At 39.5% G+C, this 144179-nt stretch overlaps 5 protein-coding genes across 7 annotated transcripts; 2 read left to right on the top strand and 3 right to left on the bottom strand.

The window, feature by feature from the left end:
- Positions 1–26590: 26590 nt before the first annotated feature.
- TIMM8A (translocase of inner mitochondrial membrane 8A) lies at positions 26591–29502 on the bottom strand. Its single transcript, XM_045817711.1, has 2 exons — positions 29151–29502; positions 26591–27610 (listed from the first exon to the last, which is right to left on the bottom strand). Exons 1-2 carry the CDS (start codon positions 29280–29282, stop codon positions 27449–27451), a joined length of 294 nt encoding a protein of 97 aa, XP_045673667.1. The 5' UTR covers positions 29283–29502; the 3' UTR covers positions 26591–27448.
- A 654-nt stretch (positions 29503–30156) lies between these two features.
- On the bottom strand, positions 30157–60943 carry BTK (Bruton tyrosine kinase). Of its 2 annotated transcripts, XM_045817712.1 has the most exons (20): positions 60806–60938; positions 53957–54041; positions 51931–52101; positions 51301–51399; positions 49217–49285; positions 47583–47664; positions 41133–41261; positions 40789–40856; positions 39409–39596; positions 38933–38995; positions 38041–38095; positions 37674–37753; positions 37366–37493; positions 36426–36500; positions 35766–35937; positions 35046–35262; positions 33970–34034; positions 33253–33371; positions 32563–32720; positions 30157–30657 (listed from the first exon to the last, which is right to left on the bottom strand). In XM_045817712.1, exons 2-20 carry the CDS (start codon positions 54008–54010, stop codon positions 30586–30588), a joined length of 2064 nt encoding a protein of 687 aa, XP_045673668.1. In that variant the 5' UTR covers positions 54011–54041; positions 60806–60938; the 3' UTR covers positions 30157–30585. The 2 variants fall into 2 exon arrangements, with proteins under 2 accessions (XP_045673668.1, XP_045673669.1); XM_045817713.1 differs by lacking the exon at positions 53957–54041 and having other exon boundaries at positions 60806–60943.
- Positions 60944–68483: 7540 nt separating this feature from the next.
- RPL36A (ribosomal protein L36a) lies at positions 68484–71884 on the top strand. The gene is made up of 5 exons (XM_045817576.1): positions 68484–68550; positions 68956–69061; positions 69291–69358; positions 71384–71506; positions 71811–71884. Exons 1-5 carry the CDS (start codon positions 68548–68550, stop codon positions 71829–71831), a joined length of 321 nt encoding a protein of 106 aa, XP_045673532.1. The 5' UTR covers positions 68484–68547; the 3' UTR covers positions 71832–71884.
- Positions 71885–72959: 1075 nt separating this feature from the next.
- GLA (galactosidase alpha) lies at positions 72960–82852 on the bottom strand. Of its 2 annotated transcripts, XM_045817573.1 has the most exons (7): positions 82553–82852; positions 78335–78509; positions 77131–77308; positions 76291–76382; positions 74169–74330; positions 73812–74009; positions 72960–73446 (listed from the first exon to the last, which is right to left on the bottom strand). In XM_045817573.1, the coding sequence occupies exons 1-7, from the start codon at positions 82759–82761 to the stop codon at positions 73174–73176; spliced, it is 1287 nt and encodes a 428-aa protein (XP_045673529.1). In that variant the 5' UTR covers positions 82762–82852; the 3' UTR covers positions 72960–73173. The 2 variants fall into 2 exon arrangements, with proteins under 2 accessions (XP_045673529.1, XP_045673530.1); XM_045817574.1 differs by lacking the exon at positions 74169–74330.
- Positions 82853–83029: 177 nt separating this feature from the next.
- Positions 83030–89185, top strand: HNRNPH2 (heterogeneous nuclear ribonucleoprotein H2). The gene is made up of 2 exons (XM_045817699.1): positions 83030–83136; positions 86978–89185. Exon 2 carries the CDS (start codon positions 87030–87032, stop codon positions 88377–88379), a length of 1350 nt encoding a protein of 449 aa, XP_045673655.1. The 5' UTR covers positions 83030–83136; positions 86978–87029; the 3' UTR covers positions 88380–89185.
- The last annotated feature ends 54994 nt before the right edge of the window (positions 89186–144179 follow it).

Raw genomic sequence — 144179 nt, 5'->3', positions numbered from 1 at the left:
CCTGGTGGTGATCTCCAGAGTGGGTGGGTTTGTGGATGTTCAAAGTCCAAGTGGGTCTTTCAAACAGACTCTTGAGAAACTGGCAGGTTCTTCTACTGTGCCAACCTCTGCTGGTTTTTACTGCCATAACTTGTGAGGCTTTATCTTCCTGGCACTGGAACCCTGGATCATGTGGTCTGGCCTGGGGCTGGGATAGCTCACTCCAAAAGTATCCCTCTCAGTTTTTATCTACCACATGTGAATGTGGGACCACCAGTTATGCTGCCACCACTGCCACCACCACAGCTGCCACTCCATGTCACACCGAGTCCTCTCTGCCCCTACTCCCCATCTCTGTCCCTCCTTCCCATCTGGATGAATTTGGCTTCTTTAAATCCTTAGTTGTCATACTTCCATACAGTTTGATTTTCTAGCAGTTCTGGGTGCTTTTTTGTTTTGAGGTTAGTTGTGATTCTTCTTGTGGTTGCACAAGGAGGCTAAGCATGTCTACCTATGCCTCCATTTTGACCAGAAGTCACATCATCATAATTTTTATCTCTACCTTTCCCATTCTTCTTTTTAATTGTTATGCCCACAAACAAGTTCAGATAGTATTTACTTCTGCTGAGAATGGTCTTTTATTTCCTTATCTGTTTCTTTATTGAGAAGAAAATTTAATTTTATAGTGTTTAAAAATACTATGTATTTCAATGAATATTTGCCCATGTACAATAAAAAACCCACCAATTATAACATTGCTTAAATGTTTACTTCTGCAATAATTTTTCTTTAGTTTAGTTTGTCTGACTTATATGAGATTTTATGCTTCTTGCTTTTTTCCTGGGAGCTTTCCAGTGAATTAAAATAAGAACCATTTTTTATTCCTATTGAAACACTAGAAAATAATCTATGTGGGAAAGGAAGCTGTAATGAACTTGGTCACTTTTATCATTTTTCCATGAATTATCTAGCTTAATTCTTGAGAAAGAATTTTAGGTTTGTTTACCTTTGATCTGTTTTCCCATACTTCAATTTTATCTTCTTACTATTTGAATGGATAATCCAATGTGCATGGGAATGTGGGCTTCATGTTAAGTATTCAGGGCTCTGTAGTAATGGTGATCTGTGGCCAACAGAAGAAGCAGACTTCTACCTTGTCACAGATGGCAGAAACAGAAAGATTCAGGTAGTGATGAAGAAACAAGAACATAATTTTTAGTTAAAATCACTTTTTGATCTTATTTTAAGAAAATCACTTAATAACAAGTTAAACTATAACAAAATATAGTTTATTCCAGGGATTAGGGTGATTAGATATAAGAAAATCTATCATCATAATCCATTATTCTCCAAATTAAAGAAGAAAGCCTTATGATCTCATAGATAGTGAAAAGGAATTTGAAAAAATTCAGCAGAAATTTCTAATAAAAACTCTAAGTAAAATAGGAATAGAAAAAAATACTTAAATATAATAAATTATTTACAAAAAGCCAAAAGAAAAGAGTATCATAAATAGCATTCTGCTAAAAACATTTTGATTGAAAGCAAGGACTATATAGACATGCCTACTATTGTTGTTATTAACATTATTTTCAGTAATCTAGATGAGTGATGTTCAATATTATAGATACTAGTTACATGTGGCTATCTGCATTTAAAATAATTAAAATTAAATAAAATTTAAAAAGAAGTTCCTCAGTCTCTCCAGGCACATATGCTCTATAGCTACATATGTCTAGTGGCTACCATATTAGACAGCACAGCTATCAAATACTTCCATAACCACAGGAAATTCTACTGGACAATGCTGTTCTACAGAATGAAGTAAGATAAAAAAAATCTGTATATATAGTGTGAAAAATGAGATTAAATGATCTATCTCTTTTTTTTGCTAATTTATGCTTATATAGATAGAAAAACCAAGAGACTTTAATAAAAAAAATAATGTATAACTAATAGGAGAGTTTGAATTTAAGATAAATATACAACATTAAATAATTGTCCATATTATAGCAATACTCATTTAAAATGGAAATGAAAAAAATATTAGACTTACAAAAGCAGTAAAAAGAACTCATAAGCCAGACCAGAAAATACAAATACTGCATTACTTCATTTATATGTTGAATCAAAAAAGGTGGAACTCATAAAAGCAGAGAATACAATGATGGTTCCCAGTGGCTATGGGGTAGAGGAAATGTGGAGATGTTGGTCAAAGTGAAGAAAAGGTTCATATATGTAGGATGACTACAATGTGAAAATCTAATGTACCTCATGTTAAGTATAGTTAGGAATACTGTATTGTATACTTGAAATTTTCTGAAAAAGTGAATTTGAAGTGTTCTCACCACAAAAAATCATAACTTTGTTAGGTGATAGATATGTCAGTCAGATTGTGGTTATAGTTTCACAACACATACATTTTCAAAATATTACATTGTATATTGATTTGGTATCCTGCAACTTTACTGTATTCGTTTATTGTTTCTAAAAATCCTCTGCATTCCTATACACTAACAATGAAATTTCAGAAAAAGAAATGAAAAAAAAATATTTTGCAGCTGCAACAAAGAATATCAAGTACCTAGTAATAAACTCAACAAAGGATGTGAAGAACCTGTATACTGAAAACTACAAAGCATTATTAAAAGAGATAAAAAATGACACAATGAGTTGGGAGGGTGGGCGGGATTGGGAGTAAAAGGGAGAAAACTGTACTTGAACAATGATTAAAATAAAATTTAAAAAATGACACAATGAAATGGAAAACAATTTTATGTTGATGAATTGGAAAAATTAACATAGTTTAAATTACTATATTACCCAAAGCAATATACAGATTTAATACAACCCCCATCAAAATCCCAATGATATTTTAAAAGAAATAGGACAAAAAATCATCAGACTTGTATGGAACCACAAAAACTTCAAATATCCAAAGCAATCCTGAGAAAAAGGAACAAAGCTAGAGTCATTTCACTTCTTGACTTTGAATTATACTACAAGGTGACAGTCATCAAAACAGCATGGTACTGGCAGAACAGACACATACAACAACAGAGCAGAACTGAGAGCCCAGAAATAAACCCACATGTATATGGGCAAATAAGTTTAAATAAAGGAGGAAAAAAAAAACAATGGGGAAAAAAGCCCCTTCAATAAGTTGTGCTGGGAAAATTGGGAAGCCATCTGTAAAAGAATGAAAGTAGACTACTGTCTTTCCCCATATACAAAAATTAACTCAAAATAAATAAAAGACTGAAACAACAAATTACACAGAAGAAAACATAGGTACTAAATTTATGGACCTTGGTTCTTAGACAAGATTTTAATAAATTTGACCTCAAAGCAAAAGAAAACAAAAATAAATAAATGGGACTATACCAAACTAAAAAGCTTATGCACAGCAAAAGAAACTGCCAACAAAATGAAAGTAACTAACCAAATGAGAGGGGATCTTTGCAAACAAAAGCTCCAACAAGGGGTCAATATCCAAAATATATAAAGAACTCATAGAACTCAACACCAAACAAACCAATAAAAAATGGACAGAGTACCTGAATAGACACATAGACACTTCTCTCAAGAAGACTCACAGATTGCATACACACACATACACAAAGATGCTCAACTACACTAGCTATTAAAGAAATGCAAATCAAAACTACAATGAGATACCACATCACACCTGTTAGAATTGTCATCATCAACAAGACAAGTAATAAGTGTTGAAGAGGTTGTGGAGAAAAAAAGGAACCTGCATTCACTGCTGGTGGGAATGTAAACTGATATCGACACTGTGGGAAACAGTATGGAAACTTGACAAAAAATTAAGAATAAAGTTACCATATGACCCAGCAACTCCTCTTCTGGGTATCCACCCCAAAATTTCAAAACATTTATTTGCAAAGATATATGTACCTGCATGTTCATTGCAGTATTATTCAAGGTGGCCAAGACATGGGAAATAACTAAAGTGTCCTTTGCTAGATGATTGGGTAAAGAAAATGTAGCACATATATACAATGGAATACTACTCATCCACAAGAAAGGATGAAATATTGCCATTTAAGATAACATGGATGGGTCTTGATAATATCATGCCAAGCAAAATAAGTCAGACAGGAAAAGTTAAGAACCATATGATGCCACTCATATGTGGGCTATAAAACTAAAAGCAACAACAAAAAAAACAAAAACAAAAACTCATAGACAGAGACAACAGTATGGTGGTTACCATAGGGAAGATGAGTGGGGAATAGTCTAAGGGTAAAAGTGGTCAAATATATGGTGATGGAAGAAGACTTGACTTTGGATGAAGGGCACACAATGCAATATGCAGTTGATGTATTATAGAATTATACACTTGAGCTCTGGCTGGTATGGCTCAGTGGACTGAGCACTAGCCTGTGAATGGAAAGGTTGCAGGTTCAATTCCCAGTAGGGCACATGCCTGGGTTGTGGGCCAGGTACCTAGTCAGGGGTGTGTGTGAGAGGCAACCACATATCTCTCACACATTGATGGTTCACCCCTCTCTGTTTCCCTTCCTACCCTTCTCTCTCAAAAAGTAAATAAACAAATAAAATCTTTTTAAAAATTGCACAATTGATAGCTATATAATCTTATTAATGATTGTCACCCCCAATAAAATTAATGAAAAGGAAATCTTGCCCTTTGTGACAGCATGGATGGACCTGGAGAACATTATGCTAAGTCAAATAATTCAGTCAGAGAAAGACAAATATCATATGATTTCACTCATATATGGAATCTAATGAACAAAATGAACAAGAAAAATAGAGACAGACTCACAGGTAGAGAGCAGGCTGACTGCTGTCTGAGGCAGATTTTGGAGGCTGGTTGGGGGTTATGGAGCAAAAAGTAAAAAAAGAAAAAACTCATCTACACAGATAACAGTATTGTGATTGCTAAGGGAAGTGGAGTGAAGGGATGTATGGAGTGAAAGAGGGTGTATGGGGGATAAATAGTGATGGAAGAAGATTTGATTTGGGGTGGCAAACACATAATATAGTATACAGACGATGTGTTGAGGAGTGTGCACCTGGAACTTGTGTAATTTTGTTTACCAGTCTCACCCCAATAAATCCAATAGAAAAGGAAAAAACAACCAAAATCTCACATGGTACAGCTTAAGTATATACAATTTGTATTTGTCAAGTATACCTACATAAAGCTGGAGAAAAAGATTTTAAAGAACTTATAAATACTATGGAATAAATTGAACCAGAAAGATGCAGAACTTCTATAAAGAAAAATACAAGATCTCATTATAGATGTTGTATAAACATTAAACAATCTCATGAACTCATAAAAAAGCACGCGCAGTGCTAATGAATGAGGAAACTTAATATCATAAAAATGTCAATTATCCCAAAATTAGTATGTAAGTGTAACACAATTCTAATTAGAATCCTATTGAGATATTTTTTGGGGGGGTTGGGTAAAATGGGTAGCCAAAAAAGTCCGAAAAATGAGAACATTGAAGGAGGATTTAACTTGCTAGGTATTAAGAAATGCTAGCGTACCAGCTGGAGGAGAAAAACCACCAACAAAGGAATCACCAAAAGGTAAAAAACCGAATACAATAAAAGAGCCCACACAAACAGAAGAAAGAGCAAACCTAGGGGATCCAGACAAGGAAATCAAAGAGACTACACCACTGAACCTCACAGAATTCCTACCATAGACGTTCGCCCTACAAAGACAGCAGGCAAAGAGAAACATTAGGAAGTGCAGAAAACAAACAAAAAGAGTTACCTAAAATGGGGAGACAAAAAAAGAACAAGCAATCAAAAGGAATGTAAGACTCCCTACTAAAAGAGCTAAACGAAACAGAGGTAACCAAATTATCAGATATAGAATTCGAAATAATGGTTATAAAGATGCTGAAGGAACTCACAGACAACTCCAAGGAATTGAGTGAGAACTACATCAGCATAAAAAAAGAAATAGAAACTATAAACAAAAACCAGGAAGAAATGAACAATAAAATCTCAGAAATAAAAACCACACTAAAAGGAATTACAAGCAACCTGCATGAAGCAGAGGATCAAATCAGCGAGCTGGAGGACAAGATAGAAAAAAACCACCCAGATGGAGCAAGAAAAGGAAAACGGACTCAGAAAGAAAGAACAGGTGGTAAGGGTGCTGCAAGACAACATGAAATGTAATAATATCCATATAATAAGGATACAAGAAGGAGAAGAAAAGCAAAGGATAGAAAACCTGTTTGAAAAAGTAATGATGGAAAACTTCCCTAATTTGATGAGAGAAAAAGTCACACAAATCCAGGAAACACAGAGAGTCCCAATCAAGAGGAACCTAAAGAGGCCCACCTCAAGACACATCATAATTAAAATGGCAAAATTCCAAGACAAAGAGAGAATCTTAAAAGCAGCAGGGGAGAACAGTAAGTAACATACAAGGGAGCCCAGATAAGGCTAGCAGCTGACTTCTCATGGAAATGCTCCAAGCCAGAACAGTATGGCAAGAAATAATCCAAGTAATGAAAACCAGAGGCCTGTAACCAAGACTACTTTATTCAGCAAAGCTCTCAATTAAAATGAAAGGCCAGATAAGGAGCTTCCCAGACAAAAGAAGTGTAAAAGAATACTCCTCTACCAAACCAGCTCTGCAAGAGATGCTAAAAGGTCTGCTTTAAGAAAAGGAAGGAAAGGAGTGAGAGAGGAACAGACGTACGAAAAAATAGCAATGAATAAGTACTTATTAATAATAACCTTAAACATAAATGGATTATGTGTTCCAATCAAAGACATAGGATAGTTGAATGCATAAGAAAGCATGACCCACATATATGCTGCCTACAAGAGACATACCTTAGGACAAAAGATCTACACAGAGTGAAAGTGAAGGACTGGAAACAAATATTCCAAGCAAATAGACAGGAAAAACAAAAGCAAAGGTAGCAATACTAATATCAGACAGAATAGACTTCAAAAAAAGAACCATAAAAAGAGACCCAGAAGGTCACTTCATAATACTCAAGGGAAAAATTAATCAAGAAGACATAAACATTGTAAATATAAATGCACCCAACATAGGAGCACCAAAATACATAAGGAAAACCTTGGAGGACCTCAAGAAAGATATTGACAGCAACACAATTATAGTAGGGGATTTCAACACCCCATTGTCAAAAATGGATAGATCTTCCAAACACAATATCAACAAAGATAGTGTGGCATTGAACAATGTCCTAGATCAAATGAACTTAAATAACATATATAGAGAGCCTTTGATTCCAAAGAAGCAAAATACACAGTCTTTTCAAATGCACATGAAATACATTCAAAGATAGATCACATGATAGGACACACAAAAAGCCCCAACAAATTCAAGAAAATTGAAATCATATCAAGCATTTTCCCTGACCACAAGGGACTGAAGCTAGAAGTCAGCCTCAAGAAAAAACTCAAAAACACTCAAATTCAAGGAGATTGAGTAGCATGCTATTAAACAATGAATGGGTCAAGAACTAGATTAAGGAGGAAATAAAAAATTTTCTGGAAAAAAATGAAAATAAACTCACAGAAACCCAAAACTTATAGGACACAATGAAGGCAATTCTGAGAGGGAAGTTGGTAGTGATACAGGCCTATATAAAAAAAAAAAAAAAGAAAAAAAAAGAAAGAAATGTTTCAAATAAACAACCTAATCCTATACCTACAAGAAGTCAAAGAACAACAACAAAGACAGCCCAGAGTAAGTAGAAGGAAATAACCAAGATCAGAGCAGAATTAAACAACATAGAGACAAAAGGCACAGTTCTAAGGATCAATAAATCCAGGAGCTGATTCTTTGAAAAGATTAACAAAATCGACAAGCCTTTAGGCAGACTCATCGAGAAAAAAAAGAGAGGACCCAAATAAACAAAATCAGAAATGAAAGAAGGGAGATTACAACCAATACCACAGAAATACAAAGGATTGTAAGAAATTACTACAAAGAAGAATATTCCAAGAAATTTGAAAACCTAGGTGAAATGGACAAATTTCTAGAAAAAATATTATGGTCCAAAACTCAATGAAGAAGAAGCAAAAAGCCTCAACAGACCAATAAGAGCAGATAAAATTGAAGGAGTAATAAAAAAAACTGGAACACAAAAGGCCTGAAGTGGAAGTTTTCATAGAATTCTGCAAACCCTTTAAGGAAGAGCTAACCCCTATCCTTCACAGACTATTCCAAAAAATCCAAGAAGATGGAAAACTCCCAAAATCTTTTTATGAAGCCAGCATCATCTTAAACCAAAAACCAAATAAAGACACAACAAAGAAAGAAAACTTCAGGCCAATATCCCTGATGAATATAGACACTAAAATTCTCAACAAAATATTGGCAAACCACATCCAGCAACACATTAAAAAGATCTTACACCATGACCAAGTGGGATTCATCCCAGTGATACAAGGGTGGTACAATATTCACAAATCAATAAATGTAATATATCACATAAACAAAAGCAAAGACAAAAATCACATGATCATATCAATAGATGTGGGAAAAGCATTTGATAAGGTTTAGCACCCATTTATGATAAAAACACTCAGCAAAGTGGGAATAGAGGGAGCATTCCTCAACATAATAAAGGCCATATAAGAGAGACCTACAGTCAACATCATACTCAGTGGGCAAAAACTAAAATTTTTCCCACTAAGATCAGGAACAAGACAGGGTTGTCCACTTTCACCACTTCTATTCAACATAGTACTGAAAGTCCTAGCCACAGCAATCAGAAAAATAAGGAAATAAAAGGCATCCAAATTGGAAAGGAGGAAACAAAATTGTCATTGTTTTCAGATGACATGGTAGTGTACATAGAAAATCCTATAGACTCCACCAAAAAGCTGCTTGACCAAATAAATGAATTTGGAAAAACAGCAGGATACAAAGCCAATATTCAGAAAACAAAGGCGTTTTTGTATACCAACAATGAAACATCAGAAACAGAAATCAGGGGGAAAAATCCCATTTGATACAGCAACAAGAAAAATGAAATACCTAGGAATAAACCTAATCAAGGAGGTAAAAGACCTATACTCAGAAAACTACAAAACATTGAAGAAAGAAATTAAGGAAGGCACAAACAAATGGAAACGTGTACCATGTTCATGGATAGAAAGAATTAACATTATCAAAATGTCCATACTACCCAAAACAATTTATAGATTCAATGCAATACCCATTAAAATACCAATGACATATCTCACAGATATAGAACAAACACTTCAAAAATTTATATGGAACCATGAATGACATGAATAGCTGCAGCAATTTTGAGAAAAAGAGCAAAGTGGGAAGGATCACAACATCTGATATAAAACTGCATTACAAGGCCACTGTAATCAAAACACTGCCTGGTACTGGCATAAGAATAGACACACGGAACAATGCAACAGAATAGAGAGTCCAGAAATAAACCCAAGTCTCTATGGTCAATAAATATTCAACAAAGGGGGCAGCAGTATAAAATAGAACAAACATAGCCTCTTTAACAAATGGTGTTGGGAGAGCTGGACAGCTGAATGTAAAAAAATGAAACTCAATCACCAGCTTATACTATACACAAGCATAAATTCAAGGTGGATAAAAGATTTAAATATAAGTTGTGACACCATTAAAGTCCTAGAGGAGAACATAGGCAGGAAAATCTCAGATATTCCACACAGCAATATTTTCACTGATATGTCCCCTAGAGCAAGGGACATGAAGGAAAGAATAAACAAATGGGATCTCATCAAAATAAAAAGCTTCTGCACAGCTAAAGAAAACAGCATTAAAATTAAGAGAGAACCAACTGTATGGGAAAACATATTTGCCAATGATACATTAGACAAGGGTTTGATCTCCAAAATACATAAAGAACTCACACAACTCCACTTTAAGAAGTGAAGCAACCTAGTTAAAAAATGGACAAAGAACTCGAATAGGCACTTCTCCAAGGAGGACATATAGAGGGTCCAAAGACATATGAAAAGATGCTCAGTATTGCTAGCCATCAGAGAGATGCAAATTAAAACCACAATGAGATACCTCCTCACACCATTGAGAATGACTATCATAAACAAAGCAACAAACAAGTGTTGGAGAGGGTGTGGAGAAAAGGGAACCCTTGTGCAGTGTTGGTGGGATTGCAGACTTGTGCAACCACTGTGGAAAACAGTATGGAATTTCCTCAGAAAACTAAAAATGGAAATGCCTTTTGACCTGGCAATGTCACTGCTAGGATTATATCCTAAGAACCGTGAAACACCAATCCAAAAGTACCTATGCACCCCAATGTTTGTAGCAGCACAATTTACAGTAGCCAAGTGCTCAAAGCAACACAAGTGCCCATCATTAAATGAGTGGATCAAAAAACAGTGGTGCATCTATACAATGGAATTCTATGCAGCAGAAAGGAGCTCCTACCATTTGAGACAGCATGAATGGAACTGGAGAGCATTATGCTAAGTGAAATAAGCCAGGCGGTGAGGGACAAATACCATATGACCTCACTTTTAACAGGAACCTAATGAATAAAACGAACAAGGAACCAAATTTTAACCAAAAATATTGAAATTGAGAACAGGTTCAGTGACCAGTGGGGAGAAGGGAGGGGATAATGGGGGAAAAGGGTGAAGGGTTTACAGGAACAATTGTGAAGGACACATGGACAATAACAAGGAGGGGTGGAAATGGGGGAAGGATGTGGGGAGGGCTTGGTTGATAGGAAGGCATGGGGGAAAGGGCTGAAAACTGTACTTGAACAAACATTTAAAAATGTTAATTAAAAATAAATAAAATCTAGCCCTCACTGGCGTAGCTCAGTGGATTGAGCGCGGGCTGCGAACCAAAGCGTCGCAGGTTCGATTCCCAGTCAGGGTACATGCCTGGGTTGCAGGCCATGGCCCCCAGCAACCTCACATTGATGTTTCTCTCTCTCTTTCTATCTCCCTCCCTTCCCTCTCTAAAAATAAATAAATAAAATCTTTAAAAATAAATAAATAAATAAATAAATAAATAAAACCTTCAAAAAAAGAAATGCTATTAAGCCTGTGTGATCAAATCAACATAATAATAATATAAGTTTAGACAACACATCAGTGTAGAGGGTAGCAAATCCAGAGTGAGATACCAGGATATGTAAAAAGTTAGTGTATAACCAAGGAAATAGTTCAGTTCAGTAGGAAAATGATAGATTATTTAATAATTAATACTGGCAAAATGGCTATCCATTTCAGAAAAATAAAAGTGGATTCCTATATTAAAAACTGTAGAAAAAATTACAGGTGGATTAATATTTAATGCAAAATAAAATGGTAAATATGGGAAGTCTGATACACTGCAGGTGCACTGTAGGAACAGAAGAAATCTTTCTAATAAAGACTGTATATCCAGAACCTATGTAAAAGAAAAGATAGACCAATTCAACTATAAAAACATTAAAAGTACATTTTTAGATTGTTAGAGGGGAGCATGGAGGGGACAGTGGGGAGTAGAGTTTTCTGGAACTACTATAAAGGACACATAGACAAAACCAATGCAGACCGTGGAAGCAAGGGAGGGAGGTGGGTTTGGATGGGGTGAGGGGGAAGTGGTGGAAAGTAAATGCAGACAACTGTAATTCAACAACAGTAAAGTAATAAAAAAATAAAAGTACATTTTAAAGAAAAAACTAAATTAGTTTTGACTGATATTTCAGTTGAAAATGAAGGTTATAAAATTTGTACTTAACTTCAATTTTATATATTTGTATCATTTTTTATGCTGGAATCTTGGTTTCTCATGACATTGGCATGATTATTTCTTTAGTTTATCCTACTATATATCTTAAAGTTTTAAAATATCAATTACAGTGTTATTAATAACAAATATGATTGTTGAATGAAACATGATTTCTCTGGGATTCTTTTTGTCTTTGAGGTATATCCCCCAAGTATAGTCAAATTACTGTGCTTTAAAGAAACCTGGAATAATTCTTCTCTGTGTAGTTCTGCCAACTGTCATATATCCAGAGTCATTTGTTGTATTTATTTTGTTTTCAACATTTAGGGATTTGGTGGTTTAATTTTTTATGTAATTATGAAAAAACTGCATGATTCCAAAGCCAAAACTGTAAGATATTCAGAGAAGTCTGGCCTTCATTCCTGATCCCCAACAACCAATTCCTTCTTCTTAGAGATAATCATATTATTCGCTCTTAGTTTTTACTTCTACTGTCTATTTTTGAAGACATAGACAGTTATATATATATATATATATATATTCTTATTTTCCTCTTTCTTTCATAAAAGGTAACATATTGTAATACTATTCTGTGCCTTGCTTTTTCACTTAATGGTATATCCTGGAGATCACTTCACAGTGTACAGAAATTTTCCTCATTTCTTTTTACAGCTGCAATGTTATTGCATTTTTTCAATGTACCATATTTTTATCCAGCAAACCTATGACAGACATTTGGATGGTTTAAGACTGTCAAAAATGTATTGCTGGTGGGTACATGAGAAAGTGATATTGTGAAATAATAGAAAATACAGAGGTGGGCAAAAGTAGGTTTACAGTTGTGAGTACATGAAACACAGAGTTTGTTCTTATATTATAATTTATTAATTATTATATTATTTCCCATATGAACCACTGTAAGCCTACTTTTGCCCATATATATATCTACTCCAAGTTTCTGGCACAGAGCTCCTATACCAGATTCCTGTGTCAATTCCCAAATGATAAGAGCACAAAGAGCACCTTTTGTTTTAATATTTGTTCTTTGACCCCAGTTCCTGACACCAGGCTCCTAAATTCCTTGGAATTTCCTGGGTGACAGATGTGTCCTTTTTTTTTTGAGATGGGTGCACCTTTAGTTTTTTATATTTTATTTATTTACACTACTACAGTTGCTGTCACTTTTTTCTCCTTGCCCCACCTCCACCCAGCCCTTGTTCCCCTGCCCCAATCAGACCATTACTACACTATTGTCTGTGCCCATGAGTCATGTATATATGGTCTTTGGCTAATCCCTTTACCTTTTTTCTTCTGGTTTCCCTTCTTCTGCTCCTTTTTAATAGCTTTCAGTCTGTTCCATGTATCTATGCCTCTGTTTCTATTTTGTTCATTAGATTCCAAATATAAGTGAAATCATATGGTATTTGTCTTTCACTGACTGGCGAATTATGACTTATCATAATACTCTCCAGGTCTATTCATGCTGTCACAAATGGTAAGGTTTCCTTCTTTTCTACTGCCATGTAGTATTCCATTGTGTTGTAATGAGGTGACTCTTAGTGGACTCCTGAACTTCCAACTCCAGGACGGGAGCTCATCACAGCCACTCACAGAAATACTAAACCATGATTAGAAACTTGGAACTTTTAGCCCCACACCCAATTCCCTGGGAGGAGGAGAGAGACTGGAAATGGAATTAATAATCTATTATGCTTACATGATGAAGCCTCCATAAAAATCCCAATATTACAGGGTTTGGAGAGCTTCTGGGTTGGTGAACACACTTACATGCTAGGAGAATGATGCATCCCAACTGTACAGGGACAGAAGTTCCTGAACTTGGGACCTTTGATATGTTTTATATACAGTAGTCCCCTCCTTATTCATGGTTTTGATTTCTGTGGTCTTGGTTACCCAGCCAACCAGGAACAAGAAATTTTAAAGGGTAACTTCCAGTCAAGATGGAGACATAAGTACACACAGCTTGTCTCTTTGCACAACCACATCAAAATTACAACTAAACTATAAAACAATCATCAGTCAGAAATTAAGCTGAATGGAAGTCCTACAACTACATACTTAAAGAAGAAACTACAATGGGACTGGTAGGAGGGGCAGACACACAGAACAGGCTGGTCCCACACCCACATGTGGCAGATAAAAATTGGAATATCTCAAGGGCAAGGGGTCCAACTTCACACCACGACCCCAGCCCAAGGTTCCAGTACCAAGAAGAGACATCCACATAACTCATGGCTGTAAAAACCAGTGGAGAATGAGGCTGTGGAAGACAGAAATTGCTGGAGTCTCAGGAAGTTCCTTTTAAAGTGTCCAAGCACAGACTTACTCAGACTCACTTACTCTGAGCTCCAGTGTGGGGGTAGCAGATTGAAAGGCATCAAAGACATACTGGTAGGAATTGGATTGTCCAACACCAGGGCAAGAGCTGGGGGACAGCTTTCTCCCAGACAGAAGTGCTGGCAGAAGCCATTGTTCCTTTTCTGAGCCCTCCTCCCACAGAGCTACAGAGCCAGCAGGTGGGCGCCATCCATAGCTGAGTCTTCATCAACCTGGCTCACACTATTTGCCCCATCCAGGTGATCCCTAAGGCTCTGCCCCTCCCACATTGGGGCCCACCCAAGCTGTTTTCAGTGGCTATTCCATATGAATAGCTTGTCTTGGCCCATGTTTCAGAGTTTCCTAAATTATCCCAAACAACCAGAATCCGGCATAGTGAGGCCCATACCTCTTGCCAAGTTGCCCCAAGCCTAGCACTAGCAGCAGCTGGCCTTGGTTCACAGCTTGGCTTCACCTAGGCACCTTCAAGCCCAGCCAAATAGTAGCCATCTTCAGATAGTTTTGCAACTTATGCTGTATTACCCTGGACAGAACACAGACCTTAGATGTGCCAATAGCAATCAATGCTCAACTATAACAGCAGTGTATACACAGCCTACACAATGGATGTACCCTAAATACCCAGCTTGGGTAATAGGGGAGGCTGTGCCATTGGATCCAAGCCTTGGAGACATAGCAGCTCTAGAAACAAACACACAGAGGCTGCCAAAATGAGGAGACAAAGAAACATGGCCCAAAATAAAAGAACAGACAAAACTCCAAAAAAGAACTAAACAAAATGGAGACAAGTAGGCTACAAGATGCAGAGTTTAAAACACTGGTTATAAGGATGCTCAGTGAACTTAGTGAGACCTTCAACAGCATAAAAGGGGGCATGTAATCCATTAAAAACAGTCAGAAATGAAAGAAACACTAATTAAAATGAAGAATAATTTACAGGGAATCAACAGTAGAGTGGATCAAACCAAGAACCAAATCAGTAATTTGGAATATAAGGAAGCAAAAAACAACCAATCATAACAGCAAGAATAAAAAAGAATCCAAAAAAATAAGATAGTGTAAGCAACCTCTAAGACAACTTCAAGCATACCAACATTTGCATTGTGGGGGTGTCAGAAGGAGAAGAGAGGGAGCAAGAAATTGAACATCCATTTAAAAAAATAATGACAGAAAACTTCCCTAACTTGGTGAAGGAAGTAAACATATATGCCCAGGAAGCACAGACAGTCCCAAACAAGATGAACCCAAAGAGGCCCACCCTAAGACACATCATAATTAAAATGCCAAAGGTTAAAGACAAAGAGAATCTTAAAAGCAGCAAGAGAAAATCATTATGCTAAGTGAAATAACCCAGGCAGTGAAAGACAAATACCATATGATCTCACCTTTAACAGGAACCTAAACAACAAAACAAAGAAACAAGAAAAATATAGTCAAAGACATTGAAATAGAGGACAGATTGACAGTGACCAGAGGGGAGAGGGGAAGGAATTTCAGGGGAGAATGGAAAGGGTTTACAGGAAAAAATATAAAGGACACATGAACAAAAACTGGGGGGCGGTGGAAATGGGACAGAGGTGGGGAAGGATGGGTGGGTGGGCTGGAATGGGAGTAAAGGACAGAAAAATGTACTTGAACAATGATTAAAATAAAATTAAAAAAAAGAAAAACAGTTAGTTACCTACAAGGGAGCCCTCATAAAATTCAGTCAGCTGATTTATCAAAAGAAACTTTGCAGGCTAGAAGGGAGTGGCAAGAAATACTCAAAGTGGTGAGAAGCAAGGACCTACCACCAAGGTTACTCGACCCAGCAAAGTTATCATTTAGCATTGAAGGACAGATAGTTTCCCAGATAAGAAAAAGCTAAAGGAGTACACCACCACCAAACTAGTATTATATGCAATGTTAAAAGGTCTTCTTTAAGAAGAATAAGATAAAAAATATGAACAGTAGCCCTGGCTGGTGTGGCTCAGTGAACTGAGTGCTGGCCTGTGAACAAAAGGGTTGCTAGTTTCATTCCTAGTCAGGGCGCATGCCTGGGTTGTGGGCCAGGTCCCCAGTAGGGGGCGTAGGAGAGGCAACCACACATTGATGTTTCTCTCCCTCTCTTTCTCCCTCTCCTTCCCTCTGTTAATAAATAAATAAATAAATAAATAAACAAACAAACAAACAAACAAACAAACAAACAAAATCTTTAAAAAATATGAACAGCAAAATGTCAACAAATACATATTTATCAACAATTGAATCTAAAAAAGAAAATAAACAAACAAGTGGAACAGAAACAATCAATGTTGATGGTTGCCCGATGGGAGGGGGGAGGGGTATGGGCAAAAGGTGAACCATTAAGAAATACAAATTAGTAGTTACAGAATATCCATGGGGATGTATAGTTCAGTATAGGAAATGGAGTAACCAAAGAATACATATGCATGACCCAGGGACATGGACAAAGGCAACAGTGTAGGGATTGCTTGAGGGATTGTGGGGCTGAATGGAGGGATGGAAAGGGGGAATAATTGGGGCAACTGTAATGCATAATCAATAAAGTATAATTACAAATAAGAATAAAAATCAATGTAAACTATAAAGGGAAAATTCTAGAAATAATTTATAAGTTTTATTCTGCATCATTCTGAGTAGCATGATGAAATCCTGAGCCATCATGCTCCATTCAGCCCAGGTACTGAATCATCCCTTGTCCAGCATTTGCACACTGTATATGCTCCCCATCTGTTAGACAGTTAGTAGCTGTTTTGGTTATGAGATAGACTGTGTTGGTATCACAGTACTTGTGTTCAAGTGACCTTTATTTTACTTAATAATGCAACATTCACATAACTCTTATTACAGTCCATTTTTACAATTGTTATATTTTATTATTAGTTATTGTTAATCTCACACTGTGTCTATAAATTAAACTTTATCATAGGTATTTATGTACAGTAAAGAGTATAGTATATGTAGAGTTCAGTACTATCAATTTTCAGACACCCACTGGGGATGGAACATACCCCCCCTTGGATAAAAGGGGAATACTATATAACATACATAGATATGTATACATATATAATATATATAATATATGAAATAATACAAAACTATGTAACATAAAAACATCAGAAAAATGAACATGTCTAAGGAAAAATGGGCAAACCACATAAGTAGGTGGTCAACATATAAAAAAATTCAAACTTACTCTCACACACTTCCAACAGGTATGTAAATGGTTTCACCCTTTCTGGAAAGCAGTTTGCCAACAAATATTAAGAGCCTTAAAATGCTCATACTTTTTGACTACATAAATCCACTTCAGAGTAGCTACTCTAAAGGGTCTCTCTGAAGTGCAGTATTTTATATGCAAAGAAAGTCTTCACTTGGTGATGTAAAACAGGAAAAATGTGCAAAAGATCTAAATGTGCAAATTTTGGGAGGTGTGGTTAGCTTTATGACTTGTACATACTATGAAGCCATTCAAATGATATCGAAGAAGAGTGAAGCATAACAATCAAGAGCATGGGTTTTTGAGACAGATCTGAACTCAAGTTGGAGCACCGTCATAGGCTATGTGATTCTGGGCAAATCACTTTACAGCAGGAGTGTCAAACTCATTTTCACCAGGGTCCACATCAGCCTCACGGTTGCCTTCAAAGGGCCAAAATAATTTTAAGAATGTATAAATGTAACTTCTTAACTGTTAAGGAGTTGAAATTTGATTTGGCCCTTTGAAGGCAACCATGAGGCTGATATGGCCCCTGGTGAAAATGAGTTTGACACCCCTGCTTTACAGGCTTTCTAAGCCCCACTTTTCACATCTGTAGAATAGGGGTAATAACCATTTTAAGCCATAGGTGTTGTGTGAGGATTAAATATGATTATTCATGTATTTAACAGAGTACCTGGCAGACAGCTTAGTAAATGGTAACTCAATAACTCCAGGATGTTTGGTTTATACAGATGAGAAAATGGGGTGAAAGACAGGGTGGGCCACTTACCTGAGGTCACACAGCTAGTAAGTGTTGAGCTGGGATTCAAATACAAAATTTGACCTTAAAATCTGTGTTCATAACCATAGAACTAAAATGTTAGCTGTTTATACTGTTGTTGCTGCTGCTTAATGACCTGGGAAAATGCTTATGAAAAAAATGTTGAATAAAAAAAGTAGGGTACAAAGTTATATGTGTAGTATTATTCTAATTTTCCTTTGAAATTATTGTACATACATAAACATGTATGGAAAAAAGACTAGAAGAAAATATGCCAATATTAAAATGATTATCTTTTGAGTAAAGTGTTTACAACAATCCTGGCACATAGAAAATATTAATATTATCATTCTGATCATGTTTTGATCTTCTGAAAAGTCTCCAAAACCATCTACAAGTGAAGTTAGTTGTATTTATTCTGCTTAGGACTCATACTTACTGTATCTGAGAACCTGCATCTTTAATTCATCAGTTCTGGAGTGCTCCCAGTCATTACTTCACTGAATATTACATTTTTTCTAGTTATCCTCTATGCTCTTTACTTATTTTTCATGTTTTTATTTCTTTATCTCTCTGAGCTGTATTCTGTATACCTATATTCCAGTTTACATTTTATCTGTGCTTAATCTGTGGTTTATTATGTCTATTGAGTTTTCAAACTACTTTCAAAAAGTTTTTAAAACTTTTTCATTTCTATATATTTTTTCAAAACTACTTGGTCTCTTTTTTAAAAAATGGTGCCTTGTTCTTTTGTCATATTTTCAGTTATGTCTTTAATCATATTTTATTATTTTATTTTAATTATTTTATTTTAATTTTTTTGTCCTCATTCAGACTTGCTTATTGATTTTAGAAAGGGGGGAGATACAATATTTAAATTTAATACTGTGCCTTGGCTGGTGTGGCTCAGTGGCTTGGGTACTGACCTGTGAGCTACAGGGTCCCCAGTTTGATTCCCAGTCAGGGCACATGCCTGGGTTGTGGACCAGGTCAGGTCTCCAGTGAGGGGCGCACGAGAGGCAACCACACATATGTGTTTCTCTCCCTTTCTACCTCCCTTCCCCTTGTCTAAAATAAATAAATAAAATATTAAAAAAAACAAATTTAATACTGTGAAGGTAACCTATCTTTGTCATTTTTTCAACATTTTTCAACCACTTTAATATTCTGTAAAAAATTAACCATTTAAAAGCATATAAAAACACACATATGAGACCCACATTTTTCCTTTTGCTTCAGGCACCAATATGGCTGGATGTGGTATCTAGTATTTTGATATTTTGTTCATCATGGATTTTTAAATTAATTTTGATTTTAAAATATTGCATTAATCCATTCATTTACCGATGGGCACTTGTATTGCTTCCAACACTTGGCTATTGTAAATTGTGCTGCTATGAACATTGGAGTGCATAGGTTCTTATGGATTGATGTTTCAGGGTTCTTAGGATATAATCCTAGCAGTGAATTGCCAGGTCAAAAGGCATTTCCATTTTTAGTTTTCTGAGGAAATTCCATACTGTTTTCCATAGTGGTTGCACAAGTCTGCAATCCCACCAACACTGCGCAAGGGTTCCCTTTTCTCCACACCCTCTCCAACACTTGTTGTTTGTTGTTTTGTTTATGATGGCCATTCTCCATGGTGTGAGGAGGTATCTCATTGTGGTTTTAATTTGCATCTCCCTAATGGCTAGCAATACTGAGCATCCTTTCATATGTCTCTGGACCCTACACAGCAGAAGGAAAGAAGGAGCTCCTACCATTTGTGACAGCATGGATGGAACTGGAGAACATTATGCTAAGTGAAATAAGCCAAGTGATAAAAGACACATACCATATGATCTCACCATTTACAGGAACCTAATCAACAAAATGAACAAGCAAGCGAAGTATAGCCAAAGACGTTGAAATTGAGAACAGGCTGATAGTGATCAGAAGGGAGAGGGAAGGGGATAAAGGGGGAAAAAGGTGAAGGGTTTACAAGAAAAATTATAAAGGACATATGGATAACAACAAGAGGGGGTGGAAATGGGAGAGGGGGGTGGGGAGGGCTGGTGTGGTGGGAGGAGTGGGGAGAAAAGGCAGAAAACTGTACTTGAAAAACAATTTAAAAATTGTATTAAATGTTATTTATCTAGATTATTGAATTTTTGGCATCCCTTTAAATTTTGCATACAGGCAAGTGCCTTATACACCCCACCCTTAACTCAGCCCTGCTTGAATTCCTCAGATATAAGTAATTTATTTGAGACTAGGGACATCTGTAAGTATTATAGTTAAAATATAGAACTTTTATTCCTGTAAGTGGTTTCCATCACACCTTTTCACTCTTTAGTAGAGTTCAGAGTTCTGAAGTGGGGAGAAATTTTTATTTTTTAAAAATAATGTTTATTTTTGAATAGATAATACAATCACACAATTCAAAATTCAAAGAGCATAGAGAAAAGATACGTAGTAAAAAATCTCCCTCCCTCCCTCCTCTACCCTTTGATCACCCAGTTCCTCTTTCCAGAGGCAACCAATGCTAACAAATCTTTCAAGAAATAATGTATGCTTATACAAACAAATGCACATGTATATTTTATTCCCCCATATATGTCTTGAATTTTGCTGTTTTTAATTTAATGTCATGTAGTAGAGTTCATTCCGTATCAGTAAATAAAGAAGTTTTGCTTTTTATAGCTGCATGGTATCTCATTGTAGGAACATTATCTAACCAATATCTGAGAGACACTTACGTTGTTTCCAGTCCCTTTCTACTACAAACAATGCTTCAGTGAATAGCCTTGTTTATATGTCATTTTGTACATGTTGAGTATATCTGTAGGATTGATGCAGACTCTGGCCAACAGTGTCCGAGGTGTTGTGGATGAAACGAAACAAATTCACACAGAGTACTGAAGTCCTGTGGAGAAAAAGGGATGGCATGGCCACTTTCTCAAGGTGAGGGTGCCTTGGCCACTCTCTTAAGGGGAGAGCACCTCAACCCTGGCCTTGACAAGCTTTTATTGGATTTCTAATAGCATACATCAAAGAAGGTTTTCATTCATTATGCTCAGGTTTGCTTTAGGTGATTACTTTTACAGATAACAAAGGAAAGGATGTTGCTGATTACTTCTTACAGATTAACAAGGAAAAACGTTGCAAATACAAGGGAATGATAGGAGTAATTGGTCTGGTTACACTTCAATCCTTGGGAGAATTTGCACAGACTTCAGGAAGTTACTTTAAAGGGATGCAGTAAGCATTTGCTGCTTCAACTCAGGGTGAGGGAGTTTTAGCAAAAGCAAGCCTCAAAGCAGCCTAGGTATAATGCAGTCCTGATTTCTCATGGGAAAGTCGATCCATGGGTTTGGCATCCTGTGTGCTGACATGCACCTATAGGCTTTCCAATAGGGCTGGGCTACATTTGCCATTCCATGTAGATAGATTCCCTATATAGGATGAATTCCCATAAGTCATATTTCTGGAATAGAAGCTTTGTACATCTATATTTTGGTAGGTATTGCTAAACTTCTGTCCGTGGAAGTGGTGCCAATTTACACTCCCATCAGTAATGTAAGAGTGCTTGTTTCCTTACACCCACAAACAACAGTTATCATATGTTTTGTTGTGCCAGTCCAATATATGAGAGATGACAGCTCAGTGTAGGATTTTTCATTTCTATGAAATAAAAAAAATCTTTTCACATGTTCAGGAGCCATTTTTATTTCCATTTCATTGAACTGTCATTCTATATACTTTGCGTATTTTTCTATTGAATGATTGTCCTTTTAAAATTTTTATTTATTTATTTTCAGATAGGTGAAGGGATGGAGAAAGAGACAAGATAAACATCTTGGCTTGTATAGAACATTGTATTTGTGAATAATCTTTTAAGTATTTATGACTTAAGGTTTTCTGCATATGTTCCTTAAATTAGGCTACAATAAACAATTGCAGTGGTTATCCAGACACTTGAAGCAATTGAACTGGGGAGAGCCATTTATATGATTTTCTTTCTGCAGCAAGTTCAGCATGATTGGTTCTGCTATCTTCCTCTCTTCTGGTCACTTTTCCTTCCCTAAACCCATGGTATCCTTTCAATGGCACATTTTTCTATACCCTACTTCCTTTTGTAGCATCTGTTTTACTCCCACTTTGCTCCAGATTTCTCTCACAGCTCACAGCTCCCCCAGGTTCTTATTGTCTCCTCCTGTACATCCCAACTTCCACTATCTGAACTGAATCCTCCACAGTCTCCTGTCTGAATTAGCAAAATATTTATTATAATTCCTTTGCCTTAATCCAGCCACCATATAGCTGCTAAAATGATCTTTCTAAATGTGTATGTGAAGGTAACAGGACTTTAATTTAGGCAGTTCTATGCTGTTGGAAAGTTTTAAAACATGCTTGTAGTACTTTTGTCATTAAAAAGGTGCAAATATCATTATATCACTCCACTGTTTAAAATCCTCCTATAGCTGCCATTGATTGCAAGGTAAAACTCAAAATTCTTAGTATTATATGCTCCATTAACTGTGCCACTTCATCAACTAATCAGCTTCATTAAGCGACTTCTTGCTTTCCTCTTGTTCTCCCAGTCTGTAAGGGTTATCAAAGATGTTCAGTTCTGAATAAATACACAATAGCATCAATTAAAGCATCTATAATCTGCCAAGCATTTTATGTGTGATCTCATTTTTCAACCCTGTAGGGCAGGCATTACAACTCAGTTTTATAGAGAAACTGAGGATCAAAGAGGTTAAGTGAATTCCCTAAGGCCACATAGATGTTGGCAGGGTCAGGATTTGAATCCTGTTCTATTTAGCTCTAAAACTTACACTCTTTCCACTATACCATCCTATCTCTGGAATGATGTTCTGGTCATTATAGCCCTGCCTTTTAGAGAAACATTACTTCCTATCTTTAAATATACATTAGGAGGCAATTTACTGTAATTCAGACCATGAGCTCTGAAGTCAAACTGCCTGGGTTCAAATTCTATCCCCACAACTTATTAGCTGTGTAACCATGAATAAGTTTATTACTCTGAGCCTCAGCTCCTCCATCTGTAAAATGGGCATGGTAATAATAGTTCCTCTCTCATAGAGTTGTAACTTTTAAAGAGATGACTTGTGTAAAATACTTAATTGGCAAATAGTATGCATGCCCTCAATAAAAGAAAGCTCCCATTATTATTATATTGCTGATACACATTAAAATTGTCATTTTGTTCATGTAGAGCTCCTGATCAGTACATCTGACTCCTGGTTTCCTATATCCTAATTGTCCCTTCTACACATTTCTGTGTAGCTTTGCTTTTTTGAGAGTGGTTTTTGCAGATACAGCTTTGCTAATACAAATTTTATTAGTTCATACATTAAATGGCTAATTACTGAAATATGCTGGCCACTTGCTAAGGTGTAAACTAATGTAATGATTTGTGAAATTGCTTTACCATTTCTTATGTAAGTACTAAAAATAGTAATTCATTATTTTCTTTTATCACAGGATTTGTCTTTTTTGCCCTATGTGTAATCATCAGTTCCACTTGCTTGTCTTCATAGTGGGACTTCACAATGGCCAGAGTAACCTCCTGGTGTATATTATCTGCTCTTCAGTTGACTCACTTTCTGTGTCAGGTATCAAGTTTGCACATTGCCTTGAAGCACCTGTTTTAGAGAAGCCAAACACAAAACCAGCCTTGGGTGGGATACTCTTGATTTGTTTCATGATTTGTGTTAAGCATTCAAATGAACTAACTGAACAAAGCCTTGGATATTTTCAGTATCTATACAGTCTTTTCCATGTAGTATTTACTTTTCCCTACTGTTGTCAACACCTGCTCTGTCATTCTCTTAGAATGCAGCATAGGCCCTCACCAACTTCAGTGGTACCACCTGTAGTTTCCTTGTCATAGTTCTTGATTTTTCTTCCTCCACACCTTTTGAGATGTCCCTTTTAGTCTGTACCTGTTGCGCTCTGACTGGAGATCAATAAATCTGAACAATAAATACCCTTACTCTTCTGTGGAATGAAAATGAAGGTTACCAGACCCTCGAGTCCAGACAATGCCAACAATAAGACTGAAAAAAATAGTATGAAGAGTCTTAAAAGAAGCACTATTGGGTGGTTATTGGAATAAAATCTCTCCCTAGACCAAGGTTTTTTAAAATTAAGGTATTGATAAAAGGAAAAAAATGGTTTTTGAAAAAGGACAATCAACTGTCTTCCAGGTAAAGTCTATTTTACAGTGGGGTTATTGATGTGCCATTGTGTAATTCCAGCTTCTTATGAAGATAGGTTTGTTACTGTAAATAAATATGAAGTTCTTGCTTAGTTTCCTTGTATCTGTCATTCCTAATATTCATTCAGGGATCATGGGCAGGAGTCTTAGGGATAGCATGGTTCCCATTTTCACAGCATGCTTGGTAAAACCCTACAGGTCCTAAACTAGTACCTTAGACACCATGGGGTGAGGGCAGGGGGTGAAGGCACTGGGTGAGGGCACAGGGTGGACAGGGAGAGGCCACGACAGTGGCCAGGCCTCCAGATACCCCTGCCACTAGAGCAGCTTTGCTTTTCTATTTTACATATTAATTAGGCTTCCAGACTCTTTTCAGGAAAAAGAGTTTGCTAGGCCAATCCTTTCGTTTTACAGTTGAGTCTTGAGTGTTCTACTCTGAATATTTGAAACAAGGACTTTGAATATCATTAGGGCTTATATTACATTTCTGTCAAGGTTCTGAAAATAAATTTTTGAGCTTGACAAAACAAACAAATGAAAGCTCAAATTGTTGCTCTGGCACTTAACCCCCTTCAGGTTGGATGCAAATGTTCTGACTTTTCTGTCTCATTATTTTGTGCCTAGTAGTGTCAAAACACATCCCTTGGTGCTCAAGCATACTGTATGAATCTGACAGGACCCTCTTCTCATTGTATTAGCTAAGCAAGGGATATTGTAAAACACAGACATTTAAGTTTGTGTGTAAAATGTAATGAGAATACTTTAATACTAGATAAAGAATAAGAAGGAATGATATAATTTTTTACTATAAAATAGATTATAGTAAAAAATAAGAATGTAGGATAAGAAGGAAAAGACCAAAGGACGTTTCCTTCATGACCTGAGGTTTTACACAAACACACTAAATTTTGTAGGGAAAAAATCAATTGGAGCATATTGATACAAGGTATATGCCAGTTACCTACCCTAGAAGCCTGATTTTTCCTGGACCTCAAAATGGCATTATTCTTACTACTGTGCTGCTGCTACTTCTTTTCCCCATGTACATGTATTCCACACAGCAGCCAGGACCTCCTAAAACTTAAGTTATATTAATCACTTGTCTGCTAAAAAATTCTCAAATGGCTTCCCATCTTGCTGGGTAAAATACAAGTCCTTGCAATAGCCTACAACCCCCTACATGATCACTGCACACCCTTGACACCCCCAGCCCAAATCCATCACTAGCCTATTTATCAGACTTTACCATTCTCCTTACTCAATTCACTTAAGCCATACTGACCCTTTGACTGTTTTATCTTAGATCACAGCATGCAGCTCCCACTCTGGGCTTTTGGATTTGTGTCATCTCTACCTGAAATGTTCTTCTCCCAGAAGCCAACAAGGCTTCATCACTTAATTCTTTCAGGTCCTTGCTGAAATGCCATTGTCCCAAAGAGGCCTTCTCTAACCATCTTATCTGAAATAACAATGCCCCACAAACATTCCCCAACACCTTTACTCTGGTTTTTCTCCGTAGCACTCATTATACTGAGATATTTATGGGTTTATTGCCTATCTCCCCTCACTAGAACATAAGCTCCACATGGGCAGGGACTTTGTGCACTGTTGAATCCTGAGCACAAAGTAAGCACTTAAAAGTTTGTTGAATTGTTTTCATCAGGATTTATTTTTTAGTTTTTAAAGATTTTATTTATTTATTTTTAGAGAGGGGAAGGCAGGAAGAGAGGGAGAGAAACATCAATGTGTGGTTGCCTCTTGTGCACCCCCTACTGGGGACCTGGCCCACAACCCAGGCATGTGTCCTGACTGGGAATCGAACCAGCAACCCTTTGATTCGCAAGCCGGTACTCAGCCACTGAGCCATTCCAGCCAGGGCTTCATCAGAATATTTTGAAAATTCCTTGTTGTGTCTATATACAGAAAAGCTAAAACAACTTGAAGCTTCTAGAAATATGTTATTTCCCAAACTTTCATGGATCTGTACTAGAGGCACCACTAGGTGTATACTCCAGTCTACCAGGACTTGAAGTAAGAGGAGGAGAATCTAATCAATATAACCTTTTCTACTACACTCAGGGAATTGACTGTCAGCAGTGAATTCTTTCCCTCCCCATCTCACCTCAAGGTTCTCTTTTATCATAAAAAGGTCAGGTATCTGAGGAATACTGCTATAACTTGCACAGAGCAGGTACCTAGACTGACTACATTTCAGCCTTGGAACCAGTCCACACTGAATTTCTCCAGGGTATAGGTGATAACCAGAATAGAAAGTCTTCTCAATCACAGAGATTAATCTTACAGAAGCTTTTATTTCAGTGATCAAAAGAATGCAGTAAATGGAATCTATATTGATTAACATTGGGCATGCAACTCTACCTCAAGCTGCTGTTAAATTTTGACAGGCCTACATCTTTACAACTTATTTAGGCACATCTTTGAAATTCTCAGACCCTGATATACAGGGCAAGTTAACTTCTTCCTTGTGGCACTTCAGTAATGAGAATTATGTTCGCTGGTTAGATTCCTTTATAACTAGAGGCCTCTAGATACTCAGCTGCCTGTACTGTCTTGAGACCATACTTTAATTAAATCAAAGTATAAGGGAGATAAATTAGAAAGCTGAACTGTATTATATGAACATTCCACATTTTTTTCCAGCACTGATGGTCAAAACACTAGTTAAGGAGGCCTACAGTTAAGTACCAAATTACTCTTCCCCCACTGCTGCCCTTCCTCAGAGACACCAAGATGTATGTCAATGTCCCTAGAAATCTGAAACGAGTCCACGCAAATGACAGATTTTACTCGTGTGGTCCCACTATGAAATTACAGGAAGCAGTTCCAGTATCCAAATTGTAGGAAGCAGTTAATGGGACTTTGAGAAAACACAGTCCCACAAACAGTAATACGCATCTAGGAAAGTTTTCCATTAATCTGTCCACTGTTTTCACAAGATTAATGTTAAAAAAAAAACCCACCAAATACACATATGACCGTTAAACCCAAAACACACAAAAAAATTGGTCTTTGTTCATTCTCTGATGACCAGATGCTCCAAGAGTGCCAAAAGTGGGAGCCAATGCCCCCATAGCCTTTTCTTCAACCATTCTTCAACTATCTTCCTTTTCCAAAAAGGTAAGGCTGAAATCAGTCAGAAAGGCTTTCTGAGAACACTGGCTTGGATTTCTGGGTCTGTTCCAGTCGATTCAAGATGAATTGGCTTGTATCAATGAAGCGCTCAACGCAGTTCACAAAACAGGCCTCAGCCCGACTGTCCAACTTTGGCCCAGGCTTGTCCATGCATTTCTCCTGGTCAGGACAAGATTAAGAATCACAAAAAGGAATTTTGCCAAAAAAAAAGGGGGGGAGAGTAACTTGCTGTTTAAAAGAAAAACTTCACCTAAAAACAGTATCTGATGTATTAATCATAGTTCACATTTGGCGGCAGCTTACTCTTTGGCAAGGAATGTTCCACAACTTTACATCAAATTCTCATAACCCTACAGAATAGGTAATGTTATTAATCTTAATTTTAGAAAGAGGGAAACTGTGACATAGAGATACTTTTCCTAATGTCATAGGGACCAGAAAGTTGTGGAGTTGACATATTACAAAACAAGGAAAATGACAAATTACAAGTGAATTAACCCTTTGCTGAATTTGGTTACAACTCCACAATGCCAACTGTATGAAATGTGTTTAAAGTTAACTGCAGAATCAAAAGGGTGAAAGGACAAAACATTGCAGCAAGACACCCGAAAATGTACCGAAGAAAAAAAAAATCTATGACCTGAGATTCTGTAACCTTGTCTATTTAAGCCAGAGGTTCTTGATTTCATCTTAAATAAGGTGAGTGGGAAATTGTATGAATGTTCCTAAAGCTTACCAATTCTTAGAGGAGTCCTTAACCACATCCAACACTGGGCCGAATGTAATGAATCACAGATATTCTTTTTTAAAGAATGAAAGCACTGTGGTCCAAGGCAAACGGGAGTTAAGTAAGCATTTGTTAAGGGTCACAGTCCAGCAATACCATAAATTTATGAAAAAAAAAAAAGGACTTCGGAAACTGATGACTGTATCTAGTTCAAGTTAAGCAGCTCAAATGAATTGTGGTCATTATTCTCTGCTGTGTACATAAGCGTCAGACCCTCCTGTTCCAATGAAAATTACTCTTGGCCTCTGAACTCTGTGGATTTTGTATGTCAGGGTAGGGCAGTTATGCTGTCATTGGCAGCCAGAGAACACTTTGATTCCAAAGTCCAAATGCCTTCCACCCTTTTGCCAAAGTCCCCTCATGGGGCATACTCAATTCCTTAACCTTCAGACCCAAGACAACTTGATATTACAAAACAATCCATTAAAAAGGCAAGAAAGCGTGTACGTTGGGACAGATTATACCACTTTTATAGTTAGTAGGCTAGAGGCACTCATTTGTCACAGGGGACGTTAGAGAAACTAGGTAGTCAAAGCAAACCCTGAAGAGTCCGGGAACAGGAGCTTTGCTGACTCCCTGGGGCTTGGAATTCCAAAAATTAGTTTCCAGTATTGGGACCCTTTCACCAGTCTTGCTGACCACCACTAGGCATTTTCAACCTCAGTCGCCTAAAGTGCTGGTTGGGACAGCAACATAAGTCTTCTATGATCCCCAGTCCTCTGTACCAACACAGTCTAGGTCTAGAGTAACAATTGTGAAAAGCAGAGTCACCTTTTCTCCCACCCAGTTCGGCCTGAGAAATCTAAGGAAACCAAGGGGTGCTGTCAGGTGCTCCCTCCTCCCCAAGTCCCTCGGGGAAAGGACAAGGGGAAAGTAGGTATGGTGGTCAGGTCTCGGCCACAGGCTTCTCACCCAACAAAGTTCGGTCATCTGGTGCACCAGCTGCTGGAAACGCTGCTTCTGAGTCTCCACCTCAATGAAATGCTGCAGTTGCGGGTCCACTGAGCCCAAACCCGCGGCAGAAGACGGCGAAGAGGAATCCATCCCAGCAGAGCCACCGGTGCTGAAATGAACTCCGTAGCAACTCACCGACCTTCACGTGTCTCCGTGACGGAACCGGAACCAGAACCCGGTGCCTTGAGGACCGCCCCCCCCACCCCCGTGAGCACATTGCGCCTGCGGGAGACCTCGCGTGGGCACCACTTGCTTCACAGCGCTTCTCCCAGCAGCCCTAGCGTTCCACTCTGGTCAGAGCCTCTTGGACCCACCTTCTGCCCCTAGCTGGCGCACTCCACTCAGGCCTGCTATGCCTGCTCCTGCCTGTGCTCCCAACCCCACTCTCCACCCTCCACGTCACTGGGCGTTCCTAACAGCTGTCTGCGCACCCGCTTTCTCCCTGCCGCTACCAAGAGCTGTTCTTGGCTACGCTTTCGCTCTTCTCCTACCCTCATCCCTATCCTGCCTGTGCACTGAGGTTGCAGGACTTGCATCCGGCACCTCATCGCTGTGCGGACCTTATTCAGAAAAGAATTTTTTTTTAAATGAAGTAAAAAAGGAAGTTACTGCAGACCACATGGGCAGTTCCTGGCCGGCCCAACAGTCCTACCCTTGTCCACTGCTGAATTGCCCCGCGCTTTGCTAGGTGCCTTGTTCCCAGCCCGACTGATTGGACTTTCTCTTAGCAGTTCCAGGTTTTCCCCTCCTGACTTCGGGAAAGAGGCTCCAGCAGAATTCTTCTGAGAGCAGAAGTTTCAGAGGCAGGATTTTCTCAGAGCTGGAGGGGATAAATGTCGAGAATCCTGTCGATTTCTCAAGACAGGAATATGCCAAACCAATGCCACAAAACAGTTCTCTAGAACACTGAGATGGGACATTTCAGGAAGGCTATGTAAATAATTGAGATGGCAAGAAACCTTCATGCTTTCCAGTAATTTTATTTTATCAAAACACCCTCCCCTCCCATTTCTGTGACACCATTTTATTTTTGCCAAATTCGACCTCCCTTCCCAGTAAGCTCTAATGCCTACCCAAAAGAGCCGTTGGACCCCTTGTGAGGCCATTTGCATCCCCCCACCCGCCAAACTGTTTGCACCCCAAATTTAGTCTCTTGATACTTGGGAAATTTATTCTCTGAGGCACATTACGAGGTACAACAATTCCATGGCCTTTGCTCACAAGGTACTATCCCAGGGAAGCAAAGAAGAGAGGCATCCCTAGACGTAGAGAGGGGTCTTTGTGTATTCAGTGAGAGTACAAAGGCTTCAGGGCCTGTAGACTGGGTTTGCCCGAAAGAAAGTGAAACTGAGGTTTATGGAGGAGAGTAGAACCAGAAAGCTTATTGGTGAACTCAGGATTCTTCATCCATGACATCTAGGATATTACTCAGAAGAACTCTGAAAGTGGGACGTTCATCTGCTTTCTAAAACCAAAGAAAAAGTACAGTGTTATAGTGGGTTAAAATCCAGAATTCAAGGGAAATGCAATGAGAGAGCAGCAAAAGTTTATTAAGTATATACTGTCTGCCCTGTAACATACCTTGTTGATTATCAAAAAAAAAAAAAGGAAAGAAATAGTAGTACTCTATAAAATACTCATGCACTTTTCATCTTTAGTAACTCAGATTATTAATGGGATGAGGACAATTTGCAAATTAAACTGACATTGATTAAAATAGGGTAAGTTCATTATGTAATTGTATACCAGTGCCTTCTTATTTTGTACCCTCAACTGAAAAATGGCTACCAAGCAAGAGGTTGACAGAACTCAAATCCTATAAGCTTTGATACTTTTTAGCTTGGTTTCAAACACTGTTTCTATCATCTCATCATCAAAATTAACAAAGGAAATAACATTTCAAGACCATGGGCTGCTTGCATCACTGAGCAGGGATCCTGAGCACCTGGAACCTATTGTCTGGCTGGCAGACTAAGGCCTTTTGTGGCAGCCATGGTCCATAAGCCTCTCAGGTATTTAGTGATTCAAGGCATAGTCATGCCAGAAAGATCTCAATTTATCAGAACCCAAAGGCCATCAATTTCTGTTTCTTTGAATCAGTGGCTCTCAAACCTAGATGAATATCTGAATTTCTGGGGCCTTGGCCAGGTAGCTCAGTTGGTAGGAGTGTTGTCCTGATAACACCAAGGTTGCAGGTTCAATCTCCAGTCAGGGAACAGACAAGAATCAATCAATGAATGCATGAATAAGTAGAACAACAAGTGGCTTGCGCCCCCCCATCCCCCCTCTCTGAAATCAATAAATTAAAAAAAATTAAAAAGATATTTCTGGGTTCTTCTCCAGACATACCTCATCAGAATCTCTGGAGATAAGGCCCAGTCATCTATAGTTTTAGGCATTCCCCAGGGATTCTGATGTACATCCACTTTGGAGATTACTACTTTAAACAGGCTGTGGTGAAAGTGCCTCTCTGAAACAGTTAACTAGCAGAGTGAGGATATCCTAATTGGGAGGGAGCACAACCCTTCAACCTTAATCCTGAATGGCACAGGAGAGAGAAGAGAAATGTCTCCAAGGGGCTCTCCATACTTTCCTTGTGACTCCAGTCATTTTTTGAAGGAAAAAATGCCATGATCTGATCCAGATCCCCAATTTTTTTTACCACCAAAAGGGCTCCAGATTCATATATGTGCTTGTTGGACATTGTCTTCCTGTTTCTAGTGGGGCAGAACTAAAAGCTGAGCCTTTAATTTTACTAAATATTGATGTTGCCAAATTAAGGTTGCCAAGGATCTACTGAAGAGTAGAGAAGGTATCCTGGAAGAACCAAAGGTGATAGCAGCAAAGCATTTCAGTAATAGTAGTACAGGCTCTTTATTTTCAAAATATGACACGCCCCATAATGCACCATTTTTTAAAAGAGCACTACCTATTTTTGTTCCCTTTCAGGTCATAGCACCTTTATTTTTAAAATATCACCTAGAGGCACAGCCAGGAAGGGTTGGCAGTAAAGTAGAAGAAAGGACCAATGAGTCTCAAAAGAACGAACGTACATTTTAATGACTTTTCATTTTTAATGCCATGCATTTGTCTGAGTGCCTTTGGCTACCCATGTATACTAGGTGATATGGCTTCACATCACTCCCTCTCCCTAAAGCTGAGTTGTTATTGGAGTCTGCTAATAATACTCCAGTGAGAATTGGAGTGGGCCCAGGAAAGTTTATGGTCATAGAAGGATTAGGGTACAGGCTGGGGTCTTAAATGTTTGTAGCTCCATGTGGTCAGGGAGAGTGGGGAATGGGTGCCTAGCTGGCTAAATGAGAAACTAGGTACAAGAAAATAATTTAACAGGCCCCAATAAAACACTTACCTCATGCCAGCAGCTGTACATGATGGTATATACCCGCTCAGAAGCTAGATGAGGCCTGTAGAGACGCAGGCCTTGGGCGATGTGTTCAGCAGTTTCACTGTTAGTAAATCTCTCATATGGCATCTTCCCCAGAGAGTAAATTTCCCACATCAAAACCCCTAGAAAATGAAAAAAATGTAGTAAGTCAGTTTTCAGTCTTTTCAGGTATCAGGGATCCTACTCTTCCTAAAACAACCTCAAAAAGTAGATTCAGCTGAACTGCCCCTCTGTGATTTTTGCATTTTGTCCAAACTTCCACTATAGTACTGACCACACTGGAGGCTAATCAGGGTTGTACTGGACCATTAGCTCCTCCAGGAGAGAGACAGCATCGTATTTGTCTCTGTGGTTATAGGGTCTGGCAGAGTGCCTGGTACATAATCGGTATTCAGAAGCTGTCAAATACTGAATAAATTGTTTGTTGCCCTCATTGTAATATATTATAAATTCTAAGAAGGCAGGGATTGTGTCTAATTTACTGGTTTTATCCCCAGAAATTCTGGGGTGCCTGACATAGTAAGAACTCCCTAAGGATTAGATGAATGAAAGCAAGAACAAATTACCTCTCTGTGCACGATGTAAAAGTGTCAGTTTCCCTATTGCATTCCTCTGCCTTTGAGCTGTAAAATCTTTATAGTCTTATCCACTCACCAAAAGCCCAAATGTCAGATTTACTGCTGAACTTGCTGTACATAAGCACTTCTGGTGGAGACCACCGGACTGGAAATTTGGAGCCCACTGAGCTTGTGTATTCATCATCCAGAACATACCTGCAAAGGATTCAGAACTCATTACTATTAGGATTTGGAGAGCTTGATGTGTATCTATGTTTTCTTGGTACAGTCACAAGAATTGCACAAATACATGCCTACAGGCCAGTCAGTGTGTTTTAAAAATGTTATTTTTTAAACATATTCCTGTTCTTATATCTGATTTAGCTTCCTTGATTGACAATTGTTTATAGCAAAGATGAAGTGAAATAAGACCTAATAGGCACTCCCTTCCTCCTCTCTATCCCTGTCTGTTCTCTATCTTTCTCCTTCCCTTCCTTCTATTCTGCAGTTGCCAGTGAGACTTAAACTGATTAGGAAATAAGAAGGGATCGAATAAAGGCAACAGGATTAAGAAATCAAGATAGACATTGGGAAAATTCGTTTAAAAAAGGGAAGGAGAAAGGAGAAGAAAGGAATATAACAATAAAACAAAAGGACAAAAGAAGTGACAAATCAGAGAAAGAAAAATGTAGAAAGATGTTGAAAAAGGCTAGAATGAGAAAAAAAAGAAAAGGATTGGAAATTGCAATGTCTTCTTAAATTTGTACTGTGCTATTTTTACTTTTGGAGGGAAAGATGAAGAAGACACACTTACCTGGACAGGCCAAAGTCAGATACTTTAACAACTCCTTGATCGTTTACCAAACAATTTCGAGCTGCCTGTAGTACAACAGATAGCAGTGAGACTTCATCCCTGGCACACAGCTTAAAGGCACAAAACTTCTGCCCACCAGGGGAGTAAAGCCAGGGTAGCCTCATCTCTTTGAACTAGAGACACCTTTCCACTTATAGGAGTCAGCTGACACTGAGAAATGTTGATGTATTTCCACCACATGTAAAGCAACCTGGTATGTGAAGTAATAAGTAAAACACCAAGGACATGTAGAATCATTTCATTCACATTGGCATTTCCACAACACCCCATCCTGCACTGAGAGAATTAAGGGAGAACAGAAGTCAAGAGTGCTTTGATTTCTGCTTTTCTGCCAGTGGGACTAGGGCCCTTTGAGCCTTGTCCTGGTTGAAATAGGCAGGGGCACAAACTCATGCCTCTACAGGCCAGGCAAGCAAAGTGAGAGAGTAAAGCGGGGTGGTTGGAAATTGCAGGAAATTGCAGAGAATGCAGCTTCTCTAAAGTAGGCAGCTGCTCCTCAGCTCCAGCTTACTGCTAGCATGGCCTGTGAGATTGTGGACCTGGTGTTACAAGTTTGTATAGACTTCCAAGAGAAGCTGAAAATCCAGTTTTTTAAAAAATATAAAATGTTCCTTTTTAAGTCTTTGCTAATATATAACATTAAAAAATAACATATACCCACAGGCCCCAGTTTGTAACTCTGATGTAACCAAATGATGGCTCTTGGCCAGGACCAGCCCCTTTGGGAAGCAGCATTGGCCTTCTGCCCCTGAAGGACCCTGCCATTTCCTTAGTGTGGTATGGGGCTAGAAGTGAGTGAGTGCTCTAGCTCCTACCATGGCAGAACTTGTGGTGTTGAGGCTGGAGATCCTTGACTGGCTGACCACTGGGCAGAGGCTCACCTAACTTTCAGTGTTTTGTAGATAAAACTGAAATGATGGCTTCAGCAACCCTCCTCATCCATGTATGATATGTCTTCCTCCGCTACTTCCACCCCCTTAGCCCTTGATCCCAGGCCAATACTTCTGAGATCCCACCAGGTCTCTGTGGAGGAACTGCTTTGACTCCAGGTATTCCATGGCTTCACAGACATCCTTGCACATCTCCAACAGCTGCTGACTCTGGAAGTGGTGGCGCATCTCCCTCAGGTAGTTCAGTAGGCAGCCATTGGCCATGTACTCAGTGATGATGAAAATGGGGCGCTGTTTGGTGCAGACACCATACAACTGTACCAGCTTCTCATGGGAAAGATTCCTACAGGAGAGGCAATGAACCAATCCTGCCCTTCTGGCTCTGCATACCAGGCAGAAAAGGGCTGGGGTAGAAAGGGGTTGGCCTGGGATTAGAGTGTCAAGATAAGGGACCACAATAGCAAGTTGATTTTCCTCTTTCCCACCCTAAATTCCCACAGTGACTAATATGTAACAGTGAGCAGGGACTTGGGGACCATCAATAGAACAGGAAACAAATCAAGGGGTAAATGAAAAATAGTCTTCCTTTGGAAAGTCTCATTTTCCACAACCACTCTGAAATGCTACTGAGATGGTAAGCACCCATGATCAACACTAATCTCAACCAATGTCTAAGGCAGATAAATGATTACCTTAGAAATCAGGACTCCCACCAATAAAAGGTTGACCTCAGGCCCTGGTTCCAAATCTCCTTCACTAAAAGTCATGTTAAATCACAGTGGATTGTCCTGGTAATTCCTAGACTCCAGCAACTGGATTGAGAGTTTACTTTGGGCTATAACTTACATCATGACTTTCGCTTCTTCAATGAACTCATCTTCAGACATGGAGCCTTCTTTGATCATCTTGATGGCCACATCATACTGGCCTCTCCATTTCCCATACTTCACTACCCCAAATTGTCCAGTCCCCAGCTCCTTCAGGAAGGTCAGGTCCTTTGGATCAATTTCCCATGATCCTATAACAACAAAGTCTTAGTGTGAGTCTTTGGGAGTCCTGTATGTATACTTCCTACAATAAATAAGAATCCCTTCTGAAGCAAAAATAGGCAAACAGTAAAAAAGAAATTCTCAGGAGTCCTAACACATCTTTGCTCAGGTAAATCTCAGGGACAAGGGATTACTGGTTAGAGGAATCTGGGAATTTTAGGTGCAAGTCAGCCATAAAGGCAACCTCTTAAAATGCTTTATGATTATGTTTTTTAAAACCACAATTTGAAAAAAATAATCCCTTTATGAGTTTATGTTTTTACAGTCCTAGTAGGAGCCACCAGAGGGATAAAATAATTAAATAACTTTTGTTTGGTTCTGCCTTAACTTTCCTTGAGACAGCTGGTGCAGAACAATGTGTTGCAAGGACACTTGCCAGGCAAGGTCTAATTGGGTGTACCAAAGCCAGTCTTTGCACCTGGGCAGTCCACTCTACCCTAGAGAAATAAGCAGTTACCGTAGCCCAGGCCTGCTGTAGAAGGTGCATTCTTGTTTCGTTGAGATACTGGATATTTGAGCCTAGATATGAGTCCTGAAACAAACAGAGGGGGTCATGTTCCTCATGCAGCATAGGGGGTGGGATACCTCACACATCCTCATTTAAAACCTCACACTTCTGATGTTCACTTTTCTAGTACATTTTGAATCCCAGAAGATGTTCACAAACCTAAATTTTTCTGGAAGTTTCTCCTCTTATAAAAGAATTTTTGGAATAAAAAAGAGAAAATATTAATTGAAATACACTCCCCAACTAAATATATCCCCACCTCCCAATCTAGGTTTAACTCACATTACTACCTTCTCCATGAAGCTTTTTCCCTTACCAATCTTCCAGTTTTTAGAATATCTACACTACAGCAGGTCCTCGAATAATGTCATTTTTTATAATGTTGGTGTGTTGCCATAAGAACTTATCACTTGTTTATATCAATTAGCCTGTGGTAAATTGGTTTTGTTACACATTGTTTTGCTTAAAGTTGCAGACTCTATCAGTGGCATTAAGTGAGGACTTATTGTACTTACAAGCTGTTTTCTGATGTTTTCTAACCTTATTTAATTTGAGGGCAAGGACGTTGGTTAATACTTTTCCTGCATTCTCCTCTAGTACTGAGGAAATTACTGAGTACACAGTAGTAACTCAACGAATACTTGCTGATTCATTAATCACCACTCTCATTTATGTCATTCCTTATCACTGAGCATAAATCTTCAAATGAGAAATCAGTCCCTATGTGTAGAAGTTCTTTTATTGACCTCCACCGAGCATCATAGGGGCTGACTTTGACAGCTAATTTGTACTGACTGCCCTGTTAGGCTTATTCTTCCCCTCATCACCTTGTTCTGAATTGCTTCTTCTGGCACGTGTCACATCCTTCTTTTGTGGCCCTGATACTCACCTGCAGAGTTATGCTGATGGTAGTTAATGAGCTCAGGGATGGTGCTGAAAAGGTGCTTCTCAGCCAGGTAATACTGGCTCTGAGGTGTGGAACACACAACATAATGTCGTATCACCCCTTGAGGGTCCCTAAAGAAGTAGATTCTAAGTCAGCAACTTGGGAGCAAGGGTCACCCAAGGCGCAAGAAGTGAAGTGAGATGAGTTTTGAGTTTCTGGGACAGAAGAAGTAGGAGGGGCACACCATTAAAGAGCTGTTGGGAGGGCTCCCCTGTGTTTTATCCCCAGGACCTTGGAACAGTAGCACTCACCCTGTAGATTTAGCATACACAGACACAGTATATTTTCCAGCTTTGCTGGAGTCTCTTACAATGAAACCTCCTTCTTTCCCCTGAAACAACAAAAAAGAAGCTGACTGTAAGGAGGAAGTGGTGCTCACATCTGCACCCCACCAGCCCAAACCTGGAATAAAATAGAACAACCACTGATTTCACTGCCAACTTCCATGCTTCAGCTGCGAGCTCATTGCTTTTGATACCAAAAAGTTTAATTGAGACCCCATAAAATGATGATCTCGACACTCCCTTGCCTGGAAGTGGCGGGCAGCAGTGAGCCCTTGATTCAGTGTCCTCATTTTTTGTTCAAGAAAATGCCATTTACTTGTGGTGGCTCACTTACCTCTTGCTTTAGCAGTTCTTCAGCTTGACTCCGAGTCATGTGTTTGGAATACCACCTGTAAAAGGAGAATACTTGAGTAGCTCCTAGGTCATGGTGTAATTGATTACAGGATTAGAGTGCCCTCCAAGGCTTGTTCATCCTAGTGATTCAGTGAATTCACTCAACCCCTATTTATTGAGTGCTTACCATGTGTAAAGCACAACTGCATCCCTTTCTCAAAGCCCAGTTGGTACTGAAATTTCATGGAAGTAGAGGGCAAAAACAGGTGGCAAAGGGTTGCAGGGAATGGATCAGGAATAGGACACTTAAGGAAAATCCACTTCTATGATTAAGAAGACAGGACAATGGCAGAAATTTGACATTTTCACCCATTCAAAATGTTTCCTATAAGGCTGTCAACTCTGTCTTTGAGTGAAGTTCTTCTATATTTCAAGTGTGTGGTGATCTCTTTAGGTCTCATAAGCAAAGGGTGATTATGGTGAGAGTAAGACATGAGTGCTAACTTGGGATGGTGGCATCATTGACTTAGTTGGCAATGATTTTAATAAGTACTTGAAATAAAAAATTATAAGGAAATTTCTTTTATTTAAAGATTTTATTTATTTACTTTTAGAGAGGGAAAAGAAGGTAGAAAGAGAGGGAGAGAAACATCAATGTGCAAGAGATGCATCAGTGGGTTGCCTCTCACATGCCCCAACTGGAGACCTGGCCCACAACCCAGGCATGTACCCTGACCAGGAATGGAACTAGCAACCTTTTGGTTCATGGATTGATACTCAATCCACTAAGCCATACCAGCCAGGGCCAAAATTTTGTTGAAACTACAAAAAAAGTATATACTATACTTTATTTCTCCTGGAAGATTGTGCACCGGAAACATAAGCATACTCACTCATACATTTCTATGGAGTCTTCTGCTTCGGTGACATAGTTACTAGGGATGTAGCCTTCCTGCCTGTAGAGAAGACATTGTGGTAGGTCATCCAGCACTCCCCATCCTGGGGGAGAGACAGATTCATATGCCCATATCCCCAAGCTTAGAACAAATCTCAAATGGAGGTACATAAACAATGTCCCTCCCTAAAGAGGATCGTGCTGCAGATACATGGCTAGTGAAATGTGTAGCTTCTGCACATGTGGCATTGGTGATTTGTGCATTACAGCATGTGGGCCAGACCCTACAGTCTCAGAGAAATGGCCACATGTAGAGCTACACTCTGGGAAGCACTTGGAGGGACAGCCTATTCATCCTGGTGTGGGAAGAACAATTTATGATTGGAATACCAAGTAGGGAAATTACGCTGCAGGACTTTGCATGTCTATGGAGTGGGCAGTCACAAGGCTCAGGAAAGGCTGTCATAGACTCACCCATTTTTATCTCGTGCTCGCCACCAGGGCAAGTTGCTCTCCTCCAGGATAAAATAGTCATCACCTTTCCGCAGCTGTAGATCATTTGCATTCATTGGCATGTAATCATAAAGGGCTACAACCTTTTTAAGTTCACTTGTGGAGACTGGTGCTGCTGTTGGTTCAGGAGGCAGTGGCTTTTTCAAGATCTGTGTAAATACGAGAAAAAAAGTAGGGTGGTTTGGCTAGACATCAAGTACTCTCTTCTCTCCCAATTCTCTGGCTTACTAGACACATCATTATAACCCAAATCAGGCATAATAAAAACATTTATTCAGCATCCATTTTTAAGCACTTATGCAAGGGTTCTCAGTCTGGGGTGCACAGTAGAATCATGTAGGGAATATTTGTTTAACAATCCTGACACCCAAGCAGTTTCCCAGACCAATTACATCAAAATCTCTAAAGATGGAACCCAGACATCAGTATTTTGTTTCATCCTCACCCTAGCACACTTTTTCATTGCTTTTAGAGAGAGAGGAAGGGAGAGAGAGAAACATTGATGTGAGAGAGAAGCATTGATTGGTTGCCCCCTGTATGCTCGTGGAGCAGGGATTGTATGCACCTGGATCAGGGACCAAATTAGAAAACTACATATGTGCCCTGACTGGGAATCGAACCCACAACCTTTTGGTGTATGGGATGGCACTCCAACCAACTGAGCCATACCAGCCAAAGGCAGACATCAGTATTTTTAAAACTCCCAGAGAAAAACACAGTCAGGAAAACTATTTGGTACTAAACTGGCTCATGGGTCTACTAAGTGGCTTTGAATCTCAGTTTCATTGTTTGTAAAATGAGCATAATGATTTCTGCCCTCCTTTATTGTGCTTCACAAATGTTCCATTTTTTACAAATTGAAGGCAAGACCCTCCACTAGCAAAATATTATGACTCATTTTATTTTGGTGGTCTGGAACCAAATTCACAATATCTCCAAAGTCTGCCTATATATGAGGAAGGGCTTTCTAGACCTCAAAATGTAACCAAGAAAAGCAAGTTTGAAGTAATATATTAGTGGTAGGATGAAGGTATTATGTATAAGGATGTTCCCTATTAAATTGTCTCAACTTAATGTTTGAAAATATTTTTCATTTTAAAAAATAGGGCTTCGTTTTGTTTTAAACAGGTGATTGGATTAAATGGTTGTCAAGAGCTTCAAAATAGCCCTCTATCTTCCCAATGAAGTGGAAGTCCTAATTAGAAGGACAAATTCCAAGTTTCAGAAAGACTATCAATTAACAGCACCAAGTCTCAGGGAAATTCTAAGACTTCAGTGTGTTTTCCAGGGTGACTGTAATTTTCTATTTGAGCTGCAGCAGCACCCAATTCCTCTGTATACCTGGTCCTCCTCAGGTGTGGGAGGAAGAGGCTTTTTTGTCTTCCGGTGAGAACTCCCAGGTTTCAAGCCTATAAAATAAGATACCAGAGATGATACAGAATGCATATTAGGAAAAGGCCTGGAGACAGGTTTGGTCTGGGACTTTGCAAGATAGGAAAAGTTGATGTGGGTTCAGCCCTGTGGCAGGTTGTACATACTGGAGAACAGAGTACCAGCTGAATTTCAGCCCCCCTCCAGTCCCTTCTTGCCATGGGCAAAATGTACAAACCTGAGTTTGATAGACCTTTGAGAGAGTGGGCGATAGAGTCAAAGGAGGGAGAAATAATATTGATCAGATCTCTTACTTCCATTCCTGTTCTCCAAAATTTGGCAGCCCATAGCATTTTTGGCTGTCTGAGAGCAGCAGAGATACTGTCCATCAATCCAGAAGCAAGGGTGGTATTTCTGTACCAGATCACTGTTATACCGGATTACTGTAACAGAGGAGAAGAGAAAAGAGAGATCACATCTGACATGTAGGAGAATCCACTATTTGCATGTTTTCCTCTTCAGCTAAGCTTAGTGTTGAGCTTCAAACAACTGCCCCTTCATCAGCCACCTGAAGGGAAGCTGGCAACAGGGTTAGCTGGCTCCCATGCCTGGCCCTGGAGATTTTCTGTGCGGTTCTCTTTAGTGGTCAGTCAGGATGACTATCTCCTGACCAACACGATAAGAATATCAGATGTCTCCAGAGCCCCCCCCCCCCCAGAAAAAATATGTTATCTCCATTTTCCCATGTAGCCATTACAGTCTTCTTGCAAGGCAGCTGTTGATTATGGGATACTTTTCCAGAAAGGGACACAATTCAGTAAAGCCAAACTCTCACTCCAGCTTTCAATATACCAATGCCCCAACTCCCTGAGTAATCTTTTAGAGATATTTGCCTTAGTAAGAACTTCTGCATCATGCTTTCTGTGTTCATAGACTAGTCAATGGAGTGAGCTCAGGGGCAAATGAAGGTTATTTTCCCTCTAGATTCTGTCTATAATAAACATGGTTTCAATCTACCTAGGGCCACCAAGGTGGGTTTAACTCATTGTGGAAGATAAACTCAGTAGCTCCATTTCCGTTCCAGGTTTGTGAGACTCAGATCTCCCAGAAGCCAAAATACTTTGTAAAGAATAACGTGGTCTGTAGATAGGAGGAATTGGTATTATGGTTTGGTCATTACTCATACCTTGAATATAGCATAATACTGTTGGATCTCAAGAACCTTAACATGAAGTCAATTAGGCAAGTCATCCTGGGATCATGTTAGGTAACAGAGAAGCAAAGACAACTGAAATAATTGACAATACCTAGCACTGGGGCAAAGACCTGAGTTGGTCTAAGAATATACGCATTTGAGGACATACACATTTCAGCCTTTACTGAAAAGAAGAATTCCTGCATAACTTTTTTTAAAAGATAACAAAACAAAACCTTTCTCTCTAGAGACCAACTCCAGTCCTTAAGAGCTTGTCAGTCATATTCTACCCACTTAAGGCTTTCAAGAAGGCCTAGAAGCTTCTGGTGGCCAGGTGTAAAGGATTAAAAGTGCTATCTTAAAAAAAAAGTGGTGCCCTGGCTAGGTAGCTCATTTGGTTAGAGTGTCATCTTGATATGCGAAGGTTGTGGGTTCAATGATCTCCCATCAGGGCATATACAAGAATCAACTGATAAATGCATAAGTAAGTGGAAAAACAAAATGATGTTTTTCTTTCTCTTTCTCTCAAATAAATAAAATAAAATGAAGTGCTATCTTGATGTTTTTCTACACATGGATTTGAAAATTTCTAACCACTCTACCTTGCCCACCCTGACTCCTCACTTTTTCAGCACTCCCCTTCACCATTGCATGGTGGTGAGAGCTATTCAGATAGGGTGCAAGCTATAAGGGACTATATCATCCATAGAGAATTTTAAAAATAATAGTAAAACCAACCAAACATCTGTCTGACTTTTATTATTACCAGGTACTGGAAATTCTAAACAACATTCCATATATTCATCTCATTAAGAACTAATTGATTCCATCACCTCTCCCCTCTCCCCTCATGCCACTACCTTTCACTCAGGGGTTTGAATGCCCTTGGGTGCAAGTCTGGACACCAGTAGATATGTCAATAATTCTTAACAACTAATTAGTCTGGTAAACTAAGCTATGGTAATATGCTAATGAGGGACCATAAGGCTTCTTGCCCCCTGCCTCCAGCACACACATTAAAAACCCACCCTACATTACCAAATAACGTCTGCCTTTTAAGAGGTCACTTTAAGATGATGGCACTTTTTTGTTGGTTAATCCAGAGCTGGTATTTCCAGCAACTTAGGAGAAAATTGCAAAAGCAGAGTGTCTGTTATGTACTGAATGTTTGTGTCCTCCAAACTTCATATTATGAAGCGCCCCAGTGGAATGGTATTGGGAGAGGAGGCCTTTGAGGGAGAATTAGGTCATGAAAGTGGAGTCCTCATGATGGGATTAATGACATTATAAAAAGCAACTCCAGAGAGAGATTTTCTTTGTCTCTGTGCCATGTGAGAATGTAATGAGAAAGTGGCCAGTCTGCAAGCCAGGCCAGCGTTCTCACCAGGAACAAAATCAGAAGCACCTTGACTTTGGACACCCCAGCTTCCAGAACTGTGGGAAATAAATGTTTGTGTTTAAGCCATCTGATCTTTTGTTATGACAGCGTGAGCTAAGACAGTGTTCAAGTGGGAAGGCTAGGTAAGATAGTTTATTTCACCAATGCATAAGGAAGCAGCAAATAGTTGGTGCATATTCTTTAAGTACTTGATAGGTTGGTGTTTCATATCCATATTTATCAGGACAGTATCTAAAATTCTGTTTCAGGAATGAATGAATGATTTTCCCCTATACTGGTTGTTGGAGTTTTGTCAAGGCCACTCTTTCATTCATTTTGGTGAAGTCACATCATTTGCTTATTTTAAAGTTGCAATTAGGATAGGCTCTATTGAGATTGAGTAAACAAAGATTCTAGAGTGAATACAGCCAAATATCTGTGCTGCTGTAACATAGAAGTGTCCACTGCCATGTTCAAGGAAATGGAAGAAGACAGCCTAAGGCTAAGTCATCAGGCATACAATCTTTGCATGGAAAGTATCACTGAAAAAGAAGATGGCAGCTGGATATGAAGTACCTAAGGCTCTACTTTTTAAAATTGAGATGTAACTTACATATCCTAAAGTGCACAGATCTAATGCATACAGCTAACCACATTTGTCTACAACTGTTTAACTACCACTCAGATCTAGCACTTCAGAAGGGTACCTCATGCCTCTTTACAGAGAGACAGCCAAGGTTCTGATGAAGTCGCCTTCTCATGTTAATGATTTTTAATTGGTGCATTTTACCCTGAAGTGGGATAACATCATTAGAGTGGGATTTTATGGCTCCTAGACTATCACACTATCGGCATTGCTAGCACCTAGGTCTGCCCTGGAGTTGTTAGAACTTGCATTTAAATCTCTCAGCAACTATGGTTTTGGTTGTAAGGCAGCTACTTTTTGGCTCAGGTTGTCAGCCCAAGCAGGTTCAGCAAGACGTACACCCAGGTTTGGAACAAACGGGGAAAAAATGCCTTCAGTAAAACATAAGGGAAGGGAAGGTAGAATTGTATCTACCCACAGTAATGACCCAACTGAAGTGGTTATGTTTTCTGTTTGTTTTAGCTTTATTTTTACAGTAATTTTACTTACTTAATGACCTTTAATAGAAGTGCATAATCAACATGGTAAGGGTAACATCTGTGTCTATAAAACAAGTTTACAATTGGTTATTCTTATCCTTGGCCATTACTTATACCTTGAATATAGTAGGCACTCAGTAAATTTTTGTGGGGCTAACCTACAATTGATTTTGAAATTAGTACTTGAAGTGTAAAGGAGTTATTAACTTGTATATGCTCATTTTTTTTCTCTTTTGTTTCTCCCTCAGCTAGTATATCCACCTTCTGCTATTTCAAAACTAGATCTTAGCTGTCCATCAATGTGGAGCACTTGTTAGTGATGGTTGTGTACTCCTACAGAAAAATCAATTAACACAACTATTTATTGGTCTCTTTCTGTATACAAGGCACTATGTGAGGCACTGTGAAGAGAAACAAAGAAATACAAATATATATGCCTTCTGGAGCTCTTATCTAAGCCCCTGTAAATATTTCCCTGGCTTGGAAATAGCCTGTTCATTCAGAGCATTGAGTTCAAAGCCTGACCCTGACACTTATTAACTGAGTGCCTTTGCGCAAGTTATTTAATCTCTCTTGTACTTCAGTGTTCTCATCTATAAATGAGGATGTTAAAAATAACTGCCTCATATGGTTAATATGAAGAAGAAATGAATTAATACTGGTAAAGAACTTAGGGGCTCCTGGATCATAATAAGCACTACTGAAGCATTTGCTTGTTTTGCACTTTCAGGGCTAAAGCAAGCCTCTTATCTCAAAACATGCTAAGAACTAAACTGTGGTAAAAGATATAACCTACTTGTAATACTCAGCATAGCCTTACTCTAGAATACACTCATGCACTGTCTAATTATGGGAACAGGTTCCGAGAAATGTGTAATTAGGCAATTCCATCATTGTGTGAACATGATAGAGTGTACTTATACAAAGCTAAATGATATAGCCTACTACATACCTAGGCTTATGGTATAGCCTTTCGCTCATAGGCTACAAGCCTATATAGCATGCTACTTGTACAAAACTACACAAGATTAAATCAATCACAAGAGAAAATTATGTAATACAGAGATGTGGTAAACACATGATGTATGAAGCTGCTGCTAGTGTAAAAATGGCATACTGTTTTACAGCAAACATTTTTTATGAGTAGAAAAAGTATACTCTAAAATAATAAAAGTGTAGTATAGTAAATACACAAACCAGTAACATTGTTGCTTATTATTATTATCAAGTGTTATGTACTATACATAATTGTATTGCTGTACTTTTGCATTAGTGGTAGCTCAGTAGGCTTGTTTATACCAGCATCACCACAAGTACGTGGATAATGGGTTGCACTATGATGTTACTGGATCATAAGAATTCTTCAGCTCCATTATAGTCTTATGCAACCACTGTCATATATGTAGTGTGTTATGAAATAGCCTGTTGTTGATCAAAATCCTGATGTAGTACATGACTGTATCTTGCATCCAACTGCAGGTGCAATTTCTGGGCTAGAGAACCAAGCAGCATAAAACTGTATTATGAGCTTAGTCTGTGGAGTCATATAGACCTAGGGATGTGGTAAGAATCCAGGCTTCCCCACTCACTAGCTGTGTGCTGTTGAGCAAATTACCTAACCTCTTTGAGCGTCAGTCCCTTCTCTGTAAATAGGCTTATAATACATACTTCATAAGTTTGTTTTGAGGGTTTAATGAGCTAGTACATTCGAAGTACTTGGCCCAGAGCCTGGTATATAGTTAGTGCTCATTAAGCATTAGTTATTATTGTTGTTTTGCCCAAGGTTGCTATAAGAATTAAATGATAAAATAAACATAAGGTATTTAGCTTGGTGTCTGGCACATAGCAAGACTCCAATAAATGACCTTTCTCTTCTTTACACTCTTTTAGCTTGAAAAAAAATTGATAATTTTTATTTTGAACAATTGACTTACATTCAAGGGAGTAGACAGAGCTGGCTGATACTCAGCCAGCTACTGAGTATCAGAATCTAAATGTTATTAAGACAAAGGGCTGTCATGCAATAACTCAACCATGCTGTTATCAGTCTGCCATCCTTCCTGTTTCTCTAGGCAGCCTTTCCTGATGTCAAGCCAACTAGTTAATCTCTCAGTCACTTGACATGTATCTATATATACACACAAATATGTGTGCATACATCCTGTGCTATAAACATTTATGGTCAAGTTTATCTGAGCACACTGTATGGCTTATATGAAATGCTGAAACTATGTTCAAGTTTAGATCCTCATAAAGCTAGGAATATGAAAAAATTCCTTGGAAACTATTTATCTGCAATGAAGATATGTACAGTGCTTTACAGTTTTTCATGTGCTTTCACATATATTGTATATTTGACACTTAGACAAACTTGGAGGTAGATATGGCAGGCATTATTATTATTCCTAGTTCAGAAAAAGAAAGCAAGCCTCAAAGAAACTTGTTGGCCTTCTTGCCAGAGATCACTTTGCTTATTAGTGGTAGAAGAGGGCAGGGAACGAAGTTTTGTACTCTGACTACAAGCACTCCCATAATCATCCTTTTTTTTTTTAACTAGGTATTACATATTTAGGATTCGAAATATTGCAATAACCATGAAATGCCACACCATACTACCCTTGTAATTAGTGTAAAGAATGGGACATTTTTCCCTGGCTGGTGTGGCTCAGTGGATTGAGAGCTGGCCTGCAAATTGAAAGGTCACTGGTTCGATTCCTAGCCAGGGCACATGCCTGGGTTGGGGGCCAGGTCCCCAGTTGGGTACATGCAAGAGGCAACCATGTATCTCTCACATATTGATGTTTTATCCCTCTCTTTCTCCCTCCCTTCCCCTCTCTTTAAAAAAGTAAATAAATAAAATCTTTTTTAAAATGGGACTTTTTACAAATAGAAAAATGGAAACACCTACAATTACAACATTGCCCTACAGAAAGAGTGGTGGAATTGGATTAGCCTAGCGTGTGGTACCCTCTTCTCCCTCTCCCCCCACCCCATTTCTCCTTTCTTTCCCCCATCTTTCCTTTTTTCTTTCTTTGGAAGCTTGTTTATTTTCCAAATAATTCTCACCATTTTTGAGCTGGTGAATCCAACGTTTCCTCAGTTCTTCTGTTGGGGAGAAGACATAGAGCGGCCCTTCATCATATACAACCTGGAGCAAAGGACACACAGATTTTAGAAGTTAGGATTCAGAATAAAAGAAGAAAGGCCTTGGAATAACTAATTTTAAGATACAACTTTGTATATTCACAGTGGAAAACAAAGAAAGGTGGGATCTTCAGTCAGCAGCTGGGTCAGGATCATGTAAACTATCTGTACAATCCCTAAACAATTCATATCCAGGTATGTAGGATTCAGAAGGTCTTAACTTTTAGCCTATTGAATACTAGGTTCTCCTGACTTATGTTTCAACTTGTGTCTAAACTTAGTTCATAATGTTTCCCTCAGCCTGTGGTAGAGACAAGATTTTTGTTTATCCAACAAAAGCTATTTTATGATCCTATTAAACTTTGAGTTTGTGTAGAGAAGGATTGAAGTAATGATTTCTATAACTTAAGTCTTGGTTAGTATATATGGATTATTCACTTGGATAATGTGGAACCAAATTTTAACTCATGACTAATTTTCCCCTCACTGACTAGTGGCCTCTCCTTGCCAATATTAGTCACTGTAAACCAAACATGGAATTACAAATCTACTTCAAAAAGAATAAAGTATATATTAAGCACTCTCATCAAATTAAAGAGTCAATATTTTTGAATACTTCACAAGTACAAGGCACGTGCTAGGTGTTGTAGAGGTGTATAAAATGTATTAGATGTTTCACAGACTTAATAGACCTTGCATAGAGGATCCTAAAGTCAAATGTAAATTAATTTTGAATTATCTGCTGCTTAACTTTTTCCACTATCCCAGCCAAACAACATCATCTTGTTAAAACACAATGATAGCAAAACTATGTTTAAAACACCCCTCCTTCACAGGTTTTGTAAACTTTGATACAGTTAAGGACATTAACAAGGTCCTTTTACATTTTTCTTTTTACTTGTTAGTCTTGCTTTGCTCACAAATCCATGACAGAAAGCCCCCTCCCCTGAGACTTTCCACTTCCTTTTCTGGCTTTCACTGTTGCAGAGGCTGCTGTATTCACGACAAGTAGCCTAGAGAGTTCTTGAGACTTAAGCAAGCCAAATTGAAGGTTGAATCTCTTGTTCTCCTTTATGGCTTACAATGCATCTACCAAACATATGTTTATGAGGCCAGAATAGAATTTAGGTTTATATGTAAGTTTAATAAGCCTTCCCCATATCAAACTTCCTAATACTCTTCCCCTCCCCTTTTCTGACTTCAACCCACATGACCACCATTAGACAGATAGGCAGAACCAGAAGGAAGTGAAATGCTCACCCGACAAACAGAGCATCTTTCTCAATGCAGTTATATATCAGATACACTATAACAGAATTAAAGCCATTATACAGTCTGTTTGAAGTGCAAAGACTAAAAGAAACTATGTTAGATGTGGAAAATAAAAAAGCAAACATTCTTAGATCATTCCAGTCTCACTTCTCAATCCAGTCGCCTTGCCCACCTCAACTTTTGTTTCCTGGGACTTAGTATCCTTCTCTTTTGCTCCTTCCCTTTGGACCCCTAATGATTACATTACAGGTCCCTTTGAGAGCTGGTGAGAGAAAATACTTCACCTGGAAGGGATAAGGAAACCTTTCAATGATTGAGATCTGCTCCATTTCACCAGATTCTTCACCCCTTCTCTGTAATGAAAAAAGAACCATGATTATTGGTTCATTCATTGTTCTTTCCTGGATTTTCTCTGGTGTCATGAGTTCTTTGAAGTAACTCCAGAAGGCTCTCTTTCACAGACAGTGCAGATTCTTGGTGACTGCTTCCTATAACCCAGTAAAGACATATATTCATAGGATCCAGAATAAACTGATTAAAAAAACCTCAGCCATTTTAAATCATTGAGGAAAGGGAGTTTACTTAATAAATGGTACTGAGACATTTAACCACTAATATTAGTGGTAGGGGGAGGAGTTAGGTAGATATTTCATACCATACACTAAAGTAAATTCTGGATGTATTCAAGAGCTTGACATAAAAGAAAATCGAATAACTGAGGAAAAAAACAACTGACTATATAATCTTGTGGGGCAAAGCCTTTCTAATATAATGGTAAAAGTTAGAATGATGAAGTAAAATGTGAACTCATTTGATGATATACACTTTAAAACCCAGTATGGTAAAAATACCATAAACAAAATATACAGATTAATGAAAATCAGGAAACATAATTTCAACATATATTGCAGTTAAGTGATTAATATGCTTAATATATCAAGATCCCTAAGAAAGTACTAGGAATAAGGTATATATTTTAATAGAAAATGGGCAAAAAATTAACAGGCAACTCACAAATGGAAAATACAAGTTAGTTGTAGATATATAATTGTTCAACCTTATGAGTAACAAAAAAATTGTAAATAAGACGGCAATGAAGTACTATTTTTCTTGGTTGCCAAATTAACAAACATTTAAAATATCTGGTATTGAAACAAATGTGGGGAAATATTCTCATACATAGTTTGTAGGAGTGTATGAAATTCAAATTCCACTTCTAGAAAACAAAATAAAATAAAAAGATTTAAAAACTCAAAGTGTATAGATTTCATAAAGAGAAGACAAAATTTTACTTTTAGGAATTTATTATAAGGAAAGATGTATGCAAGGATGTTCTTCCAACATGTTTTAAATATCAAGTAATTGGAAGCAACTTAAATGTGGGGATTGGTTAAACAAATTACAATACAGTACATCCATGATAAGGAATACTAGGCAGTTATGAAATTCATGATATTAAAAAGTATCTATTGTCATGAGAAAAGTTTTCATATATTGTTAAATTTAAAATGTAGGTTGCAAAGCAAGATATATAGTATAGTTTTGTGTTTTAAATACATCACATATATTAGTGCAGATGTATGTGTTGCTAGTGGAGAAAAACATGCACCAACATGTAGCTTTTTTCACTGGTTGATGGGATTATGAATGATTTTATCTTCTTTTTGTGCCTTCTAAATATTTTTAAAGGTTCTATAATAAATATTCATTATTCTTGTAATCCAGAGAAAAATAAATGATGTTTAAAAAAATTAACTCAGTAGGTGGTACTCCCAGGAGAGGCTGTGGGAAATGAGAGGAGAATAAATGAGCTATTTTTTTAAAATTTCACATGTTACAGGGCCTCAGGATTCTAGCTTTCAGACTAACTCAAGCTTGTAAATCTGATCCTGGTAATTGAGGGAGTAAAACCAACCACCTCTGATCAGTTTGAAAACTTGGTTTGATGCCATCTTGAAATCTGTGTTACAAATTTTCCAGGATAAGTGAGTTGTTCTCCATCTGAAGGAAAGATGCTGAGACTCCATATAATCAGTACATGGCAGAGTGAATAATTTTATAAAGAAGTTTTTTTGTGTGCATTCCACATTGCACAGCATCACCAGCATATTTACAGAGAATTGAAGTGTTCCAAGTTTCTTTTTTCTTAAGATTTTATTTATTTATTTTTAGAGAGGGAAGGGAGGGAGAAAGAGAAAGAGAGAGAAACATCAATGTGCGGTTGCTGGGGGCTGTGGCCTGCAACCCAGGCATGTGCCCTAACTGGGAATTGAACCTGCGATGCTTTGGTTCACAGCTTGTGCTCAATCCACTGAGCTCTTAACCATTCCTCTACCAACACCCTGCTTTCTCAGTGGTCTCTTCTTACCGGAATCTGTCTTTCAGGGGGAGGATTTTTTTCAGGAACCACTGTTTCAACGCAGGTGATCTTCTCAACATCTATTGAACCCTTCTTACTGCCTCTTCTCTGAGAAAGAGAATGAGGAAGAAAATGGAGAAAGATTAATAGTGATTAAGCAACCGGATGATTAGATTTTGTTATCTAATGATTCAACAAAGTGAGGTGACACCCACACTCTATAATCAGGACCTACCATTTTGGGGGGGAAAAAAAACAAAAAACCTTTCAGATCTATTAATCTCACTCTTTTCTGACTACCAGATGGAGGGCAAATACTATGGAAGAGTGCATGACTGCATGTTTTCATCATAAAAAATAAAGCAATTTTCAAGTCTTGGATTTCATTTTCAACAATCATTTAATTACTGCTCACCAATGGCCAGATCCCATGGTAAGTTTTCCTCCATGGCTACTTAGTAACTTTGAATTTTTGCTCCAACATGGCTGGAGCTAATTCTAGGCTAGAAAACATCTTGCCAAGTTTGAAATATACTGAAGTCCCTTCCATCATTCTCCAACCAAAAGCCTCTGCTTCCTTCCCAAGGAATATCTAAGGCCAAATCCTTGATACTCAGGTTTCACAGCAGAGAAACTTACTCCACGTTCAAAATCATACTCATAGTAGGAAAGTTTGTGCATGGTCAGGAGAAAGAGGCGCTTCTTGAAGTTTAAAGGTGATGTTTTCTTTTTCTGCTGGGATCGCTTCAGAAAGATGCTCTCCAGTATCACTGTAGCCATAGCTTCGTCTTTGTGGAGCTCACTTGTGTGCTGTTGATAATGAAAGTTCTTGACATTAATCCTCGTCCCTCCTGGTTCCCTTCAGCCTAGACACATAGTTTCAAATGAAACAGAAATGTGCAAAGCTAACAAAGGACCTTCTTCCTATCTTGCGGTCCTCCTTCCACATTCCCCATCTCTGTCTGTTTTCAGCTGTAATGGATGTGCATTGGATTGAGAGAATTGGTTCAACATTGTAAGCTCATGTACACTGATTTTTGTATAAGGCAATGGAATACTCTGGATGTCAAATGACATATACCTGTGTGCTTGGTAATATTTAGAGACAAATTTATACCAACCTCCCTTTTATGATAAGTGCAGAATCTGTCAACAGCAAAAGTTTCTATGTAGCTGTTGATTCTGATATCCCCAAAAGAGATAATGTAGGTGCCAGAACTCCACTAAAGCAGATTATTGGATTTTCAGTTCCTAGTTTCCTAGATGGTGAATGTAATTTTTCAAACATTGTCCTACTAGGGTCTGTAACTGAGGGGTTTAGTAAGGATATGGAGGCTGCACCTGCAGTTATGAATGAATACTAACTGCCACCCAACCAATTTTGCCCATTACCCACTAGCTGAGCTACAAATGATAGAAGCTGTGTTCTAAAATTTAAAGAAATAACAATTTGGAGGGAGGGAGTTGTTTTTGTCTTTTGACTTTTCCCCACCTTTTTGCTTAGATTAGTTCTTAAGCAGCATCATGAAAATGATGCAATAATCTTACTCTTAGGTATGCCATCTCTGGTCATTTATAAAAAGTAACTTGTTTAGCCTCTCCAAATTTACAATACCCTAGAAAGATTTAGTTTAGGTAACTGAAATACAGAAAAGCAAAGGAAGTTATAAAAAGTCACCATTGTTTTTTTTCTTTTTATTCACACAAAACAACCAACACTTTATATCAAGATCTTATATTACTAATTTCAAACCTTCATTAGAAAGATAAAATGAAAATATAAATACTGTCACAAATACAGAGTACTAAATAAATACTGAAAAAATCACCATTTCTTGTTTGTGGTGAGCTTTTTTTCCTGGGGTGGATTTAGTTTTTAAACTAAGCTCCTTACACTTTTGGTGGCACCAGGGAAGCAGAATAAATAAAGTCAGCAAGGTTTATTTCTACTTATGAAGCACAGACTATTGCTCATACCAGGAAAGTTTAAGGGAGTGTTTTTCATTGAAGCCCGAGGCTATCTGTGCCCTTACATTGCTCTTATCTTTGGTGTAGAAGGGCTTATTTTCATAGTGGGGAGACAAAAATAGGTTAATGGAACACCAGAGATGTTCAGAATGATCCACTATGTGGATGCCATTATCTTCTGGGGGGTGGATTAGTTCATGGTTTGTAAATGATCTTTCAAGACAAAACTGGTCAAAGGAGCAAACCTTTCCCTGCACTCTACCACACAGCTCTCTTCCCTGACTCCCTGGTGTAAATGGTCCCTTACAGAAATTACAAACTTATAAGAGTTTAAAACCAATGAGAATTCTTTTTAACATTCACATTCAACTCAAACTCAAAAGAGTTTTCTTTTGACGTTAAAAATATTAATTTACAGAGGAGTGGTGGTAACCGACTGATGATAGTCTATTCTCTGGAACTGCCAACTCATCGAGACCTCTGTAATAATATTACACTTGTTTCCATGGTGACTTCCAATTAAGTACCTCTTCAAAAGCAAAGATTCAAATTACAGAAGACAAAATAAAATACTAAAGAAACTGAGTAGCATAACCAGTAAATTGGTTCTGAAACTTCCCAACAAAACACATCCGGGTATACTTTTATTTTTATTTATTTATTTTTTTAGCTGAGTAAAGCACATTCAGCATTTTACCTTCAGTTTTGTTGAAAAATCTTGGTGGATACACTCCCTCCTCAGACGTAACATCTGCTTCAGTCTTGATCTCTGTTTTTATTTCCTATAAGACAGGTCCTTCTAGAAGCTGCCTGTGCTCTTTTTCATTTTTAGAACAGATCCAGTTTATGCAAAAGGAAGGCTTCCTCTCTTTCAAGTGTCTTTGTTGGAGTAGGATTTAGTGTTGTTGGTCTAAGCATGAAGAAGTAAGTAAGCCTCTCATTAACCATAACCCCTGTAAGCAAGGGGTGAAATGGCCTCTACCCTCAGTGATCTGAAGGATTATTAGGATTTCCATGGCCTAGTAACCCCTCCTTTGACAACTCTCTTCCTATTTCATTGTGATGCAGTCTGGAAACACAGCCTGAAATTGTAATAGTTTGTCCTTACCACTGGTCCATCCAGAAATAATGTGAAAGGAGAGGTATCCATCTCTAATTCTTCCTGAAGAGTGGTATGTAATAGACTCTGTGTGTTAGTGAGCACTTGCAGCTTCTTTGGGTATGTATTGTAGCAGGTGTAATTTTTTTCTAACAATTTTAGAAGCCTACAGCGTTGATTTGACCACAAAAGATGCACCATGAGGGCTGACCTTGCACCTCACTCAGGGGTTGGAAATGGAAGTGACATGAATCTCTCTCTCTCTCTCTCTCTCTCTCTCACACACACACACACACACACACACACACACCCACATACCATTGTTCATACAGAGAAAGAAAGAGGAGGAGGAAAAATAATAGAAAGGCAGAGCTCTTCATTTAGAATACAGAATTCTAGCATTATAACATTCTCTTTACTAAAGCACAAATGCAAGGATTTTCATGCAGCCACCTTTTTTCATCTTCCCAGCTCCCCATGGAGCAGCAGAATTCAGAAAGAGGATGCCATCTTATAGACTGCACTATGCCAAGGAATATATATACACTATATATATTTATATAGATATGTATGCACACCCATATATATATTCCTTGGCATATATATAAGTGCAGAATCAGTAATATATCACTATAGAATCAGAAAAAAATATATATATCTGTATATATATGACATTCATGTCACTTCCATTTTATAGATAGATAGATAGATACAGATATAGATATATAGATATATAGATATATCACTGTGGAATCAGTAAACTAAACCACCCTTGGCTCTCATTTTTACTCATACCAAGATAAAACACTATTAGGGACAACACCAGAGCAAAATTCAGAAAATTTCATAGCCTGCCTATTATTAGGAAGAGCCCAGGAGATGCTAGTTAGAAATAACCAGTTAATCATGGCTCAAATGATTACTTAGCCAGAATATCTAAGAAGCAGTGCTTTTCTTTATTTCTTCTTTAAAGCATTACTTAATTGGTGAGCAAGATTCTGCTTATTCCATTTTCTCAGGGAAATGCAAGGAAACACTTGTTTCTCTCAGTATAATCTACCTGTCAGGCATTTTACACACATTATTTTATTTATTCCTTACAACAAAAAGACAAAGAAAATGAGGCTCATGGAGATTATATGATTGCCTAGCATCATCCTTCTGGACTCTAAACCCTTGCTGTTTCTGTGGTACCTCATTGCCTCCCAGAGGGATTTTCCCCCACTTCATTCAAGTATGGTGCCATCTACCTCAGCATCCTGTCATTTCCCATGGCTGTCGTCAAACAGCAGTTTGGACCAACCCCTCTTCATCTTCTAGGAACTTAACAATGATAATTAAGTTTCTTTGTTGCTGCGGTTATGATATTTTAAAGAAAAGTTCTCTTCTGGTTCTAGGGCCAGGAAATTCTCAATCAAAATCTCAGTCAGAACCTGAGAGATGCTTTTTGTGACTGAGAAGAGATTTTTTTGTAGGCCAAATTTAGCCCATTGATTATACTCTAAATATGGTTGATAGATGATTCTATCAGATTTCACAGTAAAGCATTAGGAAGATAGGAATTAGGACAGAACAAAGAGTAACACAAAGTGTGTGGTCCAACAAATAAGCCAGACTTTGGTTTGCCACTTTATCTGAATAAATGATAATTTACTTTGAGAAAGGAAAACTATATTATATGTACGTGAATGTTCATGGCACCACTGTTTATAAATGAAAACAAACAATGTCCATACTCATTAATAGGAAAGTGGATAAACAAAGTGTGATGCAACCATCATATGTGTTTCAAAATGCAAAATACACATACTTTTGACTTGGTAAATGATGCTTATGTAGAGATCCTAATATCATGGGAAAATAATCAGAAGTAATATTAAAAAAAGTTGAGATATTTTGGGGAAAAGGTATGTTGAATGGATGAATGGATGGATGGATATAATGTCAAGAAAAATAAGCAAACTACAAATAGTGTGTGCAATATAATCTCAAATATAAGAATAATGCATGGGTAAAAAATGGAAGGTAATATGTCCAAATAATAATGTTTCTGGACAATGAGCTTATAACTAATGTTTTGTTTTTAATATTCCTGTAATTGAATCATTTTTCATAATGAATATGTTATTTGGATATCAAAGAAAAAAAAGAAAGAAAAATGTTTAAACCAGGGAAAACAAAAACTGAAAAAAGAAAAACACCAAAGGAGCACACAAGTTCACAGTGAAAGATGGGCACACCAGCAGTCACCCTCAATCTGATGCTGAATGTAAATTTGTGAATTGGCTCTCCTTTCATCATTACTTGGCCAGAATCTACTCTCTAGTGCAGGGCAGAAGAGATTATGAATCCCAGAGATCCAGAAGTTTCCAAAACCACAGAAGAAAATGTGAAATGTTAACATGAAATGCTGAAGAAGAAGCAGAGCACCAGGACCTCTTGGAATGACTACAGCAGATGAGAATTTCTCTTGTTAGCATGCAGCCAGAAAACTGATTCTGGTTGGAAGTTCTTACCATATATTTGGTTGTCTGTAGTACTGACCCTGAAGCTTATCATAAAATAATTAGGTTTCACTAGGGCCTGAGTAGAGCCTTTGAGGATCTTAACAAGAGTAATTAAGTTTCTTTGTTGCTTTGTTTGTTTGTTTACTATGGTTATGATATTTTATTTTATTTTTATTTTTTAAAGATTTTGTTTATTTATTTTTAGAGAGGGAAGGGAAAGAGAAAGAGGGAGAGAAACATCAATGTGTGGTTGCCTCTTGCACACCCCCCATTGGGGACCTGGCCCAAAACCCAAGCATGTGCCCTGACTGGGAATTGAACTGGTACCCTTTCATTCACAGGCCACTCAACCCACTGAGCTACACCAGCCAGGGCGTGCTTATGATATTTTAAAGAAGAGTTCTCTTCTGGCTCTAGGGGCAAGAAATTCTCAATCAAATTCTCAGTCATAACCATGAGATGGTTAACCTCAGAGATGCTTCTTATGACTGAGAAGAGATTTTTTTGTAGGTGACTAAGATAAATAAATCTTAAGACATTATACTAAAAAAGCAAGTTGTTGAAGAATATTTACAATTTATATAAAACTGTAGAACATGAGAACTAATACTATAATATCTTTTATGGATACTTACATATATAGTAATCATATAAAAACACACCTAGGAATGACAAACACCAAAGTCAAGGTACTGCTAACTTCTAAGGATGAAGGGGACCTAATTATTTGATTGTGAAGGAGGACACAAGAAGGTTTTTACTCTGTGGAGAGTATAGTATTTCTAAAAAACTCCAGAATTATGGCACAATATTAGGACTCTGTAGACCCAAGTGGTGAGTACCTGAGTGTAATGATATTTTCCGTACTTTTGTCTATTTGCAATATTTCATAATATGAAAGAAAGTTCATTCAAAGTTTTACATCCAATGTAAGCAATAACAACCTATGGGACAAAAAAAGTGGGCATTCCACCCACCCCCTGAGATGTTATCCCATCAATAATGAAAAATCCTAAAAGGGAAACAGTGAGTAACTATAGGAATCCACCAGTTAGGATCTCCTTGAGGAAGATTTAAAGAAAAATATGAGAAAACCTGGCAGGATTGACAAGAATCTTCATGTGGGAAAAAGTAGTTGACCAGTAATAAGGACAAATCATCTTTTCTAGCATGGAGGAGTATAGCAGAGGAAAATGTTCCACAGTCTTCTGTGCTTACCACCATTTCCTCTTTTGCCAAATGTTCCACTTTTTTTCTGTGCTTTATTCTTACATTTGAGATTATATTGCACATGATATTTGTAGTTTGCTTATTTTTCTTAACATTACCTATTATCCATCCATTCATTCATCCATCCAACAAACTTTTCCCCAAAATATCTCAACTTATTGTTTAATATCACTCCTGATTGTTTCCCCATGATATTAGGATCTCTATATAAGCATCATTTACCAAGTCAATCTATGTATATTTTGCACTTTGAAACATATTGACAAAATAGTTTGCAGAAACAGTGTGCCAATTTCCATTCTTTTTAGCAGTTTTTGAGAGCCTGATTTCCCTCTACTTTTACCTCTTTTGTGCTCCATTTCTAATCATTTTTTACTGTTTTTATTGCAGACTAATCTGTATTCTCACTGAACCAATGATCTTGAACATTATATTCCAACCTTCAACTTGTCTAAAATTTAACTTCTTTGGACTCACTAGAATTTTCTTCTAAGGATGAGCTAACATACTATAGTTCATTTTTTTTCAAGGAGGCAAGACAGTGAGATGAGCTAATTCTTGAGGTTCAGATGACCAGCATTAACCATAAGGGCATCTGGTGATGGCTCTCAGAGGGTAAGATTGGAAGCCTGACATTAAGGCTTATGTTTCCAGTGCTCTCTGAATACCTTGAGTCAGTGCACATGAACCGCTGTAGAAACTGAAAGTCACACGTGGCCCATTTGTTTCAGGGTTCTCTATCTCCCTCCCCTGATGGCTTCATTTGCATAAACCAAGCAGCTTTGGAGTGAATTAGGTCAAGGTCTGTCTCTAGCTTCTTATTGGGCACTGCCTCACTGAAAATTTTAGCTCTCCCTTATTCCCTGGAGGGTGAAAAGCAGCAGATATCTATGGACTCTGTAGAGAACACTGAAACTAGTTTTCAAAAGCCATATCTTCTCCTTATACCTAAGTCACTTCCTGGTATAGATCTAGTCCACTGAAAGAAAACTCTCTGTAGGAAATTTGCTCTAATGGAAATAGTAAATCATATTGATGATAATTTAAGATGGCGCCGAGCCCCTAGAAGTGAATGGAAAGTTGCACTAGTTCTCACCAAAAGGAGTTTACAAAGGATTCTAAACAAACACATCACTATTCATAAGCAACAGGAATTTGGATTTTAACACAAGCAGATAGTTTAAATCATGTGAAGATAAGAGGGGTCAGAATAGAACAGATAGGGCTAGCCCTGAAGGATACTGTTTTTGTAGAATGCTTTAGGTTCCATGAATATTTGCATTTTGTGGCTCATATGGAGGGTGACATTGTTTTATCAAATAACTGAGACTCCAAAAAAGGCTGTAGCACCCTTGGTTCAGAGGTTTGGCATGTAAAATGAGGGAAGGAGTAGAACTAGCATAAAACTAACAGCACAGAAGATAGCCCCTGTGATAGTAGACCCCTGCCTCTGGAAATGCACAGCATGTAATAGAGATCTAGAGCTTGGAGAGCTGGGTGGCATAGAAACTGGGTCAGGATTCCTTTTGGAGGTCCAGCAACACATCCAAGGATGTCTTGGTCAGGTCCAGCAATCCCTTTTGTTCTAAATGCCACACCATTTGCTCTGGGCAGGCCCTCTGGGGACACTGGCAGATTTCAGGCACAATGAAAATAATAACCAACGCTTAGCAATTACTGTTAGCACTTACTGTTGCCAGGCCCTGTCTTTAACTTCTTTACATATTTTAACACACTTACTGATCCCAACAATCCTATGAGGAAGATATTAGGAAAGTAAGGGGGAAAAGAGCAGAGCAAGGAAGGGGCAAGAAAAGCAATTCAGCAATTATTAAGTGCTAACTCTGTTCCAGGAGATATGGTAATGAACAAAATAAAGAAGAGAATGAAGAAGAGGGGATACAGGTAAGGAAAAAAGGAACAGAGGAGAAGGAGGATGGAGAGGAGAAGGGGAGAGGAAAGGAGAAGAGAAATGATGAAGACAAGAGAAAAGAAAGCCGTGCACATGGCAGACAATGTTAACAGGAAAAACCTCAGGGGTTGGCCACACAGTCTGGGCTGAGACTGGGGCTGAGGCTAATGCTGAGGCTGCTTTCTTCTGGTCCAGTCCTTTACCCACTAATACCACGAGCCTGGTGCACACAGACAGTCCTTCCAAAAGCCAGCTCTGGTCCTGGTAACATTGACTCAGTGCAACCTTAAGGCAAGTAGCTTAAACCCTGGTTTAGTTGGTGCCTTTCTCTAGCTTATAAAGGTCAACATTCTATTGTGGCATGTGAGCTTTTACTGCTTTGTCAGACAATCCACGTCTTAATTTTTTTCTTCTAAGGGCCTCAATGACAGCAGTACACATTTTGGATCTCCAAGCAATATTTGACCACAGAGCTTATTTTTATCCTACTGCCACCTACAATGTTACATTTCTGACAAGTTTTGCACAGGTGCCCTTTTATAACATTTGCTACCTGTTCAGATGGTCACCACACGTCACTTTTTTCTCTTCCTATTCCCCCCTAGACCTGCTCAGAAAGGACTGTTCTGATCATCAGGAGGCATCCTCAGGGCCTTGTGCTGATGACACTCCTACCCTCGGTCAGCCTGCACCGCCAGCCGACTGTATGGCAGCAGCCATGCTTTCTCTCTGGCTTTCAGGGGTCCTACAAAAGGTATTTGCTGCTGCCACCCAGCCCCTGCCATGCCCCAAACCCACCTCAGTCCTGACTTAATGCAGGTAGCTTCCCAGATGCATTGAGATGCCAGGACTTTGAAGGTGGGACTCGATCTCAGAAGGCACTGGTCCTGGAGACATATTCTTACAGTCCAGAGAGGAAGGACAGTCTGAGCAAACCCCACCCTTTCGCAGCCACTCAGTTCCCTTTTTTTGTTTCCTGACTTAAACCAATGCCTTTTTTTTTCTTCTTCTCGGCAACATGGTATCTGGTTCCCTGCTGCTGTCCCTATTCTACCCACCCCCCACCTCGGCTGTCTCTGCCCTTCATTTGCTTGGGACCTCTGACACTTCTCTCTCCAGTCCCCTCTGAAAGAACATTTCTCAACATTACTGGGGTTACTGAGACACTAGATGGGGCTGGGTTGAGCAAACAGGTTGTCAGGCCCACCTTCTCAAGGTAAACGGACAACATACCTAAAGAACTGTGGGGATGATCAGCAGAGGGAATGGAGACTTACAGGAAAGAGGAAAAATGAAGATCCACAAAGACAAAACAAAGGGACTAAAGGGGAAGAGTGCCTTTAATCTTATATCATCCAAGGGAGAGAAGACTTGGGTCACACTGTAAACTTGATAGTGAAGGATGGAGAGTACTCATGAAGGGACCCCAAAGTACAGAGCTTGACAGAAGGAGAGGAGACTTCCCCTGCTGAGTCATTTTCTAAGAAAGCATCTTTTCTACAGATAAAAATGTCTAAATGTAAGCCCACATGAAGACTTGTGACCTTCCCCATTTTCTGTAGATGTTAATTTTTCCCCTTTAAAGAGTTAGTCTCAGGTATTAACTCCTAATTTACACCTTTCTAATTAATCATATAAACTGAGAAACTGAATTAGGTGTGTTACTTAAAGCCTGAATGTATCTTCAGGCACCTCCAGCAGTTTTCTCCCAGGGGATTTTCCTAGACAATTCAGCCAGTACTGGCTGCAGACTGGGATGGTGGTAGAGCTCTTTTTTTTTTTAAGATTTTATTTACTTATTTTTAGAGAGGGAAGGGAGGGTTGTGAGAGAGAGGGAGAGAGAGAGAGAGAGAGAGAAACATCAATGTGCGGTTGCTGGGGGTCATGGCCTGCAACCCAGGCACGTACCCTGACTGGGAATTGAACCTGTGACACTTTGGTTCGCAGCCTGCGCTCAATCCACCGAGCTACGCCAGCCAGGGCTGAGCTCTTGATGATTGATCTGCTTGCCCATCTTGACATATCAGGCACTGCCATGTTTATATGATCCAGGTGCTATATAGTAATGTAAAAACACATAATAGATCTCACTAGAAGTTTGTCAGAATTTTTAAGACAACAGGACTTCTTTTTAAAAAGCATTTGGTTTATCCTCACATCTGGATAACATAGATGGGCGACAAGTGTTGTATGAGCTTCTTATTCAAAAACTTTTTGAAGATTTTACTTATTTTTAGAGAGAGGAGAAGGGGGGAGAAAGACAGGGAGGCAAGCGTCAATCTATGGTTGCTTCTTGAGTTCCCCCAACTGGGGACCTGACTTGAAACCCAGGTATGTGCCCTGATTGGGAATCAAACCAGCAACCCTTTGCTTCACAGTCCAGCACTCAATCCACTGAGCCACACCACCCAGAGGTGATCTTCCCATTTAATTGACAATTTATATCCTTTCAACTAGTCACCCTTGAATGGCTGCTGCAGTCGCCTGCCTGAGAGTTGCTCAGTGACATTTGCCTTTCCTCCCTCTTTCTTCAATCGCATTCTACTTGTTGTCACATGCCCTGTCCTTTCTTAAGGTGCATATTGGGGTGAAGACTGGGGATTGATAAGCATACAATGGGGGTTTGGACAAGGGAGAGCAGGACAAGGTAAAGGGGAAAGTAAACCTAGGTGCTTATTTGCCTTCCATCCATTAGCATTTCTCTAACACACTTGGCTAGAAGATTCACAATGTAAAAGAAGGTTCCATGCTTGGTGCTATCATATTCAATATTTTTATTAATGAACTTTGAAGAATCTATAAAAAGAAGCCTAGCTAATCAGTGAATGGTGTAAGGCTTTTGTGAGCTAGATGGAATGACAAAACCAGAGCAAAGAGTTTCCCAAAAGATCTTAATCACCTGATATAATAAGCCAAATTCAACAAAGTGTATTTTAACAGGGCTAAGGGTTACATCCCATAATTGGGCATTCACATTGAACTTCAGATGACCCAAGTGAAATTTGGGCAGCACTAAAACTTGTGAAAATGTTTCAGAGGTTTTTGCTGATAGCAATAGAGAGAAATGTCATGTCAATAACATGGCTGCCAAAAATTACAAGGAGACATTAGGCTTCCTTGCAGAAGTAACATATCTAGATAGAGGAACATGAAAAAGCTGCTTGCTATGCATGGCCAGACCATATCTAAAGTTCTGTGTTCAGTTTTAAGTGCCTCACCTTAGGGAAAAGTAATGAGCAGGAGTATGTCCAGAATAGACACCAGGACTGGTAAAGAGAATGGAAACCAAAAGCCACGTGATACGAGATATAATAGAAAGAACTAACAGAAGCCATGTTCACTGTCTTCACATTTCCATGTTATTGTTATCTAAAACCTATAGAAACTCCTGAAAGTCCAGTGAGACTGCCTAAGAGTCTAAAGAAAAGAAGATGTGAGACTACAGATTGGCTGTTTGGCAAAGAAACTTTTAAGAAATGTAGCAAGTATTGGTAATGCTTTTATTTTCTTATTCCCAGAGACCATCCAACAAAATGGGGATGGAATGATCAGAGAGTCAGCTCGGGACCCATGGGTGTTCCTCAGATGTTATGCAAACAGAAGACCCTAGGTTCTCATATTTCCTCACCCCTTGCGTCCCTGCCCAATTCTCTCTCTTCATCCTCTTGTGCCCTACAGATGCCCCTGCTTCCCCTGTGTGATGCTGTGGTTAAGTGCAAGGATATGGTATTAAACTACCTGAAAAAAAATTCCAGCTCTACAAAATAATCATCTGTGTGACTTTGGTTAAGCAAATTTAATGTCTCTCATGTTTCAGTTTCCTCACCTGTTAAATACTATAATAATGGAATAAGCTGTGTGGGTTGTTAGGATTAAAAGAAGTAGTATATAAGGTGGTTAGGAAAATGCCTGGTATATAATAAATGCTGAATAATTGTCAGCTGTTACAATTACCAGGCCACAATAGTCATACTGTATAATGAATGGTAAGGGAACCCAGGCTCTGGAGTCAGATCACCTGTGTTTGTAACCTGGCTCCACTAAATATGTTAACAATTGGCAATTTTAAAAAACAGCCTATGGTCTCAATGTCCTCATCTGTAAGATGAGAATTATAGTAATGCTTACCTCCTAAAATTACTGTGAGAATATTATGACAATCCATTTTAAATACCCTGAAGTCTTTTTCTACTAGAGTAACTCTTTTGAAACCTATCACATGCCTTCTGCCAGGTGTCAATGAAAGAATGTTCAAACCTATAGGAAAGTTTCATAAGAGTTTATTTGAGCCACAATTTTGAGGACATGCTTGAAAGCAAGATGCCAATGGACTGAGAAAACGCTCTGAAGAATGGTAGTTTTGCATTCCCTTTTACATATTTACAATCAAAGTAGAAAACTTCAAGGATGGTCCATGAAATTCATTGGTGGTAAATTAAGGAGGCAGGAGAAAGCAAAAAGGGGAAATCTCTAGGACTGCATACAAATCAAAATGGAGAAATACACACTTTTTTTTTTTTTACATTACTGGGTAGAGGATAGTTAATTAACATTTACAGTACATAGAGATGGTATGCGAGGTCTTCTGTGATTTTATGCTCTAGTGGTCTTGGGCTCTGGTACCTGTGGTGGTGCCTTCGAGGAGCCTAGAAAAGAGAATTACTCTGACATTTCATAGCTATGTTATTATAGATGTATAAGAACAATGGGCAGCACTTGCTTAAGATAAAGTTTGACTTGAAGAAGCTATAGGCCTGGGACATGACTACTTGTGATGATGTGCCCAGTTAGGAACTTTTTTATTCCAATGGCCAAACACCACATAGACCCTTTGTTTAAAGGATTTTATTTATTTATTTTTAGAGAGAGAAGAAAGGAGAGGGAAAGAGAGGGAGAAAATCATCAATGTGTGGTTGCCTCTTGCCCGCCCCCAACTGAGGACCCAGCAGCCCACAACCCAGGCATGCGCCCTGACTAGGAATTGAACCGGAAACCCCTTGATTTACAGGCTGGCACTGAATCCACTGAACCACACCAGCCAGGACCACACTGGCCTTTTTAATAAAAGATACCAATACGCAAATAATCTAATAAATACATATATAACAAAAGTGGAAAAAGTAAAAGTACCTATGGTGAGATGATATTCTTCCCCAAAACTTCATCTTGTGAACATTCTAGGAGTCTGAGTCAAAAAAAAAACCAAAAAACTGCCATTCTGTTCATTCCTCTACCCACCCACTTGTTACAGAACAGGGCCAAGGTGGGGGGTACGATATGCTATTACTGAAAGTACCTGCCACTAGGTTTGCTATGTCTGCCACCAGAGGAAAGATGTCTCTCAATGCCAGAGATTTGTGAAAAGGAAAGGAAATGTTTAAAGCTATACAGACTTATAGTAGTGACCCAATGTCTTTATTAAAATATTAAAGTCTAGTAAGATACCCACAGATGCACACAGTCCTTCCTTCTCCCTCTGCCCTAATTTGGGGTATCGTATCTCAAGAAAAGAAGTCCATGACTCAGGCTCCCGGCATCATCAGCTGTGTTGCCATCAGGATCTCCAATTAATCCAAAGCCATGGGGCACCTTCTCATGGCCCACCAACAAAAGTCCTTGTACCCCTTTTCTTCCAGGCAAAGTCTCTCTTACTTCTTAAGCTATGTGGCCAAAAGAAGCACCCAAAGCTGAGGGGTCCCCACTCTCGCCAAAGCCACATGGTTCTCTCTGTGCTGCCACAGCCGAGTGGTCCTCCTTGTTGAAGCTGAGTGGTGATTCTCTGCTCTAGCCGCCTGGTGATTCCTGTCATGGCTGCCACATCTGGGTTTTAAATCCCAGCATCAACCTTCCTTTGGACCCCCATTTCTGACTCCTCCTACAATCAGTTACACCTGCCAGCATTCCTGTATTATTCCAGGTTTACTAGGCTGCCATAGTAAGTCTGGGCAGGTGTGGCCCCATGTCATGGAGCCAATCATCTCCAAGCTCTCACGCAGGTGCTGTAAACAGGGGGAGCTGCCCCCTCCAGTTACATCTTGGGTGGAAGTCACTTCCATCCCCCTGGCTCAAGGCATTGCCACAGCTATTTAACATATCTATGAAACCAGTTAAAGGTTAGAGGTATGTTAAATGACCACGCCAGAGGTTAGCTGCAAAGCTGTTGCGGTACAAAACAGCTCCGCATGGTCCTGCTCCATGTGTCCCTTCCCCCAACTCACACCTGTGTGGGGAAGGGGTGAGGACATCTTATATATCTTTCTAATATTTCCTGGACACCTTGAGTTCTGGACCCCATTCCAAATCCCTATTTGGGCCCCCCCTCTTGGCTGCACACTGTTTCACACTGACACTTCCTTTGACCCACCTTCATATCCAGCTCACTCCAGTATTCCCTCTAGGGAAGGTTCCATGTTAGCCCTAGGACTTGCCAGTGCCTCAGTAAACAGACTGATATGTTTAAAGGTGCAGTTCCTTTGTTCTTCTGGATAAAGAATGATGATACTGACAGGCTAAAGAGATCTGTGCCAGAGGCAGTCACTGTAGTGTCCCAGAACAGCGACCACAGACTGCAAAATACCACCAGGTCTGGAAAGATACCTTGGAAAGCTTAATAGTGCCAGATAAAGGATAGATACAACTCACAGGACCTTACAGAAGAAAGTGTCACTAAAATCAAACAGTAAAGAGTTTTATTCCATGCCCTGACCAGTGTGGCTCCGTTGGTTGGGCGTCATTCCACAAAGCGAAGGGTTGCTGGGTCAATTCTGAGCAGTACACATGTCTGGATTGGGTTGTGGGTTTGGTCCCTGGTTGGGGTGAGTGGGAGAGGCAACCAATTGATGTTTCTCTCCCTCTTCTTTCTCCCTCCCTTCTTCTCTCTCTAAAAATAAATTAAATATCTCTTAAAAAAGAGTTATTTTCCTGAAACTTGGTTTTGCTAGAAAGGTAAGAAAAGTAACTTTTCACACTCCATAAAAACTTCCATTTCTTGACTTTGCCTGCTCTGAGTTCCCTACTCTCTTTGTCCTGGCAATTCTAATGGCTAGGTGAGCACATCCTGAGGCAGATGCTAAACACCATGAATAGCTCTTCACCCTGTTCCTCCTGGAGGATGACTTTAGTATCTGAGATTACTCCTTCACTTTTAGACAATCTGACTTGCAGAAACTTAAAGTTATAGTTGTGGCCCTAAATGTGAACATCTGCCCAATTCTTCTGTCCCTCTGTCTGATAAGGGGCAGAGAAGCTAAAAATGGGTAGCAATGTTTCCTGATACCACTTAAAGGAAGGCATTGAAAGGAGACCCTGGAAGCCCTTTAGGGAGTTTAGCGAAGACCCAAAATAGACTGCAGACAGTCTCAGGAAATGCCGTTCGAATTCAGCCAGATATAGCCAGTGGCATAGCATTTACCCAGTCCTAAAATTAGCAACTGTTATTCATATAAATCCTACTACAGTTTGATTACAGTTAGCTCTACCTGAGACTAAAATATAACCATGAATAGTGCTGCATGTATCAATGTTTTTTGTTTTTTTTTAAAGAACGGAGAGAGTCTAACACAGCCAGACCATTGAGATTTGGAGTAAAAGCATTGGTGGTGGGCCACTGGGGAAGAAGAAAGTCTTCAGAGAAACCAGGTAATGCTGCTTTGAACCTTTTTATCCATTTTAATTAGTTCAGTTAAGAATTTTAATGATTGGACTTTCCTGTGGTTACTTTTTGGCATCGAGTTTGTTAGTCCTGCCATGCAGGCCTCCCCGAGCTTGTCAGGTTTAGTATGTGGTCCCTCTTTTTGTTCATACAGGTATACAAAGAGGAGAAGAGTTGCTGGATACTTTCTATCCCTTGACCTGATTATTGCTAATGCAGGAGCCGAACAGTTTCATTCTCACTTTTCAGAGCCTAGGACAAACAAACTTGCTCTCTCAACAAAAATGGGCTGCTTTAATGCTGATCATTGTTCCTGTTTTACAAGGTACTTAGTCGGTAATTAAACATTTACTAGCATGATTACTTGATTATTGTACCCAACACATTTGTTGAATGGACGAACTGGCCAATACTCGCAGATGAACTAGAGCACTGGCTCCCTCCAAGTCTTCAGTGGACCAGAAGCTGGCTGCAAAAGATGGTCCCAGTGTCCTTAAGGTGGAACAGGATTGGAACGTGAGGTGAAAGGCCGCTCCACCTGACCCCAGTCCTGGCTTCCATTGCGAATAGGGAGATGGAAGTCAGAGTGGCTGAAAAAGCACTGCTTCCTTCACTTAATGCTGCACCAAATCAGCGTCTGCGGAAAGTGATTAAGTGAGGAAAAGTCTTGCTGGAGGGTGGGAGAAGTCTTAGGCAGAGCCCTTCCTTAAGACCCCGTCTGCGGCACCAACTAGAGTCCTCTCAGCCGCTAGAGGGTGCTGTGCACAGAGTCTTAGACTCTATGGTCTCTCTCACGAACTCCCATGAGGAAGCGCGACTAGGAACCTCCTATATACTTTCGTTTCCGGCCTAGCTTCTTCCTTTCCGTGCTGTTAACGCTCTCGCAAACATGGTAGGACTTTGGGGTTGGGACACATAGTATCCAGTGTAATCTTTCCTCCGCTGTAGACGGTGCCATCCAGGATGGGTCCAGGCCCCTTCGTGGACGCGTTGTAGTAAAGAAACCCAGTGTTGCCGGGTTTGGCCCAGAAGGGACCTGGCTTCAGGGCCAGGAATTGAAGTGGTGGGATCAGACGTAGACATAACCGAGAGTGGAGCAAATACGCTCTTTTTCCACTTTGGGGCTCGTCCGAGGCTGCAGTACGTGAAGCACATGGTGCTGGACCACCTACTAGTCGGAGGGTTAGCGTGGGATTTGAGAGTCGAGCCCTTGTGGGCTGCCCTAGTGTGAACTGGGTCGGCGCTGTGTCATTGGCATCTGATAAACACTGCACTTTCTGAATGGTTTATTTACTAGGTGAACGTTCCTAAAACCCGCCGGACTTTCTGTAAGAAGTGTGGCAAGCATCAACCCCACAAAGTAACACAGTACAAGAAGGGCAAGGATTCTCTGTATGCACAGGGTAAGACGATCTGTTGTATGGGATTTGGTTTGAAATTGGCATTTGTGGTAATAGTATAATATCCGAGCCCAGACCCCTGTCCTGCCCCCGCCATCCTCTGGCTTGGGTATTAATTAATAACCATGTCTGCTGAAAACCTCAAGATAAAAACCGTAAGAAAGTTTTTCTGGGTGGTGGTTGTGATTTATCATCTTTGGTGTACTGTAACAAATAACTTTACTTCCCCCAGGGAAGCGGCGTTATGACAGGAAGCAGAGTGGCTATGGTGGGCAGACTAAGCCGATTTTCCGGAAAAAGGTGGGTAGTGATGAATATTTGAAATGTGTCCCACTGACTAGTAAAGACCCTGCATTTGTTGTTAGCCCACACACCTGTACAATAAAGGTATATGTTTTCATAGTTACAGTGAAGTTGTCTCAGTCATCTGCAGTGACATACTTAGTAGGCAGTGGAGCTAGGAGTACAACAACCTAGATCTGACTCTAGTCTACAATACTGCACCATTGCAGTGTTTGTTTTTTCTTTCCCTTTGTGAAGAGGCAAACATCAAGTTAAGGAATGTGCCCAGCCTTTCTAAGGATTGAAGTTTGAGTGCACAAATATATTCTTTGCCCTGCTTCTGTCTTGTCCTAGGGAATCCTCAGCTCTTGCTTGTAGTAAGAATTCTCTTAATTTTGCTTCTCTGCTCAGAAGCCGGCAGTGAGTCTGCTACCTATCTCATGAAGTCATAAAGCTCTTTAAAATAGACATTTAGGCCTCCCCTCACCCTCTTGAATTCTGTCATTTTCAGACTGAATGTGTATTTGTTTTTACCCCAGATTTGGCTACTCCTTAAAGTACACAGTGCCTGCAATAGCATTCCCATGAAAACGGTTTCTTTTGGCACTTTGCTCTTCATCTAGCTTGGTACCAGCAAGTATTAGGGAGTGACTTGAGTGTTCATTTATCATTCAGGTGCCAAAAATGATTTCATCTCAAAGTGATAAAAGGAATCCTTGCCTTAATCACAGTCAAGTAACTTGTTCAGAAGATGGGGAAGTTCCAGCTAGGTTTGGGTTTTTTTGAGAACTGCAAACTAAGTGGTAGAATTCTCATTATAAGAACAGGCTTAAATTAAAGTTGTATTCATGGGGAGTGTACCTTGAGTTAAAGCAGGGATGTCCAACCTTCTGGCATCTCTGGGCCACACATTAAATACACAAACACTAACGAAAACTGATGAGCCAAAAAAAAGGGTTTTGAGTAAATTGACACTTTTGCATTGGGCTACATTCATAGCCATCCTGGGTCGTGGGTTGGATACCCAAAAATATAGTTGAATACACAAATTCTAGATGTAATTGTAGGTAGGCTCCAGAGAATTGATAGATCTTAAGTAACAGTTGTTAACCCTATTTAATGAATTGTGAAAGTTTTTTTTAATTCATAGTGCATGGACATGGATGATCCATTTTTGGTTGTGTGGAATAGTTACCTATGTAAAGCTGTTAAATGGCCACAAGTTCAAGTGTTATTAATAATGAGTACATATGTCATAAGAAGGCCCTCTACGATGTCTGATGTGAATGGGACTTGATGGCAATTAGATAACCTGCCACCTTTGCTGTTACTGGGTTAGCCAAAAAGTTCGTTTATTTTTTTCCATAAAATATAAGACACATTTTTCATTTTTACCAACAACTATTGATTTGGATATTTTGAGTATGTGGGCTATATCCCATGTGGTATGAAGTTGATTGTTCTCAATGTCTGATTTGATTGCTTATCAACTTCAGATGGGCTACCTGACCAAGGAGCATCATCAATGAGAAATCTCCAGCACAAAACTTTGCAAACCACTTGATAGGTTCGATCAGTCACAGCTGCTCTTTTTTTTTTTGAATTTCAATTGTGTTTTTACCTTTCTTGAAATAATAAAGCATAACATTCCAAAAATGTGACCTATTTTCTTCCATATTCAATATTAAAATGGCTACACAAAGATTCACTAATTCTGATTTCTTTACATGCATGCTGATACAACAGCTGTCAAAATGCAATCAAGCAAAAAAATTTATTTCAAATGAAGTTAAACACAACTAAGTGTCACTAGAGATATCTTAGGGAAAAAAAACAAATGAACTTTTTGGCCAACCCAGTACATTCTCTCTTTAAAGCCACTGGCGTTTTTACATTTCTGTTTTCTACCTATAGCCAATGACACATTGCCACAACTCTATCATTTGCAACACTTTGCTTGAAGGTAGTACATGAGCCAATGTAGTTGTATTTTTGAAGAAAGATTTTCTGCAGTGATCTATGAAAGGTATCATTTTTTTCCAGGCTAAAACTACAAAGAAGATTGTGCTGAGGCTTGAATGTGTTGAGCCCAACTGCAGATCTAAGAGAATGCTAGCTATTAAGAGATGCAAGCATTTTGAACTGGGAGGAGATAAGAAGAGAAAGGTACACAATTTGGGGTGTAAGGTTGAACATTTCTGCCCACTCATTCATTCTGGCATCAAGATCAGGGCTAGTCCTTTTAAAGTACTTGATCTCTGACTGCTGTGGCTCAGTGGACTGAGTGCCAGCCTGTGAACTAAAGTACTTGATCCATAGCTGAGGGTGTAAGGTTTTGGCATGAGTAGTAAAGGGAGAATGAGACCTTAATAAAGAATGGTGATCCCTGTAGGCATAGACACTGCTTGATGGAGTTAGAGGTTCTTTGCAAAGGAAAAAAAACTCACTGTTTTTTTCTTTTCTGTTACAGGGCCAAGTGATCCAGTTCTAAGCTTCATTTTTTGTTTTATGTGACAATAAAATCATAAGGATATGTTTACTTCATGTGGTTTGCATTGGTGTATTTGGGTGGCAGATAAATTAGTGTCATACAAGGGGAAATTTATGCTTACTGGTTCTTGGGTGCTTTACTCATTTTGAATTGAATCTGATTGGACTCACATGTGATGGTTTAGTTTGGCACTTGAATCACTCGGCTTCATGGGATACCTTTTGCTTTTATGAAGTGTTATTGCTTATCTTGGGATGTAAGTAGAGATACAGGGTGAGCTCAGTAACAGTTATATCCATAGTGAATGTAAAGTTTACCAAGAGTGAAATAATTTGTCTCACATGCCTCTGCAACTTCAGTCATTTAATGAGGAATTTGGGCCCTGTTCTCTAGGCACCATCATGCTATGTATTACATGTCTTCAGACTTCTCATACCACCTGAACATTTTGACCTGCCCCCTCAAGTTTAGTAGATGTAAATTTGTTTTATGAAAAGGATTTAATTTCTAAATTAAAATCAATGGAACCTGGCAGTGCTAATATATATTTTTTAAAGCCTAACAGTTTCAAATTCACATCCCTTTCATCATTGTATACTATTTCTTTTTAGAGAGGGAGAGAAACATCAATGTGTGGTTGCCTCTCATGCACCCCCTACTGGGGAACCTGGCCCACAACCCAGGCATGTGCCCTGACTAGGAGTCAAACCGGCAACCCTTTGGTTCACAGGCCGGCACTCAATCCACTGACCCAGACCAATGAGGGCTTGTTTTTGTATAGTATTATATATACACTCAGCTCTTCATACTTGTGCAGCAAAACGATGGTGAAGCAACTGTGCTACATTTGGTGAGTGAAAGTGTCTCAGATGGAGCAGTTTGTTTCCAGATTTGTGTGTCTAGGTGATTAAGTCTGGATTCACCAATTTAATTGCATTTTTTTATCAACTGACAATAATTAGTCTTCCAATTTTGTTAAAAATAATGTAATCACATGACAGGCAAAAGAATTATTAAAACATACTTTGTATTTTGAGCGGGCCTTTTGTGCCCTATTTTTTTTTGGTAGTGAAATTTTACATGAGGAAATATCAGCTGAAGTGGGGTAGTCACTTTGGCAACAAAATACACATTTTTAAGGAAGCTTTTATTTTTTAATCCTCAATGGGGGGGCAATGTTTATTGATTTTGGAGGAAAAAGACATTGAATGATTGTTCCTGTAAGTGCCCCAAATGGGGATTGAACCTGCAATCTATGTGCCTTGACCTGGGATTGAACCTGCAGTCTTGGTGTATGGGATGATGCTCACTCTGAGCCACCGAGCCAGGGCTAAGGAAGTTTTTAAAATGTCTGGCTTCTACCTAGCAGAAGCAAAACAGTACCTGTGGGATTTATTCGAGTTTTTAAACAAGAAGTCCATTCATAAAACCCAAGCTTTGTCTTCGTAGGGAGGAGCTCTGTGATAAAACAGGCAGGATTGCAGGCCACTCCTTGACCCAGGGATGCAATATTGATGGTATAAGAACGAGGTCCACCAATCTCCTGCAGGTTTACCATTGCCACAGCCCAGGCCAAGCTAGAGAGAGGGCGTTCCCACACCTCAAAGTTGTCTTCCTGCAAGGTAAGCCGAGAAAATAGGTGATAGCTTGGTAAGTAGTAATAAGTTGCCTTGTGGAATTTAGTCTTATTGTCAGAACTAACCCTTACAGGAAAAAATTAGTTATCCTGTAGCATGTTTGGGAAATAACGACTCTAGCAAAAACCTTCATTACTGATTATATCAAGCTTAAAAATATATTCTCAGAAGACCAGTGCATATCTTCATACGTAACAGCTTTAGGCCCAAGATAGACTTGGAACTTGGGTATAAAGCCATTTAAACACCAAAATAAACGTTTGGATGAATTGTAAATTAGAAGGCAGGAGAACATGTTGCTAGCCAAGTCCACTTTTCACCCATACAACATTATTTACTGTACCTTTGTAAGTAGGTATCCCTGTTTGCCCAAGGGGTCCTGGTTGATGGCAATTACATCCTTATTCTGAAGGAGCATTTTGGCTTGAAGGCTGATGTGTCGGAGGTCATTGGACATGAGTAATGGAGCTGCCATAATAGCCCAGAGAGCCATCTGAGTTATTTGCTGATCCCAGCTGAGGCCAAAGTTGCCAATCACTAACTGGGACAAAGAATGACAACAATTCAAATGAGAAGACAGAAGCCACCTTCCAGGGCACCCTGACATGCCTGCTCAAAGGAACTTTCTGATTTACCTTGAATGTCAAGTAGGAAACAGACCCACTGCAGGGGTTTGAACACGGAGGGCTCAGATTCTTACCATATCTGGGTCATTCCAACCCCCTGGTCCTGCAGCACTAACAATTGTCTTTTGGTTAGAAGATGTCCACTCCAAAATACTCTTTACACTCTGCCAAGAATCATAAACGTCTCCAGAATTTCTCCAGTGATTACAGTACTGTCGGATTTCTGTATAATTGGGCTGTGAAAACAGAGTTCACTCTTCCGTTTATTTTCTACTAACATTCTTGCAAGATGAAAATAGTCAAGTTTAAAGGAAGCACCTGTAACCTCTTTAGTTTACAGCTTAAAGATCTCCAGGAAGAAAGCTAAATCCTTATTGGATTAGAATTTCATTGTAAGAAGTTTGCTTCAGAAGTAGGCAATGTAACTTAAAACCCCTACTTAAAATGGCTTAAACAATGTTTATGCTGGAAATTTACCAAATGGTAACTAGGTACTGGGATTATGGAGGATTAAAATTTTTTCACAACACACTATTTTCAAACTAACATGAGCATCTGTTGCTTTTATACTCAGAAATAACAAATGATCTTAAGTAAAAACAGCTGCAAAATTACATAGAACTCATCAGACATGATAAGGGCCACCAAGGAACACGTATAAAGGACACATGGACAAAGCCAAAGGGGATAGGTTCAAGGGTGGAAGGTGGGGATGGGTGAGGCGGAGGTCACGGTGAAAATGGAGACAACTGTACTTGAACAATTTTAAGAAAAGCAACAATATTGGCACTATTTTAAACTAATTGTGCATATTTGACAAGAACTCATGAATTCCTGTCAGATACAAAAGTAGAGACGTCAATTTCCTCCAAAACTGGCCATCCACAATTCAATAAAGACTATCATGAATAACTATTTAAAAAAGGCAGTCTGAATCCTAGGCATATAATTTGTTAATAGAACAAATTAAAATTTGTAAATAAGCACGTGGGATATCCAAGGTTTAAGACAGGGGCATCAAACTCATTTTCACCAGGGGCCACATCATCCTCACGGTTGCCTTTGAAGGACCGAATGTAATTTCAGGACTGTGTAAATGTAACTACTCCTTAACTATGGGCAAGGAGCTTGGTGCTGCCGCCAGGTAGAAACAAGGTGCCGGGCTGGATAAAACAAGGTGGAGGGCCGGATTCAGCCTGCGGAACTTGTGTTTGCCACCTGTGGTTTCAGATGTTGAGAAAGAGGTGAAGAGTATATTACAGAGTTTATTACAGAAGGAAATAACAGGGGTTCATTCTATAATTATTCAATACTTACCATATGCTAGGGATATATTGATAAAGTCAGACAATGTCTTGCCCTCCTGGACCTTACATTCTAGTGGAGGAGACAAGCCAGTCAACATATAATTCTATATAGTGCTAAGGGCTTAGTTGGAAACTGAACAGGTTAATATAGTAAAGAATGAATGGATAGAGTACTACTTTAGAGTAGTTAGAGAACACCAGTCTGAGTATGAGGTATCTGGTCTGAGACCTCAATGTTAAGGAGTGGAGAAATTTTGGGAAAGACTGTATCAGGCAGAAAACAAAGAGCAATAGGTCCTGAGGCAACAACAGGCTTGCAGTGTTTGAGAGACAAAAGAACACCAGTGCAGTAAGGGCAAAAGTGACCAGAAATGAGGTTGGAGAGGTAGGCTGGGGTGAGAACAGCAGAGTTTGACTGTATTCCAAGTGCAAGGGGAAGCCAGTTAAATGTTTTAAGCAGGGGAGTGATATGATTCCAGTTACATTTTCACAAGAACACCTGGGTGCTGGTTGGGAAATGGTTGGGGATAGAGAGAATGGAAGTAGAGAGGTCAGGCTGTTGAGAGCAGTTTGGGTGTGAGATTATGGTAGCTAGAAAGACCACGATGGATGCAGAGAGAAATGAGCTGACTCAGGATTTATTTTGTAGATAGTACTGATAGGATTGCTGATGGATAGGTTGTGAACCGTGAGACAGAGGGAAGAATCAAAGATGACTGACTTCCCAAGTGGTGATAGCAGAGGGGATGGTAAGAAGTGGTTGGATCCTGGGAGAAATGGTAGGATAAGACTGTTAAGTAAAGTGAGACTTTGAAGGAGACCTTTGTTCTCAAGTCCTAAAAATCTATCACCAAGGTTCTATCGGATTCTGGACTCACTACCTCCTCACCTTATGAAAGGGCCACATATAAAGGGGCCACTCACAGGAGTACACAATGCTTCTGCCAGTCTTGTTCAAGGCCAAGGACATATGCTTATAACCTGTATAAGAAAACAATGGATAAAATAAGGGGAGGAAGGGAATTTCCAGTGGTGGCTGTATAGTTTAAAAAGAAGCTGCCTGGCCCTGGCTAGGTAGCTCAGTTGGTTAGGGTGTTGTCCCCATATGTGAAGGTTATGAGTTCGATCCCCATTCAGGGCACATTCAAGAATCAACCAATGAATACATAGATAAGTGAAACAAGAAATTGATTTTTCTCTCTCCCATCCTCTCTCTTTAAAATCAATTAAACAAAAGACACTGTATAGAAGGGCCATGTTTATATTTTAAACCAGCAGCAGAGACAAGTGGCTGCTCTATGCTGAAATTGTGTCTAAAACATCCTACACTGCTGGGATTGTTCTGAGGATGCAGTATGGGATGGTGCATATATTGAGAAAAGGCAGGCATGAAGATGCCCCTTTTCTGACACTGCATGACATTTTGATGCTTTCCCAAATGATGTTATGGAGAGTTAGAATTCCTATTTGTAATGAACTCAGAGCCCTCTTGAATTAAAAGTGCACAATATTAGCCATAGTTAGGCAAGCATGGATTTTACATTGCATGAATGAATGAATGCATGGACAAACTGAAAGAAGAGAAGTAGGAGCTCTGGCACATTGAGAATAATTATTTCCAGTATTGTGACTGGGTACTTAAACTGGGAAGATTGGTTCTGTGGATGCTCAGTTACCTTGGCCTCAAAGTTCTCTTTGCTCATGGCTAAATCTTTTGAATGAAACATACCATCTGCCAACTGTTCCACACTGTCACAGTAACAACCATCAAATTTTAGCAGATCTACTCCCCAGTCAGCAAAGGTCTCAGCATCAATGTCATAGTATCCAAAACTCCCAGGGAAGCCTGCACAGGTTTTTTTCCCAACATCTGCATAAATCCCTAGCTTCAGTCCTTTGCTATGGACCTGAAAAGAGAGGAAAGAGTTACCACCATAGAAGGGCAATCATGAAACAGAGAGAACCACTTTAGTCTGTAAGAGACACATACACACTTCACCAGGTATCAGGGGCATTTTTTTTTCACAAGCCCCCCAAATTATCCAGATGACTTTGTTGGGAGACAAAGAGTAAATTCTCCAATTCTGCTGAGTTCAAACTACACATATAAGCTATAGCATAGAACTGAAGAGAAAGCTATCAGCCACTCTAATCTTCCTCTGCTGGGTACCTAAAAGTTACCTTTCCAGGGCGATGATAGATTTGTCTGGACAGACTCTCCTTGACCAAACATTAGTTAGGTTCCTCTGAGTCCCCTTGTTAAGTAGGCCTCAACCTTGGCCTTCGGTGTCCACTTAGCAAGAATCCTACTGAGTCTTCTTCCCACTCTCCATACATGATCAAATTCCTCATCTCCCACCTGTGATGTTTAAGTCCTTGGCCTATCTTTGGCAAGAATTCTCCTCCCTTGACGTTTCCTCTTAGTAATTTTCCATTCACTGACCCTCTTAATCTGCTTGTTGGCTATAAATCCCCATTCATTTTTGTTATGTTCAGAATTGAGCTTGGTTCCTCTTACTGCAGCAGTACTAAATAAAATGACTTCATTGCTTTTAATTAATATTTGGCTCTATTACTCTTTAACAATCTCTAGCAATAGTCTCTCCTATCTTCTAAAATTCTAGTGTATAGTACAATTGCAATACTGTTCAAAGCTTATATGGAAATATATGCACACATATGTAAAAAACCAAGCTCCTTTTTATTCCCAGAGAATTCAGTTGTTTCAGCAAAAGGAGAACTTATCTAAGATGGGCCTCAAGAACTAATGCTAAACAGGTATCTGCTGATGGGATGAAAATTCCACCTGATAAGCCTTATAATTCAATATTTAGATAATGGCACCTATTTTACTTTCTAGATTTTTCTGAGCAAGCTTCTATACAGAAGAGTTTAGTCTCCTGAATGAAAAGGAAAATTATCTATAAACTCACATAATTAGCTAGGTGGCGGATTCCACTAGGAAAGCGTATAGGGTCTGCCTGAAGTCTGCCTTTTGAGTCTCTTTGGGCAGCCATCCAACAGTCATCAATGCAGAGGTACTCATACCCTACTTCCTTCCAGCCATCTGAGTCCATGAGATCTGCCATTTGCATGAAGAGCTTCTCACTGAAAGAGAAATTCCAAGAATCAGTACAATTCATTAAACAAGTGATTGAGTACCCTCTATTTGTCAGGTACCTTGGGATTTCCAATTTCTTTCAACCCAGTAATAGTTGGGTAGTAATCACAACCAATTTGAGGTAAAATGGACTGGGCCCTTTTTGTTATCTTTCCCCTCCACTCTTGATATTTCTACCCTAAGATCCCTGAACAATTATAATGGGAATGAGAAATGCATGAAATTGAAAAGGCTATTAGAACTATGAAGAAAGTTCAGTTAAGTTAGAAACTACAGTTAACATAATCAACAGCTTCCTTAGATATCAACAATAACCTACTTGGAGAAAAAGATACCATTAACAAGAGCAACCAAAAACGCAACAGGAAAAACCTAAAATATCTAGAGATAAATTTAAGATATCATTTTGTTCCTGGATAAGAAAACTCAATATTAAAAAGAAGCTAATGCTCCGTACACAGCTTTATCCAGTTAATAAAACCCTGAACAAATCCCAAAAGGACTTTTTAAGGAACTTGGCAACATGATTGGAAAGGTTCACCTAAAATATTAAACATGTGATCATTCTCCAAAAGATAAATGAAGCTGCTGTAGTACCAGTAGCATTAGAATACACAGATCAGTGGAATTAAAGAGAAAGTTCAGAATGAGATCCTTCCAGCCATTTGGTACCATGGAATTTAGTTAATATTAAATGTGGCATTCTTTATAGGAGAATAATGGCCAGATGAATTAAAGAGTTAAATATTTTAAAAATCCATAAACATACTAGTAGAAAATATAGGTGACTATATTATCTTCAGGCAGAAAAGGACTTTTTCAGAAATAAAGGAAAATATTGATATTTGATATATAAATATCAAAACCAACACATAGCAAAAACCACCATATTCACAACATATGGTAGACAAAATACCACCCCAAAAGCAAGCAACCCCCCAAAACAAACAGAATATTCCAACTGAAAAATAGGGAAATAATACAAACAGGAAATCCATAAAAGAAACCATGCAAAGAGCCAATTTAACAAATGGAAATAAAAACACCTACCAGACTGGCAAAGTTTTTTTTAATTGTTGTTCAAGTACAGTTGTCTCCATTTCCTCCCCATCACTCTCCACCACCCCAGCCATCCCCACAGACTGGCAAAGTTTTAAAAGAATGATCAAAATGCAGTGTTGGCCAGGGTGTGGGGAAACAGGCATTCTCATATACTATTGTTGGGAATGTGCATTTGTAAAACTTTTTGGGAGGACAGTTTGATGTCACAAAATGAGCATACATTTGGACCCAGTAATTAGACTTTTAAGGAAAGAATCAGGTGATGTAGAGTGATGCATAGTTTTGTTCATAATAATGAAAAATTGAAGAGCCTTAATAGCTAGCAATGGGAATCTGCTTAAAAAATTATGGTATATACACACAATTTGCATTTATGAAGCTCTTATTCTGTGCCAGGTACTCTGCTTACATTTAGGAAAGGTAAGTAATTTGCCTAAGGTCACAAGGCTAAATAACTATGAGCTACAATTTGAGTACAGGCAGGCAAAGTGCAATCTTGTTAACAATTTACAACATAAATATGATATCATTTTTATTGAAAATGAAAGAAGAAATTTGTGTTATTTACTAGAAAACTATTCCAAGGCTGTATATTAACATTTTAACCATGATTATTTCTGAGTGGTGGAATGAGGGGAATCTTTACTTTCATTATATTCTTCTTTACTATCTACATTTTTTGCACTGATCATGTATTAGTTTTAGAATCAGATATAAAAATAAGACAACTACCACTTAGAAAAAAATTAAAAGATGAAAAAATATATGTGATGGGCACAATTGCCAGTTTACCCCAGGGTCACAATGGACTTACTCTGAAACTTAGAAGGGAAATTCATTCTGTGGTGTTTGATCAACATCCTGACTTTATCTGTAAAGCTGTAAAGACACTCATAGGAATAACTATGGGTACTGGCATGTACCATAGCCACTGCTTTTAGAGGGGCCTCTGTACCGTTTATGTCTTTATTATGTTTAAGAACTATTCTGTTATTAACCAGTGTCACACCAAGAAGTGATAAAAAAAAAGAACTCAATATGACAGATGGGTACTAGACTTATCAGAGTGATCACTTTGTAAGTTATATAAATGTCTAATCACTATGTTTTACATGTGAAGCTAATATAATATTGTATGTTAACTATAATTGAAAGTTTAAAAAATTAAAAAAAACTATTTTACAGATCCTTTTGAGTCAATTCCCTGAGGTAAGAGTTGTTATTGCCAGCCCTGGCCAGGTAGCTCAGTTGGAGCATTTTCCCCTGTATGCCAAGGTTGCAGGTGCAATCCCTGGTCAGGGCACATATAGTAGTCAACCAATGAATGCATGAATGGGTAAAGCAGTGGGTCAATGTCTCTCTCTCTCTCTCTCTTTAAAAATCAAGAAATTAAACAAAGTATTATTCCAATTTACAGACTTATTCCCAATTTACAGACTCAGAATGTGTGGATCAGATAATTTCAATACCTGTCTTATCCAGCCTTGTTGGGGAAGGTCAGCAATAAGACACTGACCCTCCCAGTGGATCTGGAAAACTGGAGGCTCCTCACCCCTACCCCTGTCCTTGAAATGTGCATTCTGCATGCCTTCCTCTTCCAAAAAGCTGCCCCTAGGATGCAGCCTAGAATAGGAATGTGTTGATACTATAAGGGCAGTACACATGCATACCTTGTGTACACTGGTACGCTTCACTTTATTGCGCGTCACAGATGTTGCCTTTTTTTTTTTTTAAACAAATCGGAGGCAAGACTTTTGACCAACAAAAAGAGTGACTCACTTTATTGCGGTGGTCTGGGTCCAAACCTTCGATAGCTGAGGTACGCCTGTATGTGACTGAACCCAGCTAAGGCCTCTGTACAAACTTTTATTTGGCTGGAAAGTTTGGAAAACTATACCTCTTGCAGCCTTGCAAGACAATCTGTCTAGGTAAATTCCCTTCCTGATTAAAACTCCAACTGCCCTGGCTGGTGTGGCTTAGTGGATTGAGAACCAGCCTGTGAACCAAAGGGGTCGCTGGTTTGATTCAGTCAGGGCACATGCCAGGTTGTGGGCCAGATCCCCAGTAGGGGGCGCACAAGAGGCAACCACACATTGATGTTTCTCTTTCTCCCTCCCTTCCCCTCTCTAAAAATAAATAAATGAAATCTTAAAAAAAAAACAAAACCCTGCTACCTACTAATCTGGAGTGGTCTGCCACTTCCTTGGGTTTCTCCCAGCCCTCCTCTACTGGGGTGGCTTCAGATTACACTTACGGATGGTTTTGGCCAGTTTGCAAACCAACAAGCCTTAATCCTTGGCTTCCATATACAGGCATACCTCGGAGATATTGCGTGTTTGGTTTCAGAACACAGCAAATAAAGTAAGTCCTAATCTTTTTGCTGGTGGAGGGTCTTGCCTTCAATTTGGTAAAAAAACAAAACAAAACAAAACTGTGAAGCGCAATAAACTGAAGTGCAACAAAACGAGGTATGCCTGTATAAAGTTCCTCTAGATCAACCTTTTAGCCAGATGCCACACTCAAGGGCAAGAGGGTGAGGAGATCGCAGAGACTCCATGGTCTACCTAAATCCCTCACATTACAGTCAAGGAACCCTGTGACCCAAAAGAATAGTCTTCTGTCTCTCCTACTCACTGCAGCTGTGCTCGCTGCTAGAACCCGCAGAGGCAGAGCAGCAGCTCACAAGAAGGTTCTGACGGGGCTGGATGGTAAGTGGAGAAAGTCCCTAGCTAGGTAATCTGGTAGAGACCGAGAAGCCGGAAGCAGGGCCCGCTGGCTGGATTTCCAACCCAGAAGGTGTCATACGGAAACAATTTAGGGCTAGTCCCCATCCGGGACAGTGTGCTGGGAATAAAAAAGCAGCAGCAGTAGGAAGATCTCCCTCAGGCTCAAATGTTCCTGCTGAGACCCTCTACCCCTCCAAACAGAGGGGCAGGTGAATGGAAGGGGTACCCAACGTCTCCGATACCTGATACAGGAATCCGGCTCTTCTTTGCAGTCAGTGTTGCACATGAAACGCTCCCAGTGAAGCCAGCCCATGGTAGGGGTCATTGCCAAGCCATTGTCCAGGGCCCAGGCCCCAGGAATGTCCCAGAGAACCTGAGCCAGGAAACAAAGCGCCAGCAAGCAGCCTAGATGCTGGACTCTGCTTGTCAGCTTCATTGTCACAGTAACCATCCATAACAAATTTCCCCGGTATACTGGGCTTTTAACCTCAATTACTGGAGTTACGTAATGACGTTTTTTCTCAGGTAACTGGAACAGCAATCCCCAGAGGCAGACCAATGATCAGACACGTAAGACGCACCACAACCAATCACACTCTTTCTTCCTTGACATTGGCCTGCCCTATTTTCATACCGGAAGGAAGTGTGATATTTCGGTGATTCCCGAGCTTAAGCCAAGAGTTGTTCACGTGACTGACATCTCACATGACGTAGCTGCTCACGTGATCACTCGCTTACGTGAGCAGAAGTAGTTCTGGTCGCCGTTTACCGTCTTGCTATAGCCGTTTGAGGGAAGGAGGAGGAACATCATCCGGCACTGTTAGAGGTTGGTGTGGAGGGTGGGAACTGGGGACCCAGGGATGGTTATGATGAAGATGAAAGCGGGGTCCGTGGGCCGCTCTCGCTTTTCTCGCTCCTTGCTTTTCCCCCTTCCCCGCCCCCCACTCCCCCATCTCAGTGCCGGGAAGCCGCCTTTGCTGCGCCTGGTGGGGAAATGGTGGACGTTCGTGACTGTGTATGGTTTTCGTGTATCTCTGTCTGGGTGGGTCTCAGGAGACCCTTAAGAGAAACCTTAAGGCGAAAAACGTTTAAAAACCAGGTCCGTGGATTAGGAAAAACATGTTGAGACTAGTGGTCTGAGTGCTGGTCCATCCTTTCAGGTACTCAGTCTCCACTGCCTGATTGTCTGTCTGTAGGGAGAGGCACCAAGTCAGCTTTACATGTAAAATCACGTCTAGGTAAATGTTACATGCCTGACGGAGGTGCCCAATAAATATTTTCACTGAGACGAATATTTAAATAACATTTATTTTTCTACTTATAACAGCAGTTTACTGGTTTAATTTAGAACAGTCAAAAATAATAGCATTCTATGTTTTTAAAAATATAGTCATAATTAATCACCCAGAGGTAACTACTCAGCATTATGGTGTATAAAAAGTATGTGTATAACACGCATATAAGTAGACAAATTCTTAACACAAATGGAATCCTGGTTCCTTCTTCAGCCAGCGGAGAGAAGTGGCCTTCTCAGGAGATAGAGTAATGAAGCAGAACTTCCCTGCCACTACAGAGAGGATGTTTAGGCCCAGAGTACTGCAGGGACATTAAATGAGGCGGGTCATCTAAGAGCTAAGACAGGCAAAAAATTAGTCTGAAAATCTATCGCTCCGATCTAAAGATGGTTTATAGGAAGACCCTTTATCACTGTATATGCAGTGTGAAAGTCATATAATGGGCAGTTAGTCTTTGTTGAATTGAATCCTCTGTCCTTTTGTGGCAGTTAGTACACTGTGCTTTCTAAGAGGCCCAGTGTTCCTACACCGTGTCAAATAAGCCACCCACATACCAAATTAGAAACTTATAAAATTTGCTAGCAACCCTAAAAAAGCAAACATTTTAACTTATGTGTTATTTTTGCTGAAATAAAATTAATTACTCTGTACAAAATTAAGAATGCACCTAAAATTTTAAATAAAATTGAAAAAGTGTAAACCTACCAGTGAAAAACCACTATTAACATTTGACACATTCTCCATGCATATATTTTTCCTAACATTGTTTTTTAAATTCCAGTTGCAGTGATTTTTAAAAATTAAACATATGTAATAGTATATAGGGTAAAAAGTGAAAATCCACTTCACTCTTTGGACTTTCCAGTTGTTTTCTCAAAAAAAAATTGTATTATATGCTTCCAGATCTTACTATATGCATGGATGCTTGTGTATAAGTAGGGCCATACTATACATATTTTTTCATTTAATATGTTATGGAAATCCTAGGTCAGGGTATATCTTTTTTAAAAGCTTTGTAGCTCTCCATTTTAAGGGTAAAGTATAATTCATTCAGCTATCCCCCTTTTGATGGATAGTTAGGTTTCTAATTTTCTACAATTGCTGACAGTGCTGCAATGAACATTTGTGAGTATTTCAGTTGACCAGGTTCTGGAAGGAATTCTGGCAGGGTTAAAGAATACATGTTTTTCACATAGTTGAGATTATAAAGTAGATGTGATCTTGGGTCACTTAGGATTATAGGCATAAGTAATTTCTCATGTTATTAAATATTTTTATGATTTTTAAAAATTAAGTGTGTAATATTCTTTTTTATTTTTTATCCTCACCCAAAGACACATTTTCATTGCTTTTAGAGAGAGAGGAAGACAGAGAGAGAGGGAGAGGGGGAGGGGGAGAGAGGGAGAGGGAGAGGGAGAAAGAGAGAAAGAAACACCGATTGGTTGCCTCCTGTATGCTCTGGGACCAGGGATCATACATGCCTGAACCAGGGATTGAGCCCGAAACCTAGGTATGTGCACTGACCGGGAATCAAACCTGCAACCTTTGGGTGTACGGGACAATGCTCCAACTAACTGAGCTACACCGGCCAGGGCTTTGTCTTTCTTTAATAAAATACCTTTCAATGAGTATATAGCTCCATAAATCTTTGTCTGAATTTCATATCATTTCCTTAGAGCACATAAACTGAAGTTGATCTACTACATCAAAAGACATGATATATATTTCCAAATTGCTTTTCAGAAATACTGTACCAACTTTCATTCTTCTGGGTTTGTGTTAGTTTGTGAACCCTGAATATAAGCATTGATTTATCCTCACTGTTTAGTTTTCACTATCTTGACAGGTGAAAAGTGGCAATTGATTCTGGTTTTAACATGCATTTCTAGTAATTGATGAGGTTTGAACATTTCTCAGACTCCTCTCCTGCATCCTCATGTATCTATTCTCCTGTTTGTCACTAAGTCCCACAGTCCACTGCTTAGAATGCCTAGATAACATCTTTCCTCCTTTTAAAAAACTGTTGTTGCCTTAGGTAAGGGATGTCAGACTTATTTTCACCAGGGGCCACATCAACCTCTTGTTTGCCTTCAAAGGGATGAATGTAATTTTAGGACTGTATAAATGTAAATACTCCTTAACATTTAAGTGAGAGCTCCACACAGCTGCAGGGTAAAAACAAGGTGCAGCCAGATAAAACAAGGTGGAGGGCAAGATTTGGCCTGCGGGCCTTTTGTTTGTCACCTGTCCCTTAGGTGAATCCTTAACTTATCTCTAGGAGATCAGGGTTCTAAATGATCTTGCTAATGTCACCTCAACCCCCTCTATTTGAGTGCCACACTGTTGCCAGGGTGATCTATCTGAAAGGCTTCTGAAAATGTCAGTTTCTTCCCCTCACTCCAGGTAGCTCTCCTGTTAAAGGCCCTTAGGTTTTGTCTATCAAATCAGGCCTTTGGGATCTGATCTTTATCTTGCTAGTTTCATCTACTGCCTTGCCTCTTCCTGTTTTATATTCCATCATACTTTAAAAAATTTTATGGACCCCTGAACCAGTTAGTCTGTTTCATTTAACCATTCTGTGCCACCTGATAGCATTGACCAACTGTGCCTTGCTTTAATGCCACCCTTTCAGCCTACACAGAATTCTGTCATAGCAGAGACAATGTTTACTTTCCCTTTTTTTAGTAAAGACATATAGTGCTCCCATAGGACCATAAATCCTTTTTGGGTTTATTGATCCTTATATGCCAGAGCCAAATACTGGGCCTGGCAACTGAAAAATGTAAAATGAATGCATGAATTTCCCACTATGTCTTTTTTCCATTTATCTCTTAGGCCTCGATATTCCCCTGATTTTATTAACTTACGTGAGTTCTTTATATAAGGGTATCAATGCATTTGTTACAGGTATCTTCTCAAGTGTATTATTTGTGTTCTGTTTAATATTTTGATGTAATGAAGTTTTATGTAATCATATATAGTCATTCTTTATTTTGTTCCCATCTTCCACTGATTGTATTGATGTTAATTTTTACTGTTTTTTCTTTTGACTATGGTGTTACAATAATATATGGTCAATGTAGAAATCTTAGAACATACTGAAATTTCCAAAGAAAATATTCCCTTAAACAAAAAGCTTCCATAATTCTACCACCCAGAAATAACCACCATTAATGGTATCCAACACATAATAGGTACCAAGTAAGTAATTGTTGAATGAATTAGAAATTTGTTGCAGTCTTTTTGTTTATATGAATGTCTTACCAAAAAAAGCTATCAGTGTATTTGAATTTTATATTAATAGTTTGCTTTTTTTCCTCTTACTATATTGTGAACATTGTTCCATGATAATAGTGTTCTCATTTTTTTCAGCTACACTGTATTTGCGTTGAGCTGAGCTTGCCACCAAGAGCCTACAGTCACCATGATGCTGGGCACAGAAGGCAGGGAGGGTTTCGTGGTGAAGGTCAGGGGCCTACCCTGGTCCTGCTCTGCTGATGAAGTGATGCGCTTCTTCTCTGATTGCAAAATCCAAAATGGCACATCAGGTATCCGTTTCATCTACACCAGAGAAGGCAGACCAAGTGGTGAAGCATTTGTCGAACTTGAATCAGAAGATGAAGTGAAATTGGCTTTGAAGAAGGACAGAGAAACCATGGGACACAGATATGTTGAAGTATTCAAGTCCAATAGTGTTGAAATGGATTGGGTATTGAAGCATACAGGTCCGAATAGTCCTGATACTGCCAATGATGGCTTCGTCCGTCTTCGAGGACTCCCGTTTGGCTGTAGCAAGGAGGAGATTGTCCAGTTTTTTTCAGGGCTGGAAATTGTACCAAATGGGATGACACTGCCGGTGGACTTTCAGGGGCGGAGCACAGGGGAGGCCTTTGTCCAGTTTGCTTCACAGGAGATAGCTGAAAAGGCCTTAAAGAAACACAAGGAAAGAATAGGGCACAGGTATATTGAAATCTTTAAGAGTAGCCGAGCTGAAGTCCGAACCCACTATGACCCCCCTCGGAAGCTCATGGCTATGCAACGACCAGGTCCCTATGATAGGCCAGGGGCTGGCAGAGGGTATAATAGTATTGGAAGGGGGACTGGGTTTGAAAGGATGAGGCGGGGTGCCTATGGTGGAGGGTATGGAGGCTATGATGATTATGGTGGCTATAACGATGGCTATGGCTTTGGGTCTGATAGATTTGGAAGAGATCTCAATTACTGTTTTTCAGGAATGTCTGATCATAGATACGGAGATGGTGGGTCCAGTTTCCAAAGCACCACAGGGCACTGTGTACACATGAGGGGATTACCTTACAGAGCTACTGAAAATGATATTTACAATTTTTTCTCACCTCTTAACCCCATGAGAGTACACATTGAAATTGGACCTGATGGCAGAGTTACTGGTGAGGCAGATGTTGAATTTGCTACTCATGAAGATGCTGTGGCAGCTATGGCGAAAGACAAGGCTAATATGCAACACAGATATGTGGAGCTCTTCTTAAATTCTACTGCAGGAACAAGTGGTGGGGCTTATGATCACAGCTATGTAGAGCTCTTTTTGAATTCTACAGCAGGGGCAAGTGGTGGTGCTTATGGTAGCCAAATGATGGGAGGGATGGGCTTATCCAACCAGTCTAGTTATGGGGGTCCTGCTAGCCAGCAGCTGAGTGGTGGTTATGGGGGTGGTTATGGTGGTCAGAGCAGTATGAGTGGATATGACCAAGTTCTGCAGGAAAACTCCAGTGACTATCAGTCAAACCTTGCATAGGTAGAGAAGAAGCGCTAAACAGCTACTATAGAAATAAAAGCTGTTCATTTATGGGAATTGAATAGAATGGGAGGGCTGTCTAGCATATCCAATATGACTGGTAAATGGGAAATACTGATTGTGATCACTCTTGGTCAGCTTGCTTTTTTCTTTTCTCTCTCTTTTTCTTTACTCTTATTTTTTTAAGAACAAACATTAACACTTGCATTATAGGCTTGTGACTTATGCTTACTGTAAAATGGAAGGCAAGGTTGTTTTCAAACTGCAGGCTCAGTAATTTTGAACACTGAAACATTCATGTAGGATGTAATAACAGTTCAGTATTGATCATAACTGTTAAAACAATTTCCATCTTTCCTCAAGTTAGTTATGTTATAGGAGTGTACCTAAGCAGTAAGCATATTTAGGTTAAAGCAGTTTCACTTATGTTAAATGTTGCTGTTATACCACAATACATTGAAAACTTGGATGCATGTTGAGAAACATGCTTTTCTGTAAAACTCTAATATAGGCGCTCTGTCTACGATTCAAAGTGAAAACATTTGGCATGTTTGTTAATTCTAGTTTTTTGGTTTATTATCCTGTAGGGCACGTGAGTGTATACTTTAACTTGTTTTTTTTTTAAGATCTGGGAAAATTTTGAGATGTAACACCACACCAATCAGTGCTTTAGGAGTTGGGTATGTCATTTGTATAAAATTTTGAAGCTTTGATTTAAGTCTTTCCTTGTATTGTGATTTCCATTAGATGTATTGTACTAAGTGAAACTTGTTAAATAAATCTTCCTTTTAAAAACTGGAAAAAAATCTTCTACAGCTTAATTTTTATTATGTTCTGTCATATGAGCCATTTTTTCCACAGTCCTCTGCTGTTGAAGTTTTAAATTGTTTTGAGTTTTTTAGTTATTATAAACACATTAACATCTTCATAATTCTTGCATATATCATTAATTATTCTTAAGGTATATTCCTAAAAGTATGCTGAGTCAAAGGTACATGCATTTGAGAAGCTTTTGATTTGTATTACTGGGAAGATCATGGTACTTTGTGTTGCCATCAGAAGTGTGTGTTTTTTGATCTGGCTGGTGTGGCTCAGTGGATTGAGCTCTGGCCTATGAACCACAGGGTCGCCGATTTGGTTCCTAGCTAGGGCACATGCTTGGGTTATGGGCCAGGTCCCCAGTGGAGGTGCAGGAGAGGCCACCACACATTGATGTTTCTCTCCCTCTCTCCTTCCTTTCTCTCTCTAAAAATCAAATCTTTTTTAGAAAGTGTGTGTTTTTAACTTTTATCCCCATAGCCTTCTCAATCATGCACATTATTCTGGATCTTGGCTGACTTGTTAGTTGAAAAATGGTATTCTATTGTTATTTTAATTTGTGTTTCGTTGATGAATGTTGAGGTGTAGCAACTTTCTGTTTGTTTCTAAACTTACCACCATGTCCACAGGACTATTGTGGGCTACTCTGGAGACTACTTTATCAACACAGCATCCTCCAAAATCCAAAGAAGCAAAAGCAAATAATGTTCTTCCTTTTGTTTAACCATAAATGGGAAAATTTAAGGCACCTTGATATGGTTTGAAAACGTAGGTCTGTGTTATAGAAATAATTGTCTCCTCCATAAATTAATAGTCTAAACACCCTTTAAGGTTTTTTAGAGCATTTAAACCTTAAACCAGTGGTTCTCGAACTTAAGCATGTACCAGAATCCTCTGCAGGACCTGTTAAATTGATTTCAGGGCCCCATTCCTAGAGTTTCTGGATTTCTGTAGTTGTAATGCCTGAGATTTTGCCGATGATGCAGTTTTCACAACCATGTTTTGCAACCCATGATAGCTCTCTAAAAGGCTTATTTGAACCCTAATACAGCAACTTTTAAGAAGTAGCTTCCTTCATGATCCCTGATTGCCTCCCTTTCTGTTAAAGTATACTTTGCATATGCTTATTAACAATACCTGTGATATCTGGGTTATCTTAAATTTTTGCCCACATCATAGTAGCCAGTAAAAATTACACCTTTTTAAAAATAAATTTTATTTATTTATTTTTAGGAAGAGGGAAGAGGAGAGGGAGAAAACGTCAATGTATGGTTGCCTCTCACACTCTCCAAAATGGGCGTGTGCCCTGACTGGGGCTCAAACTAGTGACCCCTTAGTTTGCAGGCCAGCACTCAATCCACTGAACCACACCAGCCATTGCAAAAAAAAAATTACATATATATACCTTTTGATCTTTTTTTAAAGTACTTTTTAAAAAGATTTTATTTGTTTATTTTTAGAGAGGGAAGGGAGGGAGATAGAGAAAGAGAGAAACATCAATGTGCGGTTGCTGGGGGTCATGGCCCGCAACCCAGGCATGTACCCTGACTGGGAATCAAACCTGTGACACTTTGGTTTGCAGCCTGCGCTTAATCCACTGAGCTACACTAGCCAGGGCTAATGATCTTAAGGCCTGGATACCCTCATGTCAGTACCAGCTGTACCTGAACTTCTACAGATCTCTCTGTATATCTGATCAGACTGGAAATGGATTGGTATCCATGGTATGTTTAGAGCTTGGGACTCAGAAAAACTTGGAGATGGGGAGCAAATACCAAATTGGTATTATCTGATTCCATTTTATTCAAGGACATTTTTTATTGAGCACCATTTCTAGAAAATCATTTGCACTGAGGATACAAGCTGGAGTTGATTTAAGATTCGTATGACATCTAATTTCTGTCACAGCTGCAAAAGAGTAAGAAATCCACTTTGACTCATACCATAATGAGCCAGTCATTACCTTCACCTTTCAAGCCCTTCAGGAAGCCTTTCTCAGAAGGTTCACAAGTAGGTTTTTTTTTTTGCTTCCCAGGCTGCTCAGTTAAATTTCCAGAACGTTCTCTGTTCTCTATGAGCAAAGATTCTTCAGTTGGACACTAGATGTCACCAAATCTCAGGATAGGATTGTCTTTGAGCATGACAGCTTAGGTGTTTGCTTCCTCTGCAGGATAAGAAAACTCAGAAGTGGCAGGACTGGGTGAAAAAGGTGAAGGGATGAAGCCACACAGAAACAAAATAACAACAAATCCCTTATATACACAGATGACAGTGTGATAATTACCAGAGGGAAAGGGGTGTGGGGGAGGTAGAAGAGGGTAAAAGGGGGTACATGGTGATGGAAGACTTGACTTGCACTAGTGAACACACAACATAATATGCAGATGATGTGTTGTAGAATTGTACATCTCAAACCAATATAATTTTATGTTATGTTACAATGTCACCCCAATAAATTCAATTAAAAAAGTAAAAAAAGAGCTTAAGGAGGTGATCATAAAAGAGAGACCCTGAGGAATATCAGTGGTCAGCACTAGAAGTGTGCAAAGGAAAGGGACTGCAGTACCTGTCCGGATAGCACAGAGGTTCATATGTGTGCATGACAGACAATTCCTACACCATTGTCTGTGTCCAGGAATTATATATATATTTTTGATCCCTTCACCTTCTTTCAACAAGTTTTAGACAAGAAGGGCAAAAGAGAAACATTGATGTGAGAGAACATTGATCGGTTGCTTCCCAGCACCCTGGCTGAGGGATCCAGCGCCCAGACCGGGGATCTTGACTGGGGATCTAACCCACAACCTAGGTGTGTGCCCTGATGGGGAATTGAACCTGCAACATTTTGGTTACAGAATGATTCTTCAATAAACTGAGCTGCACCAGCCAGAGCCATAAGGTGTTTTCTTTTTTTAAGATAATGAAAGTGTCCTAAACTTAGATTGTTGTGATGGTTTACACAAGTCTATAAATTTACTAAAAACATTGAATTATGCAGTTAAAAATGAGTGAACTTTATAAATATAAATTATATATTAAAGAGGCACTTACAAATGCCTATGGAGTAGTAAGTAAAGAATAATGGAGATACACAATATAATTTGGGGGGAGACTAGCCAGATAAATGTCCTAAGGAAATGATAAAAACTCTCCTTGACCAAACTTTAGACAGGTTCTTCTAAGACCCCTTTCAATTAGGCCTCACCCTTAGGCCCTGTTGTCCATGTGTCCAGCCCAGTTTTAGCAATAATTTGTCTAAGTCATCTCCTACACTCAATAGTTGATCACCTTGGCCTGCCTTTACCAAGAATCCTGTTAAGTTGGTTTAGCAAGAATACCCATCCTTGGTGTGTCCTCTTAGTAATTTTCTATCCACTGACCCCCTCACTCTGTTCCTTGGTTATAAAACTCAACTTCTCTTTTTTGTATTTGAAGTTGAGCCCAGTTTTACACTGAAGTATCTTTTCTCCTATTGTAATAGTACTGAATAACATCTGTCTTTACTGCTTTTAACGATTGTCTGTCTCTATTTCTCCTTGACAGAAGGCACTTTCAGACAGTGCTTATGGTAGTTCACATTCATTTGGTCTGCTGGGGGTGGCAATTATTTTTTTAAAGATCACTGAAAAGTGCCTACTCATTCATACATTCATTCATTTACACAATGCTTATTGAGTGCCTACTTATTGCCAAGCACTGCCCTGGGTGCTGAGGAAATAGATGTGAGCAAAAACCATCTGTAAGATCTCAGTCCTCATGGAGGTCATACTCTAGTGGGGGAGCCCAATAGCAAGCAAATATTCATACAAGTGTGCACTTGCAATAAGGACAAGTACTAGGGAGAAGGGGTTCACAGTTCTATAAAAACCTGTGAAATAAGGAGACTTGACTAGTCAAGGTAGTCAGGAATTCTGCCCTGAGAATATGACTATTAAGCTGAGAGGTAAGAAAAATTAAAGGCTTGTTAGGTTGGAGATGGGGCCTGGGGGAAAAGGCTTAACACTATGTGTTCAGAGATAGTATAGTGAGTAAAAAGGGTTGAGAGAATGCCAGTACTGCTGGAGTTCAAAAGGCAGTGAGAGAGCAATGTGGTGGGAGTTGAGGGTGTGCTGTTATATAGGGGTCAGAACATGTAGACTGTCATGACAGTGACTGTCAACAGAAGCCAGCTTAAGCTGTTTTGTCTATATTCTAAGAGACACTGGCAGCCATGTGTGCATGTGTGGGTAGTGGTAGTGGTGGTAATGGCTTGGATTTGTCTTTTGAAAATACCACCCTGGCTACAGTGTGGACATGGACCTGGGAAGGGGTCAAACTGTGTTGGGGAGTCCTATTATGAATCATTGCAACAACCTAGGGTAGAAGTGGTGGCTGATTGGACTAGGCTAGTGGTGGTTTAGATGGAGAGAATTGGTGTATTTTAGAGTTACATAGGAAGTAAGATCTACAGGAATTAGAAATGAATTGGAATTGGGAGTGAGGGAGAGTGAGTGTTCAAGGATGACTTCTCATTTTCTGGCTTGTGCAACTGGATGTTTGGGGGTGCTGGTCAGTGACACAGAATACCAAGTTTAAGGATGAAAATTGTGAGATGGTCTTAGACAGGTTTTGTGGAGATGCCTTTGAGAACACCAAGAAAGCCATATACATAGTTCAATGGGTGGATCTGCAGCTTGGAATAGGATTCTAGCCTGGAGATATGAATTGTTAGCTCTATGCCCATAGGTGGTCATTGAAGCCATGTACGGGGATAATGCTGTCCAGGTCACAAAAGTATCAGAGGGAGAATGTAGGAGAACACAGGAAGTAACCTTAAGAAACTCCAGGATTTAATGTGATGTGGAGAAGGATCAACCTGAAAAGGAGATGGGAAGAACAGCCCGGGAGGTTTAAAAGAATGTTAGAATGACTCATGTCATTGAAGGCAAAGGAGGAGATTGTTTCAAGAAGTAGAGAGTGGACTGTCAAAAGTGTCCATTGGTGTTGAGAGTCAAATAACTGTAGACTGGAAAAATATGTGTTGCACCTACAAATATGGAGATCATTGGTGACCTTAGCTAGATTTATTTTCACAGAATGACAGAGCCCAAATCTGTATTGCAGTGTGGTTAGCTGGGAGGGGGGAAGTTAAGGTGGCAGAAATAGAGTATAGGTACCTATTTGAAACAGTTTGACTGAGAAAGGCACAAAAATGCCAGCATTATAGCAGGAGTGTCATTAGTGGTCCAGACAGGCATTTATTTTTATTTTTAATTATTAATTGAATTTATTGAGGGTGACATTGGTTAATAAAATTATATAGGTTTCAGGTGTACAATTCTATAATACATCAACTTTATATTGTATTGTGTGTTTAGTACTCCAAGTCTCCTTCCATCACCATGTATTCCTCCTATACCTTCTTCTACCTCCACTCAGAGAAACCTTTTAAAAAACTATCTACCTATGTAGCCAAATCAAGATACAGAGCATTTCTATCACCTCAAAACTTCACCTCAGGCCCCTTATCATTTAATCCCCACCCCCCAAGGTAATCACTAATCTGATTAGTATAAATATGCATTAATTTGCATTTCTTAGACTGTTATACAAGTGAAAGAATACAATATGTACTCTTTTTTTCTTTTGGTTTGGCTTTATTCAGTCAGCATAATTATTTTGCATCTTATTTTTTATTGCTAAGTCATATTTGATTGTATGGATATATCACAGTTTGCTTATCCACTCATTTGTTTATACACATTAATGTTATCTTCAATTTGGGGCAACTATAAATACAGTTGCTATGAATATTCATGTAGAAGTCTTTGTATACATATAGGTTTTCATTTATCTTGGGTATATACCTAAAAATGGAATTGTTGGATCACAGAGTAAACACATATTTAACTATAATAGATTCAAAAGCACTGAATCTTAGATCTCTGTCCTTTGCCTAGCCTGGCTTTTTATTTGGAGAAAGTAAATTATTTTCCTCCACAAAATGAAAGTTATATATACTCTCTGTAGAAAACTGGAAAATACAGGAAAGGAGAAAAAAGGGGTAATTATGCCAAGATGACCTCCATATTTCTAAGTGTACCCCAGGCTCAAATAAACTCTCTCCTTCCTGGAAATCATTGTTGTCTAGTTGCTGACTTGAGAATGCAGAATCACAGCTACAGAATTTCTGGAAAATTAACTGAGGAGACAGTCAAGAATAAAATCAATTTAAAAATCCATGTAGATGCTCTCTATGAAAGATTCAGGGCTCAGTATACTACAAGGCTGTTTTGACAGAGCCTCCCTAGTCAGGCCCAGAAAAGCAAACAGCTCCATGGTCTCTGCCAGCCTTCCTGAGCTTCTTACAAGATGGCACAATTCACTTTCCTTATGTCCTGGTAACTGAGATTGTGTCTATAAGAAAAAAATTGGCCCTGGCTGGTGTGGCTCAGTGGATTGAGTGTTGGCCTGTGAACCAAAGGGTCACTGGTTTGATTCCTAGTCAGGGCACATTCCTAGGTTGCGGGCAAAGTCTCAAGTAGGGGGTGCATGAGAGGCAAACACACATTGATGTTTCTCTCCCTCTCTTTCTCCCTCCCTTCTCCTCTGTCTAAAAATAAATAAATAAAATCTTTAAAAAATCACTTAGTTGCATGTTGACATGTGCCACATCCATATAATACAGTGCACTATTAAATGTGTTTGTGTAGACCTATATGAGCAATACGAAAGCGTGATCAGGACCTATTTTGAGGACATATCTCAGTGCAGTGATTAAGATCATGGGCCTTGGAGACAGACTATCTGGGTTTGATACCTGGTGCCATCCCTGGCTTTTTGACCTTAAACATGTGACATTGTTTTGCAGTTCCCCCCATTTCATAATCTGTGAAAAGGGAGGCATTGACGCAGACATTGCCCCGCAGTGTCGGAGGCACTGTGGATGGATGAGGCACGAGAGAAATTCACATGGATTACTGAGTCCTGTGGAGGAAAAGGGACGGCACAGCTACCCTCTCAAGGGGAGGGTGCCTTGGAGTGGCCTGGCCATTCTCTCAAGAGTAGAGCACCCCGATCCTTCCCTTGACAGGTTTTTATTGGGATCAGTTTGCACAGGAATACAGGTAAAGCTCATTAATCATTGTCAGGCAGTAAGGATCAAACAACAGATAACATACAAAGAACTCTGAGGGTCTATTCTGAGTCAGGGTCTATTAGCTAAAGGGCTACAAAACTTTGGGAAGCAAACTCATTTCCTGCTCAGACCTTTATCATTTAATTAAGAGCATTCTTAGCAAAGCAGGTCTCACAGGAATTTATGTATTGTTTCTCAGGCCTGATCACCCAGGGAGCCTGCCTTTTCCAGCACAGGGCTGCACAGCCCTCTGTCATTATTTCAGGCTTAAGTCAGGCAGAGGAAGTAAGACAGCCAAGAGATTAGGAGACTTCCTACAGACAGAAGGGGACTCAGGCTTTGTCAAAGCCAAGGGGCGCGGAGGGGAAGATGGCGGTGTTGTAGGAGGGAGCGTATTCCCCTTCCCCAAAGCACGGGAGAGAAACTGGCTGATCTGCGGAGGAACAGAACAAGGGGCCAAGGATATCACAGCATTTATGAAAACAGGACATCAAAAATTATAGTGGACATTGAAAAACCAGACGGTAAGGAGACTGCTTCAGGATAATAAGGGCCCAGGGATCAGCGCAGGGACCAGGGAGGTTGCAACCCCCAGGCCCGGTGCTCCCAGGTCTGCCTCAGGGAACCCGGGAGAGCGGAGTCACTGCTCCCTCCCGGGACAATAAGGATTGAGCAGCACCAAGGGAGGCCTTGTTGCTTGAAGACACACAGAGGGGAGTGAGACTGAGAGACAATCACACAGGGACTGTGAGTGTGGCAGGAAAATAAAGTAGAAAGTCTCACAAAGGGGCTTTCTACTCTTTGTAACACCTGCAAGCTTGTCGGGACAAAAGCTGGGTAGAAGTTATTTTTAAGTAAGGAGCAGGCTAATAGAGTTGCTAGGTAACGCTATCTCAAGGCCAAAATGCTGGCCTTCATTCCGCTTCTGCCTCTGTATACTCCCTTGCTTTAGCAGAAAGATCCCCCCCTCCCTTCTTTGCTCTGTAACAAATATTTAAAGAAACTGCGACGAGCCTGGGTTGGGCTCAGAATTTGGGATTCTCCTCTGAGCCTCCCCGGGTAATAAAGTTTGTGCTTCATTATCTCCCCGCATGTGAGTGACATTTATGCAACATTTTGGTGCATTGGCCGGGAAATCCCTCACGCGAGCAGGTATTTTGCCTCCGGTGAAGGCTACCGGGGGAGTCAGCAGGGGAGCCCTGCCGCAGGGGAGGAGCATGTGCCCTGGTGATTCCAGGCTTCCCGGGGCAGAGACTCCCGTGCCGCGTCCCCAACCGCTCTAACACCTGGGCAGAGGGGAGATACGAACCACGAACTGTTGGAGGCGCCAATCAGGTATCTGTACGTGCCCTAGGGACCTGACCCGAGAATCTGAGAGGGACTGATCACCCCTCGACCAGAAAATTCAGGGGTCTGGGTTTAGACCCAGACCATCGGGCTCCTTCTCGGGGGAGGGACAGCTAACTTCTGTGTGGCTGTCTGTGCGACTGTCTGTGTGAATGTGTTTGTGACTCTACGGGCCGGCCAGGCTTACGGAGTCTGATTGGGCCCCCCACCTGCGGCGGGCGTGTGAAAAATCCCCTTTTTCCTTTGTCTGCGTCAGTTGGGAGAATTCATCATGGGTTGGGGGTGGGGGTTCTGCCCCAGTACTGTATTGCGTGTATGTAGGTGTGCTGCTATTTTGGATAAAATGGAGGACGAGCCATGTGGGTGCCCCCCCCCAGCGTGGAGGTGCTTGGTTGTCATCATCTTGGATAATGGGTCACGTGAGAGCCCCTCCATCTTGGAACTGGGCAAGGTGCCAGGCTAAGGGCTCTCTCCAGACTGCATCAGTCTGGTTCTCTGTGTAACTGGTTCTGATAAGAATGGCTCTGAAGGACATGTACTGAAGCTAAGGGAAACATCTGGCCTGTAGGGTGTTTGCAGGGTCTGAGCTTCAGAAAACTGCAGCCTGCAGTGTCAGGGACTTTTGGCTGTCCTTCCCAAAGTGGGAAAGGAACCAAGACTAAAAAGAATAATGGTTAAATCTGAATGAGTAAAATTATGTATAAAGAATGTAAAGTTTTAAACCGGGAGTAAAGGAAACCTCAACTATTTGTTTTCTGGTTTTGTGGGAAAAGAGCAGTGTTGTTTCTGATCAAAAACCCTCTGTACTTAAAATCTGTTTAAGGTTGCCTGTAACTGGTTGGGGAGGATGCCTTTGCCACTCAGGACCCAGGAAGGGTCATTTAGGGCTGATGAGTGCTTCAGTCAGAGGCAAAGCAGCATGTCTCTGCCATAAGACCGGGCCTGAAGGAGCATGTCTCTGTGTGAGAGAATGCCCCTACCTGTGTACTGTTCTGGAAACTCTGTGTTTTGGGTTTTGCTCTGCATCTGCTCTGAAAAGAAAGTGAAGGATTCCAGGGAAGGTTAAAACTTCACACTCTGTAGAAAAGTAAATAATTTAAATATATATATATATATGAAAAAGGTCTGTAGGAAACTGTAAAAATAAATGGAAAAGTAAGAGTTTGGGAATTATGTAATGTTAGTTAATAATAAAAGGCATAAGGCATAAAAATACACTCTTAATGAATATCAGAAAATATATAAAAATAAAAAGATTATAAATGTTGCATAAGTCTGTAGCTGTAAAAGTTTTAAAAAGCCTGGTAAATATCAGAAGAAAAATGTTTTTCCTTCAGGCTTTGTATTTTTCTCCCTACCTGATCCCTCCAGAATTTGGCATTCTGTAGAAGTAAGTAAAAACATAAGGTTTCTTTGCATAAAACCAATAAGACCAGTAGTTAATAGTGATTTTGTTAACCAAGACTTTAGCTGGAATGTCATGCCTAAAGGAGGCATGTATGGGTTCTGGTCATCACCAAAAAGCCCTGAGGAACTGAGATTGACTTGTAAAGCTAGCGTAAGCCCACAAGAAAAGCCTGGTACTTTTGTTGGTTGTGCAGTTCATGGCAGTCTTTCCAGGGAAGAAACGAAAGTTGCTTTTATAAAAAATGGCCAAAAAAAAAACCTGTAAGCACAATAAAAAACTCAAGAATCTAAGTAAAACAACTGGTACAGGCAAAGCCAAATGGCGGATGTATGGCTCTGCTTCTGTGCTCTAAGGGGCAGACTGAGAAGTCAATCTAAAGGTTCCCTGTGTAAGTTCCAGCAAAGCAGAATCAAAAATCACAAGTAATTCAGGCTGCTCTTGGTGTGTTTATGCAAACAAACAGTCAAAATAAAAAACAAAACTCAAAGTAGTCCCTTTAATAACAGTGAGGGTGATCTTAAGGAGAAAAATTATGGTTCAAGGAAAATCACTGTGCTCAGTATTAAACATCAGAATAACGCAGCTAACTGTCTTAAAAGTTTGTTTTCATTAAAAAAAACTAGTTTTATAATATCATCAAAATGTACTACTTACAGGTAATAGGACCTGTCAAATTGCCATTGCTGAATGTCATTGCAGGAAAAAAACTTGCAACTGAATGCCTTCCCAAAAGACAGTCTCACAGGCACGGAGACTGGTTTGGGGACTATTGTGTAAATTAACCTGTGTGTTCTTCTGTTTTCAAGAACGTATGCCTATGACTTCATTACCTGAGTGATTGGTTGCAATATAGGCCTCACTTAAAAAGCCCATTTTCATCGTCACCCCCTGGAGCTCAATGGTTTAGCTAAACTAAGTAGTTGGGTTAGTAAGCAGTTTGGGCCACTTTAAAGCCACATCTGTGGGCTTCACTTTAAAACTAATTTTCCCTTTTCTGTCTTAGTGGCTTAAACAGGAAAGGTTTAAATATCTGAAAGGAGGAAAATCATAATATAATCCCTCAGCCTAAGTAAAGTACAATGAACTACAAAAGCTTTGGATAGGTGTAGCATGTCTTGTACACCTTCCTCCAGATAAGCCATACCTAAGCCCCTGCCTTTGTCATTTAATGGTTATAATTTAATTGTGCCTTCCAACTCTTTCCAAATCTGTCACTTCCAGAATATAACCAGGATGTCAACGGTCCAGTAATGCCAGCCTCTAAACAGTAAGCCTGCAACTTCCTGGTAATAGCCAACTGACCAGGATTCTGTAAGGTCCTTCCCTTTACAGGCAGGACTCCCTCCATGCTGCACCCACTTTCAGGGCACCCCAGACCCACGGGTAGGTAAAACAACATCCATTTCTAGCCAGAAGCAGTTACAAGAAAATAAAACCTTCATCCATTGTCCTTTAAAAAAATTTAAAGTGGGTATATATCTAAAATAAAAAATTGTTACAAGTTGCAGCCAAAAGGGGGGGGGGGAACCCAAATGGGCATTTGGGACGGAGTCCAGAATTCAAGGCGTCCAAGAAATTTTAGAATGTCTTCACCCCTTCCCCACAGGTGTAAGTTGGAGAAGGGACACACAGAGCAAAATATGCGGGACTGTTTTGTGCAGCACCAGTTTTGCAGTTGACCCATGGCATGGTCATTTAACATGCCTATAGCCTTCAGCTGGTCACTTGGATATGCTAAATGGCTGTGGCCATGCTCTGGGCCAGGGAAATAAAAAAAACTCCCCTGCCCAAGATGTGACAGGGAGGCAGGTCCCCCAAGTGGGAGCTTAAAGAAAAAAATTGGCTCCATAACATGGGGCCACACCTGCCCAGACCCATGATAGCAGCCAGACGGGAGTGGGTACCGGCCTATCCAGGATCTGTGGGCTGTCTACAAAGCAGCCGACAGCCGCCACCCAGTGGTCCTGAACCCGTGCACCCTCCCAAGCCAGCTTCCCCCAACAGCAACGTGGTTTACCTGCCTTAATCTGAAGGATGCCTTCTCCTGCATTCCTGTGGCACCTTCCAGTCAACCCATTTTCCGCATACAGTGGTCAAGACTCAGTTAACCTAGACTAAACTGCCCCAGAGGTTTAAAAACTCCCAACCCTATTTGGGAAAGCCCTAGCAAGAAACCCCTCGCTAAGGGGGGATGGACCTGACAATTCTGCAGTACATGGATGACCTCCTCCTGGTGGCCCCATCCCAGGATCGGTGCCAGGAAAGAACACACACACTGCTGAAGTGGCCCCCTACAGTCGTCTGTGCAGTCCTCTGTCATGGCCCTTCACGGTGCTCCGTCAGGTTCTCCTGCCCCAGTGGCCTGCAAGCTCCCTTAGGACTCTGGCAATGTTGCCAGGTGCAGAGCTCAGCAACCAGGCTTGCAGGAAGTACTCACGGTGTGATCAGGGGCGAGGACAAAAAGTGGCAGAGTTGCCAACGCCCTCCAGAACCTTGTCTAATTTCTGAGGAAAATGCTCGTTCTCCTAAGAAAAAGCCAGCCTGCACCCTGCGACTGTGGAACTCGGCCCTACTACCAGGCTTTAAAAGGTCCAGACATTAAAAAAAAGCCTTCCAAAATATTAAGAGGTGCCTCAGTAATGTTCCTGCCCTTGGACTGTCAAAGCCAAGGCAGCCTATTAATCTGTACACCCACAAGAGAAACAAAGTAACCCTCAAATCCTGACCCAGCCTGTCGGACCATGGCAATACCCGGTGGCTCACCTGTCTAAGCAGTTAAACATCTGCTGGCGCCACTGGCTGGCCACCTCATCTAAAAACAGTCACTGCTGCCATAACCCTCTTGCAAGAGGCATAAGTGGCTGTCGAACCCCAGACTAACTCAATACCAGGGCATCCTCCAAGGAAACCCAAGGGTGCATGTTAAGACCATGAAACAAATCAATCCAGTCACCTACTTACTGGCAAAACTTAAAAAGCTAGACCATAACTGTCTTAGAGTAACCAGAGAGGTCCACGCCAGCCAGCCAGACCTCCAGGACCAGCCCCTGGTCCAACCTAATGTTAATGTCACCCACTACATGGATGGAAGCAGCTATATGGTTAAGGACAGAAAAGTCGCCGAGTATGCAAACCAGAAAACTGGACTGCCCTGGACAAACTTACTGCTGCAGGAGTCACCCCTTAAATCTACTACAGCCGGGCCAAGAAAGCAACAAAACCCACGCTAAGACAGTGGAGGACGCCAACCAGTAAAAAGGATGCCAAGGAATAAACTGTTGTTCCGCAGGGTACCTAACTTTAATTAACACCTTCGCAGGAGCATTAACAATTGGACTAGTAACTGTGGCCCCTAAGGAATAAAATCCCTGTAAAGTGGGTCACCCTAGAAATAGTTTGTCTCTGTTTAATCTCTGTATTTAGATTTATTGTATGTTTTGCTTAACAAATGCGGCCCCTGTCTCAGCCCCAGCCTGCAAATGTAATACTCCCAGGCATAAAATTATGCTCAGCGGTAAAGTGATCTCTTACTATCTCCCAGGGTCAGCTTTCAGCTCCTCCACTAACATGCCATTGGGTTGCATTCAGTCACAGCAATCCCTCTGCACTTGGGGAGGAGAGGTATACTAAACTAGAGTAACATCCAGGACCATAAAGTACCAGATTCGAAGGTGTCAGGCATATAGTACCCTGCATCCTCTGGACCTTAGTCCCACACCTAGGGCTACAGTGACTCATAGGGCAGCCTCCACAGTGCTAGCCCTCCAGCGGTACCAACACCAGTATCAGCAGTTATAACCCTCCCAAGGACCTCAGCCTTATAGCCAGGTATTAGTGATGCTAAAAGGGATAAAACACCTTATAGCATCAAAGGGGGGAATGTGGCAGGAAAAGAAAACTCCAAAAATTTCTTATGCTCTATAACTGTAACACTTGCAAAGTTTCACACAGGACTGTAGAAGCTGACAAGTCGTAACCAAAGCAACGGCCAGTTACTCAAGGTCGTACACAGACTCCCATGATAAGCTCCTGTGCTCTGTAGCTTCTGCAAATTCCTCCTGAGTTTTCTCTTTGTCTCCCATATAAGGTAGCTGAACCTAACTTCCGCATTCGGCTTCTGTAACCTTGCTTCGCAACGTAGGTAGGAAGCCCGGAACTATTTAAACCCCGGGAAAGTAAAAATCGGTGCTCAGAGGATTTGGATGTTAGCCACCCCCTCTGGGCCCCCAGGTAATAAAGTTTGTGCTTCATTATCTCCCCGCGTGTGGGTGGATTTTCCACAACATGAGCACCCACCCATAGCCCTGGGAAGAGTAAGTGCCCCAGCCAGCGTGACCAAGGGTGGCCTGGCCATGCACCTGTGGCCCCAACCTGGTGAGAGTGTGGTTCTGTGGAAGACCCAGACCCCACAACCCTGAACAAGGAAAGGGCATGGGCATTTGCAGGTTTCTGGAGCCTGTGGTGGTGAACTCGGGGAAGCGCGAGCCCCTTCGGGATTCCTGACTCTCACATTGTGAACCTGGAAAAGACAAGGCACTTTGTGGGTTCCTGGAGTCCAAAGAGGGAAAATTGGGGGAAGGGCACAACACCTTACAATCCCTGGAGCTTACACCGTGAACCCGGGAAAGATGCGAATGTTTTGAGGGAACGTAGAGCCCGAGGTGGTGAAACTGGGGGAAGGGCATGACCCCTTGTGATCCCGGGAGCTTACACCTTGAACCAGAAGCATCATATTGGCTCTGGGGAGAGCGCGTGGCTAGCTCTGGGAATAGTACACCAGAGACTGACTGAGTTCTGATTGGGAAGGGTGAAAAGCATTCCAATTACCCTCTGCCTGCTGAAGCCAGCAAGACCAGAAAAACTGGTTTAACCAGTTGGAAACCAACAAGAGTTTTTGTTTGTTTGTTTGTTTGTTTGTTTGTTTGTTTTGCTGTTGTTTGATTGTTTGATTTTATCTTCTTTTTTAAGTAACTTTATTTTTTAATTCTTATTATTTTTATATCTCTCAATTCCTTAGTTTTTCTTCCTTTCATCATAGTACTATTCCTTCCACTCCAAATTTATTTCTCCTGCATTCCATCTTCTGCTTTTTTTCCTTTTATTTTGAGCCTGCAAGTTACTGCAAATTTGTATTACCTTTTTTCATTTTTATGACATTTTTTGTTTAATACTATTTTGGTATTATTTTTCTTTCTGTATAATCTTCTTGGCTAGGCTGGTTATACTGTTGTTTGATAGGTTCCCCCTGTTAAATCATTCACAGTATGTCACTAATTTACTGTCCTTGATTTGTGTTCCATTAGTACACCACTCAAAGTTGTGTAGTCCTTATTCTTGTTATCTAGATCTCATAGATTCTGCCACATGATTGTTGCTTAAATATTTCTGTAAATAAGACCAATTTTATACAATTGTAATACTACACAACACCCCACCCAGATCTCAGCCCACTTCGCAATTTCTTGAACTCTATTATTGTAGGGGTTATCTCTATTCTTTTACACACTACTCCTATTTACTATTCTTTATCCCCCCACCTCAGAATCTGACCTCCCACAGCCTCACATCTTTCTAGATATAACTAACAATACTTTAATCCCCAATAAGAGTCTTATCTTCTTTCCATCCTTTCTAAAACATGGCTAGTGGGGTGGAAGATCATGGTTAACACTATAAGTAGCCAAAGGATCTCCCACCTCTACTCTGCTGGCTGCTACTGTAAATATTATAGAATACTGTCTTGCTGTCTTAAACCATTTTGCCTTACTCCACCAACTGATCATAAAAACAGAGTAGCGGGAAGCTGTGAACACCAGGATACCTGAAGGAGACTGCACCACTGAATCTCACAGGTATTCTACCACAGAAGTTCACACCATAAACACAGGGAACCAGAACAGATCAATTTAAGAAACAGAGGCTAAGAAGAAGAGTCTCACGAACAATGAGAAAACAAAGAAACAATCCCCAAATGAAGGGAAAGGAAGAAGCCTCAGAAAGAATGCTAAATGAAATAGAGGGAACTCAACTATCAGATATTCAGTTCAAAACAATGATTATTAGGAAGCTTAATGAGATCACAATGAGCTACCAGAAATGACAGGGAAGCTACAATGAACTCACTGCAAACTATATCAGCATGAAAAAGGAAATAGAAACTATTAACAAGGGCCAAGAGTAAATGAAGTGTACAATTTCTGAACTGAAGAACACAGTAGAAGGAATCAAAAGCAGGATTGATGAAACAGAAGATCGGATCAGTGAATTGGAGGACAAAGTAGAAAAAAAGCACCCAGAAAGAGCAAGAAAAGGAAAAGAGGCTCAGAAAGAATGAAGAGGGATTAAGAAAAATGCAAGACAATATGAAATGTAATAATATCTGTATAATAGGGATACCAGAAGGAGAAGAAGAAGAGCAAGGGATCGAAAACCTATTTGAAAATGTAATGATGGAAAATGTCCCTAATTTGATCAGAGAAAAAGTCACAAAAATCCAGGAAACACAGAGGGTCTGAATCAAGAGGAACCCACAGAGGCCCACCTCAAGACACATCATAATTAATATGGCAAAATTTCAAGACAAAGAGAGAATCTTAAAGGCAGCAAGGGTGAAACAGGAATTAACATACAAGGGGGGCCCAATAAAACTAACAGCTGACTTCTCAATGGAAACACTCCAAGCCAGAAGAGAATGGCAAGAAATATTCCAAGTAATGAGAACCAGAGGCCTGCAACCAAGGCTACTTTGCCCAGGAAGGATCTCAATCAAGATAGAAGGCCAAATAAGAAGCTTCCCAGACAAAAGAAGTCCAAAAGAATACACCTCCACCAAACCAGATCTGCCAGAGATGCTAAAGGAACTGCTTTAAGGAAAGGAAGGAAAAGAGAGAGAGAGAGAGGAACACAGGTACATAAATGGCAATGAATAAGTACCTATCAATAATAACCTTCAATATAAATGGATTAAATGCTCCAGTCAAAAAACATAGAATAGCTGAATGGATAAGAAAACATGACCCACACATATGCTGCCTACAAGAGACCCATCTCAGGACAAAAGACCTGCACAGGCTGAAAGTGAAGGGCTGGAAGCAAATTTTCCATGCAAACGGACAGGAGAAAAAAGCGGGGGTAGCAACTCATATCAGGCAAAATAGACTTCCAAAAAAGGACCATAAAGAGAGACCCAGAAGGTCACTTCATAATATTCAAGGGAAGAATTCACCAAGAAGACATAAATATTGTAAATATATATGCATCCAACATAGGAGCACCCAAATACATAAAGAAAATCTTAGAGGACTTCAAGAAAGATATTGACAGCAACACAATTATAGTAAGGGATTTTAACACCCCACTGTCAAAAATGGACAGACCTTCCAAACAAAATATCAACAAAGATATTATGGTATTGAACAATACTCTAGATGATATGGGCTTAACTGATATATACAGGGCCCTACATCCCAAAGAAGCTAAACACACATTCTTTTGAAATGTACACGGAACATTTTCAAAGTTAGACCACATGATAGGACACAAAAGAAGCCTCAACAATTTCAAAAATTTGAAATAATACCAAGCATTTTCTTGGATCAAAAGGGACTGAACCTAGACACCAGCCCTAAGGAAAAAAACCCAAATCACTCAAAATCATGGAGATTAAATAGCATGCTATTAAACAATGAATGGGTCAAGAATGACATTAGGAAAGAAATCAAAAGGTTTCTGGAAACAAATGAAAATGAACTCACAACAACCCAAAATTTATGGGACACAACGAAGGCAGTCCTGAGAGGGAAGTTCATAGTGATACAGGCATACCTAAAAAAGATAGGAATATTTCAAACAAACAACCTAACCCTACATCTAGACAAACTCGAAGGACAACAACAAAGACAGCCCAGAGCAAGTAGAAGGAAGGAAATAACCAATATTAGAGTAGAATTAAATGACATAGAGACTAAAAGCACAATTCTAAGAATCAATAGATCCAGGAGCTGGTTCTTTGAAGAGATAAACAAAATCAACAAGCCTTTAAGAAGACTCATCAAGAAAAAAAGAGAGAAGACGCAAATAAACAAAATCAGAAAAGAAAGAGGAGAGATTACAACAGATACCACAGAAATACAAAGGATTGTAAGAAATTACTTTGAAGAACTGTATGCCAAGAAATTTGAAAACTTAGATGAAATGGGCAAATTTTTAGAAAAATATAATCTTCCAAAACTCAATGAAATAGAAGCAGAAAGCCTGAACAAACGAATAACAGCAAAAGAAATTGAAGCAGTAATCAAAAAACTCCCAACACACAAAAGCCCGAGACCAGATGGTTTCACAGGAGAATTCTACAAAGCATTTAAGGAAGAGCTAACCCCTATCCTTCACAGACTATTCCAAAAAATCCCAAAAGATTGGAGACTCCCAAACTCTTTTTATGAGGCCAACATCATCCTAATTCCAAAACCAGATAAAGACACAACAAAGAAAGAAAACTTCAGGCCAATATCGCTGATGAACATTGACGCTAAAATCCTTAACAAAATACTGGCAAACCACATCCAATGGTACATTAAAAAGATCATACACCATGATCAAGTGGGATTCATTCCAGGGATGCAAAGATGGTACGATATTCGCAAATCAGTAAATGTAATACATCACATAAACAAAAGCAAAGACAAAAACCACATGATCATATCAATAGATGCAGAAAAAGCATTTGATAAGGTACAGCACCCATTTACTATAAAAACACTCAGAAAAGTGGGAATAGAGGAGCACTCCTCAACATAATAAAGGCCATATAGGAGAGACCTTCAGCCAACATCATTCTCAATGGGCAAAAATTAAAATCTTTTTTACTAAGATCAGGAAGAAGACAAGGCTGTCCACCTTCACCACTTCTATTCAATATAGTACTGGAAGTTTTAGCCACAGCAATCAGACAAGGAAAAGAAATAAAAGGCATCCAAACTGGAAAGGAAGAAACAAAACTGTCACTGTTTGCTGATGACATGACAGTGTACATAGAAAATCCTATAGACTCCACCAAAAAACTGCTTGACCTAATAAATGAATTTGGCAAAACAGTGGGATACAAAGTCAATATCCAGAAATCAAAGGCATTTCTGTACACCAACAATGAAACAGCAGAAGCAGAGATCAAGGGAAAAAAATCCCATTTGAAATAGCAAAAAGAAAAAATAAAATACCTAGGAATAAACCTAACCAAAGAGGTAAAAGACCTGTATTCAGAAAACTACATAACACTCAGGAAAGAAATCAAGGAAGACACAAACAAATGGAAACATATACCGGGTTCATGGATTGGAAGAATTAATATCATCAAAATGTCCATACTACCCAAAGCAATTTACAGATTCAATGCAATACCTATTAAAGTACCAATGGCATATTTCACAGACATAGAACAAACACTTCAGAAATTTATATGGAATCAGAAACGACCCCGAATAGCTGCTGCAATTTTGAGAAAGAAGAGTAAAGTAGGAGGGATCAGAATACCTGCCACTAAACTGTACTGCAAGGCCACTGTAATCAAAACAGCCTGGTACTGGCATAAAAACAGGCACGTAGACCAATGGAAGAGAACCAATATCCCAGAAATAAACCCAAGTCTCTATGGTCAGTTAATATTTGACAAAGGAGGCAACAACATAAAATGGAGTTAAAATAGCCTCTTCAACAAATGGTGTTGGGAGAACTGGACAGCCACGTACAAGAAAATTAAACTTGAGCACCAACTTATACCTTAAACAAAAATAAATTCAAGGTGGATAAAAGAGTTAAATATAAACTGTGACACCATTAAAGTCCTAGAAGAGAACGTAGGTAGGAAAAGCTCAGATGTTTCATGCAGAAACTTTTTTACTGTCATGTCCCCTAGAGTAAGGGACATAAAGGAAAGAATAAACAAATGGCACCTCATGAAAATAAAAAGCTTCTGCACAGCTAAAGAAAAAAGTATAAAAATAAAAAGAGCCCTGGCTGGCATAGCTCAGTGATTGAGCAGGGGCTGTGAACCAAAGTATCGCAGGTTCTATTCCCAGTCAGATCACATGACTGGGTTGCAGGCTGTGGCCTCCAGCAACTGCACAGTGATGTTTCTCTCTCTCTCTCTTTCTCCCTCCCTTCTCTCTCTAAAAATAAATAAATAAAATCTTAAGAAATGTCTAAAAATAAATTTAAAAAATAAAAAGAGAACCAACAACATGGGAAATCATATTTTCCAATGATACTTCAGACAAGGGTTTAATCTCCAAAATATATAAAGAACTTATATGACTCCACTCTAAGAAGACAAGCAACCCAATTAGAAAATGGGCAAAGGACTTGAACAGACACTTCTCCAAAGAGGACATACAGAGGATCCAAAGACACATGAAACGATGTTCAATATCACTAGCTATCAGATAGATGCAAATTAAAACCACAATGACATACCACTTCACAACATTCAGAATGGCCATCATAAACAAAGCAACAAACAAGTTTTGGAGAGGTTGTGGACAAAAGGGGACCCTAATGCCTTGTTGGTGTGATTGCAGACTGGTACAGCCACTGTGGAAAACAGTAAGGAATTTCCTCAGAAAACTAAAAATGGAACTGCCTTTTGACCCAGGAATTGCACTGCTGGGACTATATCCTAAGAACCCTAAAACACCAATTCAAAAGAACCTTTGCACACCAATGTTCATAGCAGCACAATTTACAATAGCTAAATGCTGGAAGCAACCTGGATGCCCATCAGTAAATGAATGGATCAGAAAAATATGGTACATTTACACAATGGAATTCTATGCAGCAGAAAGAAAGACGGAGCTCCTACCCTTTGCAACAGCGTGGATGGAGCTGGAAAACATTATGCTAAGTGAAATAAGCCAGACAGTGAAAGACAAATACCACATGATCTCACCTGTAACAGGAACCTAAACAACAAAACAAAGAAACAAGGAAAATATAATCAAAGACACTGAAATAGAGGACAGGCTGATGATGACCAGAGAGGACAGAAGAAGGAATTTGAGGCAAGATTGGGAAGGGTTTACAGGAACAAATTTAGAGGACACATGGAGAAAAACTAGGGGGAGGGTGGTAATGGGAGGGAAGTTGGGAGGGATTGGCGGGTGGGCTGGAATGGGAGTAAAAGGCAGAAAACTGTACTTGAACAATGATTAATAAAAAAAAGCCAAGGGGCAAGGGTCTATCACCCTCTTTCTCTGTATACCCCCAAGTCCTGCCCTGGGGCCTCAATGTGATCATGCCTGTCTTAGGTCGTTACCCCCTTTGGGAATCTTACCTGTCATTGGCCAGCTGATCAAGCATTGGGGGCCAGTTATGGGAAAAGGAGCAGAAGAGGTGCTCCTGCCAGAGAGATAAGCTTTGTCTCCTTAGTGGCTTATCGTCCCAAGGTTGCTCACTCAGCCTTAGCCATGGGGGAGTTACAGCTCCTGAAACCAGGCAGCGTGGCTCCCCACAAGGCATATAGTATCTACCTTGTGGGACTGCACTGAGGATTAACTAAGATAAAACACTGGAATGCTTAGAAAAGCACTTAGAAGAAATAAAACTTTGTTCACAATAAATTAACTATTAACAACCTCAAATGGCCTATCATCATTATTCCATAGTCATTCTATTTTCCTCTGGTCAACCCACTCACTCTTACAGCTAATTAAACCATTGCCAATATGTAAAGTTCATTGGTCTGTACATTCCAGATCGGTGCACTTTACTGTGTAAATGTTGTACCTCAATTGAAAGGTTAAAAGAAGGTGCAACTGCTTTGTCAGTCTCTTTTGTCCTTCCTTTGACCCTTTCCTATCTTTTCTCCTTCTCTCCATCCCTCTCTTTTTATTTCTTGTGTTCTTTTGGGAGAGAGTTGATGGAATGTCCAGGCACTGATGCTGACTCTACCCTAAATCTCTCCAATCAAATGTTCTCCTTCCCCTAAAATGGAAAATGCAGAAGACGATTTTTCAAGAAGTCTATTGTTAAAAGATGGCTCCAAGGAGTAAACATTTTTCCCTTATCCCTTGCACTTGCATTAGACATGTAATCCTTGGGCCTTCACTTCTGTCATAGGTATTTCCTTAAGAGCTGGTGTCTTTGGAGCAGACAGACTTGCCTTTGAATCCCTGCTATACCACTTACTAGCTGTTTGACCCTATGAAAGTGACTTAACTTCTGTAATCCTCAGTTTTCTTATTCAGAACATGGGTGTATAAATCCCTGCTTCCTAGACTGGTTTTAAGAATTTAGTGAGAGAATACAGATAAAGCACTTTGCCTTCCACAGAGAAACCACTTCATTTTAGATGGCTCTCTTATTTCCCTATAGGGTTGCAAACCTGAGACCTATGAATCTCAGGTAACATTCTGTCCCTGATGCATAGGGCTGTAGACAACCCATCTTATCATTATTAGTAGAACTAAAAGGAAGACTTATACTTGCAGTATCACTCTTAAAACCATCCTTGGCCTTACAGAGTCTCTTTCTTACCAAATAATAATGGAGAGGGCTTTTTCATTGGCTTTCACAACACTCCAAGCTGGTCTTTTTTGAGACAGCTGGTTGTTACCCTCATGTTACAGAATTGAGACAGAAGAGGCATCTTGACTTTGCCAAGATCCTATAGTGGTAGGTCTAGCACTGACAAATATTCTGTATCTTGCCTTGTAGGGGCATAATAAGACATGGCAGATACCTAAGCAAAAAAAATAAGGTTATGGTTTTTCTTCCTACCACAGATTCTGTCAGACAGCTCATTCCTACAATGTGGAAATGACCATGAAAGTCTACCACAACACACTTCTATTTATTTTCCTCTTTGCTGATCCATTTTGGAGAGCATTTTTATGCTAGCTATACTTGTTAGTAGATCTGAGTTGCCTCTTTTAGGAAATGTTTAATGGAGAGAGAATGGATATTTGTGGAATGACTGCTCTGTGTCAAGCATGAGCTTAGCTCTTTTACAGAGGGTCTAAACAATCCTTTGAGAGATTTTTGGAGATGAGGAAACTTGATTTTGGAAAAGAGAATTACTTTCTATACAGTCATTCAGCTAATATGTGGCAGAGGCAGTATTCTTAACTCCATCCATTGATTTGATTTCTTTTTGCTTTATATTTGAATAAAGACTGTGTGACAAATAGACCAGCCTTTCTCTGTCTCAGCTCTGGTGCAGTCACCAGCAATAAAAATATCTGCCTGAAACCAAAACCATTTGGCTTAACCATAAAAGCAAATCAAACACTGGTTGCCCACAATCTCCAGACAAAGCTTTGGCCACATATCCATGCATTTTTTTTCATTCATTAAACAAATATTTACTGACCACCAATGACTTGCTAGACCTCATGTGAGATGTAACTGTTAAGAACTGAATAGAATCATTTATCTTCCACAAATGAAGCATGACCCTGATATGGATCTGTATTATGAGTGAGCAGTTTTAAGGCTTGGGTAAAAGTGGAGAGAGTCTCAGAAGGAAAAAAAATAAATATTTACTGAGTATGGATTGTGTCAGATCCAAGAAATCCTGAGAAGTTTATGAAACCACAAGAGGATTCTTAGTTCTCAGCCCCAGGCAGCAGAATTTTGGAGGGCTGCCCTGGGGGTGGGGCTCTGAGAGGTCAGAGGTCCAGAAACACCTCATTCCCTCTCCTCTTACCCTCAATCACTTAGGTCTCAAATGGTTATGCTTGTCTGTATATCCAAACCCTACTTTTAATTTTTAAAATTTTTTAAAATTAATTTTTTTTCACATTTTTTATTGTAGTTCAAATACAGTTGTCCCCATTCCCCCCACCACTATTCCATGCCCCCAGCCATCATTTCCACCCTTGATCCTATCCCACTTTGGTTTTGTTTATGTGTCCTTAATAGTTGTTCCTGAAAACACTTCGCCCTGTCCCCACACTTTCCCCTCCCACCTCCCCTCTGGTTACTGTCAGTTTGTTCTTAATTTCAATGTCTCTGGTTATAATTTGCTTGCTTGTTTGTTTTGTTGATTAGGTTCCACTTATAGGAGAGATCATATGGTATATGTCTTTCACTTCCTGGCTTACTTCACTTAGCATAATACTCTCCAGGTCTACCCGTGCTGTCCCAAAGGGTAGGAGCTCCTTCTTTCTTTCTCCTGCATAGTATTCCATCATGTAAATGTACCATAGTTTTTTGGTCCATTCATCTACTGATGGGCATTTAGGTTGCTTCTAGCAGTTGACTATTGTAAATTCTGCTGCTATGAACATTGGAGCGCGTGGGTTCTTTTGGATTGGTGTTTCATGGTTCATAGCATATAATCCCAGCAGTGGAATTGCCAGATCAAAAGGCAGTTCCATTTTTCATTTTCTGAGGAAATTCCGTACTGTTTTCCACAGGGGCTGTACCAGTCTGCATTCCCACCAACTCTTCTCTACATCCACTCCAACACTTGTTGTTTGTTGATTTGTTTGTGATGGCCATTCTGACTGGTGTGAAGTGGTATCTCCTTGTGGTTTTAATTTGCATCTCTCTGAAGGCTAGTGATACTGAGCATCCTTTCATATGTCTCTGGCCCTCTGTATGTCCTCCTTAGAGAAGTGTCTGTTCAAATCCTTTGCCCAATTTTAATTGGGTTGTTTGTCTTCCTGGAATGAAGACCTGTGACTTCTTTATATATTTTGGAGAGCAAACCCTTGCCCGAGGTATGATTGGCAAATATATTTTCCCATACAGTTGGTTCTCTTTTCATTTCAATGCTCTTTTCTTGAGTTGAGCAGATGCTGTTTATTTTGATGAGATCCCCTTTGTTTATTCCTTCCTTTATGTCCCTCGCTGTAGGGGACATATCAGTGAAAATATGGTTGTGTGGAATATCTGAGATTTTCCTGCCTATGTTCTCCTCTAGGACTTTTTTGGTGTCACAACTTTTTAACTCTTTTTTTAAACTTTTTAAAATTATTTTTTAAATCATTGTTCAAATAGTTTTCTCCTTTTTACTCCCAAGTCCAGTCCCCCCTCCCACCCTCCCCACTTCCCTCCCATTACCACCCTCCCCTTAGTCTATGACCATGTGTCCTTTAAGTTTGTTCCTGTGAACCCTTCCCACTGTCCCCTTAAATTCCCTCTTCTCTCCCCTCTGGTCACCATCACCCTGTCCTCTATTTCAGTGTCTTTGGTTATATTTTGCTTGTTTCTTTATTTTGTTATTTAGGTTCCTGTTAAAGGTGAGATCATATGGTATTTGTCTTTCACTGCCTGGCTTGTTTCGCTTAGCATAATGTTTTCCAGCTCCATCCACGCTGTTGCAAAGGGTAGGAGCTCCTTCTTTCTTTCTGCTGCATAGAATTCCATTGTGTAAATGTACCATAGTTTTTTGATCCATTCATTTACTGATGGGCATCTAGGTTGCTTCCAGCATCTAGCTATTGTAAATTGTGCTGCTATGAACATTGGGATGCATAGGTTCTTTTGAATTGGTGTTTTAGTATTCTTAGGATAGAGTCCCAGCAGTGGAATTGCAGGGTCAAAAGGCAGTTCCATTTTTTAGTTTTCTGAGGAAGTTCCATACTGCTTTCCATAGTGGTTGTACCAGTCTGCAGTCCCACCAGCAGTGCACTAGGGTCCCCTTTTCTCCACAACCTCTCCAACACTTGTTGTTTGTTGCTTTGTTTATGATGGCCATTCTGTCTGGTGTGAAGTGGTATCTCATTGTGGTTTTAATTTGCATCTCTCTGATAGCGAGCGATATTGAACATCGTTTCATGTGTCTTTGGATTTTCTGTATGTCCTCCTTGGAGAAGTGTCTGTTCAAGTCCTTTGCCCACTTTTTAATTGGATTCCTTGTCTTCTTAGAGTGCAGTCGTGTAAGTTCTCTATATATTTTGGAGATTAAACCCTTGTCTGAGGTGTCATTGGCAAATATGTTTTCCCATACAGTTGGTTCTCTTTTAATTTTGATACTGTTTTCTTTAGCTGTGCAGAAGCTTTTAATTTTGATGAGGTCCCATTTGTTTATTCTTTCCTTTATGTCCCTTGCTCTAGGGGACACGTCAGTAAAAAAGTTTCTTCGTGAAATATCTGAGATTTTCCTACCTACGTTCTCCTCTAGGACTTTAATGGTGTCATGTTTTATATTTAAATCTTTTATCCACCTTGAATTTATTTTTGTATGTGGTGTAAGTTGGTGCTCAAGTTTCATTTTTTGGGACGTGGCTGTCCAGTTCTCCGAACACCATTTGTTGAAGAGGCTATTTTTATTCCATTTTATGTTGCTGCCTCCTTTGTCAAATATTAATTGACCATAGAGACTTGGGCTTATTTCTGGGCTATCTGTTCTCTTTCATGGGTCTATGTGCCTGTTTTTATGCCAGTACCAGGCTGTTTTGATTACAGTAGCCTTGTAGTATAGTTTAGTGTCGGGTATTGTGATCCCTCCTACTTTACTCTTCTTTCTCAAAATTGCAGCAGCTATTCAGGGTCGTTTCTGATTCCATATAAATTTTTGAAGTGTTTGTTCTATGTCTGTGAAATATGCCATTGGTACTTTAATAGGAATTGCATTGAATGTGTAAATTGCTTTGGGTAGTATGGACATTTTGATGATATTAATTCTTCCAATCCATGAACACGGTATATGTTTCCATTTGTTTGTGTCTTCCTTGATTTCTTTCCTGAGTGTTATGTAGTTTTCTGAATACAGGTCTTTTACCTCTTTGGTTAGGTTTATTCCTAGGTATTTTATTTTTTCTTTTTGCTATTTCAAATGGGATTTTTTCCTTGATCTCTGCTTCTGCTGTTTCATTGTTGGTGTACAGAAATGCCTTTGATTTCTGGATATTGACTTTGTATCCCACTGTTTTGCCAGATTCATTTATTATGTCAAGCAGTTTTTTGGTAGAGTCTATAGGATTTTATATGTATACTATGATGTCATCTGGAAACAGTGACAGTTTTGTTTCCTCCTTTCCGATTTGAATGCCTTTTATTTCTTTTCCTTGTCTGATTGCTGTGGCTAAAACTTCCAATACTATATTGAATAGAAGTGGTGAAAGTGGACAGCCTTGTCTTGTTCCTGATCTTAATGGATAAGGTTTTAATTTTTGCCCATTGAATGATGTTGGCTGAAGGTCTCTCATATATGGCCTTTATTATGTTGAGGAATGCTCCCTCTATTCCCACTTTTCTGAGTGTTTTTATAGTAAATGGGTGCTGTACCTTATCAAATGCTTTTTCTGCATCAATTGATATGATCATGTGGTTTTTGTCTTTGCTTTTGTTTATGTGATGTATTAAATTTACTGATTTGCGAATATTGAACCATCCTTGCATCCCTGGAATGAATCCCACTTGGTCATGGTGTATGATCTTTTTAATGTACCATTGGATGTGGGTTGCCAGTATTTTGTTGAGCATTTTAGCGTCAGTGTTCATCAGCGATATTGGCCTGAAGTTTTCTTTCTTTGTTGTGTCTTTATCTGGTTTTGGAATTAGGATGATGTTGGCCTCATAAAAAGAGTTTGGGAGTCTTCCATCTTTTTGGATTTTTTGGAATAGTCTGTGAAGGATAGGGGTTAGCTCTTCCTTAAATGCTTTGTAGAATTCTCCTGTGAAACCATCTGGTCTCGGGCTTTTGTGTGTTGGGAGATTTTGATTTCTGCTTCAATTTCTTTTGTTGTTATTGGTCTGTTCAGACTTTCTGCTTCGTTTTCATTGAGTTTTCAAGGATTATATTTTTCTAGAAAGTGTCCATTTCATCTAGGGTTTCAAATTTCTTGGCATACAGCTCTTTGAAGTAATTTCTTACAATCCTTTGTATTTCTGTGGTATCTGTTGTAATCTCGCCTCTTTAATTTCTGATTGTGTTTATTTGGGTCTTTTCTTTTCTTGATGTGTCTGCTTAAAGGCTTGTTGATTTTGTTTATCTTTTCAAAGAACCAGCTCTTGGGTTCATTGATCCTTAGAATTGTGCTTTTAGTCTCTATGTCATTTAAATCTGCTCTGATCTTGGTTATTTCCTTCCTTCTGCTTGGTCTGGGATGCCTTTGTTGTTGTTCCTCGAGTTCTTGTAGACGTAGGGTTAGGTTGTTTGGAATGTTTCTAACCTTTTTAGGTGTGCCTGTATTGCTATGAACTTCCCTCTCAGGACTGCCTTGGCTGTGTCCCATAAGTTTTGGGTTCTTGTGAGATTGTTTTCATTTGTTTCCAGAAAGCTTTTGATTTCTTCCCTAATATCAATCTTGACCCATTCATTGTTTAATAGCATGCTATTTAATCTCCATTATTTTGAGTGTTTTTTGTTTTTTTCCTTCAGGTTGGTTTCTAGCTTCAGTCCCTTGTGGTCTGAGAAAATGCTTGATATGATTTGAATTTTCTTGAAATTCTTGAGGCTTGTTTTGTGTCCTATCATGTGGTCTATCTTTGAGAATGTTCCGTGTACATTTGAAAAGAATGTATATTTAGCTTCTTTTGGATGGAGGGCTATGTATATATCAATAAAGTCCATTTCATCAAGGGTATTGTTCAATGCCACAATATCTTTGTTGATATTTTGTTTAGAAGGATCTGTCCATTTTTGATAGTGGAGTGTTAAAATCTCCCACTATAATTGTGTTGGTGTCCATACCTTTCTTTAAGTCCTCTAAGATTTTCTTTATGTATTTCGGTTCTCCTATGTTGGGTGCATATATATGTACAATATTTATGTCTTCTTGATGGATTCTTCCCTTGAGTATTATGAAGTGACCTTCTGGGTCTCTCTTTATGGCCCTTTTTTGGAAGTCTATTTTGTCTGATATGAGTATTGCTACCCCGGCTTTTTTTCCTGTCCATTTGCTTGGAAGATTTGTTTCCAGCCCTTCACTTTCAACCTGTGTAGGTCTTTTATCCTGAGGTGGGTCTCTTGTAGACAGCATATATATGGGTCATTTTTTCTTATCCAATCAACTATTTTATGTCTTTTGATTGGAGCATTTAATCCATTTACGTTTAAGGCTATTATTGATAGGTACTTATTCATTGTCTTTTATGTACGTGTGTTCCTCTCTCTCTCTCCCTCTCTCTCTCTTTCTTCTCTCCTCCTTAAAGCAGTCCTTTTAGAATCTCTTGCAGAGCTGGTTTGGTCGAGGTGTATTCTTTTAGACTTCTTTTGTCTGGGAAGCTTCTTATTTGGCCTTCTATCTTGATCGAGAGCCTTTCTGGATATAGTAGCCTTGGTTGCAGACCTCTGGTTCTCATTACCTGGAGTATTTTTGCCATTCTCTTCTGGCTTGAAGTGTTTCCATTGAGAAGTCAGCTGTTAGCCTTATTGGGGCTCCCTTGTATGTTACTTCCCTTTTCTCCCTTGCTGCCTTTAAGATTCTCTCTTTGTCTTGAAATTTTGTCATTTTAATTATGATGTGCCTTGGGGTGGGTGTCTTTGGGTTCCTCTTGATTGGGACTCTCTGTGTTTCCTGGATTTGTGTGACTTTTTCTCTCGTCAAATTAGGGAAGTTCTCCTTCATTACTTGTTCAACTAGGTTTTCGATCCCTTGCTCTTCTTTTTCTCCTTCTGGTATCCCTATTATACGGATATTATTACGTTTCATATTGTCTTGCATTTCTCTTAATCCCTCTTCATTCTTTCTGAGCCTCCTTTCCTTTTCTTGCTCTTTCTGGATGCTGTTTTCTACTTTGTCCTCCAGCTCGCTAATCCGATCTTCTGCTTCATCAATCCTGCTTTTCATTCCTTCTACTGTGTTCTTCAGTTCAGAAATTGTATTCTTCATTTCCTCTTGACCTTTGTTGAGAGTTTCTATTTCCTTTTTCATGTTTATATAGATTGCAGTGAGATTGATGTAGTTTCCCTCTAATTTCTGAAAGCTCATTGTGAGTTCATTGAACTTCCTGGTAATCATTGTTTTGAACTCACTATCTGATAGTTGAGTTGCCTCTATTTCATTTAGCATTTTTCCTGAGGCTTCTTCATTTCCCTTCAGTTGCGGGTTGATTCTTTGTTTTCTCATTGTTGGTGGATTTCTTCTTTTTTCTTCTTGATTGTTAATTTGAACTGTTCTGATTCCCTGTGATTATGGTGTGAACTCCTGTGGTAGAATATTTTTGTGTTTCAGTGGTGCAATCTCCTTCATGTATCCTGGGGTTCACAGCTTCCCCCTACTCTTTTTTGGGATCAGTTGGAGGAGTAAGGCAAAATGGTTTAAAACAGCAAGACAGTATACTATGATATTTACTTTAGCAGCCAGTAGAGAAGAGATGGGTTATCCTTTGGCTCCTTATAGTGTTAACCGTGATCCTCCACTCCACTATCCACGTTTTAGAAAGGATGGAAAGACGGTAAGACTCTTATTGGGGCCAAGAGGATTGTTAGTTGGATCTAGAAAGCTGTGAGGCTGTGGGAGGTCAGCTTCTATGGTAGGGTTGGACTAAAGATTAGTATATAGGAGTAGTGAGTAAAAGAATAGAGACAACACCTACAATAGTATAGTTCTGAAAATTGCAAAGTGGACTGCGATCAGGTAGGGGTATTGAGAAGCATTTACAATTGTATAGACTAGGTCTTACTAGCAGTAATAGTAAAGTGGCAGTCTTGTGGCAGAATCGATGAGGTCTAGATAACAAGAATAAAGAGTATAGAACCTTGAGAGGTGTATTAATGGAACACAGATGAAGGATAGTAACTTATCAACACCTTGTGACTGAGATACCAGGGGGAACCTATCAAATGACAGTATACCCAGCCAAGCAAAGGAGATTATACAGAAAGAAAAAGAATACCAAAATATTATTAAAATAAAAAATGTCGGAAAAGTGAGAAAAAGATAATACAAATTTACAGTAACTTGCAAGATTAAAAAAAAAGGAAAGAAAAGCAGAAGAAGTAGTGCAGGAGAGATAAATTTGTAGTGGAAAGAATAATATTAGGTTGAAAGGAAGAGAAACATAAGGGATTGCGAGATAAAAATAATAAGAATTGAACGAAAAAAAAGGAAGTCACATAAAACAGAAGATAAAATCAATCAACCAACAACAGCCAGAGAAACCAAACCAACAACAGCCAGAGAAACCAAACAAAAACAAACAAAACAAAACAAAACAAAACAAACAAACAAACCAACAAAAAACCCCTCTTGTTGGTTTCTAACTGGCCAGACCAGTTTTTCTGATCTTGCTGGCTTCAGCTGGCTGAGGGGCCTTTGAAATGCTTCTCTCTCTCCCAGGTAGATCTCAACAAGTGTGTCAGGTACCCTGGGCGCTCCCGAAGACACTGGCATGCCAGAGTCAGTCTTCCCGACGACGACGGTGCGCGAGCCCAGCCTTTTCCAGCTCCGTGTTCCCTTCTGAACCGCACTCCGACCGGGTGTTGGCGCCTTTCTTGGCTCCCCTGGTTGGGCTGGCTGGAAATCTCTGAGCCACCACTGCATGAACGCACCCAGCACCACGTCCCTCCCAGGATTGCAGCGCGAGATTCCGGGATCTCAGCGCGAGATTCCAGCCTCCCTGTGGGGCGCGAGCCGAGCACGTCTGGTTCTTACTCTCCACCAATCTGCACTTCCACCGGGCTAGAGATGCCCCTGGTCTTGTTGGCTAGAGGCTTTCACTTCTCCCCGGTCTCTGGGCTGGTGTTCATATTCCCTGGGCGATTTTTTCTCAGTCCAACTGGCCAATCTGTTCCTTCTAGCAACCCGTTCTCCCCTGGAGTTGCTCACCCCCGTATTTGGGGGAGGGAGGGAGCAGTGGCTTCCCTCTCCCGGGAGCCCTGGGGCAGAGCCTGGAGCACTGGTGGGCCTGGGGTCTGCACACCCCTAGACCCTGCGCTGATCCCTGGGCCCCTTTTGTCCTGTATCAGACTCCTTACCATCTGGTTTTACAGTGAGTGCAATAATTTCTGATGTCCTGCTTTCAAAAGTGATTCGGCAACCCAGCCCACTTGCTCTGCCTCTCCACCGATCCGCGAGTTTCCCCCCTCTTCACAGAAGCTGAGAAAAATGCTGCCTAGAGTAAAGCCACCATCTTCCCTCTATTTTTAACTCTTTTATCCGTCTTGAACTTATATTTGTGTATGGTGTAAGTTGGTGATTGAGTTTCATTTTTTTTGCATGTAGCTGTCCATATCTCCCAACACCATTTGTTGAAGAAGCTATTTTCACTCCATTTTATGCTTCTTCCAATGTTGTTGAATATTAATTGACCATAGAGTCTTACTTTATTTCTTGGGCTCTCTGTTCTGTTCCATTGGTCTATGAGTCTGTCTTTATGCCAGTACCAGGCTGTTTTGTTTACAGTGGTCTTGCAATAGAGTTTGATATCAGGGATAGTGACCCCTCCTACTTTGTTCTTATTTCTCCGAATGACTGCATTTATTCATGGTCATTTATGGTTCCATATACATTTTTGAAGTGTTTGTTCTATATCTGTGAAATATGCCATTGGTACTTTAATAGGTATTGCATTGAGTCTATAAATTGCTTTAGGTAGTATGGACATTTTGATAATTTTTTTCTCCTTTTTTTCATCAGTTTTGTACAAGTCAGTGAGCAACAATTAAAGTTGTGCTTAAAAATCAAGTAAATACTTAAAATAAATTTGTTATTTAAAATACTTTTAATTTTTATTGTTGTTCAAGTACAGTTTCCTGCCTTTTCCCCCAACTCTTTCCCACCACCCCAGCCTTCCCCTCCTTCCTCCTGTTTCCACTGCCCCTTGTTATTGTCCGTGTGTCCTTTATAGTTGTTTCTTTAAACCCTTCACCCTTTTCCCCCATTATCCCCTCACCTCTCCCTTCTGGATACTGCCAGCTAGTTCCCAATTTCAATGTCTTTGGTTATATTTTGCTTTCTTGTTTGTTTTGTTGATTAGGTTCCAGTTAAAGGTGAGATCATATGGTATTTGTCTGTCACTGCCTGGCTTATTTTGCTTAGCATAATGATCTCCAGGTCCATCCATGCTGTCGCAAAGGTACTAGCTCCTTCTTCCTTTTGGCTGTGTAGAATTCCATTGTGTAAATGTACCATAGTTTCTTGATCCATTCATTTACTGATGGGCACTGAGGGAGCTTCCAGAAGTTTGCTATTGTAAATTGTGCTGCTATGTGTTTGGGCTGCATAGGTTCTTTTGGATTGGTGTTTCAGGGTTCTTAGGACATAATCCTAGCAGTGGAATTGCTGGGGCAAAAGGCAGTTCCATTTTTAGTTTTCTGAGGAAATTCCATACTGTTTTCCACAGTGGCTGTACCAGTCTGCAATCCCACCAACAATGCACTAGTGTTCCCTTTCCTCCACAATCTCTCCAACACTTGTTGTTTGTTGATTTGTCTATGATGGCCATTCTGACTGATGTGAAGTGGTATCTCATTGTGGTTTTAATTTGCATCTCTCTGATGGCTAGTGATGCTGAGCATCTTTTGACATGTCTCTGGGCCCTCTGTATGTCCTCCTTGGAGAAGTGTCTGTTCAGGTCTACTGCCCATTTTTTAATTGGGTTGCTTATCTTCCTGGAATGGAAACCTGTGACTTCTTTATATATTTTGGAGATCAAACTCTTGTCTGAGGTATCATTGGAAAATATGATTTCCCATATGGTTGGTTTTCTTTTAATTTTAATGCAGTTTTCTTTAGCCATGCAGATGATGTTTATTTTGATGAGATCCCCTTTGTTTATTCTTTCCTTTATGTCCCTTGCTCTAGGGGACATATCAGTGAAAATATTGGTGTGGAATATCTGAGACTTTTCTGCCTATGTTTTCCTGAACGACTTTTTTGGTATCATGTCTTATATTTAAGTCTTTTACCCACCTTGAATTTATTTTTGTGTATGCTGTAAGTTGGTGATCAAGTTTCATTGTTTTGCTTGTAGCTGTCCGGCTCTCCCAACCCCATTTGTTAAAGAGGCTATTTTCACTCCATTTTATGCTCCTTCCCCCTTTGTCAAATATTAATTAACCATAGAGACTTGAATTTATTTCTGGGCTCTCCGTTACGTTCCATTTGTCCATGTGCCTATTCTTATGCCATTACCAGCCTCTTTTCATTACAGTGGCCTTGGAATACAGTTTGATATCAGGGATAGTGATCCCTTCTACTTTGTTCTTATTTCTCAAAATTGCTGTAGCGATTTGGAGTTGATTATGGTTACGTATAAATTTTTGAAGTGTTCTATATCTGTGAAATATGCCATTGGTACTTTAATAGATATTGCATTGAATCTATAAATTGCTTTATTTAGTATGGACATTTTGGTGATGTTAATACTTCCAATCCATGAACATGGTACATGCTTCCACTTGTTTGTGCCTTCCTTTAATTTCTTTCTTCAGTGTTGTGTAGTTTTCTTTATTTTTTTTAAAGAACATTTTTTTGAAGATTTTATTTATTTATTTTTAGAGAGGGGAAGGGAGGGAGAAAGAGAGAGAGAATCAATGTGTGGTTGTGTCTCACATGGCCCCCACTGAGGACCTGGCCTGCAACCCAGGCATGTGCCCTGACTGGGAATCGAACCTGTGATGCTTTGGTTCACAGCCCATGCTCAATCCACCGAGCTATGCCAGCCAGGGTTTTGTGTAGTTTTCTGAGTACAGGTCTTTTACCTCCTTGGTTAGGTTTATTAACAGTATTTTATTTTTCTTGTTGCTATATCAAATGGGGTTTGTTTCCTGATTTCTATTTCTGATATTTCATTGTTAATATATAAAAATGCCTTTGATTTGTGAATATTGACTTTGAGCCCTGCTGTTTTGCCAAATTCACTTATTAGGTTGAATAGTTTTTTGGTGGCGTCTATAAGATTTTCTATGTATATTATCATATCATCTGCAAACAGTGACAGTTTTCTTCCTCCTTTCCAATTTGGATGCCTTTTATTTCTCTTTCTTGTCTGATTGATATGACTAGGACTTCCAATACTATATTGAATAGAAGTGGTGAAGGTGGACATCTTTGTCTTATTCCTGATCTTAGTGGGAAAACTTTTAGTTTTTGCCCGTTGAGTATGATGTTGGCTTTAGGTTTTTTCTATATGGTCTTTATCTTGTTGAGGAATGCTCCCTCTACTCCCACTTTGCTGAATTTTTTTTTTATCATAAATGGGTTCTGTTATAGAATCACATACTTTTTACACATCTATCAATATGCTCATGTAATTTTTGTCTTTTGTTTTGTTAATGTGATGTATTATGTTTATTGATTTATGAATGTTGTACCATCCTTGCATCCCTGGAATGCATTCCACTTGGCCATGGTGTATGATCTTTTCAATGTATTGCTGGATGCAGCGTGCCAATATTTTTTTGAGCACTTTTGCATCTATGTTCATCATGGATATTGGCCTGTGGTTTTCTTTCTTTGTTGTGTCTTTATCTGGTTTTGGAATTAGGATAATGCTGGCTTCATAAAGAGAGTTTGGTAGTCTTCCCTCTGGTTTGAGTTTTTGGAATAGTCTGAGAAGAATAGGGGTTAGGTCTTTCTTAAAAGTTTTGTAAAATTCTTTTGTGAAACCATCTGGTCCAGGGCTTTTGTGTGCCAGGAGTTTTTTTGATTACTATTTTGATATCATTAGGTATTATTGGTGTTTTCAGGCTTTCTGATTCACCTTCATTCAGGTTTGGAAGATTATATTTTTCTAGACATTTGATCATTTCATTTTTGTTTTCAAATTTCTTGGCATATACTTCTTTGTAGTAATTTCTTACAATTCATTATATTTCCTTGGTATCAGTTGTAATCTCTCCTCTTTCATTTCTGATTTTGTTTATTTTGGTCTTCTCTCTTTTTTTCTTGATGAGTTTGCTTGAAAGCTTTTCAATTTTGTGTATCTTTTGAAAGAACCAACTCCTCGATTTATCGATCCTTTGGATTTTTCTTTCAGTATCTATGTCATTTAATTCTGCTCTAATCTTGTTTATTTCTTTCCTTCTACTGGATCTAGGCTTTGTTGTTGTTCCTCTAGTTCTTGGAGGTGTGGGGTTAGGATGCTTATTTGAAATGTTTCTATCTTTTTCTAGGTAGGCCTGTATCACAATGAACATCCCTCTTAGTACTGCCTTTTCTGTGTCCCATAAGTTTTGGGCTGTTGTGTATTCATTTTCATTTTTTTCCAGAGACTTTCTGATTTCTTCCTTGATATCATTCTTAACCCATTCATTATTTAATAGCATGCTATTCAATCTCCATGAATTTGAGTGTTTTTGAGTTTTTTCTTGAGGTTGGTTTCTAGTTCCAATTCCTTGTGGTCCAAGAAAATGCTTGGTATTATTTCAACTTTCTTGAATTTGTTGAGGTTTGTTTTGTGTCCTATTATGTGGTCTGTCTTTCAAAATGTTCCATGTGCATTTGAAAAGAATGTGTACTTTGCTTCTTTGGCATGAAAGATTCTATATACCTATCTGTTAAGTCCATTGGATCCAGGGCATCATTCACTGCCACAATATCCTTGCTGATATTTTGTTTGGAAGGTCTATCCATTTTTGACAATGAGATGTTAAAGTCTTCTAGTATAAGTGCATTGCTGTCTATATCTTTCTTAAAGTCCTCCAAGATTTTCCTTATATATTTGGGTGCTCCTATTGTTGGGAACTGCCCTGCCTGGTTTCAGGAGCTGTAACACCACCCCCCCAGAAGTATTAAAGCTGAGTGAGCGACCTTGGGACCATAAGCCACTAAGGAGACAAAGCTTATCTCCCTGGCAGGGGAGCTGCCTCTGTTCCTTTTTCTTCACCTTTCCTGGCCCCCAATGCTTGATTGGTTAGCCAATGATGGGTAAGATTCCTCAAGGGAGGGATGACCTAAAACAGGCATGAGCATGGGGTCCCCAGGGAAGGACTTGGGGGACTATAGAAAAAGGGGGTGATGGACCCTCACCCTTCAGCTTTGACGTAGCCTGAGTCCTCATTATGTCTGCAAGACATCTCTTAATATCTTGGATGCCTTACTTTCCCTTCCTGACTTAAGCCTGAAGCAATGCCTTAAGCCTGAAACAATGCTGGAGGTGGGTGCTGCCCTGTGCTGGAAAAGGTGGGTTCCCTAGGGGATCAGGCCTAAGAAAGAATGCATAAAATCCTATGAAACCTACTGTGCTAATACCCGCAACTGAAATAACAAGGGACCAAGCAGGAAGTGCATTTGTTCCCCAAAGTTTTGTGTCCCTTTATCTATGTGACCCTGACTCAGAATAAGCCCTCAGAGTTCTTTGAATGTTATCTATTGTTTAATCATTTCTGCCTGACAATGATTGATGAGCTTTATATATACGCCCTGTATTCCTATGTAAATAGAACCCAATAAAAGCTTGTCAAGGCAAGGGTTGAGGTACTCTCCTCTTGAGAAGGTGGCTGAGGTGCTTTGAGGCTTTTTCTCTCCTTGAGAGAGAAGCTGCACCATCCCTTTTCCTCCACAGGACTCGGCAGTCTGTGTGAATTTGTCTCATATTTCATCCACAATGCTACAGACTCCATGAGCTGGGATTCACATCACCTATTTTGGGTGCATAGATGCTTACAATGTTTGTGTTCTTTTTTTTTAAGATTTATTTATTTATTTTTAGAGAGAGAAGGGAAGGAGAAAGAGAGAGAGAAAGAAACATGAATGTGCGGTTGCTGGGGGCCGTGGCTTGCAACCCTGGCATGTGCCCTGGCTGGGAATCAAACCTGCAATGCTTTGGTTCGCAGCCCGAGCTCAATCCACTGAGCTACGCCAGCCAGGGCTTAATGTTTTTGTTCTTGATGGATTCTTCTCTTGAGTATTATGAAGTGTCCTTCAGTGTCTCTTTTTATGACTTTTGTTTTGAAGTCTATCTTGTTGGATATAAGTAAGTATTGCTACCCCAGCTTTTTTCCCCTATCCATTTATTTGGAATAAATATTTCCAACCCATTGCTTACAGTCTGTGTAGGTCTTTTGTTTTGAGGTGGGTCTCTTGTAGGCAGCATACGTGCAGGCCATGTTTTCTTATCCATTCAGCTACCCTCTGTCTTTGGAGCATTTAATCTATTAACATTTAAGGTTATTATTGATAGGTATTTATTCATTTTTCTGCCTTTTTTTTGTCTGTGTTCCTCTCTCTCTCTCTCTCTCACTCTTTTCCTTCCTCTTTTTATAGCAGTCCCTTTAGCATATTTTGCAGTGCTGGTTTGGTGGAGGTGCATACTTTCAGCCATCTTTTGTATGGAAAAAACCTTATTTCGCCTTCCATTTTAATTGAGAGCCTTGCCGGGTAGAGTAGTATTGGTTGCAGACCTTTGCTTTTCATTACTTGGAATATTTTTTTGCCATTCTCTTCTGGCCTGAAGTGTGCCTGTTCAGTAATCAGCTGGTAGCCTTATTGGAGCTCCCTTGTATGTTACTTCTTATTTCTCCCATGCTGCTTTTAAGATAGTCTTTGTTTTTAAAACATGGCATTTTAATTATCATGTGTCTTGCAGTAGGCCTCTTTGGGTTCATCTTGATTGGGATCCTCTGTGCTGCCTTAACTTGGGTGGTTTTTCCCCTCTCCAGGTTCAGAAGGTTTTCTGTCATTATTTTTTCAAACATGGTTTATATATCTTGCTCCTTTTCTTCTCCTTCTGGTATCCCTATGACTTGAATGTTGTTACATTTCATGTTGTCTTGGAGTTTCCTTAACTTGTCTCCATATTTTTTTAATTTTTTTTCATTTTGTTTTATTCTTTCTGTTTCTTATTTTTTATATTTTCTCTTTAAAATATATTTTATTGATTATGCTATTACAGTTGTCCCATTTTTTTCTCCTCTTTATTCCCCTCTACCCTGTACTTTCCCTCCCACCATCATTGCCCCTACCTTAGTTCATGTTCATGGGTCATACATATAAATTCTTTTGCTTCTTGATTTCCCTGCTGGGGTCCAGCCTTGGTGGGGTCTAAGGGTCCCCAAAGGATGCATGGCTAAGGCAAAGTGAATGAAACAAGACACCTGGTGGGGTGCCAGAGGACAGCCAGGCTTTTGGGGCCCAACTGACTCACCAAGAAAAATCAATCTTTATTTTTATAGGGGAGGTTATACAACATTCAATGCGTAGTGTGATTATTAAAACAGAAACAGTTACCACAGAGATAATTTCTAAAAACACAGAAGATTTTACAAATCAATCATGTTAAACAAAGAACCGAAAACTAAAGGAGGTCCCACAGATCAACCATATTAAACGAAGGTTATTTTGACCAAGAGGGTTGGTTATTAATCAGATAACCAATAAAGCTATATGGGCATAAACTTTCAGGTGCCAATTAGTAACTAGGTGTTTATTAAGATTCTAGGAATTGGTCTAAATTAAAAGGGTGCAAGGGGTGATTTATAGGTTATATAGAAATTAGCTTTTATCCATTGAGGTTAAATTTGTCTCAGTTAGGTTATTGGTTTTTTTTTTTTTTTTGCCTAGGTTTTTTGATTTATACATCTTGGGGGGGCCATGGTTTGTATTCATTTCCATGTATTGAAAATATTATTTTCAACTAGAACTCCTTGCTTCTTTACACTCCTATCCAGGGTATGGGAGGGGTAATGGCTCTAATAAATCTTAAGCTTTTGAGTGATGACTCCTTAAGAAACAATCCTAGCAACAGCTTCCTTCAGCGTTCTGGCAGTTGGTCTGCCCATACTTTAATTTTGTCCTTAACTTCCCAGGTGGGGGAAGCAGGCAACATTAGGGTTGCTAGGGGTCTCTATTCTGTGGTCAGCAAGTCATTTCATGCAGAATCAGAGGCATCATGCAGATTTTTTGTTATAACACACAGGTATCCAAAAATCCCACCACCTATTGCTAGCAGGGACAGGCATACAGGAAGAGATAGACAGGAGATCTGGCCACAGTTGCCTCTACTGTGCAGATGTGTCTCATCTGACCTGTGTCAAATGTCAGCTGTTGGTCGGCTCCCAACATTTCCCATACTATTGTTTCCCATGAATCTTTTTTTATGCATCTGCTCTACCTGGGTGTTTCTTTCTACCTTGTCTTCCACTTACTAATTTTCTCCTCTGCTTCATCCAGCCTGCTTATAATTCCTTCTAGTGTGTTTTTTATTTCAGAAATTGTATTCTTCATTTCTTGCAGGTTCTTGTTTGTTGTTTCTGTTTCCTTTTTCATACTGTTGTAGTTCTTGCTCAGTTCCTTGTAGTTGTATGTGAGTTCCTAGAGCATCCTTATAACCATTCTTTTCAATTCTATATCTGATAGTTTGCTTGCCTGCACTTCATTTAGCTCTTTTAGTGGGGAGTTTTCTATGTCTTTTGATTGCAGGTTATTTCTTTATCTCCCCTTAGGTGAGTCCTTTTTTTTTTTTTCTGCACTTCATGGTGCTCTGCTTTGCTAGCTGGTTTTGTAGGGTGAACTTCTATGGTAGGAGTTCTATGGGATTCAGTGGTATGGTCCTTTGATTTCCTTGTCTGGATGTTCTAGGGTTGTTCTTTGTTCTGTTTGTGTGGGCTTTCTTTTTGTACTTAGGTTTTACCTGTTGGTGGTTCCTTTGTTGGTGGGTTCTCTCCTCCAGAGGATTTACTGGTGTTCACAACTCCCACCTTATCTTGTATGTAATCAGTGGCGAGGTGAAGGGAAAATGAATTCAGAAAGTGGGAGAGTATTCTATGGGATTTAAAGTATCAACAAGTATAGAATAGATAGGAGATCATTTGGAGAAGCACAGTGATAACTGTGATATTTCACCCAACTAGCCACTTTTATAAAGGTGAAAAAGAGATCAGACTCTTATTAGAGGGGAGAAGGAATGTGAGCTGAATCCAGAAAACAGAGTGCTGTGCAAGGTTACATGGTGAGATATAGTGAGAGTAAGGGATAGAAACTAGTCATAGTGTGCAAGAGAATAGAGTTAACCACAGTAGTAGTAAAGCTCAGGAAAATAGTGAAATGGGCCAAGACTATGGACAGATGCTATGTAGGACTCACAGTAATATAGAACAAGAAGTTTTTACAATAATAAAGGAACAATAATAATATGACAAAAATATATGACTGAGTAAAAATAATTTAAAGTAAAAGACCAGGAGTAGTATGTTATGGGAATACAAGTGAAATGAGAGAAGAGAAATTAAAATGCAATGTGAAAAGGTGAACAAAGAAAAACAGTCAAACAATGCAATGAAATGAACAAAACAAAGAAAACTAAACAGAGAAGAAATAAAAATTATAATCAAAGAGATAATAATATGGAAAAATAATAATAAAAAACAATAAAATACAAGTTCTATAGGATAGCAAAGTGAAATTTGTCTCAGTTTCTCACTTGTTGGCTTTAGACTTGTGATCCCTCTCTGGATCTCACCTCTGTTCCTTCACAGCTGCAGGTCTTGTTGTCTCACACTTGGGAGAAAAAACAAAAGCCTCCTGCTGACTTTAAACTCTGATAAGCAAGTTCTGCTGGTCTTCCTGGGTGTTGTAGGCAAAGGGGGACTGGACTTCTGCTTTTTTCCTTTCCTGTGGTTTTTGGAGGATGGGGGATAGGTCTGGGCTACAATATTCACAGTTGCCCAGCCTCCAGCCCAGGCCTTCAGAGTGCTTCTGGGCCCCCATTGTCCATCTGCACCAGGTCAGTGCCCTTAATCCACTACATTGTGCTGCCAGGAGGTGCCCTGATTAGGAGCAACTTGCACCCCACCTCCTCCTTCTTTGCAGGCCTGCATGCTGTGTAGTCTCAAAGTTCCTTCAGGGCAGTTTCATTCTTCCATCAAATTAAGCCTCTCTGAGGACTGCTACCCTTCTGAGCCCCTGCTGCCCCACTTTGGTGAGTCCTTGAGGTGCCCTGATTAGGAGCAAATTGCACCCATCCTCCTCCCGCTTTGCTGGCCCAGCAGCTGTGTGAGTGCTCCTTAATCAGCAGCTGAGAGCCTTTTTTTTTTTTAAGTAGACTCCTCTTGTTTGTGCCCGCAGTTCTTAACAAGCACCAGGCTTCTCACATAGCCCAACTCTCTGACCAGTCTGGAGATTATCAGGGTCAAGGTCCATCATGGCCCAAAGTTTCTTCCTCCTCCAGGTGTCACCTGGCCCTCCAATTTCTCTGGTAATGTCCTAGCCATTGACCACAGTCCCAGCTGAGGAACACTGCCTCTGTTTATTTCCCACTTTGTCTTTATTCCCCCCAGTGACTTCAAGCATCCAGGTCTCTTGGTGCCAGGTTGCCTTCCCTGTGCTTGTAGCGGAGGGAGCTGCAGAGTTACAATCGCTGATCTGGCTCTCCTCCAAATCTCCCATGGCAGCCACCAACCCTGGGGCCAGGTGCCAGTCTGGGGACCACAGCAGCCTTGGTCCCTGTGCTGGTCCCAGGGCCCTTACCATCCCAAGGCAATCTCCTTACTGTCTGTTTTTCAATGTCCTCTACAATTTTGGCTTCCAACATTCATGTAAGCTGGGATTCCATTGGTTGTTCACTCTATTCTTCTGAAGATTGGCTAGGTGTCCCAGTTGGGTGTACGGGCAAGTGGGTTCAGCTCCCACCTACCTTGCTGCCATCTTCCGACTTCTTTTTAAAATATTCTTTTGTTGTTACTGTTGCTCTGCCTGGGTGTTTTTTCTACCTTGTCTTCCAAATCACTAATTCGATCCCCTGCTTCATCTAATTTAATGTTTATTCCTTCCAATGTATTATTTATTTCAGATACTGCATTCCTTATTTCTGAAGGCTCTTTTATGGTTTCTATGTCTTTTTTCATGCTTTTGAGTATCCTTATGATCATTGTCTAAACTCTCTATCTGATGAATTGCTTACCTCCATTTCATGTAAGTCTTCTGAAGCATTCTCTTGTTCTTTCATTTGGGGTCTGTTTCTTTGTCTTCCCATTTTGGCTCCTTCTTTGTATTTTTCTGCCTTGGTTAAAACTAATCAGTGATATAGCATTAATCAGTAATCAGCAGCATGCCTGAAACACCAGTGTATTTAATATTAAGGCTCATTACAGTGTACTCTTAATATTAAGGCTCAGTAATACAGTGTACTTTTAATATTAAGGCTCATTCTGATAGTGATCAAAGGGGAGGGGGGAGGAGGATAGTGGGGCAAAGAAGGGGAACCATCAAATCAAGGAACAGGTATAAAGGACCCATAGACAAAGACAATGGGTGGCGGAGGATTGAATATGGGAGAGGTCAGTGGGCAGGGAAGGGTAGAACAATAGGGGAAAATAGGAACAATTGTAACTGAACAATAATAAAACATTTAAAAATTAAAGATAATGGACTGTTCAAAGCAAAAAAACCAAACCAAAACAAAACAAAACAGAACAGACTTGGTTCCGGCCAAGATGGAGGCATACGTAGACACACTGTGCCTCCTCTCACAACCAAAAAAAGGACAACAACAATTTAAAAATAAAAAACAACAACCAGAACTGACAGAAAATTGAATTGTATGGAAGTCCGACAACCAAGGAGTTAAAGAAGACACATCCATCCAGACCTGTAGGAGGGGTGGAGATGTGCAACAGGCTAGAAAGGATTCAAAGCAAGGCGGGGGCTGGAGGACCGGGGAAGGCAAGGTGGCAGCTGGCGGAGTGGGGATCCCACATTTGCATGCAGATAAACCAGAAGAAATAACTGGTGAGGGGGATGGACTGCACAATCCTGGGTCTCAGCATGGGGAAATAAAGCCTTAAACCACTGATTGAAAACACCTGAGAGAGTTGAGGTGGCAGGAGAAACTCCCAGCCTTACAGGAGAGTTCATTGGAGAGACCTAAAGGGTCCTAGAACATACACAAACCCCCTCACCCAGGAATCAGCACCAGAAGGGCCCACTTTGCTTATGGGAAGTTGGGGAAGTGACTGAAATCCAGCAGAGAGTGGAGCAAGCATCATTGTTCTCTCTTGGACCCCTCCCCCACAGACAGTGTCACAACCCAGCGACGTGGGTTGCTCCGGCCTGGTGAACACCTAAGGCTCTACCCCTCACTACATAACAGGTGCTTCAAGAAAAAAAAATGGCCTAAATGAAAGAATGGATCAAAGCTCCAGAAAAAATACAACTAAGTAACAAAGAGATAGCCAACCAATCAGATACACAGTTCAAAACACTGGTAATCAGGATGCCCACAGAATTGGTTGAATTTGGTCACAAATTAGATACAAAAATGAAGGCTATGCTAAGTAAAGTAAAGAAAAATGTACAGGGAACCAAGAGTGATGGGAAGGAAACTGGGACTCAGATCAATGGTGTGGACCAGAAGGAAGAAAGAAATAGCCAACCAGAAAAAAAATGAAGAAACAAGAATTTAAAAAATGAGGAGAGGCTTAGGAACCTCCAGGGCATCTTTAAATGTTGCAGCATCTGAACTACAGGGGTACCAGAAGGAGAAGAGGAAGAGCAACAAGTAGAAAAGTTGTTTGTGCAAATAATAAAGGAGAACTCCCCAAGCTAGCAAGGGAATTAGACTTCCAGGAAGTCTAGGAAGCTCAGAGAGTCCCAAAGAAGTTGGACCCAAGGAGGAACACACCAAGGCACATCATAATTACATTACCCAAGATTAAAATGAAGGAGAGAATCCTAGAAGCAGCAAGAAAAAGGGAGGCAGTTACCTACAAAGGAATTCCCATCAGACTGTCAGCTGATTTATGAAAAGAGACCTTACAGGCCAGAAGGGGCTGGAAAGAAGTATTTCAAGTCATGAAAGGCAAGGACCTACATCCAAGATTGCACTTTCCAGCAAAGCTTTCATTTGAATGGAAGGGCAGAGAAAGTGCTTCTCAGATAAGGTCAGGTTAAAGGAGTTCATCATCACCAAGCCCTTATTATATGAAATGTTAAAGGAAAAGGAAGATTAAAGTCATGTACAGTAAAATGACAGCAAACTCACAATTATTAACAACCACATCTAAAACAAAAACAAAAGTAAACTAAGCAAACAACTACAACAGGAATAGAACCACAGAAATGGAGATCACATGGAAGGTTATCAACAGGGGAGTGGGAGGAGGACAGAGGGGGAAAAGGTACAGAAAATAAGTAGCATAGATGGTAGGTAGGAAACAGACAGGGGGAGGGTAAGAATAGTATAGGAAATGCAGAAGCCAAAGAACTTATATGTACGACCCATGGACATGAACTAAAGGGGGGGAGTGATGGTGGGAGGGAGGAGTACAGGGCAGAGGAGAATAAAGGGGAGAAAAAAGTGGGACAATTATAATGCCATAATCAATAAAATATATTTAAAAAAACAAAACAAAACACCTTATAGATCTATTCTATCTTTGGAACTTGACCACACATAAAATTTGTTTTCCACAAAACTTCTACAACTTGTTTTTCTTTATATCCATTCAGTTTTTGTTCTACTCTTTTTTTTCTCATTATGCAACAACTAGCTATTCTATTTCAGGATAAAATTACTCTCTTTTTCCCTTAACAAAAGCACGTCTGTTTTAGTTTTCCTTATCAAAAACATGTTATTTTCCTTGCATATAGCATTTTTTACCCTAATATTCCTGGTAGTTTCTTTTACATATATTGTTTAGAATTTGTAGCCATTACTAACTTTTTACAGAAAAAAACTGGTAAGTAATTGTGAATTGTGTGCCATGTAATATAATTCTGTAGCAAATTTATGAACTTCATTTCATAATTTCCGGAGGCATGTGTCTTTTTTTGACATAAACCAGTAACATAGTATTTATTACCATGAAGTACTATGTATTGTACATAATTGTAAGTGCTATAGTTTTATACAATTGGCAGGGAGTAAGTTTTTTACACCAACATCACCAGAAACACATGAATAATGTATTGCACTATGATGTCATGAGGTGATAGGAATTTTCAGCTCCATTATACTCTAATGGGTCTACTGTCTTAATATGTAGTTTGTTGACTGAAATGTTATGCGGCACATGAATGTACCCAAAATACAGCAGTGCATTCCTTTGATTTTTGTACTTAAATGCCAATACATCACTAGGGGAAAGTGTTGACTTTATTATTGACATTTAAAACTTTTTAGACATCATGATTTTATTTTGAAGGTCAGTCTGTAGATGGAGTTTTTATTCTTGAACATATTTGTCCTTTATCCACACTTGTCTATGTTGATCCAGTGACAAAGGACTGTTAATGAGTCATGACATTGTCACTTATCAACAAGTGACTAAGAAAACAACCAAAATACTACAGATTTTTTATTTGGCTTAGCATAGAGGTCACTTGTTCATCTAGTAAAACAATCTGCAACTTTAGCTCTGGATGGAGTGGCTCAGTGGTTGAGTGCCGGCCTGTGAACCAAAGGGTTGCTGGTTCGATTCCCAGTCAGGGCACACACCTGGATTGCAGGCCAGGTCCCCAGTAGGGGGCATGCAAGGGGCAATCACACATTGACGTTTCTCTCCCTCTTTTCCTCTCTCCCTTCCCCTCTCTAAAAAATAAAATCTTTAAAAAAAATTCTGCAACTTCAGAACTCCAGTGTATTTTATTCCTCATACAATTGAACCCTGCCTAGAGACATACATCTTTTTCATAGTACAATTTCTCATGTTTATTAATAGAGCCAAATATATTTAACTTCTCTATTTAGTCTCTCATTTAACTATAAAAGGTTTTGTTCAAACTCTCAGTAACCAATCTAATTAAAAGCTGAAATGGGCACATAATAGAATATAGAGTTGATGTATCATAGAATTGAACACTTTATTAATCAATGCCACCTCAATAAATTTAATTTTTTAAAAAGCAATATTTTGTTGAGGAAAACCCCACTTTTTTCCTTTCCTTGGGTTATCTCAACCCTTATCTTCCTGGAGCATTTTCTGAGAACTGTTCAAATGAAGTCATGGACCTGCTACTTAAAACAAGGAGGCCCAGCATTCTGAGAGAAACTCATCCAAGTTCACTTGATGCAAAGCAGGGAACTGTGAGGCACAATGGACTCTTGCTTGTACTTAGCACAGGGTCTGGGTTAACAGGCTAGTCCTCTGTAAGCTTCTTTGAATCTTCCTGACTCCACCAAGTAAATATCAATGTAAAATATATCCAAACCTTAGAGAATTTTTTTATGCATTTGTTTGAGCCAAACAGATGACATGCCAGGAAGCAAGATCTCAAATGCTCCCTAATTTATTTTTATTTTACATTTTGTTCTCACATTGGATTTATAGTTTTATAATCCTAAATATCCAGTGGAGATAACATAAGCTTGTTTGATAAGCAAACCTAGGTAAACATTTTTAAAATGTCTGCAACACATTTAAAGCTGGTGACTGAAAACATGCTTGTTTTTATTTTACCAACAAATTTTAAACTAGCTTTATTCACCAAAGGTTTTCCCAGAGTATGAATGTAAAGATACATTTGGATTAGTTTCTATATTTTTGAAAGTTTTAGGAATACTTAATTTATATACATGCTCATTTGTCTCTAAGCCCATTTGAATAAAATTTATTTAAGGGATTTTACAAATTAATTTGGTAATGCCATCCAGAGGTTGAAAAATATCACTTATACATAACATATATGCATATGTGCATAAATATACAGACAGCTGCAAACAGAGATCTTATATCTTTCATTCCAAAATTTCAGCCATGGGTCAGTAAAACAGTAATACAAACTCACTGGTTTATACACTTGCCTCTCTTGTTTTCTTCACTTTATATTTTTATCCAAATTGTTTTTTGGTAAATGAGATAGGTTAAACTTACCTGTTTTCCAATATTTTGAAGAAGAATTTTAAGGTTTTGTTTTTCCCTGGTATGTTATGAAGGTTGTGCACTAAGTTTTAAATGAATGACTGAGGAGACATATAGCAGCTATCTGGATGTCTCTATAGCCACCTCAGTAGACAAACATCTTGTTCTGTTTCCAAATAGCCTTTTTTTTCTTTCAGCCTTATATGGTTTCTTGTGGGTGTCCTTGAGTCTCTTGAGAGCCCCCAATACAGGGTAGGGTGCTTAAAGTTTAAGTGACTATGTGGAGCTGAGGGGATTAAGTGGGAAGAAGAAGGTTTGACAGAATGGGAAGAGAGATGGAGGAAGTAGGTGTTTGAAGGGGGAAATAGCAAAGGAGTCAAGAGAACTAGTGAAAAGACAAAGTGATGAAAGGATGGAGAAGGAGCGCAGGTGATGGGAAGGGAAAGGTTTTAGAGAAGCCAGTTTGGGGAAATCTTAATTTCCTGAAAAAAGCCTTTAAATTCTCCCTGGCTGGCATAGCTCAGTGGATTGAGCGCGGGCTGCGAACCAGTGTCACAGGTTCGATTCCCAGTCAGGGTACATGCCTGGGTTGCAGGCCATAACCCCCAGGAACCGCACATTGATGTTTCTCTCTCTCCCTCTCTTTCTCCCTCCCTTCCCTCTCTAAAAATAAATAAATAAAATCTTAAAAAAAGAAAAAGAAAACAACTTTAAAAATCCTTTAAATTCTAAATTATCCTTAGCAAATCATGCCAACAAGAAAGGAAACAGGCAGAGTTGGTGGAGTATATGGTTAGCAGGGTTTCAAGAAAGGGGTTTTCAGTCAACTGAGAAGCTACCATGTTCCTAACTAGTAGTATCTCACTAACAAAAGAGGCTGGGACTCTAACCCAGCCTCTCCATATAGCTTGGGACTCTCACCCAGCTTCTAGAACATTATCAGATTCTTAAGAATAAAACTCTGTCCCTACTGTGCTTTAATGAATTAAACACACCCATTGAGTTTTTGCAGCACTGCATCAGTAGTCAGATTCACCAACAAATCTCCAATCACTCAGGAGTAAAGACAGAGGCTTCAAAGATGTGTACCTAGGTTACTTGGTGAGAGGTCTGGTGACACTTTTAAACACTTTGTTCAAGACTATTGCAACACAGAGAGACTATTGCAATAGAGGAGAGAGACTGAACTCAACTTTGAGTATAGCAAAGATGGTTGGGGATTTACAGCCAAGAAGCAGAGCAAGAAGAGGTCAGTGGATGAAACATTACAATGAGGAAACATTGAAGGTGGGAATATTCTTGCTAAACTCTCTTAATGATGTTCTTTGCTGAAGGTAGGCCAAAGTGGAGGCCTCATCAAGAATGAGGCTCAGAGAAGTCTAAGTAAAGTTTGGTCAAGGGCTATTTTAATTTTAACATACATGTGAATTTAATATTATTGAATTATAATGAGGATGAGAGCACCTCAGTCTTTGTAATTCTTAGGAGTTCCGGTTCTAGGAGTGGGAGAAAGAAATTTGGAGAGAATCAAAACATATTAATTGTATAGAAATAGGAAGATTTTATAGCTGTTTAGGGATAAAGGAGAAGGATAAATAAAAAATTACTGCAGTTTTTTAGTTACTGTAACTGATCGGATGGTAGTACCCATGAGATAGGTAACATTGGAAGACAAGCACACTTGGGGAAAACATGAAGACTCTAGCATCACATGTGTTGAATTTGAAGTACCCAAAGAGGATCAAGTACAGATATCCAGTAGTCCATCAGGTATATGAATTTAAGGGTCACCAGAGAGGACTGTCTGGAGTCCTTGAGGAACCTCAACATATGAAAAAATTCAGCAAAGGAGATGAGAAGAAGTGGTTAGTGGGGTAAGAGGAAAATTACTAGATAGTGATATCCCAGCGATCCAGAGAGGTGACTGTTTCAGAAAAGTATTTATCACCTGTTAGGGCATCCACTAAGATGACAACAGAGACATATCCACTAGATTTGATAACATGGAGTTCTTCAGTGACTGTGTTAAGTGTAGTTTCAGTGGCATGATGGAGATGGAAGCCATTTTGGAATGCACTGAAAAGTGAATGGGAGATTAGGAAGAGGAGTCAATGAAAATACATAACCCTTTAGAAAAATTATACTCTCAAGGGCTTTTGGGAAATTGAGTGGTAGGTAGACAGGACTATGGATCAAGGGAGGGGTTTTTAAAGATGAGTGATTCTAGATCATGCTTAGATGATCTATTCTATTCTATTCTATGATCTATTAGAATAATCTAATAGATAGGAAGATATTAAAGTAGGCAAAGTATCTGAAGATACTGTACAATAATGGATGTAGTACACAGGTGGACACTGACCTTAAGCAGCAGAACTCTAAATGTGTAAACTCACTCCCATGCACAGGCCTTAAAGATAGAATATCTCACAACCTGGATAGGTGGAACATCAGGACACTAAAATGTTATAACGTTTAGACTCTTCTCATATTTTCTGAACCAGTTTCTCCAGTCTCTCCATTAATAAAATAGTTATGTCACTTTCAAAACAGGAAACTCCTCAAAACAAGAAGGGGATTATTTGTTTTTCACTTTAACAACAATTTTTGAGTACTAACATTGTGCCATGTGATACACTAAATGCTAGAAATAAAATAGTGAACGAGTCATACCTGATTCTTCCTCTTATAGAGTTTAGAGTCTAATGGAAGAAAAATATATTCAACAAATAATTATAATTCGGTGTTATAAGGACTACGCCCAGATAGGTACTCTGTCAACCCATAGGAATTACACTTCATCTTATCTGTGAGTGGATAAGTCAGGTCAGAGAATATCTTGAGAGAGATATTAAGTTGATAACTTAAGGACAAATAGGAGTTACCCAGAGGAATAGATTCAAGAAGTAGGATGTGAGGAAGAGTTCCAGGCAGAGGTAAACATAATACTTGCACATTAAAATTGGTAAAGAACTAGATGTGAAGAATGAGGGAGAAGTACATGTCAGTGATTCCTAGGTTTTTGGTTTGAGCAACTGGTTGGGTGGGATAACAGTAGTTTTTACTGAGATGGGGGAGAATGGCAAAAGAGGAGGTTGGGGGTGAGGGTAAAGACTGCAGATGATAAAAGGTATTTTTTTCAAAGAAGAACTACCTCATCCTTATTCCATTATCAGGTGCATAGACTCCAACCAAATAAAACTCCAAGAATATATAAAAAGCTCTATTATTACTCTTACCTTCTTACTATCTTGAGTGCCCATGGATGGTTGAAAGGTTTAGCTTACTTTTTGGGACTTACTATGCTTGACCTTCATAATTCATTTACTTGTACTTTTTGTGACCTCATTATTGCTTTTCTTGAACTATTCCCATCAAACTAAACAATGGTGCATTTATGTCCATGATGAGTTTAACTCTTAATAGGGACTGCAACAATAATTAAAATAAAAAATATATTTAAAAAAGACACTATAGATATATGCTTCTTACTTTTTATTATGGACTTTTTCAGATATACATACATAAAAGTAGAAGTTAAATTACCATATTCATCAACAACCTTAACACCAATTTATAGCCAATCTTATTTAATTCTAAACAGTATGGACTTTAAAGAAAAGCAACTTCAATACTACTATTATTCATAAAGCAACACTACAGAGAAGGACCCATAAAAAACCATAATTAGGGAGCTAAGATGGTGTCGGAGTAGGAAGGAGCAGATTCAGCTTCCCTCTGCTCAGGGGAGAAAATCCTGACCGATCTATGGAGTAGAGAAGCAAGCAACCAACATACTTCAGCATATGTGAAAATAAGAGACCAAGGATTGTGGCAGAACCCAAAAACTGGACCCTAAGAAGAGTGCTGCAACAAGGTAGGGTCCCAGGGACCAGCGTGTGGTCCGGGGGCTGCAGCCCAAGGCCCAGTGCCCACTGCTGGGTTTGCCACAGAGTCCTTGGGAGAGAGCCGGGACAACTGCTCCCTCCCAAGCCAAAGAAGGTCTGAGCGGCACTGGGAGGAATCCAGGTTCTAGCAAACACACAAGGGCTGTGAGCAACTTTGGAGGCTGTGGACACCGGAGGGGCTGGGTCACACAGGGGGCCCTGATCCCCACAGTCACTGGTCTGGCCGGAGAGTTTGGCTGCAGGAGAAGCCAGGCCACTGTGTGGAGTGGCAGGCTTGAACAGGAGGAATTTCTCAAGAGGAAGGAGTGAATAGACAGATACAGTTTGGGGAATTCTCCTAAAGTGATCAATCACTCCAGCCTCCCTGCCACCCAGTCGAGGGCGCACATGCAGGGAGAGCATCCCCGAACCACCACAGTCCACAGCAGTAACCCTGGGGAAAGACCTGATTCCCACACCCAGGACTCAAGGCTGAGGAGCCACATTAGCTTCACAGACAGCGCAGCAGCCAGTGCAAGCGCTGCTGAACAAGGAAGAAAAGCCATCCCAATCACTCCTCAGCCTGCCACAGCCAGCAAGAGCAGAAAAACCAGTTTGGCCACTTTGAAACCAAGAGACTTTTTAATTTGATTCTATTTTTTAACAATGCTTAATTTTTAAATTTTTATTGTTTTTATTCTCTTCTGACTTCTTTTTCCTCTTGTTCCTGATTTCTTGTTTTATTCCTTCCTCCTTCCTTTGCTCCAATTTTATCTCTTCTTTCTTCCTTTGTCTGCCTTTTCTATTTTTATTTTTTAAAATTTTTTCTAAATACCTACAAGTGAGACAAAATCCTGGATCTGTGAAAAGACCAAAGTTGAACACAAAGAAAGGGCATCACAACAGATAGGACAGTGAGACACATTTCACTCTGCTATTACAGACAACCTCCAAGTTATTGCATATTTGTATTATTATTATTTTTCCAGTATTTTTACATCTTTTTAAATAGTATTTTTGTATCCCTCTTCTTTTTGTATAGTCTGCTTTGCCAGGCTGGATATGTTGTATGACCTGACAGCTTTCCTCTGATATCTCTTTCCATAGTGTATTGCTAATCTACTGTCCTTTAACTCACCTGTGTCCCATTAGCACACTACTCGAGATTCTGCACTCCCTATTCTTGTTACCTAGATCTCATAGATTCTGTCATATGATTGTTGCCCTAATATTATTGTAAATAATTGCTGTTCCATGCAATTGTAATTACTTCAAAATATACGTCCCAGATCTTAGCCCATTTCAAAGTTTCCTGAAATCTATTACTGTAGTGGTTAACTCTATTCTCTCACACACTACACCTATTTACTATCCTTTACTCTCAACTTACCTCAGAATCTGACCTCACACAACCTCCCTGCTTTATAGATCCTACTCACCATCCTCCCTTCCCCAACAAGAGTCTTATCTTCTTTCCATCTTTTCTAAAAATCAGCTAGCTGAGTGGAAGATCACAGTTAACACTACACATAGTCAAAGGATCTCCTATCTCTTCTCCACTTTCTGCTACTGTAAATATCATAGAATACTGTCTTGCTGTCTTAAACCATTTTGCCTTCCCCCTCCAACTGATGACAAAAAAAGAATAGGTGGAGGCGGTGAACACCAGGATACCCACTGGAAGAGGAAACCCAATAAAGGAACCACTAACAGATAAGAACAGAAGAAGGTGAAGGAGGGAGTACTAACCACACAAACCTCAATCCAGGACCTATCTGGAAATACAACTAAACAGTCGAGACAGTCCCCAATACAAACAACTGAACAAGAGCAAGAGAGAATTCTTTAAACCTTATACACACGGAAGAACCAGCTTCAACACAACCTGCCTTCACCAGCACAACAAAATACAGGAGGTGGTGGACAGAGTGACCCTCATTTAACCAGCTGGTGGGAAGGAACCACCAAAGAAAGGCCCAACAACAATCAAAACCCAAAGGCAAACACAAAGCCAACTGAAATGACACCCCAAGACCAGTGAGCTTGGGAGATCAAGGAAACTGCAACACTGAAACTCACTGCTATTCTACTAAAGAAGTTCACACCACAAACCCAGGGAGCCAGAATAGATCAATTTGAGAAGCTGAGGCTAACAAGAAGAGTCTCACAAACAATGGGAAGACAAAGAAACAATCCCCAAATGAAAGGAAAAGAGGAAGCCTCAGAAAGAATGCTAAATGAAATAGAGGCAATTCAACTATCAGATATTGAGTTCAAAGCAATGATCATCAGGAAGCTCAATGAGCTCACAATGAGCTACCAGAAACTACAGGGAAGCTACAATGAAATCACTGAAAACTACATCAGCATGAAAAAGGAAATAGAAACTCTCAACAAGGGCCAACAGGAAATGAAGAATACATTTTCTGAACTGAAGAACAGGGTAGAAGGAGTGAAAAGCAGGATCGATGAAGCAGAAGATCAGATCAGCGAGCTAGAGGACAAAGTAGAAGAAAACACCCAGAAAGAGCAAGAAAAGGAAAAGAGGCTCAGAAAGAATGAAGAGGGATTAAGAGAAATGCAACACAATATTAAACATAATAATATCCGTATATTAGGGATACCAAGGGAGAAGAAGACCAAGAGATAGAAAACATAGTTGGAAAAGTAATTAAGGAAAACTTCCCTAATTTGATGAGAGAAAAAGTCACTCAAGTCCAGGAAACACAGAGAGTCCCAATCAAGAGGAACCGAAAGTGACCCACCTCAAGACACATCATAATTAAAATGGCAAAATTTCAAGACAAAGAGAAAATATTAAAGGCAGCAAGGGAAAAGTAGGAAGAAACATAAAGGAGAGCCCCAATAAGGCTAAGAGCTGACTTTTCAATGGAAACACTCCAAGCCAGAAGAGAATGGCAAGAAATATTCCAAGTAATGAGAACAGGAGGTCTGCAACCAAGGATGCTTTACCCAGCAAGGCTCTCAATCAAGATAGAAGGCCAAATAAAAGGCTCCTCAGACAAAAGAAGTCTAAAAGTATACACCTCCACTAAACCAGCTCTGCAAGAGATGCTAAAGGGACTGCTTTAAGGGAAGAAAGGAAAAGAGAGAGTGAGAGAGGAACACACGTACATAAAAGACAATGAATAAGTACCTATCAATAATAACCTTAAATGTAAATGGATTAAATGCTCCAATCAAAAGACATAGAATGGCTGATTGGATAAGAAAACATGACCCACACATATGCTGCCTACAAGAGACCCACCTCAGGATAAAAGACCTGCACAGGCTGAAAGTGAAGGGCTGGAAGAAAATTTTCCAAGCAAATGGACAGGAAAAAGAAGCTGGGGTAGCAATACTCATATCTGACAAAATAGACTTCCAAAAAAGGGCCATAAAGAGAGACCCAGAAGGTCATTTCATAATACTCAAGGGAAGAATCAACCAAGAAGACATCAATACTGTAAATATACATGCACCCTACATAGGTGCACCGAAATACATAAAGAAAATCTTAGAGGACTTCAAGAAAGATATGGACAGCAACACAATTATTGGGGGGGATTTTAACACCCCACTATCAAAAATGGAC

The sequence above is a fragment of the Phyllostomus hastatus genome, unplaced genomic scaffold (assembly GCF_019186645.2).
Source record: "Phyllostomus hastatus isolate PE091 unplaced genomic scaffold, TTU_PhHast_1.1 phas_scaffold_28, whole genome shotgun sequence".
NCBI classification, from domain to species: Eukaryota; Metazoa; Chordata; class Mammalia; order Chiroptera; family Phyllostomidae; genus Phyllostomus; species Phyllostomus hastatus.
Note: the sequence above shows the minus strand (reverse complement) of the source record. Positions and strands in the feature narration are given on the sequence as shown.

Excerpts from the sequence above, each read along its gene's own strand:
- RPL36A (XM_045817576.1), top strand. Across the intron at positions 69,062-69,290 it reads GGATTCTCTGTATGCACAGG|GGAAGCGGCGTTATGACAGG; the intron begins GTAAGACGATCT and ends TACTTCCCCCAG. Across the intron at positions 71,507-71,810 it reads GAGGAGATAAGAAGAGAAAG|GGCCAAGTGATCCAGTTCTA; the intron begins GTACACAATTTG and ends TTTCTGTTACAG.
- TIMM8A (XM_045817711.1), bottom strand. The coding sequence starts at position 29,282 with ATGGATTCCTCTTCGCCGTCTTCTGCCGCGGGTTTGGGCTCAGTGGAC. Across the intron at positions 27,611-29,150 it reads AGATGACCGAACTTTGTTGG|GAGAAATGCATGGACAAGCC; the intron begins GTGAGAAGCCTG and ends TGTCCTGACCAG.
- GLA (XM_045817573.1), bottom strand. The coding sequence starts at position 82,761 with ATGGTTACTGTGACAATGAAGCTGACAAGCAGAGTCCAGCATCTAGGC. Across the intron at positions 78,510-82,552 it reads GAGCCGGATTCCTGTATCAG|TGAGAAGCTCTTCATGCAAA; the intron begins GTATCGGAGACG and ends TTTCTCTTTCAG. Across the intron at positions 76,383-77,130 it reads TGTGGAACAGTTGGCAGATG|GTTATAAGCATATGTCCTTG; the intron begins GTATGTTTCATT and ends TTTCTTATACAG.
- HNRNPH2 (XM_045817699.1), top strand. The coding sequence starts at position 87,030 with ATGATGCTGGGCACAGAAGGCAGGGAGGGTTTCGTGGTGAAGGTCAGG.
- BTK (XM_045817712.1), bottom strand. The coding sequence starts at position 54,010 with ATGTTACGTCTGAGGAGGGAGTGTATCCACCAAGATTTTTCAACAAAA. Across the intron at positions 52,102-53,956 it reads ATTTTTCAACAAAACTGAAG|CACACAAGTGAGCTCCACAA; the intron begins GTAAAATGCTGA and ends CATTATCAACAG. Across the intron at positions 35,938-36,425 it reads TACAGCAGGCCTGGGCTACG|GATCATGGGAAATTGATCCA; the intron begins GTAACTGCTTAT and ends TTGTTGTTATAG.